General features: G+C 48.3%; 5 protein-coding genes and 1 long non-coding RNA gene across 13 annotated transcripts; all 6 read right to left on the bottom strand.

Annotated features, from left to right (window-relative positions):
• Positions 1–21,572: 21,572 nt before the first annotated feature.
• Positions 21,573–29,600, bottom strand: LOC121144988 (F-box/WD repeat-containing protein 12-like). The gene is made up of 6 exons (XM_040963616.1): positions 29,534–29,600; positions 28,092–28,240; positions 24,579–24,737; positions 23,507–23,717; positions 22,073–22,251; positions 21,573–21,704 (listed from the first exon to the last, which is right to left on the bottom strand). Exons 1-6 carry the CDS (start codon positions 29,598–29,600, stop codon positions 21,573–21,575), a joined length of 897 nt encoding a protein of 298 aa, XP_040819550.1.
• A 16-nt stretch (positions 29,601–29,616) lies between these two features.
• LOC121144671 lies at positions 29,617–30,661 on the bottom strand. Its single transcript, XR_005881906.1, has 2 exons — positions 30,448–30,661; positions 29,617–29,744 (listed from the first exon to the last, which is right to left on the bottom strand). It is a non-coding gene; the product is annotated as an uncharacterized LOC121144671 (long non-coding RNA).
• Positions 30,662–32,589: 1,928 nt separating this feature from the next.
• LOC121144987 (F-box/WD repeat-containing protein 12-like) lies at positions 32,590–44,695 on the bottom strand. The gene is made up of 10 exons (XM_040963614.1): positions 44,654–44,695; positions 42,635–42,793; positions 41,563–41,773; positions 40,123–40,271; positions 38,768–38,884; positions 36,622–36,780; positions 35,550–35,760; positions 34,107–34,285; positions 33,611–33,738; positions 32,590–32,895 (listed from the first exon to the last, which is right to left on the bottom strand). The coding sequence occupies exons 1-10, from the start codon at positions 44,693–44,695 to the stop codon at positions 32,787–32,789; spliced, it is 1,464 nt and encodes a 487-aa protein (XP_040819548.1). The 3' UTR covers positions 32,590–32,786.
• On the bottom strand, positions 44,427–53,944 carry LOC121144986 (F-box/WD repeat-containing protein 12-like). Its single transcript, XM_040963613.1, has 9 exons — positions 53,933–53,944; positions 53,635–53,845; positions 52,190–52,338; positions 50,835–50,951; positions 48,667–48,825; positions 47,595–47,805; positions 46,154–46,332; positions 45,658–45,785; positions 44,427–44,942 (listed from the first exon to the last, which is right to left on the bottom strand). The coding sequence occupies exons 1-9, from the start codon at positions 53,942–53,944 to the stop codon at positions 44,834–44,836; spliced, it is 1,275 nt and encodes a 424-aa protein (XP_040819547.1). The 3' UTR covers positions 44,427–44,833.
• An 833-nt stretch (positions 53,945–54,777) lies between these two features.
• On the bottom strand, positions 54,778–79,923 carry LOC121144668 (F-box/WD repeat-containing protein 12-like). Of its 4 annotated transcripts, XM_040963054.1 has the most exons (11): positions 79,739–79,923; positions 75,068–75,105; positions 66,567–66,730; positions 66,204–66,322; positions 65,028–65,237; positions 60,794–60,952; positions 59,598–59,808; positions 58,169–58,347; positions 57,673–57,800; positions 56,814–56,957; positions 54,778–54,865 (listed from the first exon to the last, which is right to left on the bottom strand). In XM_040963054.1, the coding sequence occupies exons 1-10, from the start codon at positions 79,826–79,828 to the stop codon at positions 56,849–56,851; spliced, it is 1,407 nt and encodes a 468-aa protein (XP_040818988.1). In that variant the 5' UTR covers positions 79,829–79,923; the 3' UTR covers positions 54,778–54,865; positions 56,814–56,848. The 4 variants fall into 4 exon arrangements, with proteins under 4 accessions (XP_040818988.1, XP_040818989.1, XP_040818987.1 ...); XM_040963055.1 differs by lacking the exon at positions 54,778–54,865 and having other exon boundaries at positions 56,652–56,957; positions 60,794–60,859; XM_040963053.1 differs by lacking the exon at positions 54,778–54,865 and having other exon boundaries at positions 56,652–56,957; positions 79,739–79,922.
• A 4,749-nt stretch (positions 79,924–84,672) lies between these two features.
• CDK20 (cyclin dependent kinase 20) lies at positions 84,673–91,258 on the bottom strand. 5 transcript variants are annotated; one of them, XM_040963141.1, is made up of 8 exons: positions 90,923–91,258; positions 90,611–90,724; positions 87,979–88,167; positions 87,713–87,834; positions 87,523–87,585; positions 86,861–86,984; positions 86,404–86,559; positions 84,673–85,336 (listed from the first exon to the last, which is right to left on the bottom strand). In XM_040963141.1, the coding sequence occupies exons 1-8, from the start codon at positions 90,995–90,997 to the stop codon at positions 85,139–85,141; spliced, it is 1,041 nt and encodes a 346-aa protein (XP_040819075.1). In that variant the 5' UTR covers positions 90,998–91,258; the 3' UTR covers positions 84,673–85,138. The 5 variants fall into 5 exon arrangements, with proteins under 5 accessions (XP_040819075.1, XP_040819077.1, XP_040819078.1 ...); XM_040963143.1 differs by lacking the exon at positions 87,523–87,585 and having other exon boundaries at positions 90,611–90,744; positions 90,919–91,258; XM_040963144.1 differs by lacking the exon at positions 87,523–87,585.
• Positions 91,259–140,978: the final 49,720 nt, after the last annotated feature.

The raw sequence follows: 140,978 nt of genomic DNA, 5'->3' as shown, positions 1-140,978 counted from the left end.
AAATGAATGAAATGAAAGCTGATATATCAGAAATGAAGAATACAGTGGAGCAAACTAAAAGTACAGTGGAGAGTCTCCAAAGTAGAATGAAGGAAGCAGAAGAAAGAATCTCAGAATTGAAAGATATTTCCTGTCACCAGGAGAAAACAAAAAAAAGCTGGAATCGGGGCTGGATCAGGCCAAAAACAGTGTTCAAGAACTGAAAGACACTGTTAAAAGGCGAAATCTAAGAGTTATGGGAGTCCCAGAAGGTGCAAAGAGAGAAACTGGAATTAAAATGTATTCAATGAAATAATAAAAGAAACTTTCCCTAATCTGGAGAAAGAATTGGGAAACAACATCCAGGAGGGACACAGAACTCCCAACAGGCATGATCAAAAGCGATCTTCACCATGACACATTATAATCAAGCTTTCTTCAATCGAACATAAGGAAAAGATCCTTAAATGTGCACATGAAAAAAAGATACCTCTCACAGGAAACCTTATAGTCAAGAAGAGAATGTAGTGACATATTCCAGATTCCTAAAGCAAAAAATTGTTGGCCTACAACAATGTACCCAGAAAACTTTCCTTTGTTTTAGAAAATGAAAGAAAATTCTTCCACACTAACAAAAAGTTAAAATATGCCTCTTCCAAACCTGCCCTACATATGATACTTCAGGATGTTCTCTTGACAGAGAAAAGGAATAGCACCCACCAAAACCAACGGCAAATGTGAAGAACATCCCACTAAAACAACAGAAGACTAAATCAATGAACAACCCATTACTTAAATGGCAGGATCAAATTACCACCTATTTGTATTAACCCTGAATGTAAATGGTTTAAACTCATCAATCAAATGTCATAGATTAGTAGACTGGACTAAAAAATACAAAACCCACCTATTTGTTGCCGACAGGAGACATATATCAAAAAGATCAGTGGAAACTATATCACATGGATTTTGATTTTTTTTGTTAGTTTCATCTCTTCAGAACACATTCTACTGATTAAATTCTTCACTGACTCATAGATTGTACAGTAGCATCATTTTCTTCAAGAAGGTTCTTGATTTTCTTTTTTATTTCTTCAGTGACACATTAGTCATTCTGTAGCGTGTTACTTAATTTCATGGCTTTTAAATTTCTTCTTCCTTTGTTTATTTTGTTTTGTGGCTTTTCATTTAAGGGAATGTATAGTAAGTATGTAATGGAGACTATCATATCCAGTAGCATGTTATTTAACTTCTTGGCACTGTAAATTTCTACTTTCCTTCCTATTGTTGATTTTGTATTGTGGCTAGACCAAAGATGGACTCCCAATGAAACTGTTGACTGTATCTTGATAATAGGATGCTGGATAATAGCATGCCATTGTCCATGACCACAATGATGGACATATGACTGCTTATGAAGAATTATACTATAGTAATAATATAGGGGAACTGGGGGGAGGGCAAGGGGTTAAGAGAAGAGGGTAGGAAAAATCCCAGCGCCTCTGGAACTGTATCATAAAATGATAATAATAATAATGCAGAAGTAAAATAAAACAAAATTTTTGCAAAAGAAAAACAATGACTATACACAATCCCTCAGCACTCATACTGTGAGTCATCACTTTTGGTTTTTATGTGATATCCTGCTTCAACAGATTCAAGTAGCAACAACAGGTGTGTGTGTGTGTGTGTGTGTGTGTGTGTGTGTGTGTAAAAGCTAAGTTGTTGCAGAGAGATGTGGATATGATACAAAGTTAGGATGACATGAATGTGAGGATTTCAAATCTGATCAAGAGAGAGATGACCGCAAGGTGGCAGCAGCACCCCTGAACCTTACAAAGATGGTATCCTAATTGCCAGAGATGGAGAGTCCTTTGAGAGAGACACCACTTCCTGAAACTGGGAATGGAATAAAGAATCAACAGAAGCAGAAGGAAATAGGAGGAGGCTTCTGTGTCTTAAGTGGCTGTACAACAGAAAAATGGGAATTGCATTACCGAATATGGGCCACCATAACACATTGAAGAGCCTAAACAATAGAAATGCGTTCTCTCATGGTCCTAGAGGCTGACAGCTTGTATCTGACATCTTTTCCCCAAGTCTTCACAAGGTCATCCCTGTGTATGTGTGTGTCCTAATCTCTTCCTGTAAGAGATAAGAGATTACACTTGAGCCCAGATTACACACTGACTTTGCTTTTTTTCCCCTCCACTGTCCCCTTTATTTTTTTAAATTATATTTTAATAATCTTACTTAGTTGATTAGGGTACAAAGGGTCAAGGGCTACAGGGTGAATGTGGGTAATACCATTGTTTCCACAGTAATATTATTTTTTTTCCTGTATCTGGGGTCAGAGGAGAAACAAAGGGAGAATCCTCACCCAGCCTCCAACACATCCCAGATGCCCTATGTGAGGCACGCTCCGAGGGTCCTGCTCAAGCAGTTTTGATAGTTCAACGGGTCTGGATTGCTGCCAATCTCGCCATTCCAATGAAACCTATTCAGAGTCCACTGGCTGACATAGTCTCTTCATGGTTGGGGTTCCAAGATCAGCAGTTCAGTTGGAGGGATCTCCAAAGAAACTTCATCTGAGATGGTCCCAGATCTGATTCTTGCGTGAGTTTGCTAGTACAGATCCAACACCGTCCGTTGCACCAATCAGCTTATGCACATGCTGGTCATTGCTATTGCTGGGTCAGTTCTGTTTCCAGCCCTGTGTTCCTTGCAAACCAATGGGTGTTGTAGTCCAGCTCGATCCTACCCTCTTCATTCTCGGTCCTCACGCAAACCAGTGGGAGCTGAAGCCTAGTTGGGGCGACTCCCCGTAACCCCCAACAAGCCTGCTCCCTACCCTGGTTCCCATGCTTGCCAGTATGTACCGCAGGCTTGTCCAATGTGTCCCACATCCCATTTAGCTCTCCTACATGTGAATGGGCATTGAAGTCTAGTTCAACCAACCTACTATTCAGCCCTTGTCTCACTAAGGTGCTTACTGGTGTGTCTCATGGCCTGTGAGGAGGAGGTTAACTGATGTAATGCCAAAGCTGAATTGTTTGGTCATTGAGGTCCTGTGCGCAAAGCCCACAGGTAAATAGCAGGCATATTGAAGTAAGCTTATCTACAGAAGATTGATGCTATTGACTCTCAAAAGTGACTGTCAATTGTAGCTGACTTTCTTGCAAAATATTTGCTGAATAAAAATGTTAACTAAGTCCGTAAATTCAAACTCATCTTGTGTTTAATGTTATTCATTAGTGACAGTGTCATGTGGGGTACTCTAATAAGGAGCCTTGTGTACCTTTGGAGAGTCTGTGATAACGTCTAGTTAGTAGTGGCTTAAGAACAGGCCATACCACACAAGAGAAATACAAGCTGATACCCTTTTAATGCACATCTGCTCTAACAGGCTGTTACCCTTCAGTGCCTGGCCTTGCTGTTGCTGTGGCATGTTTAGCACCTGTACCAGGTCAGAGAAAGCTAATTGGTTCTACCAGTGTGGTATCCACCAATAGTGTAAAAGCTTTAGGTTTCAGGGGAAGGCAGTTCTGTGGTACAGTGGATTAGTCTATGACCTGTAGCACTGGCATCTCATGCAGGCACCAGTTCAAGTCCTAACAGCTCCACTTCTATCTCCTTGCTGATGCACCTGGCAAAAAAGTGGAAAAAAGCTCATGTTCCTTGGTCCCTGCACACAAGTAGAGACCTAGAAGAAGCTCCTGGCTACTGGATTTGGCCTGGTCCAGACCCAGTCACTGTGGCAATATGATGAGTGAACCATCAGTTAGAAGACCTCCCTCTCTCCTTCTCTCTCTCTAACTCTGTCTTTCAAATAAATACCTATTTTTTCTAAATACCATTGGCTGTTTCCTGAGATTTCTGGCAAACTGCAATCATGGAAATAAGACAAAAGAACTTCTAGCAAAACTGGACCAATTTAATAGTTGAGTAACTCCCTCATATTAGCCTTCCAAGGCCGTTATCTCCTTGAGGTATCCTTTTAAAGCGTAAGTGTCTCCTGAGATTAGAGAGATCTGAGCATTCTTATCTAACAGAGCCAGCCACTGTTGTTTCTTTTTTGAAGTTCACAGTACAAGCCACGTAAAAGGTTAATAGTCTTCCAGAAGCAGCCTGCTTTCAGGACAACCAGATCCCTCCGTGAAGTAGCCAGCGATGCCTGCCACCTTAACCCTGCTAAGTATTCTAAGTGTTCCATCTGCTTCCCAGGGACCATCCAACTTGAAATCCCTTTGTCCTTTAGGGTCTAGTGTAGCAGATTCACACTTGGGTATGTGTGCAGTTTGGTGTGGCTTCTTTGGCCTCAGGTAAGAGGTAACCTTGCTATTGAGGCCAGGTCAAGAGTTATTTGTGGAATAGGCAACAGTTGAGTTTTAAGTCCAGGAAAGTATGGCCTCTGGATGAGTGGCCATAAACTGGATGAGTGGCCTAAACTCAGTCTCCCGAGACTTACCAAGTCATAATGACACACACCTTCCGCAGCCTCATCTGAATGGTTTCCGTTGCCAACTGCCTGGGATGTTATGAGACAGACTGAACTAAGGTAGGTGGTAACAATGCAAGATGGGCAGCCTTAAGTGCTATAAAAATCCACATTAGTCCAGTGCTGTGGGCAAGGACCAAGAGCCTTCTCTGGGGGTTACTCCCACCATGCACACTAACTGTATGGAATTTTCCAGTAGAATTACCCTTTTTCCACTTCACACAATAGTAGCCTGGGTAGGTAGATTCTGTTCCCTACCCAAAATATCCCACATAGTCAGGGAGGCTTACTTTCACTTACTTCATGGGCTGGATCTTTGAGGGGAAACTGGGCCTCAGTGCAAGAGGGAGAATACGTCCCTTCCTCCAAACTAGAAGTGATACCTCCTTGCCTCTTTCCTCTTTTTGGAAATCACTATCCCCCCCGCCCTTTGGTGGTTATCAGGAAAGCAGAGCAAGTGATTCCAATCAGCATCATGAGGACATGTGCTGTGTTTTCCCCCAGAGAACATCAGTCTCCACCAGGTCCACCACACCATGTGGCTCTTTGAGAGTCCCCTCCGCAGGCTGACATCCTGCTGGAAAAGCAGTGACTCCAACACATGGCTTGGGCTGCACAGGTTGAGCCGGATGGCAGTTCATGCCTGGAGTCTGAACAAGGCTAGGGAATTACGCTTCCTTACCTTTAATCCCTTTCAGTAATGCTTGGGAGACTCTGCGGGATACCACTCAGCTCAGCCACGCCAGCCTGAAAACAGTTGGTCACAAGCAACACGTCAGTGAAAAGCCCTAGCTGTATTTCCAAACACACCAACAGGACTGGAAGACAAAGTGTAAGGGGCTCGATTTGGCTGTTTGTATAAGCCAGAATTATAAGCATGTGATTTTAGAATACAGCAATCCCCTTTAAAAAGTCTAATAATTTGAAAGGTGATTTGCGTTTTGCTTGCTTAGAAAACTATTCAAGAATTTCACAACCTCCTTCTTTTTAAAATTTATATTGCTTAATTCCATGGAAACCTTCATTCTGAGGAACAAACACAGGACATTATTAAACATAGAACAAATCAGGAGATCTATTGTTTGTTGTCTAAATATAAAAATTCTCTAGCTGAATGAAATCACTTATTATGTTTTAATTTTTATACAAATTGAAAAATTTTTAATATTTTTTGCAGCTTATATAGGGTTGTAAATAAACAGAATTGAAAAAATGCCTTAAAATGATATATGAAAATTTAATACCAACTGAATAAATTAGAAAAAAATGATGTCAATGGATGTCACATTTGTTAGAGAATTTTATGCATGTTATTTAAAAGCATTTAATATCATATTAAAGAGCATATCATATCATAGCAAAATATGTTTGACTTATTAAAGAGAATTTTATGAATGGTTATTAAAGAGCATTCAGGTTGTATCAATATACATTTGTAATAATAATTTTCTTCCATGATATGGTTTTTTTAGGCACAGGGATTCCCTTCTGCTTTCCCTTTTTAAATCTCTATTCTCCCCACACAATCTTCTTCCATATTATTACAGTAGTATAGTCCTTCAGCAATAGTCACTTCTAAGAAAATATTTATATATTTGGGGCTGGTACAATGGTTCAATTGGCTACTCCTGTTCCTTAAAGCTTTGGCATCCCATAAGGGCACCAGTTCGTGACCCAGTGTTCTACTTTCCACCCATCTCCCTGTTAATAGCTCAGAAAGCCAGTTGAGGATGGCTCAAAGCCTTGGGACCTTGCACCAGTGTGGAAGACCCAGAAGAAGCTGTTGGCTCCTAGGTTTGGATCAGCTCGGCTCCATCACTGCAGCCATTACGAGAGTGAAATAGTGGATGGAAGATCTTTGTCTATTCCTCTCTCTATATCTGCCTTTCCAATAAAAATAAAATAAATCTTTAAAAAGAAAAAAGATTTAAGTAATGCTTTAGCCAGCTTAGCCCCAGGGTTCAGATATCACTCTGGGGTAAGGTCTAGCATGACGACATCCATAACAGCATGATTTGTCCAAGAACAGAGGGCATGTTAGTCGTATGCAGAGGGTCTCCCCCAGCTGTTGAAGAGAACGACGTCAGCTGCCATGTCTGCCTCATTGCATCCTTCGCCTGTCATAACAGCCCCCAGGGAGAAGGAAATCCTCTCATATCAAGATATCCCACATCACTGAGCCAATAAGGGAAGCTTTTCTTGCTATTGAATAGTATTATGGAACAGTTCTCCCTCAATCCAAAATTATACACTCCTCTCCTTTTTCTGTTTAAATCCATAGGTCTTGCAACATCCAAGTGAGCACTCAGGTGGGCTGATCTGTATCCGAGACAATTCCATGTCTTTAACCTCTAAAAGCACTCTCTGCTTTTTGAGATCTCACTCTCTTGGCTTCATTAAGTTCTTTTTCAATGTTAAAAGGCTAATTAATCAATAAATGAGTGCCCAAACACAGGACTAATCCACAAAGACTTGGAATCTTTTCTTTTGTTTTCATTTTTCTTTCCCTGTTTATTTTATCTAGGTATTTAAGGAAATCTCTGTCCAAGCAGTATATGATCACAAATTAATAAGACACTTCAAAAAGTACACACAACAAAGACTAGGAAAGAATCTAAAAAATTACCAAAAAAAAAAAAAAGAAAGCTACTACAATCCAAAGAAAATGAAAAACAAACACTCAGGAGAGACAGGAATCTTATTTCCAGAGTTACTGTGTTATAGTATGTAAAATGTCCAATTACGAGGGGCGAGCATCATGGCATAACAAATTTGGCTGATGCCTGCATCACTGGCATCCCATGTGGGCCCTGGTTCATGTCCATTTCTGACACACCTGGAGGAGCAGTGGGAGACAGCCCAAATTTTTGTGCCCCTGCCACACTGGTGAAAGACTTGGATACAGCCCCTGCTCCTGGATTCAGCCAAACAAGCCCTAGTCACTGCAGCCAATTGGGAAGTGAATCAACAGAGAGAATCTCTGTGTGTGTGTGTCTCCTTTCTCTCTCTCTGTGGCTCTGCCTTTCAAATAAATAAATAAATAAATAAATAAATCTTTTTTTTAATCCTGTTTTCAATAACAACAATAACAAAAATCACATAGCATTCAGAGTCACAAGAAGATATAGCCCATTCACAGGAAAAGTTAACAGAAATTATCCCCAAGGAAGCAGAAACTTTGACCTTGCTTCCAAAGACAAAGATTTTAAATCAATTATCTTAAAGATATTCAGTAACAACAAAAGAAAACCATGGGCAAAGAATTAAAAGAAAAGAGGAGGGAAATGTGCCAATAAAGGGAGAAGATTCAAAATAATAAATTAGATTAAGGAATTAAACAGAACTTCTGGAACTGAAAACACAAAGCTGAAGTTAGTAATTCAATGGAACATTTAAATATATTTAAAAAGAAGAACTAGTGATCTTGAACACAAGACTATTGAAATGATCAAATCTGACACAAAAAAGAATGAAGAAAAAGTGAACACGACAGCTAAGAGATCAGTGAAACACATTCAAGCACACAAACAGGCATTGTAGGACAGAGAGGAAAATGAAATGAATGTCTGAAAAACCCATGAGGAAAAAATTCTCCAAATTTGATAAAAAATATATGTACAGTCAAACCCAAAAAGCTCAATAAACCTTAAATAGAATCAACTCAAAGAGACAACCAAAACATTGAAAATTAAAGAGAACTTTGAAAGCATGAATCTCCAGTGAAATTAGCAGAAAATTAGGCCAGAATGCAGAAGGAACATCTTTTAAGTGCTGAAAGATATTCAACATAGTCGCAGAACAAAACATCACGTAAGTCACCTGTCTTTACAATACCAATGGGCAATCAAAAGGGAAATTGAAACAATTCAATTTACAAAGGCATTCAGAATAAAGTACCTAAGAACCAAGAAGAAGCAATATACATATACTGAAAACTACAAAATAATTTGATGAATTAAGAATATCTAAATAGGGCCTGGCATGGTGGCACAGTAGCTAAAGTCCTCGCCTTGTGCCCACCAGGATCCCATATGGGCACCGGTTCATGTCCTGGTTGACTCACTTCCAATCCAGCTCTCTACCTGTGGCCTGGGAAAGCAGTGGAGGATGGCCCAAAGCCTTGGGATCATGCACCCGTCTGTATGAGAGAGACTTGGAAGAAGTTCCTGGCTTCTGGCTTCAGATCAGGTCGGCTCTGTCCATTGTGGCCACCTGGGGAGTAAAGCAGCAAATGGAAGATCTTTCTCTGTCCTTTCTGTAAATCTAGCTTTCTAATAAAAATACTTTAAACATATGTAATATCTAAACAAATGGAAAAATATATTGTACACAAAGATTGGAAAAATCATGTGCTTTGAGACCTGCCTTGTGGCATAGCAAGTTATAGCATTAACTGTCATACTGGCATCCCATATGAGCACTGGTTCAAGACCCAACAATTCCACTTTTTATGTAGCTCCCTACTTATGTTCCTGACAAAACAGTGGAAGATGACCTGAGTGTTCGAGCCTCTCCTATCAACATAAGGAACCTGGATGAATTCTGAACTCCTGGTTTTAGTCATATCCAGTCCCATCCATTGTAGCTATTTGAAGAATGAACCAGCAAATGAAAGCTATTTCTGTGCCTCCTTCCTATCACTCTGTCTTTCAAATAAATAAATAAATCTTTTTAAAAAACAGTATTTTTTTATATGGATGTACTGTTTCTGAACACTGGCCCCTAAAGACCTCCCATTAGATCCAGCTTCCAAATGCCCTAATTAGATACAAATCCCCACCCTTAATTCACTAACTATTAACATACAACTTCACAGCTTAAACACATGCATGAGTTTAAGGAGCTGAATCCTGTTCAAACTCTATTATCAACTTTGCCTCTCAAATTTTAAATAAGAGGGCCTGGCATGATGGCGCAGTGGTTAATGTCCTCGCCTTGCACGCCCAGGATCCCATACGGATGCCAATTCTAGCCCCAGCAGCCCCGCTTCCCATCCAGCTCCCTGCCTGTGGCCTGGGAAAGCAGTCAAGGATGGCCCAAAGCTTTGGGAGATCTGGAAGAGGCTCCTGGCTTCGGATTGGCTCAGCTCCAGCCGTTGCAGCCGCCTGGGGAATGAATCATCAGACGGAAGATCTTCCTCTCTTTCTCTCCTCTCTGTATATCCGCCTTTCCAATAAAAATAAAATAAATCTTTAAAAAAATTTTTTTAAATAAGAACAAAATTCTGAAACATGCTAACTGAATACACACCTTGAAAGCATTATACATATTGTACTAATTGAAATAGATGAGCTACAATGGTATGAATGTATAATTTCATTTACAGGAGGTATCTAGAAAACTCAACTGCTTGGATTTTGCAGGTAAAGTAGTTGTTATCAGGGCCTAGAGGGGAAGGAGAAATGAGGCATTGTTTGCTGAATACAGGTTTCAGTTTAAGATGTTTTGAAAGTTCTAGACACATATTGTGGTGGTGGTTACATAACAGAATGAATGCATTTCATGTCACTGAACCATATATGAAAGCAGAAGTGGAAGATTTTATACTACATGTATCTTTATCACAGCAAAGGAAGAGCAATCCACAAAAGCCAAGGATAACAAAGTTTCATTTGTGACTTCTTTCAAACATTTCAAGGACTAATGTCAATCTTCCACAAATTCTTAAAATTGAAGAGGATGGACGGCTTTCCTACTCATTCTTTGAGGCCAGTATTATCTTTCACATTTGTTTTTAAGATGCATCCATTCTATCGGAAAATTCACAGAAAGAATACACAGATGAAGATGTTCTGTCTACTGGTTCAGGCCGCAAAAGGAAGCATGGCCAGAGCTGAGCCAATACGAAGCCGGAAACCTAGAGCTTCTTCTGGGTCTCCCATGCAGCTGCAAGGTCCTAAGGCTTTGGGCCATCCACCACCGCCCCTTCTAAGCAACAAGCAAGGAGCCAGATGAAAGTGGAGCAGTTGGCATATGAACAGGTGCCCATATGGGATTCTGGTGCATACGAAGCAAGGATTTTAGCCACAGAGCCATCATGCCAGGCCCGATGCCCATGTTACCTTGACATCAAAATAAGACAAAGGTGTCAAGAAAATTAAAGATTAATTATATTTTATGAAAAGACAAAAATTTACTCAGCAGAATATTATCAAATGAAATCTAGTAACATTCAAAAGAAGTTTACACATGACCATGGGATTGACCTGAAGAATACAGGTTAGTTCAAAATGTGGTGAAAATCAATCTACATATATTGTGTTAGCATATTAAAAGACAAAATCCTCAATAGATGCAGGGGAAATATTTGGAAAGAAATCCTTTCATGATTAAAAACACACAACTATGTCTAGAAAAGAACTTCCTCAGAAATCCCACTCCCAAGATAAAATTCTGTGATCTTTTGAGCCCAATCATAAATTATTACAAAAACGTATCCTGGTAATCCTTCCTGCAGAAGCTGCCCTCTCCACACGAAGCTGTGCAGATAGATGGTGCAACCAATGCCATCACTGTCACTCTATGGAGGAGCTCTAGTTAAGAAAACCCAGAAGTTTTCGTTTATGGGTCTCTGAAACAGAGGGTGCTTTTCAGGTAGCTCCCTGAGACCTCCTTATTGAGGAGATTCTACCAGGCACTTTTCTCTATTGTCATGTTTCTAAACACTTAGCCGCTCCCCATCCTGTATGTTTATGAAAGGTTGAGAATCCTTTGTGCAGAGATAACTTGTAGTGATACATACACATTCCCATGCCCTCTCCTTTCCATCTGTGATAATCCACCTGCTGCTACCCTGTGCTGTCCCACAGCAGAAAAACGAACCACCGACAAGCTGGGACCTCTGCAATTTAGCTCCTTGCCATATTGTGGCAGTGAATAAAAATTGTTACTTTCCAGTGTCTCATTTATCTAAATGGTCACCTCATCTCTTACGAGTTTGCACCTTCTCAACCTAATATAAAGGGTACTTATAAGAGATTCGCGGCTAACTTCCTCCTCAGTGGTGGAATGGTAAAAATTGCCATCTAGGATCAGGAATGTGCAATATTCCTGATCACTGCTTCATCATGTACTGGATGCTGAGCTGGGGAAGTTAGGTCGGAAAAACCAAAGGCCTTAAGGTTGGAAAAGAAGAAATAAAAGAATGCACTTGCAGATGACAGTGCTGCATATTTAAAAACCTGCACATTTTACAAATATAAAGCTATGCGAGCTAACAATGAGCTCAGTAAAGTAAGCACAAGACCAACACAAAAATCTGTTGTCTATTATGGAATTATAGTTAGCAACCCAAAGAAAAAGTTAAGAATCCCATTTATGATAGTATCTAAAAATACAGTGCCTGGAACAAATTTAGCCAAAAACAGGAAGTATAAGATTCTTAAACTAAAAGGAATCATTCATTCTGGTTTGCTTAAGATTCTGTTCCAAAAAGATATACTCACAAGGTTGGCCTTGACTGGCTTCTGGAAACACGGATTTTGTAATTGTTTTTACCATTCCCATATTGATAAAAGTGGCCCACTTGCCTAGAATAAAGGAAACATGTAATCTATAATGCGCGCGTGTTCTTTCCCGGAGCATGGAGTTGTGATTACAGCCTACTCAGAGGGTACCTATATGATTTGTCCCAACTTAAAACAATGGGAACTAGCCTTCTGATGAGATGCCAGAGTAGAACTTCCCAGGGCTATCACAAGTTGTTGCCTGGATTATTTCCCGTCCTCTTCACTGGCAGCTGGCCCCTGGTTCCCTCTGGGCTGTGCTGCACGTGCCCCTTTCTCACAACTGATTTCGATGTTTCCTTACGCTACAGCAGGTCATACTTGCGAGTACGACATCCTCACTCAGGCTTCCAAATCCTTGAAGCTGCATATGGCCTTGGAGACCCCACATGCACTTGTGCAATAGCTCCCCCTTATCTACTGAGGATATGTTCCAAGATGCTCTGAAGATGCTGGAAGCCCCAGACAGTAGGGAACACTACATAAAGTATGTTTTATACATTTGATAAAGTTTATAAATTAGGCATCAGTAAGAGATTAGCAACCGCTGATAAAACAACACTGCAACGTTCTTTAAAATGTGTAAATTGACATATTTACTTTTTCTTGTTGTTTCTAGCCCTATATCCCTGCTGAAGTGCAGCAAGAAAAATCACACTACAAAATTCTAGTAAACAAATTACAGTGCCAGTATAAACACAAACATTGATACAAAGGGAATAAAACTGGGAATGCAGAAATAACACCATTATTAATTTGCTTTTGGCAAGGATGACAAGAGAATTCAATGGAGAAAAGGTTAACTTCATCTACAAATAGTGTCAGACAATTGAACACTCAGATGCAAAAAAAAAAAAGCCTCATATCATATACAAAAGTATTCAAAACAGGTCACAGGCCAACTTGCAAGAAATCCGAGTACTGGAAGACATAGCTATATAAATTCTTATTATCTCGGATGAGGTGACAGAAGCTTTTGCCTTTCCAACGACATTTAAAAAGTGAACAGAAAAGGAACACAAAAGAAATTCTTTGGAAATTACACAAGCACATCTGAAAACAGATTTGTAACCTAAATATATAGAGACCTCTTACAAATCAATTAATTTCATTTATTTAAAATAATCATAATGGGGTATCACAAGCAAAACATAAATAACCCTGTTTGAGAAAATATGAGGGGTTGGCACTATGGTGGCACTATGGTCCTCCACCTGTAACACTGGCATTCCATAAGGGAACCAAACTGAGCCATGGTTGCTCCACTTCTGATCCAGCTCACTGTTAACATCCTAAGAAAAGAACAGAGCATGGCCCAAGACCTTGAGCCCCTACCGCCATGTGGGAGACCCAGTTTTAGAATGGCCCAGCTCTGGCCAATGTGGCCATTTGGAAAGTGAGCCAGCGGATGGAAGAGCTCCTTCTCAGTCTCTCCCTCTCTCTCTGTATCTCCAACTGAAGTAAAATAAACAAAGCTTTAAAAAAAAAGAAAAAATGTTGAATATTTCATCAAAAAATGTAGAAGGTAATCAATATGCCATACTCTAAGCAATATTAGCAACACACTGGAAACACCTCATGCAATCTCACATATATGTGTTTATAAAAGTGCTTCCCATATCCATGTAAAATTATAACTTAAAAAGTCAATCTAAGAATGAATATAAATATCCAAAGTGCTTAACAAACAGTAAAGCCATCAAGGCACAGAGCGTATGATAAAGCATTTACTTGCTTTGAAACACTTAGCTTCACACAAATATATCTAGAGAAAAGTAACAATTTTTATACTGTGTTGTAGTACTTTCACGGGTAAAAACAATTACATTTGCTAGTCATTTCAAGTGATATAAGAAAATACAGGAGAATCAAGTTGGCGGAATAAGGTAGGGACACATTTAAACGGACTGAGAACCACTTAATCAGGATGAAGCAGAGAGGACACATTCCAGGAAATAGGAGAAGACAGAACAGCAGAGGGGTACCTGGAGACAGACATACACAGGAAAGTAGCAAAAAAAAAAAAAAAAAATGGCATGGAGTTGCAGTGACTGATACTCCAGCAGCATTCAGCTAACACCAATCTCAGCTGCTGCACCAGCAGCCAGAACTCCACCAGCAACCAGGTGGGAAGGGCCATTCACCAGGAGATCAGGAGGTGAACCCAGACAAAGAACTGTCCATCCTGCTGGTCTGTTTCATTTGACTAGGAGCAGAGACAGAATGGCAATCCCAGGTGGGTAATGCAAGAACAGGGTGGATTTCACAGCCCAGTAGGCCCTCTGGAGCTGAACTGAATGCCATTTTGCTTAAGGAGGCAAAGACATGGGAAAGGACTGAGCATACACCGAGCTGGAAATGAACTCTTTTCTGACTCAGTGAATTGCATCAACATGGCATCCTACAAGTTCCACCCAAGGCAAGTCCAGGTAGCCCTCAGACCTGATGGACAGCAGATCAAGAACTCTAGTAGTGGCACATCAGGCACCATTTTGTACAGTATGGCAAAAGTTTCAGGACTGCAGGGAACACAGTGAGCTGCACATGTGCTGAGCTCACAAGAACTCACTGAGCTCAGTGCATTGCACTGGTCCCACAGGAAAATAATATCGACGACTGTGGCATCAGACAGGTCAAAATAGGCCCGTGTGGCCCTCAGACTTAATGGGCAACAGGTACTGGCAAGATCACCACCAACAACAACCTAGCTACATAGGACACCTGGTATCTCCCTAGTCCTGGGACTGCTCCAAACAGAAGTGGGAGAAAGGTTGTACAGACAATGGTGAAGCCTCAGCACAGTATCACAGGAAGTGGAGAGTGGTGAGCCAGGAGCTGGGGTTACAGAGACCATGGTGGAAATCTGACATAAGAATCCAGACCTGGAACTTGCTGGAGGTTGCAGCACAACTGGCCGCAAACAAAGAGCTGGGTACCAACTGCAATAAGTAAAATCGAACTGTAGAACTGTGGGTGACACAGCTTAGAAACCTGCCCTAAGATGAAGAATCTGCTAACCAGAAGTGCAATGACCAAGAGCAAAAGAAGAAGAGACAGACACAATGAATATTACTGACGACTCCCCTGCAAAGGAGCAAAACCCTTTCCAAACCTTAGAGTTCACCGAGGAATACATCAAGAAAATAAGGAATACAGAATACTCATTATAAAGCTTCTTATGAATAGTGAGAAGCACATACAAGAGTTCAAAGAATTTAAGGCATAATTTAAACAGGAAATAGCAGCAATAAAGCAAATCAAGGCTGATATATCAGAAATGAAGAATACAGTGGAGCAAACTAAAAGTACAGTGGAGAGTCTCCAAAAAGAATGAAGCAAGCAGAAGAATCTCAGGACTGGAGGATATTTCCTGTCACCAGGGAGAAGCAAACAAAAAGCTACAAGCAAAACTGGATCAAGCAAAAAAAGGTATTTAAAAATTGAAAGACACTGTTAAGAGGCCAAATATAAGCATTATGGGAATCCCAGAAGGTGCAGAGAGAGAAACTGGTTTTACAAATATATTTAATGAAATAATCAAGGAATATTCCCTAATCTGGAGAAAGAATTGGGAAACAAGATCCAGGAGGGGCACAGAACTCCCAACAGACTTGACCAAAAGCAATCTTCACCAAGACATGATAATCAAGCTCTCTTCAATCGAACATAAGGAAAAGATCCTTAAATGTGCATGTGAAAAAAATCAACTGTCATATAAAAGAATGCCAATTAAACTCACAGGAGATCTTTCACAGGAAATTCTATAGGCAAGAAGAGAATGGAGTAACATATTCCAGATTCTAAAAGAAATAAATTGTCAGCCTAGAATAACATATTCAGCGAACCTTTCTTTTTTCTTTGAAAATGAAATAAAATTCTTCCACAGTAAAGTTAAAAGAATTTGCCTCTTCCAATCCTGCCTATTAATGATACTTCAAGATGTTCTCTTGACAGAGAAAAGGAATAGAACTCACCAAAACCAAAGGCAAATGTGAAGAACATTCCACTAAAACAACAGAAGACTACATCAATGAACAACCCATTACTAAAATGACAGGATCAAATTACCTATTTGTATTAACCCTGAATGTAAATGGCTTAAACTCATAAATCAAACGTCATAGATTAGTAGACTCCCCATTTAGCTTTCTGCTTGTAGCCTTGGAAAGCTGTTGAGGACGGCCCAAAGCCTTGGGACCCTGCACCCACGTGGGAGACCTGGAACTCCTGACTCCTGGCTTCTGATTAGCTCAGCTTCAGCCACTGCAGCCACTTGGAGAGAGCCAGCATACAGACGATCTTTCTCTCTGTCTCTCCTTCTATCTTTATATCTGCATTTCCAATAAGAAAATAAATCTTTAAAACAAACAACAACACCAAAAAAAAAAAAACCACAATGAGCTATCATTTCCAGTAAAACTTGTTCTTATCAAAAGACAAAACAGAACAAGTGCTGGCGAGATGAGAGTAAAAAGGATTACTATACACTTTTAGTGTGATGTAAGTACAATTATTGTGAAAACAGTATGGAGGTTACTCAAACTAAAAACAGAACTAAAATCACGATGAATCTTTTATTCTGTGTTCCCCAAGCTTCTTGAACTAACATTCCATTTTTCATCGAACTCTAGAATTTTTTGGTGGTTGTCTCTTCAGGAAAAGAAGAAACAAGAGACATCAAGCTCTTCTAACATGCTAGTGACATGTTTTTTTTACTGGTGTCCCACATACTCCTGAGGCGCCATACAGGTTTTCAGATTTCTGTTCTTCAGTTTCTATTGTTTCTTTCTATTTCAATGTCACTGACTCTTATCTTCATTCTGTGACTGAGTTTGAACTTTCTTCTTGGTGCTTGTCCTACATTCCTGTCTGTCGGCTGAGAACTTCTTTTTTTTTTAAGATTTATTTTATTTTTATTACAAAGACAGATATAGAGAGGAGGAAAGAGAGAGAGGAAGCTCTTCCAATGACTCACTCCCCAAGTGGCTGCAATGGAGGGGCTGAACTGATCCGAAGCCAGGAGCCAGGAGCTTCTCAGTCTCCCACACAGGTTCAGCGTCCCACGGCTTTAGGCCGTCCTCAACTGCTTTCCCAGGCCACAAGCAGGGAGCTGGACGGGAATTGGAGCTGCCGGGATTAGAACTGGCGCCCATATGGGATCCTGGGCACATCCAAGGCGAAGAGTTTATCTGCTAAGCCACTGCGCCGGACCTGGGTATAAATTTCTACCCATATACTTCAAATATTTTTCACCCAAGGAGTGTATTTTTTAAGAAGAATATATTTAAAATAGCTCCTTGAATGTCTCTGTGTACTGTTTCTAATATATGGATCATTTAGCTATGTATTTACTTTTTTTTCCCTTAGGCATACAGTAAAAAGGTTAAGCAACAGAAGTAACATTGGATTATTTTGATCTTGACTATAAAGGGAAAAGGTCTAGTGGCATTTTTAAAAGCTATCAAAACGAGTTGCTCTTTATTCCTAGTTTTCTAAGATTTTTATTAACACAAATGGATACTGAATTTTAGTAAAATTATCGTTTGTGTCCTTTGAGATTATCATAAAATTTCACCCTCTAAACTATTAATGTGGTGGATTATATTGATAAATTCTAATCTTCTGCTTTCTCCAGGTTAATAGCAGAGAACTGAATCAAATTGGAATAGCCAGGACACAGACCGATGTTCATAGGAGCTGCCAGTGTCACAGGTAGTGGCTCTGCTTACTCCATGGCCAGGAGACCAGGGAGCTCATTTTCCTTATAGTTTTACCTTTTTAAGAACGTTCTTTCATAGATGCTTACAATAGGTCACCCTTATGAGGGGGCTTCTTGCTTTTATCCGTAAAGTTTCTAAAAATATTCATGCAAAGATAAACCTTTCCAGGGGATACTTTGGACACCCCATAGAAGTAAATTTGGCAAGTTTGGATGTTGAGATCGAAGCTGCCAGCTTACACAAAGATGTGGAAAAGGGGAAGTGATGTGTGATGACTCAAATTTTAGCAGCAAACATAGAAAGTGAGCTAAGATTCGTTCTCACAGTATACACATTCTTGTTACTCTTGCGTAAATAAATAGGAGGGGGCTGCTGTTGGTTTATACTGTTGAGTGTATATTTATAAAAAAGGCTAAACTTCTGTGAATCCACGTACGAGTTCCAAGCACTCCAAATTTTTTTAAAAAGATTTATTTTGTATTGGTGTGAAAGGCAGAGTTAGAGAAATTTCCATTGGCTAGTTCACTCCCCAAGTGGCTATAACATCTGCAGCTCAATCAGCCTGAAGCCAAGAACCAGGAGTTTCTTCTGGGCCTCCCATGTGGGTACAGGAACCCAAGCACCTGGGCCATCCTCTGCTGCTTTCCCAGGTGCATTAGCAGGGAGCTGGACTGGCAGTGAAACATCTGGGACTCAAACCAGGGCCCACATGGATGCCACCGTCACGGATGAGAAGTCTTAACATGCTGTGCCACAAAGCCAGTCCCTCTAATTGTTCCCCATCTTTGCCGATATTTGTTATTTTCTGTCATTTCCCTTTCAAATGTCACCCAAGGCTGGCATTGTGACTAGCTAATTTGCTGATTGTGACACTGGCATCCAAATCAGAGTGCCAGTTTGAGTCCTGGCTTCCAGCTCCCCTCCCTGTTAATGGGCCTGGGAAAGCAGCAGATCGTGGACCATGGGCTTGGGTTTCTGCCACCCAGAGCAGGATGAGACTCCTGGCTTCAGCCTGGCACAGACCTGACTGAGGTAGTCATGTAGGGGCGTGAAGCAGGAAATGGAAGCCACTTCTCTCTCAAAGAGAAATATTAAAAACATTTTAAAAACATTAAAATATACATTTTTGCTGTAATAGTAATAATTATGTCTTTCACACTTCCCCACTGACTAATGACATTGAGCATTTTTCAGGAGCTCTCATCTCTGTTCCACTTATTTTCAGTCTAAGTTTTAATGTTTATAAAATTCCTCAGTTTTCCCACTCTTTCAGCACACAGTTTTGTAGCTTATTCGTATCATCCAAATTTTAAAATATTGGCGTCAAGTGACTCATCATTTTCTGTCTTCCTTCTTAACAATTGCAGGATCTTTACTTTCCTCGCCTGTATTCATAATGTTTCCTTTCGGGGCTCATCATAAGTTCCTTAGTTTTGTTAATGGACGAGGCTTCACTTCTGCAAGACACAAGTGCTCAGCACACTCTCCAGACCCTCTGTGACAGGGCAGGAGCACTGTGCCTCAGAGACCCGCTAGCCTTAGCAGTCACTTTCGGCAGGATTTACAAGTTGTCCCAGAACTTCCTGTACTCCCCTTATCACGCCTGCTTAAAAGACTGCTACCTGTGCCAGAACACGAATTGGAGCACTGCACATGCTTTCGTTAGGGTAGCCACAGGTCTCCCCTAATGGCATAGCTGACACATTTCCCAAGCAGAGTGAGACTGGATAGGACCAGCCTATCCCCTAAAGACTTAGTGGAACTGCACATCTGCCCCTCGGGCAGACCTATACTCAACACCTGTGATGTTCAACTCCCACCGTGTATTCAGTCAAAAGCGCCCTGTGTTTTTTACCTGAAATATCCCTTCATCTGAATGTAGCCACTCTTATTTTCTTGCAGCGTTCTGTGCATGTCTAGGATCACCCTTTTGTGTCGTCCTCCTCGACAGGCCATCTAAGTGGAACCTCAGTCCAGACCAGCTGTCCTCACACTTGAGTTCAGTGTTTCCGAACACGTCACGATGAACTAGAGCTGCAGTGTTTTCACCAGTTCAAGAGCTAATGAACTAGCCTGAGCAATGACTGACTCAGGTCTTGGCTACACAGTACACTGCCACTATTGTAGGCAAAAAGTAAAGAAATGTTCTTAGGGCCTGGTGCGAATTCAGAAAGCTCAATCCTCACTTTGCAGGTACCAGAATCCCACATGGCTGCTGGTTCATGTCCCAGCTGCTCCACTTCCCATCCAAGTCCCTGCCTGTGGCCAGGAAGAAGCAGTGGAGGATGACCCAAAGCTTTGGGATACTGTGCCCACATGGGAGACCCAGAAGAAGCTGCTGGCTCCTGCTTTCAGATCAGCTTAGCTCCAGCCATTGCAGCTACTAGGGCAGTGAACTAGCAGATAGAAGATCTATCTCTCTGTCTTTTCTTCTATTCATAAATCTGATCTTTCCAATAAAAAAATAAAACTTTTTTTCACAAAAAAATGCTCTTAGATCTAAGTGTATAAATTTGGCATTTGGTATAGCAGTGAAGAAAAGACAGAAGTTCAGTCCTGACTACACTTCAGATCCCAGCTCCGGAGAATGTACACCCTGGGAGGCCGCAGGTAATGGCTCCAAAACTTAACTCTGTTCTACAAATCTGGAAGACCTGAACAGAGTTTCAAGCTGCTGGCTTCAATGTTACCATGTGGGGATTTGGATGGAAATGGCTCTCTTTCTGTCTCCCTCCCTCTCAAGTAAACATTTTAATGGTCCAGGATGAGGGCCTAATTGGCTAACCCTCCAAAAGTAAGTGCCAGAATCCCATATGGCCACAAGTCATGTGCCAACTGATATGATTCTAAACAAGCTCCCTGTTTATATCCAGGAAAAGCCACAGAAAACAGCCCAAAGACTTACAACCATGCACCTACTTGGGAGACCAGGAAGAAGCTCGTGGATCCTGGCTTTGCATAGACTAGACTCCAGCCATTGAGACCACTTGGGGAATAACCCAGCAGATGGAAAACCTTTCTGTCTTTACTTCTCTCTATAAATCTCACTTTCCAATAAGAAATAAAAATAAAAACAAAAAGATAAGTAAAAATTTTTATAGAACAAATACAGGAAATTTGGGTACTTGGGTACTGAATAGTCAAAAGTCATATACTGAAGTAAACAGTTTTTTGTTATTTTCTATTTTAAAAGAATTTTGGCAAACTAATCAAATCACAACAGGAAGCCACACTACCATCTCCTGAGTCTTTCCCAAAGGGAAATTGGCAAATAGTCATGCTGCAGTGGTGGGGACACAACTGCTGGCCTGCTGGGACCAGCACAGGGACCCTTACCCACAATCTCCACTTCTTGCTTGGACTTCTTGACCCTTAGCTCATAGGTGCTGACATGCTAGGAAATTCTGAGAGAGGAGGAGGGGGACTGGTCTCATCTCAGCAATTCTAAGCTAGCGCCCCACAATTTAGAATTGTCAATTCCTATGAGTCAGATGATTTCTTTGATGAAGGAGATGAACTACGTGAGCTGGAAAGGTACACTTGTTTTCTTCCATAAAGTCAGAATCAGGACCTAGCACAGGTCTGGCTGCCATCTCTAGGGAACGCATCCACATCTATATGTTCGTTTTCATCTGCAACACAGGTGCAATGCCAGCTGTATGAGGTAGTTTGCACACTACAGATGCACAGCCTTGGTTAGCAAGCTGGTTTCCTAACAGGGAACAGAATGTGACCAGTCATTTGCCCATTGACTGGGTCTATCTAGGTCTTCAAATTCTAGAACACCCTTGCAATATTTCCTTGTCAAACACTTTTTGAGCATGCCATGCAAAGTCATTTTATAGGCAAAGTAAGGAAGAACAGAAACAATTACCTGGCCCATCGGTGAGATCCCCCAAGCAAGTGATAGCAGCTCTTGAGGACCGGGAACTTGTTCTCCTTCTTCCACACATAGACACGCAAAGAGAGATCAAGCGATGAGGTGATTACTCGGCTTGGGTCCTGGAAATGAAAAGTCAAGAGGGCCGGCATGATGTGGCAGCTTAAACCACTTGGAACACAGGCATCCCACACTACAGAGTCCTCTACTGACACAGCTCCCTGCCAATAGATCTGGGAAAGCAGCACAAGATGGTCCAAGAACTTGGGCCCCTGCCACCCAAGAGGAAGACCTAGAAGTATGGGCTCCCGGCTACATCCTGGACCAATCCTGCCTATTGCAGCTGCTTGGAGAGTGACTCAGTGGATGGAAGACCTCTTTCTCTGTCTTCTTTCTCTGATTTTCAAAGAAAGAAGTCTTCAAAGAGAAAAATATCAAGGGGTAGACTACCAAAGGTGGGAGCTATGACATGGCAGGGGCAGGTACTCACCACCCACACGGACGTGATGGGCCTCTGGTGGTCCTGGAAGGCTGCCAGCTGCAGGCCGTGGATGCTGAACAGCACCAGCTGCAGTCCCGAGACCAGCAGGAGCACCTGCGAGCCATGGCTCCTCATGAGGTTTGGAGGCTTTACGCTGTCTGGCAACAGGAAGCTGGCAATCTGTTGTACTTTTTGAAATTAAAAAAGAGAAAAACAGGTGGGTTTCCCTGATACAGACACAGGCCTCACCTAAGACATGTGGTACACTGAAAAAACAAACAGCTTTGCAGTTAGACCTGCATTCAATCCTAATCCATGCAATTCTTCTACCAAGTCCCCCAGGCGGCAGCTCAAAACTACTGCTGCTTATGGCTCACTGACGAGCAGCAGCAAAGACTCAATGTCCTCTGTGTGTGTGGAAGTGACTAGCACAACACGCAACATGGAGGAAGGGTTGAATAGCTCTAACCCAAATATCCAAAATCTAACACTGTGTCAACATGATGAGGCACAAACAGAAAACGCCACGCTTGACCTCTGATGGATTAACACGTACAAAATGACTTAGAGCACTTATTAAATAAAGTCCTTATGGGATTATTATTAGGCCATAGGTTTAAAACATATATGAAACACTTTAATCTTCTGTTTAGTCTTAGGTCCCATGCCCAAGATAACTCACTGTATATCAGGTAAACATTCCAAAATCAAGGTGGAAAATCCAAGAATCAAAACACTTCCAGGTGTAAATATTTTGGGACAGGGATACCAACTTGGACTATGAAGAAATGCGGCTCTCTTCCTTCTGTGCTTCCTCCCAGGTATGTCTAGGTCATGTCAGAAATGGCCACAGGACACCTATGTGACATGGATGACATCTGCTAAAAATTACTGCTGAGGAAACTGTCCTTTGTACTGTGTAGGATTCCTTTTGACCAAGAAAAAAAAAATGTCCTTGTGAAGATTCCATGTTTTCCCATATCAGTCACAGGATGTGTTACACATGTTTTTTTTTTTTTTTGCATTTTCCCTCAGCTGCCAGGAATCTCAGAGTGCAAATGTTGGTCAAATTATGGACATGAAAACAAATGGGTAGAATACAATAGAAAACATGGGAGAATCGTAAGGAAGGTTTCGGGGAGCAATGCAAGGCCTGGGAAATAGAGTAGAGGGCCTTTCATTGGAGGAAAGGGCAATCAGAGTAATGGAGGCAGAAAGGTAAGTCAGGAGAGGGCAGGCTAAGAGCATCTGAATGCCAGGGCCACACAGGGTGCCAAACTCAAACCAAGTGCACCACTACTCAACCAGTGCCCTAATCAAATCACAGCAGGAGGCCACTCTACCATCTCCTGAGTCTTTCCCAAAGGGAAACTGGCAAAGAGTCATGCTGCAGTGGTGGGGACACACCTGCTGGCCTGCTGGGACCAGCACAGGGACCCTTACCCACAATCTCCACTTCTTGCTTGGACTTCTTGGCCCTTAGCTCATAGGTGCTGACCACCAGCTGCATGCTATTGCCATCTGGGTGCATGACAATCAACCTGGCCGCCTCAGCAGGAGCCCAGCAGGCTTGGGGTCTCAGGCAGCTGGAGAAGGTGGTCAAGACGGGAGGCTCATCGTCCAATGGGTACACCAGAGAGGCTGTGTGGAACACCTGGGGAAGACACCCCTACACAGTCACGCGGCTTCCCAGAGCCAAGCACACGGCAGCACCCAAGCACACAGCACCGCCGCTTCTCATGCCCACATGCATCTTGTGGGGCGGCCCAGGCCAGCTGCACATGCTTTCCACATCAGACCCGACCGGTGGCCTCCCTGCACTCAGCTGCTCTTCCTTGACCACTCACGCCTCACTTGCAGGCCTGATGAAGCTCTCAGCCCTTCCAGCCCTGCCACTCTCCTTGCTCTGACCGCCTTCTTTGACACACTACAGCCAGCAGTCTGCTTCCTGTCGTCAATCAGGCAGCTCGCCTCCTGCACATGAACAGGCGTGTGTGTCTACATGGAGTCAGAACTCTAACTCCCGGGCACGCAGAGGATGGGGATGAGGCACCCACTCACAAATGCAACACAAGGAACACAGCCCAGCTGCAACACTGCCTTCTGCATCAGTGCACGCACCTTCCGTGCCACCAGGATATTCTCCACACCTGACCTGCCCACCCCTCCTAACTTTCAGACACTCAAGCAGTTCCTGAGAAGTTCCACCAAGATCCTCGGACCCCCAACTGTTCTGAATCGACCCCTACTCAGCCGACTCACAGCCAAAAAGCACAGGCTGCAGTGGCATGAGCCAGGTCCAGGAGTGGACTCTGCTAGGGTGAACAGACCTGGGCAAAGGACAGAATGCAACTCACAGTGAGCAACACTCCAGCAGGCTCCACCCGCCAGGCTGTGCCTATGCTCCTGCACAAGCAGCTGCCTTGAGTCCACAGCTCACAACTCCTGGAGTACAGAGCCTTTTCCTCCTCCCAGGAAGCCAGGCTCCAACGAGAAGGGCTCACAAAGCACTGACCTTCGGCTCAAGGTCTGAATTCTGACTTGACGCAAACACCCACTGGCAGTCAGGAGAAGACAGGAGCTGCACGGGAACATTGGGAAATGCAGTCACTCTGGAGACCAGCTGCAGCTGAGGCAGCATCAGAGCGTAGAGGTTCCCCTCAGCACAGGCTGCCTGCGAAGAGAAACAACCCAACTGCTGATGATCAGGTTCCATGGAACAGGGGGAAGAAGGGATGTCTATAAATAATAAGAATGTACTGTGTGTATCAGCCCCGGCCCAGCCATGGATTAGCACCTGCCAGCCCTGAATCAGCCCCGGCACAGCCCCTGCCGAGCCCCGGCCAAACCCAAGCCCACCCCTGGCTCAGCCCCAGCTCAGCCCCAGCCCAGCCCCAGCCCAGCCCCAGCCCAGCCCCTGCCCAGCCCCAGATCATCCCCAGTCCAGCCCCATATCAGTCCCAGAAAGCCCCTGCCCAGACCCAACCCAGACTCGGCCCAGACCCAGCCCAGCCCCGGCCCAGCCCCAGCACAGCCCCAGCTCCGCCCCTGCCCAGCCCCTGCCAAGCCCCAGCCCAGCCCCGGATCCGCCCTGGCTCAGCCCCTGCTCAACCCCGGCCCAGCCCCGGCCCAGCCTCACCCCAGCCCCTGCTCCACCCCTGCTCAGCCCCTGCCCAGCCCCTGCTCAGCCCCAGCCCAGCCCTGGCTCAGCCCTGGCTCAGCCCCTGCCCAGCCCCAGCCCAGCCTCAGCCCAACCCCGGCCCAGCCCTGGATCAGCCCCTGCCAGCCCTGATTCAGCCCCGGCCCCGCCCGGGCCCACCCCGGCCCAGCCTCGGCCCACCACCGGCCCACCCCTGGCTCAGCCCCGGCTCAGCCCCTTCTCAGCCCCTGCCCAGCCCCAGCCCAGCCCCAGCTCTGCCCCGGTCCAGCCCCGGATCAGCCCTGGCCAAGCCCCGGCCAGACCATGCTGTGTCCCTGCCCAGCCCTGCAATAGCCCTGGATTAGCCCTGGCCCAACCCCGGCTCCGAACCCGACCCAGCCCTGAATCAGCCCCGGACCAGCCATGGTCAGCTCCTACCCAGCCCTGGATCAGCCCCGAACCAGCCCCAGACCAGCCCCAGACCAGCCCCAGACCAGCCCCAGACCAGCCCCGTCAAAGCCCAGTTCTCCCCAGCCCAGCCCCAGCCCCAGCCCTGCCCAGCCTCGACCCAGCCCCTGCCCAGCACCGGCCCAGCCTCAACACAGCCCTTGCCTAGCCCCGACCAGCCCCAGCCCAGTGTGGCCCAACCCCAACCCAGCCCCATCCTAACCCCTGCCCAGCCCCAATGCAGCCCCAGCCCAGCCCCGCCCCAACCAGCCATGGTTCAGCTGCAGCCCAGCCCTGGCCCAGACCAAAATCAGCCTCGGACCAGTCCTGGATCAGTCCCGGCCAAGCCCTGACCCAGCCCCGGACTAGACCCAGCCCATGCCTGGATCCAGCCCCTGCCCAGATCTGCCCTGCCCCGGCCAAGCCCCAGCCCAGCCCAGCCCAGCCATGGCCCAGCCCAGGATCAGCCACGGCCTAGCCCTGGATCAGCCTCGGCCCAGCCCTTACAACTAACAATTTTGCTTACAACTAACAATTGGGAAATTCTCATTAGCCCAAGCAAAGTACCTATGCTGACCAATTCCAGGCAGGGCCATTGAGGCTAAAGCAAGAATGGCAGACCTTAAGTCATCAAGCAGTACCATAGTTACCAATGCTGCAGCAGCAAAAACTACGTGTTCATGTGAACAAAAGCACACAAGACAGATTAGAGAAAAATATGTATTTAACTACAGAATTGGACAACAACAACAACAACAACACATCATAATCCCAGTACATTCAATGTGCACTTGTCAGTACCCACACACTTAAGTTACCCATTCTCTGTCTCTTACTGTCTCTATGGGCTTGTGCAAGCTGCTCAGCAGCTCCAAGATGGGCTACTAACAGGCTCCTTCTCTCATTCTGTGTTCCTTGTGTAAAAAGCAGGAACAATAGCACCTGTTTCACTGGCTTGCTGACAGAATTCAAGAGCAAAGCCATTGCCGGTGCCTGGGACAGTGTCGACATCTAGGCATTTCTCATTCCTTTCCCAATACCCATGACATAACCCATTCAGTCTTTGTATCTCTACAAGCCCTTTTACCAAAGTGAAAATATCTTGGATATGGTGCAGTCCTCTCAGCCACGCTCCACTTTGAAGCAGAATGACCTCAGAACACTCGTTCCAACGCTTCTGGCTTCTATGCCTACGATACTCATGCTGTCACTTTCCACATGCATGTACCCACTGCAAAGAGAAGGGCCAGGCTGGGTGTCAAGGGGAGAAAAGGCAAACATGGAAGTGGTCAAAGCCTTCCCATGGAGGCGGGGCCCAGCTTCCCCCAGCAGCTGCCATCCCACCTCGCCTTCCCTTGGCCTTTGACTCTGCAACAGTGAACAAGTGCTGGCACACTGTCTGGTGGGAGCAGTGGTTCTGGCTCCTCCTGACAGTGGCTGCTTCAGTCACACTGTCTCCAGACATGCTAGGAAATTCTGAGAGAGGAGCAGGGGGACTGGTCTCATCTCAGCAATTCTAAGCTAGCGCCCCACAATTTAGAATTGTCAATTCCTATGAGTCAGATGATTTCTTTGATGAAGGAGATGAACTACGTGAGCTGGAAAGGTACACTTGTTTTCTTCCATAAAGTCAGAATCAGGACCTAGCACAGGTCTGGCTGCCATCTCTAGGGAACGCATCCACATCTATATGTTCGTTTTCATCTGCAACACAGGTGCAATGCCAGCTGTATGAGGTAGTTTGCACACTACAGATGCACAGCCTTGGTTAGCAAGCTGGTTTCCTAACAGGGAACAGAATGTGACCAGTCATTTGCCCATTGACTGGGTCTATCTAGGTCTTCAAATTCTAGAACACCCTTGCAATATTTCCTTGTCAAACACTTTTTGAGCATGCCATGCAAAGTCATTTTATAGGCAAAGTAAGGAAGAACAGAAACAATTACCTGGCCCATCGGTGAGATCCCCCAAGCAAGTGATAGCAGCTCTTGAGGACCGGGAACTTGTTCTCCTTCTTCCACACATAGACACGCAAAGAGAGATCAAGCGATGAGGTGATTACTCGGCTTGGGTCCTGGAAATGAAAAGTCAAGAGGGCCGGCATGATGTGGCAGCTTAAACCACTTGGAACACAGGCATCCCACACTACAGAGTCCTCTACTGACACAGCTCCCTGCCAATAGATCTGGGAAAGCAGCACAAGATGGTCCAAGAACTTGGGCCCCTGCCACCCAAGAGGAAGACCTAGAAGTATGGGCTCCCGGCTACATCCTGGACCAATCCTGCCTATTGCAGCTGCTTGGAGAGTGACTCAGTGGATGGAAGACCTCTTTCTCTGTCTTCTTTCTCTGATTTTCAAAGAAAGAAGTCTTCAAAGAGAAAAATATCAAGGGGTAGACTACCAAAGGTGGGAGCTATGACATGGCAGGGGCAGGTACTCACCACCCACACGGACGTGATGGGCCTCTGGTGGTCCTGGAAGGCTGCCAGCTGCAGGCCGTGGATGCTGAACAGCACCAGCTGCAGTCCCGAGACCAGCAGGAGCACCTGCGAGCCATGGCTCCTCATGAGGTTTGGAGGCTTTACGCTGTCTGGCAACAGGAAGCTGGCAATCTGTTGTACTTTTTGAAATTAAAAAAGAGAAAAACAGGTGGGTTTCCCTGATACAGACACAGGCCTCACCTAAGACATGTGGTACACTGAAAAAACAAACAGCTTTGCAGTTAGACCTGCATTCAATCCTAATCCATGCAATTCTTCTACCAAGTCCCCCAGGCGGCAGCTCAAAACTACTGCTGCTTATGGCTCACTGACGAGCAGCAGCAGACTCAATGTCCTCTGTGTGTGTGGAAGCGACTAGCACAACACGCAACACGGAGGAGGGGTTGAATAGCTCTAACCCAAATATCCAAAATCTAACACTGTGTCAACATGATGAGGCACAAACAGAAAACGCCACGCTTGACCTCTGATGGATTAACACGTACAAAATGACTTAGAGCACTTATTAAATAAAGTCCTTATGGGATTATTATTAGGTCATAGGTTTAAAACATATATGAAACACTTTAATCTTCTGTTTAGTCTTAGGTCCCATGCCCAAGATAACTCACTGTATATCAGGTAAACATTCCAAAATCAAGGTGGAAAATCCAAGAATCAAAACACTTCCAGGTGTAAATATTTTGGGACAGGGATACCAACTTGGACTATGAAGAAATGCGGCTCTCTTCCTTCTGTGCTTCCTCCCAGGTATGTCTAGGTCATGTCAGAAATGGCCACAGGACACCTATGTGACATGGATGACATCTGCTAAAAATTACTGCTGAGGAAACTGTCCTTTGTACTGTGTAGGATTCCTTTTGACCAAGAAAAAAAAAATGTCCTTGTGAAGATTCCATGTTTTCCCATATCAGTCACAGGATGTGTTACACACGTTCTTTTTTTTTTTTTTTTTTTTTTTTTTGCATTTTCCCTCAGCTGCCAGGAATCTCAGAGTGCAAATGTTGGTCAAATTATGGACATGAAAACAAATGGGTAGAATACAATAGAAAACATGGGAGAATCGTAAGGAAGGTTTGGGGGAGCAATGCAAGGCCTGGGAAATAGAGTAGAGGGCCTTTCATTGGAGGAAAGGGCAATCAGAGTAATGGAGGCAGAAAGGTAAGTCAGGAGAGGGCAGGCTAAGAGCATCTGAATGCCAGGGCCACACAGGGTGCCAAACTCAAACCAAGTGCACCACTACTCAACCAGTGCATCAAATCACAGCAGGAGGCCACTCTACCATCTTCTGAGTCTTTCCCAAAGGGAAACTGGCAAAGAGTCATGCTGCAGTGGTGGGGACACACCTGCTGGCCTGCTGGGACCAGCACAGGGACCCTTACCCACAATCTCCACTTCTTGCTTGGACTTCTTGGCCCTTAGCTCATAGGTGCTGACCACCAGCTGCATGCTATTGCCATCTGGGTGCATGACAATCAACCTGGCCGCCTCAGCAGGAGCCCAGCAGGCTTGGGGTCTCAGGCAGCTGGAGAAGGTGGTCAAGACGGGAGGCTCATCGTCCAATGGGTACACCAGAGAGGCTGTGTGGAACACCTGGGGAAGACACCCCTACACAGTCACGCGGCTTCCCAGAGCCAAGCACACGGCAGCACCCAAGCACACAGCACCGCCGCTTCTCACGCCCACATGCATCTTGTGGGGCGGCCCAGGCCAGCTGCACATGCTTTCCACATCAGACCCGACCGGTGGCCTCCCTGCACTCAGCTGCTCTTCCTTGACCACTCACGCCTCACTTGCAGGCCTGATGAAGCTCTCAGCCCTTCCAGCCCTGCCACTCTCCTTGCTCTGACCGCCTTCTTTGACACACTACAGCCAGCAGTCTGCTTCCTGTCGTCAATCAGGCAGCTCGCCTCCTGCACATGAACAGGCGTGTGTGTCTACATGGAGTCAGAACTCTAACTCCCGGGCACGCAGAGGATGGGGATGAGGCACCCACTCACAAATGCAACACAAGGAACACAGCCCAGCTGCAACACTGCCTTCTGCATCAGTGCACGCACCTTCCGTGCCACCAGGATATTCTCCACACCTGACCTGCCCACCCCTCCTAACTTTCAGACACTCAAGCAGTTCCTGAGAAGTTCCACCAAGATCCTCGGACCCCCAACTGTTCTGAATCGACCCCTACTCAGCCGACTCACAGCCAAAAAGCACAGGCTGCAGTGGCATGAGCCAGGTCCAGGAGTGGACTCTGCTAGGGTGAACAGACCTGGGCAAAGGACAGAATGCAACTCACAGTGAGCAACACTCCAGCAGGCTCCACCCGCCAGGCTGTGCCTATGCTCCTGCACAAGCAGCTGCCTTGAGTCCACAGCTCACAACTCCTGGAGTACAGAGCCTTTTCCTCCTCCCAGGAAGCCAGGCTCCAACGAGAAGGGCTCACAAAGCACTGACCTTCGGCTCAAGGTCTGAATTCTGACTTGACGCAAACACCCACTGGCAGTCAGGAGAAGACAGGAGCTGCACGGGAACATTGGGAAATGCAGTCACTCTGGAGACCAGCTGCAGCTGAGGCAGCATCAGAGCGTAGAGGTTCCCCTCAGCACAGGCTGCCTGCGAAGAGAAACAACCCAACTGCTGATGATCAGGTTCCATGGAACAGGGGGAAGAAGGGATGTCTATAAATAATAAGAATGTACTGTGTGTATCAGCCCCGGCCCAGCCATGGATTAGCACCTGCCAGCCCTGAATCAGCCCCGGCACAGCCCCTGCCGAGCCCCGGCCAAACCCAAGCCCACCCCTGGCTCAGCCCCAGCTCAGCCCCAGCCCAGCCCCAGCCCAGCCCCAGCCCAGCCCCTGCCCAGCCCCAGATCATCCCCAGTCCAGCCCCATATCAGCCCCAGAAAGCCCCTGCCCAGACCCAACCCAGACTCGGCCCAGACCCAGCCCAGCCCCGGCCCAGCCCCAGCACAGCCCCAGCTCCGCCCCTGCCCAGCCCCTGCCAAGCCCCAGCCCAGCCCCGGATCCGCCCTGGCTCAGCCCCTGCTCAACCCCGGCCCAGCCCCGGCCCAGCCTCACCCCAGCCCCTGCTCCACCCCTGCGCAGCCCCTGCCCAGCCCCTGCTCAGCCCCAGCCCAGCCCTGGCTCAGCCCTGGCTCAGCCCCTGCCCAGCCCCAGCCCAGCCTCAGCCCAACCCCGGCCCAGCCCTGGATCAGCCCCTGCCAGCCCTGATTCAGCCCCGGCCCCGCCCGGGCCCACCCCGGCCCAGCCTCGGCCCACCACCGGCCCACCCCTGGCTCAGCCCCGGCTCAGCCCCTTCTCAGCCCCTGCCCAGCCCCAGCCCAGCCCCAGCTCTGCCCCGGTCCAGCCCCGGATCAGCCCTGGCCAAGCCCCGGCCAGACCATGCTGTGTCCCTGCCCAGCCCTGCAATAGCCCTGGATTAGCCCTGGCCCAACCCCGGCTCCGAACCCGACCCAGCCCTGAATCAGCCCCGGACCAGCCATGGTCAGCTCCTACCCAGCCCTGGATCAGCCCCGAACCAGCCCCAGACCAGCCCCAGACCAGCCCCAGACCAGCCCCGTCAAAGCCCAGTTCTCCCCAGCCCAGCCCCAGCCCAGCCCTGCCCAGCCTCGACCCAGCCCCTGCCCAGCACCGGCCCAGCCTCAACACAGCCCTTGCCTAGCCCCGACCAGCCCCAGCCCAGTGTGGCCCAACCCCAACCCAGCCCCATCCTAACCCCTGCCCAGCCCCAATGCAGCCCCAGCCCAGCCCCGCCCCAACCAGCCATGGTTCAGCTGCAGCCCAGCCCTGGCCCAGACCAAAATCAGCCTCGGACCAGTCCTGGATCAGTCCCGGCCAAGCCCTGACCCAGCCCCGGACTAGACCCAGCCCATGCCTGGATCCAGCCCCTGCCCAGATCTGCCCTGCCCCGGCCAAGCCCCAGCCCAGCCCAGCCCAGCCATGGCCCAGCCCAGGATCAGCCACGGCCTAGCCCTGGATCAGCCTCGGCCCAGCCCTTACAACTAACAATTTTGCTTACAACTAACAATTGGGAAATTCTCATTAGCCCAAGCAAAGTACCTATGCTGACCAATTCCAGGCAGGGCCATTGAGGCTAAAGCAAGAATGGCAGACCTTAAGTCATCAAGCAGTACCATAGTTACCAATGCTGCAGCAGCAAAAACTACGTGTTCATGTGAACAAAAGCACACAAGACAGATTAGAGAAAAATATGTATTTAACTACAGAATTGGACAACAACAACAACAACAACACATCATAATCCCAGTACATTCAATGTGCACTTGTCAGTACCCACACACTTAAGTTACCCATTCTCTGTCTCTTACTGTCTCTATGGGCTTGTGCAAGCTGCTCAGCAGCTCCAAGATGGGCTACTAACAGGCTCCTTCTCTCATTCTGTGTTCCTTGTGTAAAAAGCAGGAACAATAGCACCTGTTTCACTGGCTTGCTGACAGAATTCAAGAGCAAAGCCATTGCCGGTGCCTGGGACAGTGTCGACATCTAGGCATTTCTCATTCCTTTCCCAATACCCATGACATAACCCATTCAGTCTTTGTATCTCTACAAGCCCTTTTACCAAAGTGAAAATATCTTGGATATGGTGCAGTCCTCTCAGCCACGCTCCACTTTGAAGCAGAATGACCTCAGAACACTCGTTCCAACGCTTCTGGCTTCTATGCCTACGATACTCATGCTGTCACTTTCCACATGCATGTACCCACTGCAAAGAGAAGGGCCAGGCTGGGTGTCAAGGGGAGAAAAGGCAAACATGGAAGTGGTCAAAGCCTTCCCATGGAGGCGGGGCCCAGCTTCCCCCAGCAGCTGCCATCCCACCTCGCCTTCCCTTGGCCTTTGACTCTGCAACAGTGAACAAGTGCTGGCACACTGTCTGGTGGGAGCAGTGGTTCTGGCTCCTCCTGACAGTGGCTGCTTCAGTCACACTGTCTCCAGACATGCTAGGAAATTCTGAGAGAGGAGCAGGGGGACTGGTCTCATCTCAGCAATTCTAAGCTAGCGCCCCACAATTTAGAATTGTCAATTCCTATGAGTCAGATGATTTCTTTGATGAAGGAGATGAACTACGTGAGCTGGAAAGGTACACTTGTTTTCTTCCATAAAGTCAGAATCAGGACCTAGCACAGGTCTGGCTGCCATCTCTAGGGAACGCATCCACATCTATATGTTCGTTTTCATCTGCAACACAGGTGCAATGCCAGCTGTATGAGGTAGTTTGCACACTACAGATGCACAGCCTTGGTTAGCAAGCTGGTTTCCTAACAGGGAACAGAATGTGACCAGTCATTTGCCCATTGACTGGGTCTATCTAGGTCTTCAAATTCTAGAACACCCTTGCAATATTTCCTTGTCAAACACTTTTTGAGCATGCCATGCAAAGTCATTTTATAGGCAAAGTAAGGAAGAACAGAAACAATTACCTGGCCCATCGGTGAGATCCCCCAAGCAAGTGATAGCAGCTCTTGAGGACCGGGAACTTGTTCTCCTTCTTCCACACATAGACACGCAAAGAGAGATCAAGCGATGAGGTGATTACTCGGCTTGGGTCCTGGAAATGAAAAGTCAAGAGGGCCGGCATGATGTGGCAGCTTAAACCACTTGGAACACAGGCATCCCACACTACAGAGTCCTCTACTGACACAGCTCCCTGCCAATAGATCTGGGAAAGCAGCACAAGATGGTCCAAGAACTTGGGCCCCTGCCACCCAAGAGGAAGACCTAGAAGTATGGGCTCCCGGCTACATCCTGGACCAATCCTGCCTATTGCAGCTGCTTGGAGAGTGACTCAGTGGATGGAAGACCTCTTTCTCTGTCTTCTTTCTCTGATTTTCAAAGAAAGAAGTCTTCAAAGAGAAAAATATCAAGGGGTAGACTACCAAAGGTGGGAGCTATGACATGGCAGGGGCAGGTACTCACCACCCACACGGACGTGATGGGCCTCTGGTGGTCCTGGAAGGCTGCCAGCTGCAGGCCGTGGATGCTGAACAGCACCAGCTGCAGTCCCGAGACCAGCAGGAGCACCTGCGAGCCATGGCTCCTCATGAGGTTTGGAGGCTTTACGCTGTCTGGCAACAGGAAGCTGGCAATCTGTTGTACTTTTTGAAATTAAAAAAGAGAAAAACAGGTGGGTTTCCCTGATACAGACACAGGCCTCACCTAAGACATGTGGTACACTGAAAAAACAAACAGCTTTGCAGTTAGACCTGCATTCAATCCTAATCCATGCAATTCTTCTACCAAGTCCCCCAGGCGGCAGCTCAAAACTACTGCTGCTTATGGCTCACTGACGAGCAGCAGCAAAGACTCAATGTCCTCTGTGTGTGTGGAAGTGACTAGCACAACACGCAACATGGAGGAAGGGTTGAATAGCTCTAACCCAAATATCCAAAATCTAACACTGTGTCAACATGATGAGGCACAAACAGAAAACGCCACGCTTGACCTCTGATGGATTAACACGTACAAAATGACTTAGAGCACTTATTAAATAAAGTCCTTATGGGATTATTATTAGGCCATAGGTTTAAAACATATATGAAACACTTTAATCTTCTGTTTAGTCTTAGGTCCCATGCCCAAGATAACTCACTGTATATCAGGTAAACATTCCAAAATCAAGGTGGAAAATCCAAGAATCAAAACACTTCCAGGTGTAAATATTTTGGGACAGGGATACCAACTTGGACTATGAAGAAATGCGGCTCTCTTCCTTCTGTGCTTCCTCCCAGGTATGTCTAGGTCATGTCAGAAATGGCCACAGGACACCTATGTGACATGGATGACATCTGCTAAAAATTACTGCTGAGGAAACTGTCCTTTGTACTGTGTAGGATTCCTTTTGACCAAGAAAAAAAAAATGTCCTTGTGAAGATTCCATGTTTTCCCATATCAGTCACAGGATGTGTTACACACGTTCTTTTTTTTTTTTTTTTTTTTTTTTTGCATTTTCCCTCAGCTGCCAGGAATCTCAGAGTGCAAATGTTGGTCAAATTATGGACATGAAAACAAATGGGTAGAATACAATAGAAAACATGGGAGAATCGTAAGGAAGGTTTGGGGGAGCAATGCAAGGCCTGGGAAATAGAGTAGAGGGCCTTTCATTGGAGGAAAGGGCAATCAGAGTAATGGAGGCAGAAAGGTAAGTCAGGAGAGGGCAGGCTAAGAGCATCTGAATGCCAGGGCCACACAGGGTGCCAAACTCAAACCAAGTGCACCACTACTCAACCAGTGCATCAAATCACAGCAGGAGGCCACTCTACCATCTCCTGAGTCTTTCCCAAAGGGAAACTGGCAAAGAGTCATGCTGCAGTGGTGGGGACACACCTGCTGGCCTGCTGGGACCAGCACAGGGACCCTTACCCACAATCTCCACTTCTTGCTTGGACTTCTTGGCCCTTAGCTCATAGGTGCTGACCACCAGCTGCATGCTATTGCCATCTGGGTGCATGACAATCAACCTGGCCGCCTCAGCAGGAGCCCAGCAGGCTTGGGGTCTCAGGCAGCTGGAGAAGGTGGTCAAGACGGGAGGCTCATCGTCCAATGGGTACACCAGAGAGGCTGTGTGGAACACCTGGGGAAGACACCCCTACACAGTCACGCGGCTTCCCAGAGCCAAGCACACGGCAGCACCCAAGCACACAGCACCGCCGCTTCTCACGCCCACATGCATCTTGTGGGGCGGCCCAGGCCAGCTGCACATGCTTTCCACATCAGACCCGACCGGTGGCCTCCCTGCACTCAGCTGCTCTTCCTTGACCACTCACGCCTCACTTGCAGGCCTGATGAAGCTCTCAGCCCTTCCAGCCCTGCCACTCTCCTTGCTCTGACCGCCTTCTTTGACACACTACAGCCAGCAGTCTGCTTCCTGTCGTCAATCAGGCAGCTCGCCTCCTGCACATGAACAGGCGTGTGTGTCTACATGGAGTCAGAACTCTAACTCCCGGGCACGCAGAGGATGGGGATGAGGCACCCACTCACAAATGCAACACAAGGAACACAGCCCAGCTGCAACACTGCCTTCTGCATCAGTGCACGCACCTTCCGTGCCACCAGGATATTCTCCACACCTGACCTGCCCACCCCTCCTAACTTTCAGACACTCAAGCAGTTCCTGAGAAGTTCCACCAAGATCCTCGGACCCCCAACTGTTCTGAATCGACCCCTACTCAGCCGACTCACAGCCAAAAAGCACAGGCTGCAGTGGCATGAGCCAGGTCCAGGAGTGGACTCTGCTAGGGTGAACAGACCTGGGCAAAGGACAGAATGCAACTCACAGTGAGCAACACTCCAGCAGGCTCCACCCGCCAGGCTGTGCCTATGCTCCTGCACAAGCAGCTGCCTTGAGTCCACAGCTCACAACTCCTGGAGTACAGAGCCTTTTCCTCCTCCCAGGAAGCCAGGCTCCAACGAGAAGGGCTCACAAAGCACTGACCTTCGGCTCAAGGTCTGAATTCTGACTTGACGCAAACACCCACTGGCAGTCAGGAGAAGACAGGAGCTGCACGGGAACATTGGGAAATGCAGTCACTCTGGAGACCAGCTGCAGCTGAGGCAGCATCAGAGCGTAGAGGTTCCCCTCAGCACAGGCTGCCTGCGAAGAGAAACAACCCAACTGCTGATGATCAGGTTCCATGGAACAGGGGGAAGAAGGGATGTCTATAAATAATAAGAATGTACTGTGTGTATCAGCCCCGGCCCAGCCATGGATTAGCACCTGCCAGCCCTGAATCAGCCCCGGCACAGCCCCTGCCGAGCCCCGGCCAAACCCAAGCCCACCCCTGGCTCAGCCCCAGCTCAGCCCCAGCCCAGCCCCAGCCCAGCCCCAGCCCAGCCCCTGCCCAGCCCCAGATCATCCCCAGTCCAGCCCCATATCAGCCCCAGAAAGCCCCTGCCCAGACCCAACCCAGACTCGGCCCAGACCCAGCCCAGCCCCGGCCCAGCCCCAGCACAGCCCCAGCTCCGCCCCTGCCCAGCCCCTGCCAAGCCCCAGCCCAGCCCCGGATCCGCCCTGGCTCAGCCCCTGCTCAACCCCGGCCCAGCCCCGGCCCAGCCTCACCCCAGCCCCTGCTCCACCCCTGCGCAGCCCCTGCCCAGCCCCTGCTCAGCCCCAGCCCAGCCCTGGATCAGCCCTGGCTCAGCCCCTGCCCAGCCCCAGCCCAGCCTCAGCCCAACCCCGGCCCAGCCCTGGATCAGCCCCTGCCAGCCCTGATTCAGCCCCGGCCCCGCCCGGGCCCACCCCGGCCCAGCCTCGGCCCACCACCGGCCCACCCCTGGCTCAGCCCCGGCTCAGCCCCTTCTCAGCCCCTGCCCAGCCCCAGCCCAGCCCCAGCTCTGCCCCGGTCCAGCCCCGGATCAGCCCTGGCCAAGCCCCGGCCAGACCATGCTGTGTCCCTGCCCAGCCCTGCAATAGCCCTGGATTAGCCCTGGCCCAACCCCGGCTCCGAACCCGACCCAGCCCTGAATCAGCCCCGGACCAGCCATGGTCAGCTCCTACCCAGCCCTGGATCAGCCCCGAACCAGCCCCAGACCAGCCCCAGACCAGCCCCAGACCAGCCCCGTCAAAGCCCAGTTCTCCCCAGCCCAGCCCCAGCCCAGCCCTGCCCAGCCTCGACCCAGCCCCTGCCCAGCACCGGCCCAGCCTCAACACAGCCCTTGCCTAGCCCCGACCAGCCCCAGCCCAGTGTGGCCCAACCCCAACCCAGCCCCATCCTAACCCCTGCCCAGCCCCAATGCAGCCCCAGCCCAGCCCCGCCCCAACCAGCCATGGTTCAGCTGCAGCCCAGCCCTGGCCCAGACCAAAATCAGCCTCGGACCAGTCCTGGATCAGTCCCGGCCAAGCCCTGACCCAGCCCCGGACTAGACCCAGCCCATGCCTGGATCCAGCCCCTGCCCAGATCTGCCCTGCCCCGGCCAAGCCCCAGCCCAGCCCAGCCCAGCCATGGCCCAGCCCAGGATCAGCCACGGCCTAGCCCTGGATCAGCCTCGGCCCAGCCCTTACAACTAACAATTTTGCTTACAACTAACAATTGGGAAATTCTCATTAGCCCAAGCAAAGTACCTATGCTGACCAATTCCAGGCAGGGCCATTGAGGCTAAAGCAAGAATGGCAGACCTTAAGTCATCAAGCAGTACCATAGTTACCAATGCTGCAGCAGCAAAAACTACGTGTTCATGTGAACAAAAGCACACAAGACAGATTAGAGAAAAATATGTATTTAACTACAGAATTGGACAACAACAACAACAACAACACATCATAATCCCAGTACATTCAATGTGCACTTGTCAGTACCCACACACTTAAGTTACCCATTCTCTGTCTCTTACTGTCTCTATGGGCTTGTGCAAGCTGCTCAGCAGCTCCAAGATGGGCTACTAACAGGCTCCTTCTCTCATTCTGTGTTCCTTGTGTAAAAAGCAGGAACAATAGCACCTGTTTCACTGGCTTGCTGACAGAATTCAAGAGCAAAGCCATTGCCGGTGCCTGGGACAGTGTCGACATCTAGGCATTTCTCATTCCTTTCCCAATACCCATGACATAACCCATTCAGTCTTTGTATCTCTACAAGCCCTTTTACCAAAGTGAAAATATCTTGGATATGGTGCAGTCCTCTCAGCCACGCTCCACTTTGAAGCAGAATGACCTCAGAACACTCGTTCCAACGCTTCTGGCTTCTATGCCTACGATACTCATGCTGTCACTTTCCACATGCATGTACCCACTGCAAAGAGAAGGGCCAGGCTGGGTGTCAAGGGGAGAAAAGGCAAACATGGAAGTGGTCAAAGCCTTCCCATGGAGGCGGGGCCCAGCTTCCCCCAGCAGCTGCCATCCCACCTCGCCTTCCCTTGGCCTTTGACTCTGCAACAGTGAACAAGTGCTGGCACACTGTCTGGTGGGAGCAGTGGTTCTGGCTCCTCCTGACAGTGGCTGCTTCAGTCACACTGTCTCCAGACATGCTAGGAAATTCTGAGAGAGGAGCAGGGGGACTGGTCTCATCTCAGCAATTCTAAGCTAGCGCCCCACAATTTAGAATTGTCAATTCCTATGAGTCAGATGATTTCTTTGATGAAGGAGATGAACTACGTGAGCTGGAAAGGTACACTTGTTTTCTTCCATAAAGTCAGAATCAGGACCTAGCACAGGTCTGGCTGCCATCTCTAGGGAACGCATCCACATCTATATGTTCGTTTTCATCTGCAACACAGGTGCAATGCCAGCTGTATGAGGTAGTTTGCACACTACAGATGCACAGCCTTGGTTAGCAAGCTGGTTTCCTAACAGGGAACAGAATGTGACCAGTCATTTGCCCATTGACTGGGTCTATCTAGGTCTTCAAATTCTAGAACACCCTTGCAATATTTCCTTGTCAAACACTTTTTGAGCATGCCATGCAAAGTCATTTTATAGGCAAAGTAAGGAAGAACAGAAACAATTACCTGGCCCATCGGTGAGATCCCCCAAGCAAGTGATAGCAGCTCTTGAGGACCGGGAACTTGTTCTCCTTCTTCCACACATAGACACGCAAAGAGAGATCAAGCGATGAGGTGATTACTCGGCTTGGGTCCTGGAAATGAAAAGTCAAGAGGGCCGGCATGATGTGGCAGCTTAAACCACTTGGAACACAGGCATCCCACACTACAGAGTCCTCTACTGACACAGCTCCCTGCCAATAGATCTGGGAAAGCAGCACAAGATGGTCCAAGAACTTGGGCCCCTGCCACCCAAGAGGAAGACCTAGAAGTATGGGCTCCCGGCTACATCCTGGACCAATCCTGCCTATTGCAGCTGCTTGGAGAGTGACTCAGTGGATGGAAGACCTCTTTCTCTGTCTTCTTTCTCTGATTTTCAAAGAAAGAAGTCTTCAAAGAGAAAAATATCAAGGGGTAGACTACCAAAGGTGGGAGCTATGACATGGCAGGGGCAGGTACTCACCACCCACACGGACGTGATGGGCCTCTGGTGGTCCTGGAAGGCTGCCAGCTGCAGGCCGTGGATGCTGAACAGCACCAGCTGCAGTCCCGAGACCAGCAGGAGCACCTGCGAGCCATGGCTCCTCATGAGGTTTGGAGGCTTTACGCTGTCTGGCAACAGGAAGCTGGCAATCTGTTGTACTTTTTGAAATTAAAAAAGAGAAAAACAGGTGGGTTTCCCTGATACAGACACAGGCCTCACCTAAGACATGTGGTACACTGAAAAAACAAACAGCTTTGCAGTTAGACCTGCATTCAATCCTAATCCATGCAATTCTTCTACCAAGTCCCCCAGGCGGCAGCTCAAAACTACTGCTGCTTATGGCTCACTGACGAGCAGCAGCAGACTCAATGTCCTCTGTGTGTGTGGAAGCGACTAGCACAACACGCAACACGGAGGAGGGTTGAATAGCTCTAACCCAAATATCCAAAATCTAACACTGTGTCAACATGATGAGGCACAAACAGAAAACGCCACGCTTGACCTCTGATGGATTAACACGTACAAAATGACTTAGAGCACTTATTAAATAAAGTCCTTATGGGATTATTATTAGGTCATAGGTTTAAAACATATATGAAACACTTTAATCTTCTGTTTAGTCTTAGGTCCCATGCCCAAGATAACTCACTGTATATCAGGTAAACATTCCAAAATCAAGGTGGAAAATCCAAGAATCAAAACACTTCCAGGTGTAAATATTTTGGGACAGGGATACCAACTTGGACTATGAAGAAATGCGGCTCTCTTCCTTCTGTGCTTCCTCCCAGGTATGTCTAGGTCATGTCAGAAATGGCCACAGGACACCTATGTGACATGGATGACATCTGCTAAAAATTACTGCTGAGGAAACTGTCCTTTGTACTGTGTAGGATTCCTTTTGACCAAGAAAAAAAAAATGTCCTTGTGAAGATTCCATGTTTTCCCATATCAGTCACAGGATGTGTTACACACGTTCTTTTTTTTTTTTTTTTTTTTTTTTTGCATTTTCCCTCAGCTGCCAGGAATCTCAGAGTGCAAATGTTGGTCAAATTATGGACATGAAAACAAATGGGTAGAATACAATAGAAAACATGGGAGAATCGTAAGGAAGGTTTGGGGGAGCAATGCAAGGCCTGGGAAATAGAGTAGAGGGCCTTTCATTGGAGGAAAGGGCAATCAGAGTAATGGAGGCAGAAAGGTAAGTCAGGAGAGGGCAGGCTAAGAGCATCTGAATGCCAGGGCCACACAGGGTGCCAAACTCAAACCAAGTGCACCACTACTCAACCAGTGCATCAAATCACAGCAGGAGGCCACTCTACCATCTTCTGAGTCTTTCCCAAAGGGAAACTGGCAAAGAGTCATGCTGCAGTGGTGGGGACACACCTGCTGGCCTGCTGGGACCAGCACAGGGACCCTTACCCACAATCTCCACTTCTTGCTTGGACTTCTTGGCCCTTAGCTCATAGGTGCTGACCACCAGCTGCATGCTATTGCCATCTGGGTGCATGACAATCAACCTGGCCGCCTCAGCAGGAGCCCAGCAGGCTTGGGGTCTCAGGCAGCTGGAGAAGGTGGTCAAGACGGGAGGCTCATCGTCCAATGGGTACACCAGAGAGGCTGTGTGGAACACCTGGGGAAGACACCCCTACACAGTCACGCGGCTTCCCAGAGCCAAGCACACGGCAGCACCCAAGCACACAGCACCGCCGCTTCTCACGCCCACATGCATCTTGTGGGGCGGCCCAGGCCAGCTGCACATGCTTTCCACATCAGACCCGACCGGTGGCCTCCCTGCACTCAGCTGCTCTTCCTTGACCACTCACGCCTCACTTGCAGGCCTGATGAAGCTCTCAGCCCTTCCAGCCCTGCCACTCTCCTTGCTCTGACCGCCTTCTTTGACACACTACAGCCAGCAGTCTGCTTCCTGTCGTCAATCAGGCAGCTCGCCTCCTGCACATGAACAGGCGTGTGTGTCTACATGGAGTCAGAACTCTAACTCCCGGGCACGCAGAGGATGGGGATGAGGCACCCACTCACAAATGCAACACAAGGAACACAGCCCAGCTGCAACACTGCCTTCTGCATCAGTGCACGCACCTTCCGTGCCACCAGGATATTCTCCACACCTGACCTGCCCACCCCTCCTAACTTTCAGACACTCAAGCAGTTCCTGAGAAGTTCCACCAAGATCCTCGGACCCCCAACTGTTCTGAATCGACCCCTACTCAGCCGACTCACAGCCAAAAAGCACAGGCTGCAGTGGCATGAGCCAGGTCCAGGAGTGGACTCTGCTAGGGTGAACAGACCTGGGCAAAGGACAGAATGCAACTCACAGTGAGCAACACTCCAGCAGGCTCCACCCGCCAGGCTGTGCCTATGCTCCTGCACAAGCAGCTGCCTTGAGTCCACAGCTCACAACTCCTGGAGTACAGAGCCTTTTCCTCCTCCCAGGAAGCCAGGCTCCAACGAGAAGGGCTCACAAAGCACTGACCTTCGGCTCAAGGTCTGAATTCTGACTTGACGCAAACACCCACTGGCAGTCAGGAGAAGACAGGAGCTGCACGGGAACATTGGGAAATGCAGTCACTCTGGAGACCAGCTGCAGCTGAGGCAGCATCAGAGCGTAGAGGTTCCCCTCAGCACAGGCTGCCTGCGAAGAGAAACAACCCAACTGCTGATGATCAGGTTCCATGGAACAGGGGGAAGAAGGGATGTCTATAAATAATAAGAATGTACTGTGTGTATCAGCCCCGGCCCAGCCATGGATTAGCACCTGCCAGCCCTGAATCAGCCCCGGCACAGCCCCTGCCGAGCCCCGGCCAAACCCAAGCCCACCCCTGGCTCAGCCCCAGCTCAGCCCCAGCTCAGCCCCAGCCCAGCCCAGCCCAGCCCCAGCCGAGCCCCTGCCCAGCCCCAGATCATCCCCAGTCCAGCCCCATATCAGCCCCAGAAAGCCCCTGCCCAGACCCAACCCAGACTCGGCCCAGACCCAGCCCAGCCCCGGCCCAGCCCCAGCACAGCCCCAGCTCCGCCCCTGCCCAGCCCCTGCCAAGCCCCAGCCCAGCCCCGGATCCGCCCTGGCTCAGCCCCTGCTCAACCCCGGCCCAGCCCCGGCCCAGCCTCACCCCAGCCCCTGCTCCACCCCTGCGCAGCCCCTGCCCAGCCCCTGCTCAGCCCCAGCCCAGCCCTGGATCAGCCCTGGCTCAGCCCCTGCCCAGCCCCAGCCCAGCCTCAGCCCAACCCCGGCCCAGCCCTGGATCAGCCCCTGCCAGCCCTGATTCAGCCCCGGCCCCGCCCGGGCCCACCCCGGCCCAGCCTCGGCCCACCACCGGCCCACCCCTGGCTCAGCCCCGGCTCAGCCCCTTCTCAGCCCCTGCCCAGCCCCAGCCCAGCCCCAGCTCTGCCCCGGTCCAGCCCCGGATCAGCCCTGGCCAAGCCCCGGCCAGACCATGCTGTGTCCCTGCCCAGCCCTGCAATAGCCCTGGATTAGCCCTGGGCCAACCCCGGCTCCGAACCCGACCCAGCCCTGAATCAGCCCCGGACCAGCCATGGTCAGCTCCTACCCAGCCCTGGATCAGCCCCGAACCAGCCCCAGACCAGCCCCAGACCAGCCCCAGACCAGCCCCAGACCAGCCCCGTCAAAGCCCAGTTCTCCCCAGCCCAGCCCCAGCCCAGCCCTGCCCAGCCTCGACCCAGCCCCTGCCCAGCACCGGCCCAGCCTCAACACAGCCCTTGCCTAGCCCCGACCAGCCCCAGCCCAGTGTGGCCCAACCCCAACCCAGCCCCATCCTAACCCCTGCCCAGCCCCAATGCAGCCCCAGCCCAGCCCCGCCCCAACCAGCCATGGTTCAGCTGCAGCCCAGCCCTGGCCCAGACCAAAATCAGCCTCGGACCAGTCCTGGATCAGTCCCGGCCAAGCCCTGACCCAGCCCCGGACTAGACCCAGCCCATGCCTGGATCCAGCCCCTGCCCAGATCTGCCCTGCCCCGGCCAAGCCCCAGCCCAGCCCAGCCCAGCCATGGCCCAGCCCAGGATCAGCCACGGCCTAGCCCTGGATCAGCCTCGGCCCAGCCCTTACAACTAACAATTTTGCTTACAACTAACAATTGGGAAATTCTCATTAGCCCAAGCAAAGTACCTATGCTGACCAATTCCAGGCAGGGCCATTGAGGCTAAAGCAAGAATGGCAGACCTTAAGTCATCAAGCAGTACCATAGTTATCAATGCTGCACCAGCAAAAACTACGTGTTCATGTGAACAAAAGCACACAAGACAGATTAGAGAAAAATATGTATTTAACTACAGAATTGGACAACAACAACAACAACACATCATAATCCCAGTACATTCAATGTGCACTTGTCAGTACCCACACACTTAAGTTACCCATTCTCTGTCTCTTACTGTCTCTATGGTCTTGTGCAAGATGCTCAGCAGCTCCAAGATGGGCTACTAACAGGCTCCTTCTCTCATTCTGTGTTCCTTGTGTAAAAAGCAGGAACAATAGCACCTGTTTCACTGGCTTGCTGACAGAATTCAAGAGCAAAGCCATTGCCGGTGCCTGGGACAGTGTCGACATCTAGGCATTTCTCATTCCTTTCCCAATACCCATGACATAACCCATTCAGTCTTTGTATCTCTACAAGCCCTTTTACCAAAGTGAAAATATCTTGGATATGGTGCAGTCCTCTCAGCCACGCTCCACTTTGAAGCAGAATGACCTCAGAACACTCGTTCCAACGCTTCTGGCTTCTATGCCTACGATACTCATGCTGTCACTTTCCACATGCATGTACCCACTGCAAAGAGAAGGGCCAGGCTGGGTGTCAAGGGGAGAAAAGGCAAACATGGAAGTGGTCAAAGCCTTCCCATGGAGGCGGGGCCCAGCTTCCCCCAGCAGCTGCCATCCCACCTCGCCTTCCCTTGGCCTTTGACTCTGCAACAGTGAACAAGTGCTGGCACACTGTCTGGTGGGAGCAGTGGTTCTGGCTCCTCCTGACAGTGGCTGCTTCAGTCACACTGTCTCCAGACATGCTAGGAAATTCTGAGAGAGGAGCAGGGGGACTGGTCTCATCTCAGCAATTCTAAGCTAGCGCCCCACAATTTAGAATTGTCAATTCCTATGAGTCAGATGATTTCTTTGATGAAGGAGATGAACTACGTGAGCTGGAAAGGTACACTTGTTTTCTTCCATAAAGTCAGAATCAGGACCTAGCACAGGTCTGGCTGCCATCTCTAGGGAACGCATCCACATCTATATGTTCGTTTTCATCTGCAACACAGGTGCAATGCCAGCTGTATGAGGTAGTTTGCACACTACAGATGCACAGCCTTGGTTAGCAAGCTGGTTTCCTAACAGGGAACAGAATGTGACCAGTCATTTGCCCATTGACTGGGTCTATCTAGGTCTTCAAATTCTAGAACACCCTTGCAATATTTCCCTGTCAAATACTTTTTGAGCATGCCATGCAAAGTCATTTTATAGGCAAAGTAAGGAAGAACAGAAACAATTACCTGGCCCATCGGTGAGATCCCCCAAGCAAGTGATAGCAGCTCTTGAGGACCGGGAACTTGTTCTCCTTCTTCCACACATAGACACGCAAAGAGAGATCAAGCGATGAGGTGATTACTCGGCTTGGGTCCTGGAAATGAAAAGTCAAGAGGGCCGGCATGATGTGGCAGCTTAAACCACTTGGAACACAGGCATCCCACACTACAGAGTCCTCTACTGACACAGCTCCCTGCCAATAGATCTGGGAAAGCAGCACAAGATGGTCCAAGAACTTGGGCCCCTGCCACCCAAGAGGAAGACCTAGAAGTATGGGCTCCCGGCTACATCCTGGACCAATCCTGCCTATTGCAGCTGCTTGGAGAGTGACTCAGTGGATGGAAGACCTCTTTCTCTGTCTTCTTTCTCTGATTTTCAAAGAAAGAAGTCTTCAAAGAGAAAAATATCAAGGGGTAGACTACCAAAGGTGGGAGCTATGACATGGCAGGGGCAGGTACTCACCACCCACACGGACGTGATGGGCCTCTGGTGGTCCTGGAAGGCTGCCAGCTGCAGGCCGTGGATGCTGAACAGCACCAGCTGCAGTCCCGAGACCAGCAGGAGCACCTGCGAGCCATGGCTCCTCATGAGGTTTGGAGGCTTTACGCTGTCTGGCAACAGGAAGCTGGCAATCTGTTGTACTTTTTGAAATTAAAAAAGAGAAAAACAGGTGGGTTTCCCTGATACAGACACAGGCCTCACCTAAGACATGTGGTACACTGAAAAAACAAACAGCTTTGCAGTTAGACCTGCATTCAATCCTAATCCATGCAATTCTTCTACCAAGTCCCCCAGGCGGCAGCTCAAAACTACTGCTGCTTATGGCTCACTGACGAGCAGCAGCAGACTCAATGTCCTCTGTGTGTGTGGAAGCGACTAGCACAACACGCAACACGGAGGAGGGGTTGAATAGCTCTAACCCAAATATCCAAAATCTAACACTGTGTCAACATGATGAGGCACAAACAGAAAACGCCACGCTTGACCTCTGATGGATTAACACGTACAAAATGACTTAGAGCACTTATTAAATAAAGTCCTTATGGGATTATTATTAGGTCATAGGTTTAAAACATATATGAAACACTTTAATCTTCTGTTTAGTCTTAGGTCCCATGCCCAAGATAACTCACTGTATATCAGGTAAACATTCCAAAATCAAGGTGGAAAATCCAAGAATCAAAACACTTCCAGGTGTAAATATTTTGGGACAGGGATACCAACTTGGACTATGAAGAAATGCGGCTCTCTTCCTTCTGTGCTTCCTCCCAGGTATGTCTAGGTCATGTCAGAAATGGCCACAGGACACCTATGTGACATGGATGACATCTGCTAAAAATTACTGCTGAGGAAACTGTCCTTTGTACTGTGTAGGATTCCTTTTGACCAAGAAAAAAAAAATGTCCTTGTGAAGATTCCATGTTTTCCCATATCAGTCACAGGATGTGTTACACACGTTCTTTTTTTTTTTTTTTTTTTTTTTTTGCATTTTCCCTCAGCTGCCAGGAATCTCAGAGTGCAAATGTTGGTCAAATTATGGACATGAAAACAAATGGGTAGAATACAATAGAAAACATGGGAGAATCGTAAGGAAGGTTTGGGGGAGCAATGCAAGGCCTGGGAAATAGAGTAGAGGGCCTTTCATTGGAGGAAAGGGCAATCAGAGTAATGGAGGCAGAAAGGTAAGTCAGGAGAGGGCAGGCTAAGAGCATCTGAATGCCAGGGCCACACAGGGTGCCAAACTCAAACCAAGTGCACCACTACTCAACCAGTGCATCAAATCACAGCAGGAGGCCACTCTACCATCTTCTGAGTCTTTCCCAAAGGGAAACTGGCAAAGAGTCATGCTGCAGTGGTGGGGACACACCTGCTGGCCTGCTGGGACCAGCACAGGGACCCTTACCCACAATCTCCACTTCTTGCTTGGACTTCTTGGCCCTTAGCTCATAGGTGCTGACCACCAGCTGCATGCTATTGCCATCTGGGTGCATGACAATCAACCTGGCCGCCTCAGCAGGAGCCCAGCAGGCTTGGGGTCTCAGGCAGCTGGAGAAGGTGGTCAAGACGGGAGGCTCATCGTCCAATGGGTACACCAGAGAGGCTGTGTGGAACACCTGGGGAAGACACCCCTACACAGTCACGCGGCTTCCCAGAGCCAAGCACACGGCAGCACCCAAGCACACAGCACCGCCGCTTCTCACGCCCACATGCATCTTGTGGGGCGGCCCAGGCCAGCTGCACATGCTTTCCACATCAGACCCGACCGGTGGCCTCCCTGCACTCAGCTGCTCTTCCTTGACCACTCACGCCTCACTTGCAGGCCTGATGAAGCTCTCAGCCCTTCCAGCCCTGCCACTCTCCTTGCTCTGACCGCCTTCTTTGACACACTACAGCCAGCAGTCTGCTTCCTGTCGTCAATCAGGCAGCTCGCCTCCTGCACATGAACAGGCGTGTGTGTCTACATGGAGTCAGAACTCTAACTCCCGGGCACGCAGAGGATGGGGATGAGGCACCCACTCACAAATGCAACACAAGGAACACAGCCCAGCTGCAACACTGCCTTCTGCATCAGTGCACGCACCTTCCGTGCCACCAGGATATTCTCCACACCTGACCTGCCCACCCCTCCTAACTTTCAGACACTCAAGCAGTTCCTGAGAAGTTCCACCAAGATCCTCGGACCCCCAACTGTTCTGAATCGACCCCTACTCAGCCGACTCACAGCCAAAAAGCACAGGCTGCAGTGGCATGAGCCAGGTCCAGGAGTGGACTCTGCTAGGGTGAACAGACCTGGGCAAAGGACAGAATGCAACTCACAGTGAGCAACACTCCAGCAGGCTCCACCCGCCAGGCTGTGCCTATGCTCCTGCACAAGCAGCTGCCTTGAGTCCACAGCTCACAACTCCTGGAGTACAGAGCCTTTTCCTCCTCCCAGGAAGCCAGGCTCCAACGAGAAGGGCTCACAAAGCACTGACCTTCGGCTCAAGGTCTGAATTCTGACTTGACGCAAACACCCACTGGCAGTCAGGAGAAGACAGGAGCTGCACGGGAACATTGGGAAATGCAGTCACTCTGGAGACCAGCTGCAGCTGAGGCAGCATCAGAGCGTAGAGGTTCCCCTCAGCACAGGCTGCCTGCGAAGAGAAACAACCCAACTGCTGATGATCAGGTTCCATGGAACAGGGGGAAGAAGGGATGTCTATAAATAATAAGAATGTACTGTGTGTATCAGCCCCGGCCCAGCCATGGATTAGCACCTGCCAGCCCTGAATCAGCCCCGGCACAGCCCCTGCCGAGCCCCGGCCAAACCCAAGCCCACCCCTGGCTCAGCCCCAGCTCAGCCCCAGCTCAGCCCCAGCCCAGCCCCAGCCCAGCCCCAGCCGAGCCCCTGCCCAGCCCCAGATCATCCCCAGTCCAGCCCCATATCAGCCCCAGAAAGCCCCTGCCCAGACCCAACCCAGACTCGGCCCAGACCCAGCCCAGCCCCGGCCCAGCCCCAGCACAGCCCCAGCTCCGCCCCTGCCCAGCCCCTGCCAAGCCCCAGCCCAGCCCCGGATCCGCCCTGGCTCAGCCCCTGCTCAACCCCGGCCCAGCCCCGGCCCAGCCTCACCCCAGCCCCTGCTCCACCCCTGCGCAGCCCCTGCCCAGCCCCTGCTCAGCCCCAGCCCAGCCCTGGATCAGCCCTGGCTCAGCCCCTGCCCAGCCCCAGCCCAGCCTCAGCCCAACCCCGGCCCAGCCCTGGATCAGCCCCTGCCAGCCCTGATTCAGCCCCGGCCCCGCCCGGGCCCACCCCGGCCCAGCCTCGGCCCACCACCGGCCCACCCCTGGCTCAGCCCCGGCTCAGCCCCTTCTCAGCCCCTGCCCAGCCCCAGCCCAGCCCCAGCTCTGCCCCGGTCCAGCCCCGGATCAGCCCTGGCCAAGCCCCGGCCAGACCATGCTGTGTCCCTGCCCAGCCCTGCAATAGCCCTGGATTAGCCCTGGGCCAACCCCGGCTCCGAACCCGACCCAGCCCTGAATCAGCCCCGGACCAGCCATGGTCAGCTCCTACCCAGCCCTGGATCAGCCCCGAACCAGCCCCAGACCAGCCCCAGACCAGCCCCAGACCAGCCCCAGACCAGCCCCGTCAAAGCCCAGTTCTCCCCAGCCCAGCCCCAGCCCAGCCCTGCCCAGCCTCGACCCAGCCCCTGCCCAGCACCGGCCCAGCCTCAACACAGCCCTTGCCTAGCCCCGACCAGCCCCAGCCCAGTGTGGCCCAACCCCAACCCAGCCCCATCCTAACCCCTGCCCAGCCCCAATGCAGCCCCAGCCCAGCCCCGCCCCAACCAGCCATGGTTCAGCTGCAGCCCAGCCCTGGCCCAGACCAAAATCAGCCTCGGACCAGTCCTGGATCAGTCCCGGCCAAGCCCTGACCCAGCCCCGGACTAGACCCAGCCCATGCCTGGATCCAGCCCCTGCCCAGATCTGCCCTGCCCCGGCCAAGCCCCAGCCCAGCCCAGCCCAGCCATGGCCCAGCCCAGGATCAGCCACGGCCTAGCCCTGGATCAGCCTCGGCCCAGCCCTTACAACTAACAATTTTGCTTACAACTAACAATTGGGAAATTCTCATTAGCCCAAGCAAAGTACCTATGCTGACCAATTCCAGGCAGGGCCATTGAGGCTAAAGCAAGAATGGCAGACCTTAAGTCATCAAGCAGTACCATAGTTATCAATGCTGCACCAGCAAAAACTACGTGTTCATGTGAACAAAAGCACACAAGACAGATTAGAGAAAAATATGTATTTAACTACAGAATTGGACAACAACAACAACAACAACACATCATAATCCCAGTACATTCAATGTGCACTTGTCAGTACCCACACACTTAAGTTACCCATTCTCTGTCTCTTACTGTCTCTATGGGCTTGTGCAAGCTGCTCAGCAGCTCCAAGATGGGCTACTAACAGGCTCCTTCTCTCATTCTGTGTTCCTTGTGTAAAAAGCAGGAACAATAGCACCTGTTTCACTGGCTTGCTGACAGAATTCAAGAGCAAAGCCATTGCCGGTGCCTGGGACAGTGTCGACATCTAGGCATTTCTCATTCCTTTCCCAATACCCATGACATAACCCATTCAGTCTTTGTATCTCTACAAGCCCTTTTACCAAAGTGAAAATATCTTGGATATGGTGCAGTCCTCTCAGCCACGCTCCACTTTGAAGCAGAATGACCTCAGAACACTCGTTCCAACGCTTCTGGCTTCTATGCCTACGATACTCATGCTGTCACTTTCCACATGCATGTACCCACTGCAAAGAGAAGGGCCAGGCTGGGTGTCAAGGGGAGAAAAGGCAAACATGGAAGTGGTCAAAGCCTTCCCATGGAGGCGGGGCCCAGCTTCCCCCAGCAGCTGCCATCCCACCTCGCCTTCCCTTGGCCTTTGACTCTGCAACAGTGAACAAGTGCTGGCACACTGTCTGGTGGGAGCAGTGGTTCTGGCTCCTCCTGACAGTGGCTGCTTCAGTCACACTGTCTCCAGACATGCTAGGAAATTCTGAGAGAGGAGCAGGGGGACTGGTCTCATCTCAGCAATTCTAAGCTAGCGCCCCACAATTTAGAATTGTCAATTCCTATGAGTCAGATGATTTCTTTGATGAAGGAGATGAACTACGTGAGCTGGAAAGGTACACTTGTTTTCTTCCATAAAGTCAGAATCAGGACCTAGCACAGGTCTGGCTGCCATCTCTAGGGAACGCATCCACATCTATATGTTCGTTTTCATCTGCAACACAGGTGCAATGCCAGCTGTATGAGGTAGTTTGCACACTACAGATGCACAGCCTTGGTTAGCAAGCTGGTTTCCTAACAGGGAACAGAATGTGACCAGTCATTTGCCCATTGACTGGGTCTATCTAGGTCTTCAAATTCTAGAACACCCTTGCAATATTTCCTTGTCAAATACTTTTTGAGCATGCCATGCAAAGTCATTTTATAGGCAAAGTAAGGAAGAACAGAAACAATTACCTGGCCCATCGGTGAGATCCCCCAAGCAAGTGATAGCAGCTCTTGAGGACCGGGAACTTGTTCTCCTTCTTCCACACATAGACACGCAAAGAGAGATCAAGCGATGAGGTGATTACTCGGCTTGGGTCCTGGAAATGAAAAGTCAAGAGGGCCGGCATGATGTGGCAGCTTAAACCACTTGGAACACAGGCATCCCACACTACAGAGTCCTCTACTGACACAGCTCCCTGCCAATAGATCTGGGAAAGCAGCACAAGATGGTCCAAGAACTTGGGCCCCTGCCACCCAAGAGGAAGACCTAGAAGTATGGGCTCCCGGCTACATCCTGGACCAATCCTGCCTATTGCAGCTGCTTGGAGAGTGACTCAGTGGATGGAAGACCTCTTTCTCTGTCTTCTTTCTCTGATTTTCAAAGAAAGAAGTCTTCAAAGAGAAAAATATCAAGGGGTAGACTACCAAAGGTGGGAGCTATGACATGGCAGGGGCAGGTACTCACCACCCACACGGACGTGATGGGCCTCTGGTGGTCCTGGAAGGCTGCCAGCTGCAGGCCGTGGATGCTGAACAGCACCAGCTGCAGTCCCGAGACCAGCAGGAGCACCTGCGAGCCATGGCTCCTCATGAGGTTTGGAGGCTTTACGCTGTCTGGCAACAGGAAGCTGGCAATCTGTTGTACTTTTTGAAATTAAAAAAGAGAAAAACAGGTGGGTTTCCCTGATACAGACACAGGCCTCACCTAAGACATGTGGTACACTGAAAAAACAAACAGCTTTGCAGTTAGACCTGCATTCAATCCTAATCCATGCAATTCTTCTACCAAGTCCCCCAGGCGGCAGCTCAAAACTACTGCTGCTTATGGCTCACTGACGAGCAGCAGCAAAGACTCAATGTCCTCTGTGTGTGTGGAAGTGACTAGCACAACACGCAACATGGAGGAAGGGTTGAATAGCTCTAACCCAAATATCCAAAATCTAACACTGTGTCAACATGATGAGGCACAAACAGAAAACGCCACGCTTGACCTCTGATGGATTAACACGTACAAAATGACTTAGAGCACTTATTAAATAAAGTCCTTATGGGATTATTATTAGGCCATAGGTTTAAAACATATATGAAACACTTTAATCTTCTGTTTAGTCTTAGGTCCCATGCCCAAGATAACTCACTGTATATCAGGTAAACATTCCAAAATCAAGGTGGAAAATCCAAGAATCAAAACACTTCCAGGTGTAAATATTTTGGGACAGGGATACCAACTTGGACTATGAAGAAATGCGGCTCTCTTCCTTCTGTGCTTCCTCCCAGGTATGTCTAGGTCATGTCAGAAATGGCCACAGGACACCTATGTGACATGGATGACATCTGCTAAAAATTACTGCTGAGGAAACTGTCCTTTGTACTGTGTAGAATTCCTTTTGACCAAGAAAAAAAAAATGTCCTTGTGAAGATTCCATGTTTTCCCATATCAGTCACAGGATGTGTTACACATGTTCTTTTTTTTTTTTTTTTTTTTTTTTTTTGCATTTTCCCTCAGCTGCCAGGAATCTCAGAGTGCAAATGTTGGTCAAATTATGGACATGAAAACAAATGGGTAGAATACAATAGAAAACATGGGAGAATCGTAAGGAAGGTTTGGGGGAGCAATGCAAGGCCTGGGAAATAGAGTAGAGGGCCTTTCATTGGAGGAAAGGGCAATCAGAGTAATGGAGGCAGAAAGGTAAGTCAGGAGAGGGCAGGCTAAGAGCATCTGAATGCCAGGGCCACACAGGGTGCCAAACTCAAACCAAGTGCACCACTACTCAACCAGTGCATCAAATCACAGCAGGAGGCCACTCTACCATCTCCTGAGTCTTTCCCAAAGGGAAACTGGCAAAGAGTCATGCTGCAGTGGTGGGGACACACCTGCTGGCCTGCTGGGACCAGCACAGGGACCCTTACCCACAATCTCCACTTCTTGCTTGGACTTCTTGGCCCTTAGCTCATAGGTGCTGACCACCAGCTGCATGCTATTGCCATCTGGGTGCATGACAATCAACCTGGCCGCCTCAGCAGGAGCCCAGCAGGCTTGGGGTCTCAGGCAGCTGGAGAAGGTGGTCAAGACGGGAGGCTCATCGTCCAATGGGTACACCAGAGAGGCTGTGTGGAACACCTGGGGAAGACACCCCTACACAGTCACGCGGCTTCCCAGAGCCAAGCACACGGCAGCACCCAAGCACACAGCACCGCCGCTTCTCACGCCCACATGCATCTTGTGGGGCGGCCCAGGCCAGCTGCACATGCTTTCCACATCAGACCCGACCGGTGGCCTCCCTGCACTCAGCTGCTCTTCCTTGACCACTCACGCCTCACTTGCAGGCCTGATGAAGCTCTCAGCCCTTCCAGCCCTGCCACTCTCCTTGCTCTGACCGCCTTCTTTGACACACTACAGCCAGCAGTCTGCTTCCTGTCGTCAATCAGGCAGCTCGCCTCCTGCACATGAACAGGCGTGTGTGTCTACATGGAGTCAGAACTCTAACTCCCGGGCACGCAGAGGATGGGGATGAGGCACCCACTCACAAATGCAACACAAGGAACACAGCCCAGCTGCAACACTGCCTTCTGCATCAGTGCACGCACCTTCCGTGCCACCAGGATATTCTCCACACCTGACCTGCCCACCCCTCCTAACTTTCAGACACTCAAGCAGTTCCTGAGAAGTTCCACCAAGATCCTCGGACCCCCAACTGTTCTGAATCGACCCCTACTCAGCCGACTCACAGCCAAAAAGCACAGGCTGCAGTGGCATGAGCCAGGTCCAGGAGTGGACTCTGCTAGGGTGAACAGACCTGGGCAAAGGACAGAATGCAACTCACAGTGAGCAACACTCCAGCAGGCTCCACCCGCCAGGCTGTGCCTATGCTCCTGCACAAGCAGCTGCCTTGAGTCCACAGCTCACAACTCCTGGAGTACAGAGCCTTTTCCTCCTCCCAGGAAGCCAGGCTCCAACGAGAAGGGCTCACAAAGCACTGACCTTCGGCTCAAGGTCTGAATTCTGACTTGACGCAAACACCCACTGGCAGTCAGGAGAAGACAGGAGCTGCACGGGAACATTGGGAAATGCAGTCACTCTGGAGACCAGCTGCAGCTGAGGCAGCATCAGAGCGTAGAGGTTCCCCTCAGCACAGGCTGCCTGCGAAGAGAAACAACCCAACTGCTGATGATCAGGTTCCATGGAACAGGGGGAAGAAGGGATGTCTATAAATAATAAGAATGTACTGTGTGTATCAGCCCCGGCCCAGCCATGGATTAGCACCTGCCAGCCCTGAATCAGCCCCGGCACAGCCCCTGCCGAGCCCCGGCCAAACCCAAGCCCACCCCTGGCTCAGCCCCAGCTCAGCCCCAGCCCAGCCCCAGCTGAGCCCCTGCCCAGCCCCAGATCATCCCCAGTCCACCCCATATCAGCCCCAGAAAGCCCCTGCCCAGACCCAACCCAGACTCGGCCCAGACCCAGCCCAGCCCCGGCCCAGCCCCAGCACAGCCCCAGCTCCGCCCCTGCCCAGCCCCTGCCAAGCCCCAGCCCAGCCCCGGATCCGCCCTGGCTCAGCCCCTGCTCAACCCCGGCCCAGCCCCGGCCCAGCCTCACCCCAGCCCCTGCTCCACCCCTGCTCAGCCCCTGCCCAGCCCCTGCTCAGCCCCAGCCCAGCCCTGGCTCAGCCCTGGCTCAGCCCCTGCCCAGCCCCAGCCCAGCCTCAGCCCAACCCCGGCCCAGCCCTGGATCAGCCCCTGCCAGCCCTGATTCAGCCCCGGCCCCACCCGGGCCCACCCCGGCCCAGCCTCGGCCCACCACCGGCCCACCCCTGGCTCAGCCCCGGCTCAGCCCCTTCTCAGCCCCTGCCCAGCCCCAGCCCAGCCCCAGCTCTGCCCCAGTCCAGCCCCGGATCAGCCCTGGCCAAGCCCCGGCCAGACCATGCTGTGTCCCTGCCCAGCCCTGCAATAGCCCTGGATTAGCCCTGGCCCAACCCCGGCTCCGAACCCGACCCAGCCCTGAATCAGCCCCGGACCAGCCATGGTCAGCTCCTACCCAGCCCTGGATCAGCCCCGAACCAGCCCCAGACCAGCCCCAGACCAGCCCCAGACCAGCCCCGTCAAAGCCCAGTTCTCCCCAGCCCAGCCCCAGCCCAGCCCCTGCCCAGCACCGGCCCAGCCTCAACACAGCCCTTGCCTAGCCCCGACCAGCCCCAGCCCAGTGTGGCCCAACCCCAACCCAGCCCCATCCTAACCCCTGCCCAGCCCCAATGCAGCCCCAGCCCAGCCCCGCCCCAACCAGCCATGGTTCAGCTGCAGCCCAGCCCTGGCCCAGACCAAAATCAGCCTCGGACCAGTCCTGGATCAGTCCCGGCCAAGCCCTGACCCAGCCCCGGACTAGACCCAGCCCATGCCTGGATCCAGCCCCTGCCCAGATCTGCCCTGCCCCGGCCAAGCCCCAGCCCAGCCCAGCCCAGCCATGGCCCAGCCCAGGATCAGCCACGGCCTAGCCCTGGATCAGCCTCGGCCCAGCCCTTACAACTAACAATTTTGCTTACAACTAACAATTGGGAAATTCTCATTAGCCCAAGCAAAGTACCTATGCTGACCAATTCCAGGCAGGGCCATTGAGGCTAAAGCAAGAATGGCAGACCTTAAGTCATCAAGCAGTACCATAGTTATCAATGCTGCACCAGCAAAAACTACGTGTTCATGTGAACAAAAGCACACAAGACAGATTAGAGAAAAATATGTATTTAACTACAGGATTGGACAACAACAACAACACATCATAATCCCAGTACATTCAATGTGCACTTGTCAGTACCCACACACTTAAGTTACCCATTCTCTGTCTCTTACTGTCTCTATGGTCTTGTGCAAGATGCTCAGCAGCTCCAAGATGGGCTACTAACAGGCTCCTTCTCTCATTCTGTGTTCCTTGTGTAAAAAGCAGGAACAATAGCACCTGTTTCACTGGCTTGCTGACAGAATTCAAGAGCAAAGCCATTGCCGGTGCCTGGGACAGTGTCGACATCTAGGCATTTCTCATTCCTTTCCCAATACCCATGACATAACCCATTCAGTCTTTGTATCTCTACAAGCCCTTTTACCAAAGTGAAAATATCTTGGATATGGTGCAGTCCTCTCAGCCACGCTCCACTTTGAAGCAGAATGACCTCAGAACACTCGTTCCAACGCTTCTGGCTTCTATGCCTACGATACTCATGCTGTCACTTTCCACATGCATGTACCCACTGCAAAGAGAAGGGCCAGGCTGGGTGTCAAGGGGAGAAAAGGCAAACATGGAAGTGGTCAAAGCCTTCCCATGGAGGCGGGGCCCAGCTTCCCCCAGCAGCTGCCATCCCACCTCGCCTTCCCTTGGCCTTTGACTCTGCAACAGTGAACAAGTGCTGGCACACTGTCTGGTGGGAGCAGTGGTTCTGGCTCCTCCTGACAGTGGCTGCTTCAGTCACACTGTCTCCAGACATGCTAGGAAATTCTGAGAGAGGAGCAGGGGGACTGGTCTCATCTCAGCAATTCTAAGCTAGCGCCCCACAATTTAGAATTGTCAATTCCTATGAGTCAGATGATTTCTTTGATGAAGGAGATGAACTACGTGAGCTGGAAAGGTACACTTGTTTTCTTCCATAAAGTCAGAATCAGGACCTAGCACAGGTCTGGCTGCCATCTCTAGGGAACGCATCCACATCTATATGTTCGTTTTCATCTGCAACACAGGTGCAATGCCAGCTGTATGAGGTAGTTTGCACACTACAGATGCACAGCCTTGGTTAGCAAGCTGGTTTCCTAACAGGGAACAGAATGTGACCAGTCATTTGCCCATTGACTGGGTCTATCTAGGTCTTCAAATTCTAGAACACCCTTGCAATATTTCCCTGTCAAATACTTTTTGAGCATGCCATGCAAAGTCATTTTATAGGCAAAGTAAGGAAGAACAGAAACAATTACCTGGCCCATCGGTGAGATCCCCCAAGCAAGTGATAGCAGCTCTTGAGGACCGGGAACTTGTTCTCCTTCTTCCACACATAGACACGCAAAGAGAGATCAAGCGATGAGGTGATTACTCGGCTTGGGTCCTGGAAATGAAAAGTCAAGAGGGCCGGCATGATGTGGCAGCTTAAACCACTTGGAACACAGGCATCCCACACTACAGAGTCCTCTACTGACACAGCTCCCTGCCAATAGATCTGGGAAAGCAGCACAAGATGGTCCAAGAACTTGGGCCCCTGCCACCCAAGAGGAAGACCTAGAAGTATGGGCTCCCGGCTACATCCTGGACCAATCCTGCCTATTGCAGCTGCTTGGAGAGTGACTCAGTGGATGGAAGACCTCTTTCTCTGTCTTCTTTCTCTGATTTTCAAAGAAAGAAGTCTTCAAAGAGAAAAATATCAAGGGGTAGACTACCAAAGGTGGGAGCTATGACATGGCAGGGGCAGGTACTCACCACCCACACGGACGTGATGGGCCTCTGGTGGTCCTGGAAGGCTGCCAGCTGCAGGCCGTGGATGCTGAACAGCACCAGCTGCAGTCCCGAGACCAGCAGGAGCACCTGCGAGCCATGGCTCCTCATGAGGTTTGGAGGCTTTACGCTGTCTGGCAACAGGAAGCTGGCAATCTGTTGTACTTTTTGAAATTAAAAAAGAGAAAAACAGGTGGGTTTCCCTGATACAGACACAGGCCTCACCTAAGACATGTGGTACACTGAAAAAACAAACAGCTTTGCAGTTAGACCTGCATTCAATCCTAATCCATGCAATTCTTCTACCAAGTCCCCCAGGCGGCAGCTCAAAACTACTGCTGCTTATGGCTCACTGACGAGCAGCAGCAAAGACTCAATGTCCTCTGTGTGTGTGGAAGTGACTAGCACAACACGCAACATGGAGGAAGGGTTGAATAGCTCTAACCCAAATATCCAAAATCTAACACTGTGTCAACATGATGAGGCACAAACAGAAAACGCCACGCTTGACCTCTGATGGATTAACACGTACAAAATGACTTAGAGCACTTATTAAATAAAGTCCTTATGGGATTATTATTAGGCCATAGGTTTAAAACATATATGAAACACTTTAATCTTCTGTTTAGTCTTAGGTCCCATGCCCAAGATAACTCACTGTATATCAGGTAAACATTCCAAAATCAAGGTGGAAAATCCAAGAATCAAAACACTTCCAGGTGTAAATATTTTGGGACAGGGATACCAACTTGGACTATGAAGAAATGCGGCTCTCTTCCTTCTGTGCTTCCTCCCAGGTATGTCTAGGTCATGTCAGAAATGGCCACAGGACACCTATGTGACATGGATGACATCTGCTAAAAATTACTGCTGAGGAAACTGTCCTTTGTACTGTGTAGGATTCCTTTTGACCAAGAAAAAAAAATGTCCTTGTGAAGATTCCATGTTTTCCCATATCAGTCACAGGATGTGTTACACATGTTCTTTTTTTTTTGCATTTTCCCTCAGCTGCCAGGAATCTGAGTGCAAATGTTGGTCAAATTATGGACATGAAAACAAATGGGTAGAATACAATAGAAAACATGGGAGAATCGTAAGGAAGGTTTGGGGGAGCAATGCAAGGCCTGGGAAATAGAGTAGAGGGCCTTTCATTGGAGGAAAGGGCAATCAGAGTAATGGAGGCAGAAAGGTAAGTCAGGAGAGGGCAGGCTAAGAGCATCTGAATGCCAGGGCCACACAGGGTGCCAAACTCAAACCAAGTGCACCACTACTCAACCAGTGCCCTAATCAAATCACAGCAGGAGGCCACTCTACCATCTCCTGAGTCTTTCCCAAAGGGAAACTGGCAAAGAGTCATGCTGCAGTGGTGGGGACACACCTGCTGGCCTGCTGGGACCAGCACAGGGACCCTTACCCACAATCTCCACTTCTTGCTTGGACTTCTTGGCCCTTAGCTCATAGGTGCTGACCACCAGCTGCATGCTATTGCCATCTGGGTGCATGACAATCAACCTGGCCGCCTCAGCAGGAGCCCAGCAGGCTTGGGGTCTCAGGCAGCTGGAGAAGGTGGTCAAGACGGGAGGCTCATCGTCCAATGGGTACACCAGAGAGGCTGTGTGGAACACCTGGGGAAGACACCCCTACACAGTCACGCGGCTTCCCAGAGCCAAGCACACGGCAGCACCCAAGCACACAGCACCGCCGCTTCTCACGCCCACATGCATCTTGTGGGGCGGCCCAGGCCAGCTGCACATGCTTTCCACATCAGACCCGACCGGTGGCCTCCCTGCACTCAGCTGCTCTTCCTTGACCACTCACGCCTCACTTGCAGGCCTGATGAAGCTCTCAGCCCTTCCAGCCCTGCCACTCTCCTTGCTCTGACCGCCTTCTTTGACACACTACAGCCAGCAGTCTGCTTCCTGTTGTCAATCAGGCAGCTCGCCTCCTGCACATGAACAGGCGTGTGTGCCTGCATGGAGTCAGAACTCTGACTCCCGGGCACGCAGAGGATGGGGATGAGGCACCCACTCACAAATGCAACACGAGGAACACAGCCCAGCTGCAACACTGCCTTCTGCATCAGTGCACGCACCTTCCGTGCCACCAGGATATTCTCCACACCTGACCTGCTCACCCCTCCTTACTTTCAGACTCTCAAGCAGTTCCTGAGAAGTTCCACCAAGATCCTCGGAGAGCCCCAACTGTTTCGAATCGACCCCTACTCAGCCGACTCACAGCCAAAAAGCACAGGCTGCAGGGGCATGAGCCAGGTCCAGGAGTGGACTCTGCTAGGGTGAACAGACCTGGGCAAAGGATAGGGGCACGAGCCGGGTCCAGGAGTGGACTCTGCTAGGGTGAACAGACCTGGGCAAAGGACAGGGGCACGAGCCGGGTCCAGGAGTGGACACTGCTAGGGTGAACAGACCTTGGCAAAGGACAGAATGCGACTCACAGTGAGCAACACTCCAGCAGGCTCCACCCGCCAGGCTGTGCCTATGCTCCTGCACAAGCAGCTGCCTTGAGTCCACAGCTCACAACTCCTGGAGTACAGAGCCTTTTCCTCCTCCCAGGAAGCCAGGCTCCAACGAGAAGGGCTCACAAAGCACTGACCTTCGGCTCAAGGTCTGAATTCTGGCTTGACGCAAACACCCACTGGCAGTCAGGAGAAGACAGGAGCTGCACGGGAACATTGGGAAATGCAGTCACTCTGGAGACCAGCTGCAGCTGAGGCAGCATCAGAGCGTAGAGGTTCCCCTCAGCACAGGCTGCCTGCGAAGAGAAACAACCCAACTGTTGATGATCAGGTTCCATGGAACAGGGGGAAGAAGGGATGCTTAGAAATACTAAGAATGTACTGTGTGTATGAGGAGATGCAAAACGTTCATGGAAAATGTAATTGAAAGATCATTCTGGCAAGCAAACATCTGAAACTCAGGCATACAAGGGGTCTTAGGAAAGTTCACAGAATGCATGCTCTAAATACACTATTCATGGGGGCCCGGTGTGGTAGCCTAGCAGCTAGAGTCCTCACCTTGCACGTGCCAGAATCCCATATGGGTGTCAGTTCATATCCCAGTAGCCCTGCTTCCCATCCAGCTCCCTGCTTATGGCCTGGGAAAGCAGTCAAGGACTGCCCAAAGCCCTTGCCTATCACTGGATCAGCCACCTCCAAGCCCCGGCCCAGCCCTGGCCCAGCCCCGGATAGCCCCTGTCCAGCCCCAGCCTAGCCCCAGCTCCACCCCTGCGCATGCCCGGCCCAGCCCCAGCTCTGCCCCAGCCCAGCCCCGACCCAGCTCCAGCTCATCTCCTGCACAGTCCCGGCCCAGCCAGTGCCCAGCCTCGGCACAACCCCGGATCCGCCCTGGTTTATCCCCTGCCAGCTCTGAATCAGCCCCTGCCCAACCCCTGCGCAGCCTTGGCATAGCCCCTGCCCATCCCTGGCCCATCCCTGGATCAGCCTTATCCCAGCCCCGACCCAGCCCTGGATCAGCCCTAGATCAGCCCTGGCCCTGTAGTCATTTAGACAGGGAATCAATGTTGATTGAGGATCTCTCCCTCTCCCTCTCTGTGTGACTTTGTGTTTCAAATAAATAATATCTTTAAAAAAATCTTTACAGTGTTCGGTTTTTTTTTTTTTTCAGCAAATTCCAGAAATTCAATTTCATTCTCGATGAACTCTTTGGAACATCTTTGCGTACAGACAGGGGGAGACAGAGAGGCTAGACTGGAGAATCTTGATGTCTTTATTATTAAGAGATCACAAATGTTTGGGAAAATACTATGTTCGCCTTTATTTGAGCATTAAACAATGCATTTACACATGGTATCCCATAAAAATACAGTCTTTATGTATCAATTAAAAATTGACAGACAAAAGGAATGAACCAAAACAGCACCCTAGCATGAGAAGAGAAAGCCTGATGGACTCCTCATGGTCTTGAAATGCCTGTAAAGAGAGCTCACTGCCCGCTCACAGGGGGCACCTGTTAGCAATTTTTAGATAATGTCTTAGAGTATTTCTTCATATACAAGGGCAGAAAATGAGCATGTTCCAGCAGCATGCACGTCTTCAGCCCTGAGCCCTGTCCCCACAGCAGTCAGCACGCTCTTCCTGCACCCTTGCTGTCCAAATAAAGAACCGTTGCACCACAGGCTGTTCTGTGTCCTGTATGTCATATTATGGATTTAACATACTCCTTAGGAAATGTTCTGCATCAGGAAACGCCTTCTTTTGACTTTTTACATCCACCACGCTGATGGAAATTAATTTATAAATTTTGTCACAAACACTCATTGCACCAGGAAGCTCCTGTGCATGCTGCTCTGCGCAAATGTCAATGTTTCTTCATGGGAAGATCCAAAAACTGACAGGCCAAACAGCGTCAAAACTCTTAACAACAAAAAAGCAATAGCAGGTTTTGTAAAACTTTCAAAGACATTCCCATTCCACTATGTATAAAATAATTTACTTCTTTTCATCTAACTTACATTGATTGTTTACACATGTGCTCTCAGAACAGGTGTGGAGTGTGACAAAGCAGGTCAAATCCTCAGCTGGGACACCCACCTAGCACTGGGAGTACAGCCTCAGGTCTTGCTGCTCTGTTTCTCATCTGGTTTCCTCTTGGGCTGCTGGCTTCAATGTGGCCCAGCCCTGGCTGCTGGGGCCATTTGGGAAGTGAAACAGCAGAAGGAAAATAGTCTCTTTGTCTCTCTTTTTCTCCAACTGCCTTTCAAGTACCTTTTATTTTCCTTAAAGAAGGAACTTCTATTTTCAGCTGCAGTTCTCAAGTGGATGCTTCTGTTTCCAGTTTATACCTGTCGGCTCTTTCTGTGTTCCACTGTGTGTGTAAAGCATGGGCTTTCTGCATTCAGCTTTCCCATTTTCTGGCTTTGAGCTGAGCAAAGGTGAGCTTCAGGGTAGTGAAGCTAAAGTGGAAGACCTCTACCATCTCCCACCCCTCTCCCTCTGTTCTTAGTTACTAGCTTTCAAGTAGATAGGAAGTAAGAGATCTTTTAAAATGTGTGCTCTCTTTAATATCTATATAAAATATATATTTATAAATATATGTAATTTTTTTCTTTTCTCTTTTCTTCCTTCTTTCTTCCCTCCCTCCTTTCATTCTTTCTCTCTCGCTCCTGCTCTCCTTCTCTTTTTTTTTTTAAAGATTTATTTTTATTATTTTTTTATTGGAAAGGCGGATATACAGAGAGGAGAGACAGAGAGGAAGATCTTCCATTCAATGATTCACTCCCCAAGTGAGCACAATGGCCGATGCTATGCCGATCCGAAGCCAGGAGCCTCTTCCGGGTCTCCCACGCAGGTGCAGGTTCCCAAAGCTTTGGGCCGTCCTCGACTGCTTTCCCAGGCCACAAGCAGGGAGCTGGATGGGAAGCGGGGCCGCCGGGATTAGAACCGGCGCCTATATGGGATCCCAGGCGTTCAAGGCGAGGACCTTTAACCACTTGCGCCACCGCGCCAGGCCCTCTCCTCTTTTGAAATACAAAGCTCTTCTGACCTCTAGCTGGCTTCTCCAATGGCTTCAACAGCTGGGGCTAGGCCAGGATACAGTGAGGAGCCCAAAACTCTCCCCACATCTCCCACAGGGGCGGCGAAGACCCCAGAACGTGGGCCAGGACTCACTGCCTTCCCAGGCAGGTTAGCACAGAGCTGGATAGTAAGCACGAAGCAGCCAGGACTTCCACTGGCACTCAAATGGTGGTTTAGCCTGCGGAGCCACAATGCCAGCCTCACAAAGTCTGCTTTTAATGTCTCTTTCTTGATGGCCAGTTAGGTTTCACACTTTCATGTAGTATTGGACATCTGTGCTTTTTCGAGGAATTGACTACTCATACCTTGAACAGATTTTCTAGTAGTTTCCTGCTTTCTACGCTGATAGAAATCCTTTGCTAAATAAGATAGTTTTTCTCATAAAGTTTCGTATATCTTAGCTTTGTAATTTTATGGTCCAGATGCATACAACTGTTCAAATAAATCAAATCAGTGTCATTTGAAAAAAGAGAATCATTTACTTATTTGAAAGGTAAAGTAATAAAGAAAGAGAGAGGGAGACACACAGATTTTCCACCTGCTGATTCACTCCTAAAATGCCCACAAGATCTTAGTACCCTACATGGGTGGTACAAACCCAAGTACTTGGGTCATTTTCTACTGTCTTTTCTGACTCATTAGCAGGAAGCTGGACTGGAGGCAGAGCAGCTGGGACTTGAACCAGCTCACTGATGTGGAAGGCTGATATCACAACTGGCAGCTTATCTGCCACAATTCTGACCCTGGGTGTCTTTTCTTGACTCTGGATTTTCCCCTACCTTGGCATCTCTGATTTATGAAACCACTTTTATTTTACATTTGTTTTCTTAACTGTAGAGTAGTTTAGAGGGGGAAATCTGAAGGCATGTCTGGGTCAGGCCAGACACCCACCTATGTGAGAGACCCAGGCTGAGCTAAATCACATCACCCACTGACCACTCATGCATGTAAAAGCTGGAACTGGGAGATATGCCTGCGTAGGTAATACCACAGAACCCATCTACAACTGTCAGAACAAGCGGTAGGCCATATCAGGCTGGGCTGTAGTACCCACTAGAATGTGAGAAAAGCAGACCATGTAGGGGACCAGTAGGCTCATCTCTGTGGGACTGTAGTACCTGCTGATTTGTGCAGAGAGCTGGGGGAGGAGATGGATCACACCAGACTGGACAACTCAACACAGAGGCATAGTCTGCCTGGGAGGGGGCTTAGCTCACGCTGGTCATGGCCACAGTGTCCAGATCCTGGAAGGTGGCCAAGCCCAGCCAGGGCTCCTGAGAGCCACTCACTCACCAGCAGGAAGGGGCCTTTTGGATGGTTGCAGGCCTCCAGCGCAGAAGAATAGGTGGGCAGACGGAAGGAGGCCCGCTCCCGCCCTGTCTCTGCTTCCCAGGCTTTAATCAATCCCTGCTCGTCCACGGTGACAACCAGCTGCAGCTGAGGGTAAGTTACCAAATTCACCAGAGCAGTAGGCTGACAAGGGCTGCACCAGATCTCCTTGCCCTGAAGATGACAAAATATATGTAAGGTACTGAAAGGGAGATCCATTTATTCTGTGAACACACATTAGTTTTGTGTATTCTACCAACACACATCTACCTATGCCCACTCTGTGCCAGGTCCCACAGTATATATCAAGGATGTGACCCCACCCAGCAGCCACAGTAAGGACAACAACAGAGGGACAAAGAGTGTCCTAGTCACATCAAAGACAGTGACAAGGCAGGAACTACCCTGTGAGAGCTGGACAGCTAGACCCGCTGCTGGTGTGAGCACAGCATTCCTGTCACGCTGTGCCTGAAGCACCTCTAGTAGTTACTTGGGTTCAACTGGAGGGGGAGTGGCAGCTGCAAGCCACACAGGGAGGGCAGAAGCAACACTGGCATGTCATGTGCATGCGACTGGTTATAAATCAAAAGTCCTGTCAAGTAAGCCAAAGAACGAACCATGTTTAGGAGTCTGCCACTTGAGCAACAAATCCCAAGTCATCCTGGTGCCTGTCAGGTGCAGAATCTGGAGCAGATGGACATGGTGACTACAAGGTCTAATCCTCTGAGCTAAACCACCCCACACACCAGCACCAGTGGAGAGGATCACACAATGGAGAGGCTTCAGTCAAAAGCCCAACCAGGCTCACAGCAGAGGTGCAAGGAACAGCACAACTGCTCTCCCTGAAACACAGCAACACAGCCCCCACGAGACACAGTGGACAAAGTCTGCCCACCTAAGGCAGTACAGCGGGAAGCCAAGAGTGCGTCTCGGAGGAATGTCATATGCTTCAAATGTGGGTCTGTCCCTCACTTGATTCCAGCGTGACCTGGCATGGTGGCCTCTTAAAACTGGATTTCTCATCCTTGCACTCACTTCAGCAGCTCTCCACGATTGTTGAAGGAATCATAAAGACAAAGGGCCTGAGATGAAGAACCGAAACAGTCTCACCTTCTCCTTCCTATTTTGGGGACAGCTCACCTCACGTAAATCCCAGGCACGAACAGTTGAGTCTGAGGACACAGAGCAAACCACAGACTTCTCCTTCCCATCAAATCGGCACTCGTTGGTTGAGATGTAGGCCAGGCCATCTATAGATCCTGAAATACAAAGCACATACACAGAAGGATTGGAATTTGAACACTCAGCATGGCACAGTGGAGGCAGGAAAACCACTCCTCTCTTCCTGACTCAGGAGCACAATGGGCGTTCATGCATGTGGACAATGTGGACAGCAAATATGTACCCATTGCCCAGCACGTGTCCAGTGACTGGCTGACATGCCAAATCCACGGGACTCAGCCAGTGGGACTGGATGTGGCCATTATATCATCCTGCTCGTACCTATATGGCCAGCAAGTGCTGTGCAGACGAAGTCCTTCCCTGGCCGCCCAGACTCCATTCGGAACTCCAGCTCGGATCGGCAGAGATAATACTCTCTCCATGTTTGTGCGCCTGGAACTGTCCCAGAGGCCTTGAAGGATGACCAGCGTCTGCAACACAGCTGCCTGAAAACACACCCGCAGCTTAGGCTGAATAATAGCAATCGTGGATTTTGGAGCCAACAGGCCTCACTTTGACTCCTAACCTTATAAATTATTGGCTGTGAAACCTACCACAGCTCGGTTTGCCAACGAAGGTCTCAATTTCCTCTCCTGTAAAATGGAAGAAGTGAGAAGCTGATCCTGAAGGAGCGCTCACTCCATGCCAGTGAAATGCTCTTTGGATACAATCAACCCTGTGAAGTAGACCTCACCTCCATTCTTCACAAGGACACAAAAGCAGAGAGAAGTTACACAGCTTAGACAAAGTCACACAACCTGTACAGTGGGGTAACTGCAGTCCAATTCTGTATTATCCACTGTATGAAGCAGTGAAAGAGAGGAGCTTGGAGGCTCCAAATCCCTAGACAAGGAAACTGAAATGTTAATCCATGGATTCAATCGGTGTGTACCTGTGCTGAACTATCTTACTCTTTCCTGAGAAATGTGTGCTACATGTTGACCTGAAAATTCAAAAAAAAAAAAAAAAAAGAACTTAAAACAAAGTATGCAACTGAGATGTAAGAACACACTTTTAAGTCCCTGAATCTAGCTATTTAGTTGCCTATTTCTCCATTGCTGTCAGCCCTTCATGTATTCTGCTGCCTTGTTACTCAAGACACATATGCCTATATTCCAATGTACCATCTTGAGAGACTGACTCAGATAAGCAGTCCTTTTTTTTAACAACACTTTTGTTCAGATTTTCTTTTCTTTAAGACTTATTTATTTTCAGTCCTGGCTTGATGGCTCGATGGCTAAAATCTTTCTCTTACAAGTGCCGGGATCCCATCTGGGTGCCAGTTCATGCCCCAGCTGTTCCACTTCCCTTCCAGGCTTGTGACCTGGAGAAGCAGTAGAAGATGGCCCAAAGCCTTGGGACCTTGCTCCTGCACAGGAGATGGCTCTGCTCCAGCCACTGCAGCCACTTGGGGAATAAACCAGCAGATGGAAGATCTTTCTCTATCCTCCCTCTGTAAATCTGCTCATCCAATAAAAATAAATAAATCTTTAAAGTAAAAATAAATAAATCTTTAGGAGAAGAAAAAAACATTTTTCATTGGAAAGATCAAATTGAGAGATCAGCGAATGGGTTGGGCCAGGCAGAGGCAAAGACCCTGTAACCCCACCCAGATCTCCCACTTGGATGGTAAAGACCATCCTTGGCCATTTTATGTTGTCTTCCCAGACACATTAGCAGGAAGCTGGATCAGAAGTGGAATAGTCAGGGCTTGAATGTGCACTCCAATACGAGATCCTGGTATGACGAATATCTGTTTACCCTGCTGGGCCACAGCACTGGCCCCTGACTGCCTTCCTTTGAGTTAAACATGCTCTAGTATACTATCTTAATTCTTTTGTAATTTTTTCTAAAAATATTTTTTTCAGCTACATTTTTTTTAAATACTGACTTTTTTTTTTTTTAATGTGGAAGACAGATTTTTACAAAGAAGAGACAGCCAGAGCAAAGCCAGACTCAAGCAAGCAGCTAAGATTTCAATCCTGGTGTCCCACACAGGGGCAGGAACTCGCCCGACTTGAACCATCATCTTTTGCCTCCCAGGTGCATTCCTGTGGGAACCTGGGTCAGAAGCAGAGCCAGGACCTGGACATTGGTATTCTAACATGGGTTGATCCAAGCAGCATCTTAACTGCTGTGTCAAATACCCATCTCTATTGGTGCTCTTTAGTTATTCACTTGGGTTAGATTATTGGTTAACTGAAAGATTGATTGATTTGAAAGGCAGACTGACAAAGACAGAGAAAATGTTCATCTTCTCCCTCATTCTCCAAATGTCCCCAACAGCCGGCCCAAAGCCAAGAGCCAGGAACTCCGGCACTCTCATGAGTGGCACAGACCCAATCTGCTGCCTCCCCAGGCACATTCACAGGAAGCTAGATTGGAAGTACAGTAGCCAGCACTTGAACTGATACACCAAGTTCAGTGTATGGGATAATGTGCCCCAGGCTGAAGCTTAGCCTGCATCACAACGCCTTCCAACCTGGTGCTCTTTCTTGTAACTACTTTTAGCACTTCTACGGAGCAAGTCCTCCAGCAGCAAAAGCTAGAGAATAGTTTTTGCTGAATACAGAATTCTTGGTGATAGTCTTTTACTTTCAGCAACATAAAAAGGTCATCTCGTCATCCTCTAGGCTCCATGGTTTTTGATAAGAAATGACGCCCTCATTTGGAGTTCCCCTGGTTTGTGAGTTTCTGCTTTCAGTATACTTTGTCACGTAAAATACTGTATACATTAGAGTATTGATCTCTTGAGTTTTACTTCAGTTTGCAGTCCAGTGAACTTTAGAATGTATAAATTAACAAAACTGGGAAGTTTTAACAAAACTGTTTTATCCAAACTGGGAAGTTTTCAGTCATTACTCATTCAAATATTTTTCTTCCTTCTCCCCTTCACCTCTAATCCTGGGACTCCTATTATGCAATAATGGCATGTCTATGGTCCCACATGTTCCTAGGCATTATTCACATTTTTTTAATTCATTTTACTCATTTATTGCCCTTTCTGGATAATCTTAACTATTTTCAAATTGACAGATTCTTTCTTCTCCCTGCTATTAAGCCTTCTACAGAATTCTTTATTGCTGTACACCCTTCACTCAAGCTTCTACACATTTGTAATTATTTCTATTTCTTTGACATTCTCTTGGTTAAGACATTGTTCCATTTCCCTATTGTACTTTACACTGGTTTCAGTTAGTTCTTTCAACATGTTTGAAGCAGCTAACTTACAAGCCTCTGTCCACTGTGCCCAAAGCCTGAGTTTCCTCAGAGCAGTTTCTATTGGTTTCTGTTTCTTTTGTGCTCTTTATTCTAAAATAATTTTTTGCATGTCTCATAATTTTTATTGAAAACAGAACATTTTAAACAATGAAATGTGACAACTCTAGAAATCAGGTCCCCCTGGCTAACTTTTGGTGTTTGCTGCTTTGTTTCTGAACCAGGTCTGAAAAGTCTGAATTCTGTGTAATGAGTAGCCATTGAGATTTCTATTCAATCTGATTAGTGCTAACAACTGACAGAGATTTCCTCAAGTACATGTCGCGGTCTTTCAGGAAGCGCTGTGCAGGCTGGTCAATGACTGCACTGATCCTTCACCGTCTGCTTGTATGGAGCTTAAAGGTCAGCAGGATATAATAATCCGGGACGTTCTAGGATCTTTCCTGAACCTACACACTCTTGCTGGGCATGCACTCAACCCTCGAGACTTACAGATATGACAGAGTATACTCGTTTAATGCCCTGAAAGACATCTCCTTCCCCAGTCTCTCTGTTCAATATTTTTAGTTGTTGGGAGGGGAGGGATCTTGGGGAAGGGCACAGGCAACCTCAGAGTCTATAGAATTACATCATAAAACAAAATTAAATATTTTAAATGTAAAAAATATACTTTTGGTTGTCCTGTTTAGCTGTTATCTATCAGACTAGAAAGTCACAAACTTAGATAGTTGTAAATGCCCAAATCTCTGGGAGTTTTTGTTGTTGGGGAGGGGGGGCTGGGTTTTTTTGTTTTTTTGCTTTTTTCTTCCTATTTTACACTGGGTAAACTCCTACGTCTATTCAATTAAAGATAATCTTGCAAATGGGGTCTTAAAGGATACACCAAACAGGTCAAATAATGACAGTTCCAGGAGCCGGAGTGATAGCTCAGTGGCTAAATCCTTGCCTTGCATGTGCCAAGATCCCTTATGGGTGCCTGTTCTTGTCCCAGATGCTCCACTTCCCATCCCGCTTCCTGCTTATGGCCTGGGAAAGCAGTCGAGGATGGCCCAAAGCCTTGGGACCCTGTACCCACGTGGGAGACCAAGAAGAGGCTCTTGGCTTCTAGGTTTGGATCAGCTCAGCTCCAGCCATTGCAGCCACTTGGGGAGTGAGCCAGTGGATAGATCTTTACACCTCCTTCTCTCTGTAAATCTGCCCTTCCAATAAAAACAAATAAATTTTAGACAAAGAAGAAAAAAAAATTTAACAAAAATGACAGTTCTGGGAGTGAGGCTTGCAAGGATCTCTAAGCCCATTTATTCACCCTCCAGTGACACCAGGTTCCAGTTTTCACTGTGATAGCAAAGGCTAACAGAGCTGTATGGGGATTATGGGAACAGGGCCATCCTAAGACTCCATTCTTTTTCATGAATAAACACTTCCCAAAACACTGTAAGACTTCAGTTATTTCTAAAGTTCAAAAACAGCTGAGAGCAGTATTGTGACACAAGCTAAGCCACAACTCGGCAACACACATCCCACATGATTCCACTTCTGATCCAGCTCCCTGCTGATGGTTCAGGAAGGCAGCAGCAGATGGCCACGTGTTTGTTTGGGCCCCTGCCATCCATGTGAGAAACATGGATGGAGCTGCACACTCCCGGCTCACCTGGCATAAGAGCTGGCTGTGGCAACTAAGTGGGGAGGAAACCAGTAGATGGATAACATCTCTGTAACTCTGCCTTTCAAATAAACGCATATACAAACAAAAACAGAAAAAGCTGATTTTGTACCAGTTATTAAGGAGAACAGTTTCAGAGGCTATTATTCCATTTTTTTCCCCTGAGATTTTGCATTGTTTCAAAAAAAATTTTTTTTAATTTATTGGGACTGCAGAGAGGTACGGAGAATATGCTCGCTCCCTAAAGGTCCTTGTTGGCTGCGGCTGATACCAGGGGACATGCCTGCAGTGCAGATCTCCCACGTGCGGAGCAGGGATCTAATTCTTTCAGGCTTCTCAGGATCTGCATTAGTAGGAAGCTGGAGTTGGGCACCATCTCTGGGAACCCAACCCAGTCATTCCAATATGGAAGCGAGGCCTGTTAACTGTTAACCATGGGGCCGCATACCCATTTCCAAGACCCTGTAGTCTTAAATTCCGGTGACTGCTGTCAATTCTTAGATAGCACCTTTCCAGTGAGGTTGTTGAGAATAAAACAGTAGTTCATGAATCCTATAAACAATTTACCAAATGCCAACCTAATCCGTAGGCCCTAAGGTGAACTAGATACAGCTGTTCTCTCAAGGAACTCTGAGCTGCTGGCTAAGACAAAAATCAAGGTGGCATAGCAGGCAGTGTCGGGATTTCAACTGGTATCCAAATGGGATGGAAACATTGCAGGCAGTCGCTCAACATGCTAAGCCACAATGCCAGCCCTTTGAACTATTCCTAATAACTATGTATCAATCTAAACCATGTGACAATAAATAATAAAAGAAATCAGAGAGGAGATGGAGCATTTTTATATGTATGGGAATGAAATGTATTTCTATGTTTAAAGCCTTTATACATTTACCCACTAGGAGAACTATGACCAATACACCAAAGAGATGAGAAAACCAAATGATTTGACAAAAAAAAATGAATGTCATACTAATCAGAGTATGCATATGAATAAAGTAAATGTGTGTAATGCCTCTGAAACAAAATAATGAAATGAAGTAAAAAAAAAAAAGTACTTTAGCACCAAAACTTTTCACAGATAGTAATTTTAAAAAATATACTTAGATGCAACAGAAATTATGTACCTTAAAAAAGAGCAACCAGGTACAATTTTACTTCAAACCAAAAAGCTGATGCTTAGTACGCTGAAGAAACAACAGAATCTAAAAGGTCGTTAAGCCTTTAAAATAGTAACTTGGGCCTGGCACGGTAGCCTAGTGGCTTAAGTCCTCTTCTTGCATGCACCAGAATCCCATATGGGCACCAGTTCACGTCCTGGCTGCCCCACTTTCCATCCAGCTCCCTGCCTGTGGCCTGGGAGAGCAATCAAGGACAGGCCAAATCCTAGGGATCCTGTACCTGTATGGAAGACCTGGAAGAGGCTCCTGGCTAAGCACTGGCCCAGCTCCGGCCATTGTGCCACTTGGGTAGGGAATCAACAGACAGATCTTTCTCTGTCTCTCCTTCTCTCGTAAATCTGACTTTTGAGTTAAAAAAAAAAAACTAAATAGTAACTTGCTGCATTTTCAACTGAAATTATTTTGTAAAGGCACATGACACAATTGGCCAAGTTTATTTGCTGTGTCCATAAAATCTGCACAGGTCTGGGGAGTTTCTGTACAAGGCAGGCACCTGCAACAGGCCTGCCATCAGAAAACTGTTGAGTTGAAAACAAAATGAAATAAACATGGCTTGCTGCTACCTGCAATAATTTTCGCTTTTGCAACTTCTGCTTTACTTGCTTGGCTAAGAAATTGTGTGAGCTTGCAGGCCTAATGACCAACATGACCTTTAGTGCCAATAGCCCCCAACCCCCATAAATCAAGGCCCCAGACTTATTAACCCGAGATAATTCAAGATCGGGGGGTCTGGTTGTCACAGGTGGCGCCAAGGTTGGAAGCCAGACTTAGGAGAGCAGGCAGGGGCTGGCAAGCTGAGATAAGCAAGGAATGCATGACCCTTTCTCACTCACCTTTCAAGCTGTTATAAACTGTTACCCCCCTTTAAGCTGTGTCAAACTGCCCCTATAAAAACTCTGTAATTGTACTGCTCGGGCTGCACTCTGGTAAGGGGGTTTAGTCCAGCTGGCTGGTTGGGTCAGTCAGCTGCCTTGCCTCTCATTGATAATAAAACTTTGTTGTGACTGTCACTGGTGAATGTAACATTCTGTTTCAGCTGTCCTTGGAGTAGATGTAACAAAATGACCTGTTGATGTGACCAGAAGTGACAATTCCACTGGAATCCAACTGTCATTATTCGGAAACAAAAAACTCAACGTTCTCACCAGGAAACAGGTCAAGGATACAATCATAAGAGATGACTTCATGCTACAAAGATCATTAAACACTATAGGCATAGCAAAATGACTGAAAGCCCATGTGTGACGTGGCCTGCAGAGAGCAGAACCATTTGCACAAGAAACACAATATGTTATGTGTGACATTACATGGAGGTCAAGCGATGCATTACAGAAATTATTTCTGAGCCATTCACAGAAACACACAATTCACTGAAACAGAAAGCTCCTTCCCTTGCTTGTCTGCAAAAATAAGAGAAAGACCAGGGTTGAGATCCTATTCATTTAATTGTAAATGTTCCTCTGCCAGGCTTCTCCAAATATTCAGATCAATTCATGACTTCATTCAGTTATTCTTAATGAAAAAAGATTCTTTAAGCATGTGTCAAGACAAATGCTTATTCACTTCTCTACTAAAAAATCAATTTCCTTAATTAAATATTAGGTTTAGAATACCTTCCCCAAATTATGGAAAGACTGAGTTTAATAAAAGTTTTTTTACTTCAAAACTAAACAGATTAAGATTGTCTTTCTAATTAATACTATTATTGGTCATAAAAACTGAATAAAAAGCAACAGTGCTATATCATCCTGTAAAACAAAGATGGCAAGGTTAGTGCCTGAGAATTCTCAAGTGTCTCAAGGTGTACACGTTCTGAAAATAAAAATGGGGATTCTCTAAATATGCACTGGACAGGTGTTTTCCACTAGGAGTGACTGCCATTACACAGAGCTCCTAGCCGGCAGGCAAGACTACCAGATTCAGAAACAGACAGGGGAGCCAACAGTTCTCTGTTCCAGTTTCAGATGGTTGGATTTTGGTACAAAAAAAGGCAGGCTCCAGGCCTGGCACTGTAACACAGTGACACCGGTATGCCATATAGGAACCATTTCAGGTCCCAGCTGCTCCACTTCCCATCCAGCTCCCTGCTAGTGGCCTGGGAAAGCAGTAGAAAACAGCACCCACAGAGAAGACTCAGATGAAGCTTCCGGCTCCCGGCCTAGGCCTAACTCATCCTATCACAGCCAACTGAAGGGTAAATCAGCAGATGGAAGATCTCTCTCTCTGTAACTCTGACTTTCAAATAAACACATGAATCATTTTTTTTTAAAGTTCCCAAGTGGAGAAGTTAGAAACTTTAATAACCTAATGATTAAAATATTTGTATTTTCAACTTTGATTTTTCCCATTTTATAAGTTCTAATATACATGCTTATAATGCTAAAATGTTACGCCAAGGCTGAATTAAAACAAAAGCAGTTTGATCATATTTCTATTGCTTATCATCTGTCAGCCTTCTGCATTCACTTATTGCACCCTTCTCACAGCCTGGAAACACTATTCTATATAAAACTCCTAAATGATGGACAAAATCTCTCATACTTTAACATTACAAACATCTTATGTCTCTAACCAGGGAGGAGGTTTCTGTTGGTAGGCAAGCAATAATTCTCCATTTTACACTCAAGAGAGTCCAAAATGCAGTGTTCAAGATACTTATCCAGTTAGGCAGTACCCCGACCCTCCTTTCTGAAACTATCTCAGGCTTTGCCTTTACTCACCTCCACAGTTCCTCCGTCCTTGCAACTTCATTCCACATCTAGAACAAGGAAGGAAGAAGAAAGTACATGATGAATCCACAGGCCATTAGCAACCAGTCAGGTTCTGGGAAGGGAATGAAGAATTAAACCAAACCCGACCACTGACCTCAAGAAAGCTCACCCTGGGAAACTAGGAAACACCGGACAACCAAAAATGAGTAAATCTGAGAATGATCTATTCCATGGGGATGAAGAGCTGTACCTCAGAGAAAAGGTTACTGTGTCAAAGCCACAAAGGGTGGTACGTTGTGTCTAAGAGAACAGTTAGAGTGTTGCAGAGAACACTGGGGCAAAGAATCCGGGGTAAACTATGTGGGTGAGCAATCTGCCTTAATTACAAGAAGTTCTAGTTGGAGAGGAATGAAGAGCACTGGCGCTGGGTTTAGACTAACTCCCAAAGCCAACGGTAAAAGTACTGAGAGGCTGCTGGAGGACTCCGAACAGAGGAGGACTAACGGTTCAGTTATTACTCGGCCTGCAGCGAAGCAGGCCTTGTACGAAAGTTGATGCAGTAGAGCAAATTCAGGCAACAACTGAGGGGTGTCCCAAAGATGCTCAGAGGGTGGAATGAGAACAGCCTTCCCCACCCCTCACCCCCAGGGGTCAGGGGAGAGGACAGAACTATTCTAGCCCTGCTCCAGGAACTACCCTGCAAAACTACGTGCGTAAGTCACTAGGTTTCCTGGGGCACAGGGCTCTGGGTACCACACTTCCTGCCAGCTAAGTCACCCCGGATGCTGTAGCCCAGTGACCGAGGGCAGCTCTCTAGAGCCTTACAATGAGGCTGTCCAGGTCCTGGCAGAGACTGCAGGCATCTCGGAGCCCACGCTCTCATGTCAGCAGCCCTGGCTCGGGGCTCCAAGTTTCTCGGCCTTTAAGTAAGAAGTTTTTGGACAACCTGGGATGAAAACTTGGTGTTTATAAAATCAAACCAAGTAAAAAGATCTGTTCATTTCCCTTTTCTACAGTTTCTAGTTCAAAACCCCAGCAAAGAAATGGGTATATGGCCTGGGGGGTTAAGACACCATTTGGGACACCCACAGCCCAAATTTGAGTACCTAGCTCTACTTCCGATCCTAGTTTCCCACTAATGCATGTACACACTGAGAAACAGCAGAAGATGGTTCCAATGGGTTCCTGCCACCCACACAGACTGAGTTCCTAATGTCCTGGCTCAGGCCTGGCCCAGGCCTGGGGTGTGGGAAGATGGACGATTTCTGTCTGACATTTCAACTTTCAAATACACATTATGTATATAATACATATATTTAAAGATTTATTTAAAACACAAAGAGAGACAGAGATTTCCTATCTGCTGGTTCACTCCCCAAATAGCCACAACAGGCCAGGAACCAGGACATCCATCTGGGTTTCCCATGTTGGTGGCAATGAGTACAAGCACTAGACACCTGCTGCTGCTTTGTCAGGGAGCTCCACTGGAAATGGAGCATCCATGTCTCAAACCCATGCTCCTGTGGGATGCCAACACTGCCAGCAGCTGCTTTACTTACTGCACCACAACACTGCCTCCTGGGTTTTGCTTTTTTTTTTTTTTAACTTAACTTTACCAAAGCATGAACATGAGTGCTATAACCATAGCCTAGGTACCTATGAACTGTTCAGACACCATCTTGTGTATCAATTATGAAACTTTAAGATTTTGCTCTTTCAGTGAGAGACAAGAGCTACCATTCCCCTCTCTAAATGCAGGCATCTCTACTCGAATAGATGTTTGTGAAGGAAAAAAATCATATGCTACTTTTCTGTATCCAAAATCTAAACAAGAGTTTTTTCTAGTTCTTATATAGTAAACAGAAGTTTCAAAGTTTGAATATTCCAATTAGCATGAATTAGGGTCAGTGCTGTGCGACAGTAGTTTAAGTCATACTTCTGATGCCATATCTCAGTCTGTGCTTCCACGTCAGTCCCCTGCTGGTGTTACCATGAAGCGATGGTGCCGGCCAAGCACTTGCACTCCTGTCACGGACATGGGAGACAGAGATGGAGATCACCGCTAGGTGAAGATCCCACTCCCTGTCTCACCCTTTTCTCCTTCTCCCCCTCTCTCATTCCAGATATATTTTTTGTAGTAATTTTTAAAATATTTTAAATAAAACCAACTGAGATCTTATGGAGGTACTTTAAAAAGTCAATGGGGGGAAAAAAAAGAATTAAAAGAAGTTTATTTTGGTACAAAACAAGTTTGAAATTCAGGGCATGGCGAGGTGGACTAGTGGCTGAAGTCCTCGCCTTGAACACACTGGGATCCCATATGAGTGCCGCAGGTTCTAATCCCGGCAACCCCACCTCCCATCCAGCTCCCTGCCTGTGGCCTGGGAAAGCAGTCAAGGACAGTCCAAAGCCTTGGGACCCTGAACCCGTGTGGGAGACCCAGAAGAGACTCTGGGCTCCTAGCTTTGGATTGACGCAGCTCTGGCCATTGCGGTCACTTGGGGAGCGAATCATTGGACGGAGGATCTTCCTCTCTGCCTCTCCTCCTCTCTGTATTTCTGGCTTTGCAATAAAAATAAAATAAATTTTTTTATTTTTTAATTTTTTATTTATTGTTTGTATTGCAAAGTCAGACATATGTATATATAGAGAAGGAGAGACAGAGAGAAATATCTTCCGTCCGATGATTCACTCTCCAAGTGACTGCAATGGCCAGTGTTGCATCGATCCAAAGCCAGGAGCACAGAACTTCCTCCAGGTCTCCCATGCAGGTGCAGGGTCCCAAGGCTTTGGATCATCCTCGACTGCTTTCCCAGGCCACAGCAGGGAGCTGGATGGCAAGCAGACTGCTGGGATTATAACTGGGAGCCTATAAGTTATCCTGGTGCATTCAAGGCAAACACTTTAGCCACTAGGCCTCAGCACCGGGCCCCAAAGTAAATTTTCTTTTTTTTTTAAAATTTACTTTTATTATGTTTTTATTGGAAAGGCGGATATACAGAGAGGAGAGACAGAGAGGAAGATCTTTCGTCCGATGATTCACTCCCCAAGTGAGTGCAACAGCCAATGCTATGCCGATCCGAAGCCAGGATCCAGGAACTTCTTCCGGGTATCCCACACAGGTAGGTGCAGGGTCCCAAGGCTTTGGGCCGTCCTCCACTGCTTTCCCGGGCCACAGGCAGGGAGCTGGAAGGGAAGCGGGGCCGCCGGGATAGAACTGGTGACCATATGGGATCCCGGGCGTGCAAGGTGAGGACCTTAACCACTTGCGCCACCGCGCCCAGCCCCAAAATAAATTTTCTTTTAAAAGTTTGAAATTCATGTATAATACTTTTTTATTTATTTTTATTGGAAAGTCAGATATACAGAGAGGAGGAGAGACAGAAAGGAAGATATTCCATCCAATGATCCACTCCCCAAGTGCCCGCAATGACCAGAGCTGAGCCAATCTGAAACCAGGAGCCAGGAGCTCCTCTGGGTCTCCCAAGTGGACACAGGGTTCTAAGGCCTTGGGTCATCTTCGACTACCTTCCCAAGCCACAAGTATGGAGCTGGATGGGAAGCAGGGCCTCTGGGATTAGAACTGGCAACCATATGTGTTCCTGCCACATACAAGGCGAGGACTTCAACCACTACTCTATCATGCCGGGCTTCATGTATAATATTTTTAAAGACTTAATTTTTATTGGATATACAGAGAAACATATATTTATATAAGTAAATATAAATAAATAAATATATATAATAATAGCTTTATATAAATATACAATATAAACATCAAGGGAAACCTCATCCAGGTCACACATACATACAGGGTTGCATGCACAGCGATTAAAAAAAATACACAAAGCACATTACTCATTCAGTAGCACGTTATTTAACTTCATGTTGTTGTAAGTTTTCTATTTTTCTCTGTTGTTGATTTGGTTTCATGGCTTTGCATTTAAGGGGATGTACAGTTAACTGTGTAATAGAAATCATCACATTTAGATGTGAAGATACAATGCAGTGTGCGTCTCTACTTCCAGATTAAAGATGAACTCCCAAAGAAACTGTTGAATGCATCTTGACAATAGGATGCTCTGCCACTGTCCATGCCCGCAATGTCAGGATACACTTAAACAGCAGATGGACTTAGGACTGAGTGTGAAGGACTATACTATTGTAACAACACGCGGGAAATTGGGAGAGAGGGATAGGGAAAAGTGAAGGGAAATCCCAGAGCCTGTGGAACTGTATCATGGAATAATAAAATAATTAAGGGGGGGAAAAGTTCTAAAGCAATAAGTTCAAGAGGCGAAAACAAATCCGAAAGCCACGTAACACAGCTCTGCTGGGGCCCTCAGTGGGTTGCGGCAGGAGCAGCAGGGCTTAAATGAGTCAGCAGGTGCACCCGGTGCGACGACCCCTACCCTATGGCGAGGATGGGTCATCACCGCCCAACTGGCAAAGCAAAAGTACCAGGAAAGTCGTTTCAGAACAGTCCAAGGAAGGCAACACTGGACAGAGAAACGATTCCTGAGCCCACCCTGGGGGCAGGAAGCGCGTCTCCTTCAAGGCTCGCTCAAGGACTGGACCCTGCCCCGGCAGTCACCCGCCAGACTCTTCCCTAGCGGACAGGAACCCTGGAGCACGCGGAGAAGCGGCCGCCCTGGACCCGCCCTGGACGGAAGGCGTCACCTTGTCCACCTGCGCGGCGCACAGCAGGTCTCGGGCCTCCAGGAAGGAGAAGACGTGCAGCAGCTCGTGGGCTCCGAGCGCCGGCTCCATCCCGCCCCGCAGCCTAGCCTCAGCCGTCAGCGCCAAGGCCCGCGGGCCCAGCTGAGGCACGCCCAGCGAAGGCACGCCCAGCCCGCCGCGCTTCCGCCCCGCAGCGCCCCGCCGGGCACGCCGGCCTCGCCTCCCTCTCAGGCCGGCCTCCTCCTCAGCACGCCCCGCCGGGCACAGCCCCGCACACTGCGCTTCCGCACTTACGCCCCGCCTCTGCCTGCCGGGTTCCGCCCCGCGTTTCCCTCCCGGGTTCCGCCCCGCCTCTGCCTGCCGGGTTCCGCCCCGCCTCTGCCCAGGAGGTCCGCCCCGCCTCTGCCTCCGGGTTCCGCCCCGCCTCTGCTTCCGGGTTCCGCCCCGCCTCTGCCACCCCAGCCTTACTAAGGCCCTTCTCCCGTCGCCTGGCCGCCACCCCTTACACCAGCACTAGCGGACCTTTCCTCGGCTGCTCTCCAACACTGCCTCCTTGAGCTTGTGCTGACCTTGCCGGCACCTACCAATAGTAGCCTGGTTTCTAACCCTGCTTGCATTGCAGCAGCACATGCTAGCCCCGACGTCCAGGACCCTGTTCCCTGGTGCTGACACTCAACGTTCCACAGTACCTTCCCTTGGCCTTCTTCAAGGCTGTGGCTTTGGCTCTGCTCATGGACTAACCATAAACCCGACTTTTTGCCAATACCTATTCCAGGCCTTTTCCCTTGAGCATAAACTGGCCCTCACTACCTTGTTGTCAATGACACCCTGAACTTGATCATGACCCCCGTTCCTCACTTCAGCCCCACATTCCCTGACCTCCACAGCATCCCTCAGCATCCTCTTACCTTGGCTCTGGCCCTTAGCCAAGTCTGCTCCTTGGTTCTTATGCTAGCCTTGGCACTGACCCTGGTCTCACCCTGGTCATCTGTTCTTGGAACTGACTCTGGGCGCATGAGCAAGCACTGGGATTAGAAGTGGAACAGCCAAGTATCAAACCATTACCATTATGGAATGTTGACGCAGCAGCTGGAGGTATGTCACAGTCCCACTGTAATTTTATTTTTAAGATTTTATTTATTTATTAGAAAGTCAGATATACAGAGAGGAGAAGAGACAAAGAGGAAGATCTTCCGTCTGATGATTCACTCCCCAAGTGAGCACAATGGCCGATGCTATGCCGATCCGAAGCCAGGATCCAGGAACTTCTTCCGGGTATCCCACTTGGGTGCAGGGTCCCAAGGCTTTGGGCCATCCCCGACTGCTTTCCCAGGCCACAAGCAGGGAGCTGGATGGGAAGTGGAGCTGCCAGGATTAGAACCTGCGCCTATATGGGATCCCGGCACGTTCAAGGCGAGGACTTTAGCTGCTAGGCCACTGTGCCAGGCCCAGTCCCACTTTTACTAAACTTGTAGTAGAGACAGTCATTTTTAGCCTTCTCAATAGCATTAAATGTCATCACTAGGATTTTTTAAGTACAACAAAATTTTTATTTAACAACAACAACCAAAAATGGTTAAAGTCCAAGAGGCCCTTACATTCAGAGGGGGGAAAAAAGTGACTAGAAAAAAATTTATCTTAAATATCCTACAGGGGCTGACATGACCTCTGACTACGGTGCTGGCATCCATATAAATGCCAGTTCATGTCTTGGCTGTTCCACTTCAGTCCAGCTCCCATTTTATGGCCTGGGAAAGCAGCAGAGGATGGCTCAAGTTTGTGTGCCCCTGCTCCTACGTAGGAGACCCAGAAGCAGCTTCGGCCTCCTGGCTTTGGACCAGCCCAGTCCCAGCAATTGGGGCTTTAGGAGAATAAACCAGGAGATGGAAGAAATCTCTCCCCCCACCTCTCCCTCTCCTAGTAACTCTTTCAAATAGTTAAACAAGTCTTTAAAAGCAAGTATGGCTCTCGGTCACGAATCATGTAGTGAACCCATCCCAAGCTTTGTGGGACCCCGAGTCTCCCCCACTCCTCCTCACACAGCAGGTGGGTTTGGAGAGTTCTGTAGGTAACATGATGTGCTGATACTGATGCTCATTGAAGTTCTTATCCAAGTAAGAACTACTTGTGAGCCATCCTGCCATCGTGCAGCAGACAGGGAGGGACTAGAGTGGAGAGTAGCCACAGGCACAGCAGGTCCCCTGTTAGATCACATCACTGTTTCTATTGACCACTGTCTTCAACCCATGAGTTTTTTTTTTTTAAGATTTATTTTTTATTTTATTTATTGGAAAGGCGGATATACAGAGAGGAGAGACAGAGAGGAAGATCTTCCGTCCAATGATTCACTCCCCAAGTGAGCGCAACGGCCAATCTATGCCGATCCGAAGCCAGGAGCCTCTTCCGGGTCTCCCACACAGGTGCAGGGTCCCAAGGCTTTGGGCCGTCCTCGACTGCTTTCCCAGGCCACAGGCAGGGAGCTGGAAGGGAAGCGGGGCTGCTGGGATAGAACCGGCCCCCATATGGGATCCCGGGCGTGCAAGGTGAGGACCTTAACCACTGCGCCACCACGCCGGGCCCCATGAGTTGTTTTAAAAGTGTTTCTTTCCAAATACCTAGGCAATTGTTATGTTTTCTAGCTTAATTGCAGTGACTATGTATATACCTTATTTTGATCCTTTAAAATGTGTTCACTTGGGGCCAGCAAGATGACTCAACTGTCTGATTCTCTACCTCCAAGCATTGGCATCCCATATGGGAGCTGGTTCATGTCCCAGATGCTCCACTTCCCACACAGCTCCCTGCTTGTGGCCTGGGAAAGCAGTCAAGGACAGCCCAAAGCCTTGGGACCCTGCACCCGTGTGGGAGACCTGGAAAAAAGTTCCTGGCTCCTGACTTCGGATCGACTTGTCTCTGACTGTTGCAGACATTTAGGGAGCAAACCAGCAGATGGAAGATCTTTGTCTTTCCTCTCTGAATATCTGCCTTTCCAATAACAATAAATCTTAAAAATATATATATGTTGGTTTACAGTCCAAAAAATGGTCATTTTTCTGTGCTTTGTTTCCCTGAGAACATGCACCTGCATTAACTACTTCTGAATTTCACATGAAGGACTCATTTAATCAGGCTCTTCTACCCCTAGGCCCTTGAACTTGGGCTCACCTCTGAGGTTGAACAAGAACTAGGATGAAGATTTGCACCCTTAGGAGTTGATCCCAAGAATCTGGTGACCACAGATAATGATTTCCGGTTACACTGCCTTCATTACACTCTTTGGCCCATTTGTCTTTCTTTTCTTTTTAAAGATGTATTAATTTTGATTCGAAAGGCAGATCAGATTTATGGAAAAAAGAGAGACAGAAAAATCTTCCATCTGCTATTCCACTCCTCAGGTGGCACCAGCAGTTAGCTGGAGCTGAGCCAATCTGAAGCCAGGAGCCAGAAGCTTCTTCCAAGTTTCCTATATGTGTGCAGGGTCCCAAAATTTTGGTCATTTGCCTTCTGTGGGTGAAAAAGGAAGACCTTTCTGTTCATTATAATTGCATGTTTACTCCTAGTAATATCCCTTTCTTTAAAATTTATTATCAAGTACAGAAGATTTTTGGTTTGTGTGTGACATCATAAATTATTTTACTGGCCAATTTTTAGTATCCACATTCTAGATTTCTGTTGGAAATTATGTTTAAAAAGAAACAACTGAGAAGAAGACAGAGTACTGCTCTTGGACTCTAGTTTTCTCCCACAAATGCCCAAAATAGACAGGGCCGGGCCAGGCCATGCTAAAGCTGGGAGCCTGGAACACGGCTAGCTGCACCAAGACTCCTGCCTCCTGCCCAGGTCGACATCAGGAAACTGGAGTCAGGAGCTAGAGCTGAACTCAGACTTGAGCACTCAGATGCAAGATGTAGGTCTCTGCAGCAGTGGCCTCACTGCCAAGTCAAACACCTGCTCCTGGAGTTCCTGCAGTCATCTCAGTAGCCTCGGTGCACACAGCAGAACTGGTGTACACAAAGCATAAAATGAACATTTTAAGAATTAAAAACTGCTAAGATTACATTTGTCTAGTATGCTTCTATATATCCCTGAATCCGTCCATGCTTTCTTAGTCATTGTATAGCCTTATGGTAAGTCTTGACACCCAAGGTTGGCAAGTCATTTCTTCATCTCTGCTTCCTCCTCTTTATTTTTTTTAAAGATTTATTTATTTTTACTTGAAATGGATATTTATATAGAGAGAAGATACACAGAAAGAAAAATCTTTGGAACATTGGTTCACCAGCTGATCCAAAGCTGGGAGCCAGAAGCCTCCTCCAAGCATCCCATGTGGGTGCAGGGACCCAAGAACCTGGGCCATCCTCTATGCTTTCCCAGGACACAAGCAGGGAGCTAGATGAGCAGTGGAACAGCCAGGCCACAAATCACTACCCATATGGTATACCGGCTCTTATAAATGGAGGTTGGCCTATTGAGCTGTACACTGGCCCCTGTAATCTCTTCTCGTAGATCTTTGTAGTTCCTTTTTAAAAAAATCAGCTTATCAAACAATTAGGAAATTAGAAAAACAGAAGGGCCAGCACATACTGTATTCAGATTTACTGAATAATTTCAGCTTCTTTTTTTGCACAGCTGTTTTTGGCTCAGCTTCCCCCAGTGGAGAAGCAGGTAGCCGACCCTAATGATGAAGGGTCATCCCCAATTTGCCCATCCTGACCCTCAACTGTCCACCTCAAATGCCAGTGAGTGCCCAGCCCTGTGTCGGACACAGAAAGCCTTCAGGGAAGAAGTAACTGTGCCTGGAAACATCTTTCTAGGGACACCAATGCACAGGGCCAGGAGATGATGTCACCTCAGCCACTTCCCTGATAGGAACAGTTGGGGAGCAGACACCAGCAGAGCCAGAGCCATTTGAGGCTTTCATAGTAAATCCCAAATACTGAACTAGAGTGTTTAATGTTCTGAGAACAAAGCTTGGCTTCCCAGGATGAAGCCACCGCACTCTGCATTTTCCCTGGATGGTTCTACAAGAATACCTACATCAGGACGCAGTGCCCTAGAAACCTGCATTCAGGTAGGTGTCACCATTCTGTGTAGTGGTCCTGGACAGCAGTTCAGCTCAGTCTTTCTGTAGATTAAGTCAGCAGCACACAGATGTGAGGGCTGCAGAGCATGGACCACAGGTCTCCTCTGCAGGGCTGGGCACCCTCATTGCCTTGGCTGGGACTGTGACCTGTGCCTCTTTGAGACCAGACCTCACAAAGACAGCACATCACAGGAGCGGGACCATCTGTGGAGCAGCCCAGTGTGGTTGCAGGAGTCCTTGGAAGCCTGAGTCTGGCAGGAGGACAAACAGCCTGGGCGGTTGTGAGAAGCAGGTAAGCAGCATCTGGGCCAGCCATCTTATCCTTCTGGGATGAAGGGCCGGATCAGCTCTGGATTCAACAGTGACTCCTCAAGAGGCCGGTCCACATGGAATTCATGGACATGAGGAGGCCCTGGGTGGGCCTTGGGGGCAGGTCCCCCTGGGCGCTGAGGAATGGGCAGCTCGGATGGGTGGGCAGGCAGAGGAGCTGTGAAGAAGTACTGATGCAGGAGGGCCTGGGGAAAGCAAGAGGGAACAGCAGAAGGAAAATCATCATTGCCTTGTCCCCAGCCTCAGGCCAAGGGCCATGGGCTGACCCATGCATTCAGCTGATGCAGCAAAGCTTTCCTGAGAATATACTACGTCTCAAACATCATTCCAGAGACTGAGCACACACAGGTGATGAAGACAGACAAAAACCCTGCCTTGTGGGCATAGATAAGAAAGGGGGAGGGGAAAAGCAAGAGAAAGAAAAGGATCAGTGTTAGGGAGCAGAGAACGGAAGGGGGTGACAGGAACTCAAAGAGAGGTGGCAGGTGGCACAGTAGTGAGGGCCTCCTACAAGACAGTGAGCAAAAGGTCTGAGTCCTTGGGACAAAGGCAGGTGTGATGGAGAGTGCTCTGCGCCAGGAGCAGATGTGCAGAAACCCCAGGGAAGGTCAGAATCCTTCCTGGGGCTGGAAAGGGGTGAAAAAAAGAGTGGGCAGGGTCCAGATGTGACTGCATCTAAGCCTGCAATTCCTGTGGGTCAGGAGAAGGACCCTGGCTTTCCCTGCAAGTGAAAGCCACAGGAGGGCCCAGCCGAGGACAGCTGTCACCTGCTCTGCTTGGACAAGATCACTTTACCTGTCAGGTGGGAAAAGAAGAAATGGGACAAGAAGAGATGCAGATTCTGGAAGGCAGCTGAGCAATAGTGGAGACACAGGAGGCATGCACAAACACAGGCTTTTGGTGCCAAAAATGGAGAGAAGAGGTGAGGAAGTGAGGTAGCAGCCTACAGGAGCATACGTGCCTGGGACCTAGACCCCAACAACTACCCACTCACCATTCCCCACCTTCTAGCCACAACCAGCCTTGCTGGGCCCTCCCACGAAGCTGCTGCTTAGGATTCCTCTCTTAAGCAAACACCGCCTCCATACTTGAAACTGTCCTGTCTGGAAGCCTGCCTTGGCCCTGCCCCGCACCTGAGGCTCCCACCACGATCCTGTGACTAGCAGGCTGCATGGAAGCCCGGGGTACTGATCTGCTATTCACCGACTGTGTAGGGCCCAGGATAATGCCAGACCACTGGCCTCCAGCCTACCTGGGAGGCCGCGATGCGCTGGCGAGGAGGGTATAGCAGGAAACGACCCAGCAAGTCCAAGGCCTGAGGAGAAGCATCGGGCAGCACCTCCTCCAGGGGCACGGGTGCTTGCTCCTTGAAGGAGATCTTGTTGTAGTCGGGCAGCTCTGTAATCTCCTGGGAGGTGAAAAGGGGGAAGCGTGTGAGAATACACTCTCCTCTCACTGCTCAACAAGGCCAGGCCTCAGTCACTGTTCTCCCATTCACATGCCCCCATCTAGCTAGCTGGGATGCAGTGTGTGCTAGGTGGGGAGGACAGAGACAGGAACCGACAATGGACCAGCACAGTGGTACCATCTGGTCAAGGGCAACTGGAGTCATGAGAGAGAAGGTACAGGGAAGGGGAGCAGCTACTTGCTGCTGCTGCTGCTGGAGCAAACCTGTCCCCACAACCCCCCCACCACGGGCCCCGGCAAACCGGCCAGACTTGAGGGCTGGGGGTGCCCAAGATGCGAAGCACACAGCAAAGCTGTTCGATGTCATTCTCGCCCGGGAAGAGCGGGGACCCGTTCAGCAGCTCCCCCATGATGCAGCCTACGGCCCTGTGGACACAGAACCCCAAAGAGCTCACAGCCTTACACCATGGGACAGACCTCCCACATCAGCTCCAGCACCTCACACCGGGGGTTCATGTCTAGAGGTGCAGACTTCCAAACAATCAAAGACTTGAACCCTTGAACACACAGCAAACCCCCAACAGCCTGCAGTCCCTTGTTGCTCTCAGACACACGGCTCTTCCTCCCCCAGCTCTGGGGTAACTCTGCAAAACAGCCCCAAATCTCAGACTCTGAGATACCACAACCATCTTCTCCCCAGAAAGGCTCAGAGACTTCCCACCCTAGGACACAGCTTTTCAGGAGAGATGAGCAAAATCATCCTAGTGTCACAGTGCTGCACACACCCACTGCACCCCTGCCCCAGGCCACAGGCTGCCACCCCAGAACCTCCTTCCTCCCACCTCACCCCAAGCTGCTCTAAAAACCTAACAAGGGCAGATCCCCACCCTAACCAGGCAAGCTGGAGCTCACACCACAGAGGGTCATGGCCAGGTTGCCCCCTTGCGTGGCATGGGAGTCTCACCACAGGTCGACGCCCTGGTCATACTGGCGGGCACCATACAGGAGCTCAGGTGCTCGGTACCACCTGGGGGAGAGTTACGGGTCATGATTGGGCCACTGGTTGGATAGGAGGCATCCCACCTCTCCTGTGCCCACACACAATATCAGCATGCCTTCCCCTGCAGGAGGCCAAGGGATCCGCTGCCCACTACCTGGTGGCCACCTGGTGTGTGTACAGGCGGCTGCCATCTGGGGAGAAGACTCTGGCCAGGCCAAAGTCTGCTATCTTGAGCTGGCCTGAGGCACTGATGAGAAGGTTGGCAGGCTTCAGGTCCTGGAGGTATAAGAGGAGATATACATCCCTTCACATTGCCCACAGGGCTTGAGAGATGATGTCAGCCAGGTCCCCTAAAACCCTCAGTCTCCCTCCAACTGCACACAGAAGGACTGGCCCACTCCAGCCCATACAGGGACTGACCCGATGCACAATGTTGTTGGCATGGCAGAAGGCGACACCCTTGAGCAGCATCTGCAGGTAGCTCTTGACCTGCGCGGGAGCCAGCGGCCTCTGGGCATGGCGTACCACCTCAGCCAGATCTGACAGCATGAACTCAAAGGCCAGCACGAAGCCCGCACCATGCGGGAACACAGCCTTCAGCTGCACCACCTGCAGGCAGGGACAGTCACATAGGACCTGGATTCAGAACCAGGATGTTGGAGGTCCAGCACAAAGCCCACGCCACGTGGGAACATAGGGCCAGCATGAAGTCTGCGCCATGCAGGAACACGGCCTTCAGCTGTACCACCTGCAGGCAGGGCTGATGACGCAGGACCCAGACTCAGAACCAGGATGTTGGGGGTCATGCTGGTTCTGTTCTCCTGAAACAAGACATGACACTGAAGGTCATTTAATGGCAGTATCTGGGTCCCTAACCCAGCCCACAACACAACACAGACTTCCTGTTTCATTGACAGCCATAATGTCAACAACAGGAAAGGGTACTGGGACTCACACCTTCACAGTGCTGGCATACATCCTGGGGTCACCAGTGTCGGAAGGGCTGACTGTCACACACCAGCGAGTTAGGCAAATGGGAACGAATATACTCATTAGTGTGCTAAATAGTTAATAAACAAACCAAGAGGATATGTTCATGGCTGATCAATACAAGACAGACATATGAAGGTAATTCCAAAAGTTTATGCAAAATGGAATTTTAAAAACTTTCACAACAAAAAAGAATTTTGAAATCTATAGTTTTTTCACAATGAGTAGTTTTTCACCAAACTCTCTGAAGACCTCTTCTACGAGAAGGTGGTGTAGTTTTTCCAAGTAGAAAAAGTGATTCCTTATTTCCCTAGGGCAGGGGCAGGGAAGGACTTCTCCGAGCTGGTTATGCGCAAACCTGGGCAAAAGTGCCAGGCGGTAGAAGTACAGGCATGGTGGGCACAGGAGGCTGAAGGACATGAGTTCACAGAGCTTGCTTGGGGAAGGGATGAGTCTGCTCTGTTCTCTTCTTGGAAAGTGGAGCAGCAAAGCCAGCTAGGGACAGGCACAGAGTGGAGGTACCCTAGATGTGAAGGGAAGCCACTGTGGCTCGGTAAGCGGGGAAAGGAGGAGGAATCAATCTGCTTTGACAGAGCTCTCTGAACTGTGGCCTTGGCAGCAGTGCGGGGGATGCTGCAGTCTTTCTGCTGAGTGGCAAAAGCGATCCAGCCAGGTACAAATCTAGAGTATTTTTTAAAGATTATTTCATATGAAAGTCAGAGTTACAAAGAGAGAGGGAGAGATAGATTATCTACCCACTGGGTCACTCCTCAGATGGCTGCAAAAGTAGGGTTGATCCAGGCCAAAACCAGAAGCCAGGAGCTTCCTCCAGGTCTCCTACATGGGTAGAAGGGGCCCAAACACATGCCATGCTCTACTGCTTTTCCCAGGCCATGAGCAGGGAGCTGATCACAAGAGGAAGAGCAGGGACTCCAACCAGCACCTGTACGGGATGCTGGCATTGCAGATAACAGCTTTACCTGCTGTGCCACCATGCCAGCCCCTGAAATACGCTGTGTAGAACCTTCAGGACCACTGACCACTGCACATTGACCACCTCTGTCCTTATGGAGCTCTTTCCTCCTACCCCAGTAAGGGCTGTCCAGAAGTTATTTTATTTTCCCTCAAGATTAAAATGACTTTATCACCATTTTCCTGGTAGTACACAGCCATTTTACACAGCAAATCATGTGCACATTCAGCACACAAAATTATATCAGAAAGAAAAGGCACACTGCCTGCACTCCATCTTGGAGTATACTCTACCAGTGTACCCTGGCAGACTTCACAGTAAGAGGCACACACATACACATACACACACTAATATGGGTAAGAGTTTTCACACAAAACCGGTACGATACAGAAAGCTTGTCATCCCATGTAAACTGGACATCTGCAGGAGACACGGATGCAAGTCAAATGGCGTGTGCTTAACTCTGCACCATCACCCGTCACGGACATGAGCTCCGTACTCCAGCGGGAATAAAACCTGACTACACAGGGTGTGAGGAGCGCCTCTCAGTGCCATAACACTTCCCAGTAAGTTATCACAGCACAAATCAGATTCTGGTACCCTCGTCACCTCCTCTACTTGGCACACAGAAGGTTCTGGAAACTGGGTTGGGCCAGCTCCTCCCCAGGCCACCAGAACACACCGAAGGAAGAGCGAACCACCTTCAACCAGCAGCTGAGGAATGCGAAGCTGGCGGTGACTGAGCCCTGAGACTCTGAAACCCGCCGTGTCCAGCAACGATGGTGTAAAAGAACCCACACGGCCAGCCGAACACAGGCGGAGCCCAACAAGTGCTTTCCCCTGACCCTCAGAAATCACTGAACAGAGAACAAAAAAGCTGGTAAATAAATGACAGCATGAAAATCCAGAGACTCAGTGAGTGAGGAAACTGATCAATAAAGATGAAGAAGCAGGAATAAAGCAGCAAACGAATGAGCAGAGTGAGGAGGGGGCAGGGCGTTTGAATGGGGGTGGATCAGTGTGAGTGAGATGGGCCAATGCCATTACCCAGGACCCCCCCACACACCCTCCAAGCTGGCCCCCACTCACATGCTGATTGTCCTCGATCTCCTGCAAAGCCTTGATCTCCCGCAGCGCCTGGTTGGGGATGCCATCCTCCAGCCGTCGCAGTGCCACCTTCTTGAGGGCAACTATCTCCCCAGTCTGCACAGGAAAGAGCCAGTCTGACCCCGAGATGGAAACAAACAGGGAAGGGGGCAGGACGAGAGAGAGGCGGCAGCCCAGCAGCAGAGTGGCAGCTGAGTAAGAGGGAACCAGAGAGGAGCCGCGCCCACCACCAGCGGTCCTGCACACGGGTCAATCCCACCACCGCGATCTGAGCCGCACGGGGACCAGGCTCACCTCTACGTGCTTGGCCTTGAAGACGATGCCATGGGCTCCCTCGCCAATGCGGCCTAGAATGCAGTACTGGTCCATGGGGCGCCCAGGCTCTCCGCCTAGCCCACCGCTCGCAGACGGACGCGGTCGCCTGGCAACCCCGGGGTGGGACCAGCGAAGTGTGGGCGCGCGGCGCAGCACACGACCGCGCACCCAAGCTGCCTCGGTCGGGGACAGTGGTTCTCAGCCAGCGCGCCTTTCTTACGTCTCCGCTGCCACGCAGCAGTGGCGTTAACTCCACAGAGGTCACCCACGCGCGGACAGCTTCCCGGCGGCGCCGTTTCACCGAGCAATGGCTGCCGGACCGGGGTCACCTGACGAGGGCGAGGCGGGGCCACGCGCTCGGGGCGGGCTGCCAGGCGAGGAGGCGGGACAGGCAGCTCACCCTGCAGGGCCGAAGCTGCCCACCCTTAGGGAGGGTGCCCATTTCCGCAGCAGGGCCCCAGCACCTGTGATGAAGGCAGGGGAGCCCGGGGTGCGTCCTGGAGAGGTTTAGAGCTGAATCCACAGCTTTTAAAGAATTTCTGAAAGATGCGCAACCTTACCCACAATAAAACAAAGGAAAAATGGATCTACAGTTTCCCCGACTCATCAAGTGGAATATCATGTGCAAATTGAATAAGGAATGCTTTTTTTTTTTTTTTCTGTCCAGGGTTGGGCTAAGCAAAAGAGGCAAGGTGCAGAGCACCACCAACTGCGCAAACTAAAGCACAGAAGAACCCTTGTTGGTGTGCATCTAGTGCGGCGGACATCGCGCCGTATGCCTGCAACCCGTATCCAACTCCCAGCTCTGCTCTTGCTTCCAGCTTCCTGTACACCACGGGAGGTAGCAATTTATGGCTCAGACATCTGGATTCCTGCCTCCCTCTTGGGAGACACATATTGCAGTGAGTCTGGTGCAGCCCCGCCTGTTGCAGACATTTGGGAAGTCAGTCAGCAGATGGAAGATTTCTCAATCGCTTGCTGTAGCTGTCTTCTGCCTATGCCTCTGAAATGAATAAACTCATTTTTTTCTTTAATGGCGTGAATGCAGTGAGAACATGATGGTTTTCAGTAAACACTGCTGGGTTGTTTGATACATTGTATGGGGGTGGGGCTATATTCTGATCCAGACTTCATCCTATCATAAAACCAACCCAGATGGACTACAGAGCTAAATGTGGATGGTAAATAATGAAGCTTTATTGCGGGGGCGGGGGGGGGGGAAGCATCTATGAGAAACAGAATATCTTGTTTGAAAGATTCGTTTTATTTGTTTATCTTATTTGAAAGGCAGAGTTACAGAAAGAGAGAGAGAGACACTCCATTCCCCCAGATGTCTTCAACAGCCAAGCGGAACTGAGGAGCCCAGAGCGTCAGTGTGATCTCCCACACAGGTGCAGGACTGCCACGTCACTAAGTCATATAACTTCATATATCCACCATAATACATGAGATGTAATGCTAATCAAAATGCATAATAACCAGAGACATACAAGAATTCTTGCACGGTGTAGAGCTCTTACATTGCCCAAATCTAATAACAACCCAAATGTCTGTCTACAGTAATGAATACACAAATTGCACAATATTTACTCTATGAAATTTTATATAGAAATAAAAATGAATAAAGTATCAAGGCTGTCAACAACATAAAAAAATCTCAAACCAGTAAAAACACTGGGCATAACATGTATTATGTATAATACATATAAAATACAAAATAAATCTGTGATATAAGAAAATGGAAGTGTAGTGAACCTCAGAAAGCGACTGGAAAGGGCCGAGGGGGAGTGCGGAAGCTGTTGAGAGCAATAAACTAAAAACTTGTGCAATTTTCTCTGTTCATAACATTTAAAAAATATAAGGACATATTGTAGAAAACAATCCATATATTCTGGTTTCTAAAATGTAACTTAAAGTAATAGAACCAGGTCTGGAATTGTGGTACACCAATTTAAGCTGCCTGCTGCAATGCCGGCATCCCACACGAGCTAGAGCCTGAGTTCTGTCTGCTCCACTTCCCATCAGCTGCCTGCTAATGTGCCTGGGAAGGCAGTGGAAGAATGCCCAAATATTGGGCCCATGTCACCCACAGGTGAGGCTGAGATGAAGTTCCAGGCTCTTGGCTTTGGTCTAGCCGAGGTCCTGCTGTTACAGCTATTTGAGGAGTGAACCAACAAATGGAATATATTTCTCTCTGTCTGTCTGTCTCTTCCTCTCTCTATGTTTTTTTTTTTCAAATAAATAAATAAAATTTCTAAAAAAAAAAAATCCACGATGAGGGCCTGTGCACTAGCCTAGTGGCTAAAGGCCTCACCTTGCATGCTCTGGGATCCCATCCCAGCAGCCCGGTTCTAATCCAAGCTTTTCCATTTCCCATACAGCTCCCTGCTAGTGGCCTGGGAAGGCAGTCAAGGATGGCCCAAAGCTTTGAGACCCTGCACCTGTGTGGGATACCCAGAAGAAGTTCCTGGCTCCTGGCTTCAGATTGGTTCAGCTCCAGCTGCTGCGGTCGCTTGGCGTACTCCAGCAGACAGAAGATCTTCCTCTTTGTCTCACCTCCTCTGTGTATATCTGACTTTCCAATAAAAATAAATAAATCTTTTTTAAAAAATTCAAAATGAGCCATTAGAATGGCAACCATCCAAAAATTAAACAAAATGAAACAGAAAAAAAGATCAAATGTTGTCAAAGATATAACAAACTGGAACATTTGTGCACTGATGGTGGGAACATGAAATAGTACAGTTGTTATGAAAAGCAATGTAGTAGTTCCTTAAAACATTAAACATAAAATACCATAAGGTCCAGAAATTTCACTTCCGGGTTAAAAATCAAGTTGTGAATGAGATATTTGTACACTTGTATTCTTAGCAGTATTATTCACAACAATGGAAAGTGGACACAGGGTCCAGAGTGGGTTTATCAGGGATGGTTAGCAGGTTAAGCTGCTGTGATGCCAGCATTATCCCCTATGGGTACCGGTTCAAGTCCTGGCTGCTCCACTTCCAATCCAGCTCCCTGATAATGTACCTGGAAAAGGAATGGAAGATGGCCCCAAGTGTATGGGCTCCTGCACTCACGTGTGAGACAGAAAAAGCTCCTGGCTCTGGCTCCTGGCTCTGGAGCAGTCCAGCTCTGGCTGTTAAAGCCATCTGGGGATTATTGGAAGACTTCTTTCTCTCTCTACATCTGTTTCTCCCTCTCTGGAGTTCTTTCTAATACATAAATATGTTTTTAAAAGGGAGTAACAACCCAAGTGCCCATCATTGGTTGAATAGATAAACAAAATATTACAAATATACACAGAGTGTTATTCAACACTAAAACAAAGAGACTTCTGATATATACAATGACAAGGATGGATCTTTTTTCTTTAATTATCTGTTTATATTTAAAAGGCAGAGTTACAACAGAGAGAAGAGAGGGAGAAAGAGATCTTCCACCCTCTAGTCCACTCCCCAAATGGTCACAACAGCTAGAACTAAACCAGTCTGAAATCAGGACCCAGGAGCGCATTCCAGTTTTCTCAGTGGGTCCAGGGACCCAAGCATTTGTGCAATTTTCTACTGGCACTCAAATGGGATGCCCATACAGGCCGAGGCTTAGTTTGATATTGCACAGCTCCAGTCTCAAGGATGAATCTTGAAGGTATTAAGTAAAATAAGTCAATCGCAAAAGGGCAAATACTGTATGATGGTACCCAGAAGAATCCAAACCACAGACAGAAAGTAGAGCAGATGCCCTATCTAGAAGCTGCACCTCAGCTGAATCTCTTGGCTTTGGTCCACCTGCCTTCAGTCCGGCCTCTGCTCTGTCCATCTGGGTGATGCAGGTAATCTACAAGATGTGCTTCAGCAGCCACTGGCAACCCATTGTGCCTGCTGCCTGCATCAATGTCCTGAGATTCTCTTGGGCCGGAGATCACAGCAGCAACTTCCTCGGTGACCAGGGTTTGGGCATGGGGCTAATAAAGAAAACTACACCAGAGCGAGTGGCATGGGAGATATATACCTGGGAACTCTATCTGGCTCTCCACCTTGGGCAGCACAGACCTGGGCACTTGAGCCTTCACCACTGCCTTCCAGTATGCATTAGCAAGAAATTAAAAACTGAAATAGAGTACTTCTATCTCAAATTAAACAATCTGATATGACATGTGGGCATCCCAGTTGGTGACCAGGGGTTCAACAGGTAACATAGGGCAAACAGTGGCAACTCAGGAACACGGGTAGGAGATGGGTCAGGGCTCCAGGACACCCATAACCGTGTCTTCTTTTAAACAGCAAATCTAACTTTTTGGTGAATGGAACTTCTTGCTTGAAATCAGGAGACTATCTCTGACCCCTGGTGCTGATGTGACTCCCTTGAAAACTACATTCACCAGCTTCTACAGATACTGTGCTGTGATTCCCCCATACCATTTCCCCGCAACTCCCTACCACACATCGCCTTGTAGCTCCAAAAGAAGCCCCCAAGGCCTCCCCTGCAGCAGAGTGGTGGGCCTGGAGATCTGGAAGTCTGCAGTACCCTCATCTGCTGACAGATTAGATATTCTCTTTGCTTCACCTCCAAACCCAGCCTTCAGTATTGCGCAAGGCATTGGCAGCCAGGCTCTGCAACAAAGCTCCACACCCCATGTGGCTTAAACACAAACGTACTTTGTCACAGTCCTGGAGGCTGGCAGTCCGGGATGAAGGTGTGGACAAGACTGGGTCCTCTGAGGTGTCGCGCCCACGTTCCTATCGACCCGCAATAAGAGGCAGACGCGAGTGAAGTCTTCCGTGAAGTCTTCCGCGGTAGTCTTTATTGTGCACACCAAGATGATGAAGAGGAAGGCCCCGACCCAGCTCGTGCTCTCGCTCTTATCGGGGGTGGCTCCGCCCAGGAGGCGGCTTATTGGTGAGCCTCTAGACCACGTGCCAATCCTGCAGTTTGGATAGGGCAAGAGGCCTGTGCACGCGCTGATCACACAGCTGTTCACGCGTCAGCCCTCAGCGCATGCGCAAGCGCCTGCACAATACTCTCTAATGTACGTGACAGGAGCTACTCCTGCTGACGTGTTTATTTCCGCCAGGCGCCATCTTTAGGCCACCGCGTGTGGCAATCAACATCACCGCGTGTGGCAATCAACACTGAGGCCTGTCTCCGTGGCTTGTAGACGCCCTCTTGCCCCTGTGTCCTCACAGGATGAGCCTTCTGTGCGTCTGTGACCTAATCTCTCCTGCTAAGAACCCCAGTCAGATTGAACTAGGGCCTATCCCTATGACCTCGTCTTTCTTTCATTGCCTCTTGGAAGTCCATCTCCAAGTGCAGGCACATTGGAGCCTTCTCATATCAACAGGAATACTGGGGACAGAGGTTAGCTCAGTCCTTGCCATGTGAACGCTCCACTCCTGGGAAATTGCTTTTAGGCATGCTTCCAGTATGTTTTTTGTTTTAGAAAAGATGTCTTTATTTTTATTTGAAAGGCAGGATTATGGAGATGATAAAACAAAGAGAGAGCTTTTCCATTCACTGGCTTATTCCTCAAATAGCCACAATGGCTGGAGCTAGGCTGATTTGAAGCCAGGTGCCTGCAGTTTCTTCTGGGCCTCCCTCCTGGACGCAAGGGCCTGAGGACCTGGGCCATTTCTAGCTGTTTTTTCAGGTACATTAGCATGGAGTTGAATAGGAAGAGGAGCAGGTGAGCTTTAACTGGAACCCGTATGGCTTGCCTGTGTCACAGGTTAATCTGTTATGCCGCGGCAGCAGCTCCAGAAAGTTTTTTTCATTGACAGGCTGTTTGGACGTTCCCATATGAATAGTTTGGATTTTGAAACTTTTCTCTGTTGTGGCTGTGTGCACTGAACCCAGACTGAAGCTTTGACCTCTGCGTGGAGGGCACAATGGTTCTCAAATTTGAGCCTGTGTCAGCATCGCCAAGAGGGCTTATTCAAGCACAGATCGCCGACCTCCATCTTCAGGTTCGGCTTAGTAGGTCCGAGGGAGGCCTGGAAGCTGCATTTCTGAGGAGCTGCTTGGTGGTGCAGGTGATAAACAGCTAGCCACTTCGGAAGCTTCCCACCAGGGGGAGCCCTGGGAGCACCTCTCCCACGGAGTCCCCGCTGAGTCTGCAGGTAGCGCCTACCTGCACACCAGGGCCCTCACAGCCTCCTAACGACCTCCGGGCTGGAGGGCTCTCATCTCAAATCGTATTCACCCAAACGTTGCCTGGGGTGATCAGACTTCAAAAGCAATGAAAAGACAAATGAAATCAATTTGGAAAAAGGATAACAGCAATACACACCAAGTCTTGGTCTTGATGTGATGGCTCATCTAGCTTATCCTCAGCCTGGAGCGCCAGCATCCATGTGAGCACCCATTCCCGTCCCAGCTGCTCCACTTCCCATCCAGCTCCCTGCTTGTGTCCTAGAAAAGCAGTAAGGATGGACCTAAGCCTTGATTTCCTGCACCCACCCGGGAGATCTGGAAGAAGCTCCTGGCTCCTAACCTTAGATTGGCTTGGCTCTGGCCATTGTGTGTCTCTCTCTGTAAATAAATAAAAATAAATAAATCTTTATAAAAAAAATCCTTTGGGTTGTCAAAGCGCCCAACACATGCAGACTAGGCCGTGAAGGGCCTTGCTTTTGCTTCGTTGTTCTACATTTTGTCCATCACAACCAGCAAAGGATCCGTGTACTTGTGAAATGAACCTCCTAACCATCCACCACTCTTCATCCTAACTCCTTATTTTTCACATCGGGCAATGTGAACTCTATTTAAAACTGAAACATCCTTGCAACTGATGCAAGATAAGCACAAGGTTTCATGTGACTCAGCAAGATCATTCAAAGAGAATGGTTGCTATTTGGAGAGATGGGAAGCTGATTACATAGGTAACTGACTAGACATATCAGAGAAAACCAATATAGTTAAATTACAATTTTTGAGTGGCTAGAAGTGTGGTGATTCAAACTGAGAGTTGGGGATAGATACCATAGTTATTATTTGAAATAGGGGTTTGTATGATCAAAGTCTTCAAAAAATATTTGCTTTGGCTAAATATATGGATTTGCTCTAGAATTTTAATTTGTCATTGCAGGCTTTATAATTGTTTCATAAATAAAAATGATGATTTCTAGCAGTTTTCCCAGTGATGCAGACAATGATCAAGAATGCACCTTTGGGCCCAGCGCAGTGGCCTAGTGGCTAAAGTCTTTGCTTTGCATACACCGGGATCCCATAAGAGTGCCTGTTCTAATCCTGTCAGCCCAACTTCCCATCCAGCTCCCTGCTGTGGCCTGGGAAAGCAGTTGAGGATGGTCTGGAACCTTGGGACCCTGTGCCTGCATGGGAGACACTCCTGGTTCCTGGCTCCTGGCTTTGGCTCCTGGCTTTGAATCAGCTTAGCTCTGGCTCTTGTGGCTTCTTGGGGAGAGAGCCAGTGGATGGAGGATCTTTCTCTTTGTGTCTCCTCTCTGTGTGTCTGTGTTTCCACTAAAAAACAAATAAATCTTAAAAACAAAACAAAGCAAAACAGAAAAAGAAAAAAGAATGCACCTTTATGGAGAAAAAACAAATTTCTACTGAAAGGAATTAATTTGACAGGGAGAAATGTCAAATTATTTTGGTACCAACAGATTTCTAAACACTTAATTAGCAAGAGTGTTTATCAAAAATCTCTATTCTGTATGTTTTATCACACTTCAAATTAGTGGAGAATATTGCTGTGAATCCATGCCAAGAAGCAGAGAAATAAATTTTGCATGCTGCAACGAGGAGGAAAACTGACAAGGAAGTCACCCTTGCAGCTGGTGACCCACAGTGTGGGACAGGTTTGTGCAGTTCCTCCTGGTGTCCCAGGCCCCCCTCAGATGTGTGCTTGTTGGTGGCCTCTAGTCTGAGAGGACAACAGCACGGAAGCATGAAGCAGTCTGGTCGAGTCTGAGTCTGCACCATGGCATACTTGAGCGTGAAGAAGGCATGCTTGTTGTCACGGTCACCTGTGGGGCTGCGAGCTACCCATGCCTCCTTGCTGTAAGGGAAACTGCCTTTCACAGCCCGGACCCCAAAGCAGCCAGCTAACACAGGAAGCTGATGGATGTGGTCAAGGCAGACAGGGTCTTCCTTCTCCCTGGGCCTCCGAGGGCCACCCCTCTGTGTCCACAGGGCCCAGTCACATCTTCCTATAGGATGTTCGTCAGACTGATGAGGGTCTTCCCTCAAGGCGCTGTTTAATCTTAACTAACCACCTTTTTTTCCCTTAAGATTTTTTTTTTTTTGAAATCTATTTTAAAGACAGAGCTACAGAAAGAGAAGGAGCAATAGAGATCTTTGTTTGCTGGTCTGTTCCCCATATGGCTGCAAAGACCAAAGCTGGACCAGGCTGCAGCCAGGAGTTTCTTTCAGGTCTCCCATGTGGGTTCAGGGGTTCAAGCACTTGGGCCATCCTCTGCTGCTTTTCCAGGCACACAGCGGAGAGGTAGATTAGAAGTGGAGTAGCTGTGGGCCTACCAAGGTAGCCTAGCTGCTGAAGTCCTCGCCTTGCACGTGACAGGATCCCACATGGGCGCTGGTTCTAATCCCAGTAGTCCTCCTTCCCATCCATCTCCCTGCTTGTGGCCTGGGAAAGCAGTCAAGAACAGCCCAAAGCCTTGGGATCCTACACCCACATGGGAGACCCAGAAGAGGCTCCTGGCTCCTGGCTTTGGATCAGCTCAGCTCCTGCCATTGCAGCCACTTGGGGAGTTAATCAATGGACAGAAGATCTTCCTCTCTGTATATATGGTTTTCAAATACAAATTAAGTAAATCTTAAAAAAAAGAAGTGGAGTAACTGGGATTTGAACTGGTGCCCATATGGAATGCTGGCATCACAAGTGGAGGCTTAACACTTGTCTCCATATTCACCCTTAAATACCTTGTCTCTAAATACATCCCACACTGAGAGCTGAGATCGTGGCAGTTTAGAGTTCAACATGGAATTTAGGGAAGGCATAAAGCAACAGAATACAATAGGCCTAGGTAGCCACACAAGTGGCTTCCAGCCAGGGGCATCTGGGAGGAACCTTTGTCAGAGTGACTCCACGATATCTTGCAGAACAGCTTTCTAAACCAGTTGGAGGTATTGTAATAGAATTCTCAAACTTGGGTTTGCTTGCCTAGATACAAGAAGCCAGTCACTGTCGTGGGGGCAGGGAAGAAAGTCGGTATTGATCGTAAAGTGGAGAGTAGGAAGCAGCTATTGCTTAATTCCCGTGCTCCCTGAGGAGTTAGGGGTGAAGGTTGTTATGGATTGAAATTGGGACTGAGAAGTGTGCGGTTAAACTCATGTCCAAGTTCCTGGTGGGTCAGTGGTGTTCGAGACTCTGATAGATCAGTGACCTTGTGCTCCTTAAGGAATTTACAATGGCCAAAGATAAATCTCCTGGGGCTAGCTGTGTAACACTTAGGGAATTCCTTTAGCCATCCTAGGAGAGGGGTAGGGAAACTCAGCTAAGGTGACGGGTTAGCTTATGGAGGTACCTTGCCCATGCTTTTAGAGATGCCAGAATAGGGGTCAGTTTCAATGTGGCAACTGAGATCATGACATCTCCTCTGCAGGACACAGACGCAGCCAGTTAAAACCCACTCAGGTGGGCTGCCTTTGGTTTATTACAAGAATGGGAAATCAGAAATAGGCGTTCTTCCAAAAAGCTTGATGCTGATCAATTTCAAGTGCTTAGCAACAGCTGAACTGTGTAATTGATGAGGTACTAATGTCCTTCATTAAGGAATGGTGGTTGTGTTTCCTGCTGGGTGGCACATGTTTGCTCGAAGCCAGGGATGAGAAATGTGATGGGAATGGTGTTTTTGTGCGCCTGTGACCCACAGAACCATCGTGCTTCTGGACTAAGTACTGTAAAGACAGCAGGCACGGTTGGGGCCGGGGACCACAGTAAGAAGAGACCCTTTAATCAGAAATAAGCATTTCAATTTAATGAGCATAAACAAGCAAGTAAATTCAAAGGCACAGTGTATGCTTCTGCCTAAAAGTGGAGAGACACATTTGGGAGGCAAAGTGATGTAGAGGCTGCAAACGCATGCTGAGTGTGCAAAAAAGCATCCCTCGTGTGGGCTGTCCCAGGGCAGGGAGCTGCAGGCTCAGAGGGACTGTGGGGAAGCGAGTGCTTCAACCAACAGTGTCCTTTGGCTTAGAACAATCAGGAACGCAGAGTCCTGGGCCCTAGCCCCAGCCGGCAAATCAGGAACTGGGGCAGGGTGCAATGGTGACTGAACAATCAGAGTTGGATCAGACCTTCAGTGGAAGGGCTGTGCAGGTTGAAAAAGGGAAATTTCAGAGCATCATTCCACTTGAGTCATTTTAGTATAATAAATTACTGCACAGGACATGGTTAAACACAAAGGATTCATCATGTAACTGCTGTTCACGTGCAGTGGTAGCCCAGACCCCAAGATTCGGATGCCTGTCCAGGTTTGAGGATCAGGGCACTGAGGGACCCTCTGTGCAAGCTCCGTGGGAGCTGGGATGCCTCCTTCCATAGCTTCTCCTTCCTGTCCTCCTCCTCCCTCCTTCTCAAATCAGACAGCCAGTTTATCCAAACCAGACATACACTTAGAATGGGCCTCTGTGCTGATCTTATACATGTCCTCCGGACTATGTGTTCCAAATTTGTGGTTTAGTCAACCTGTTTGTTGTGGAGAATGAGATCACACAGGATACAAATGTAAGATGTTAGGAGGAGTGTTTATTAACCTGGGTTAGCAACACTCAGCTGCACTCCAGGAGCCACTGACCTGTGAGGTGGAAGTCAGGGGGTTCTAAGTTCACCTTTGCAAGAAATACACATCCAATTACTTAATCTGCGCACAGTACAATCTATTTAATTAAGTTAAGTGCTGCCCAGGAGGAGGTAGGAAGGGAGCCATCAGACCAGAGCCCAAAGTTTCCATGCAGTCCATTAACTTAAGAGGTGCATGGTGGCAAGAAGGGCAGAATGTTCTCTTGAGGCAGGAAAAGGGGGGGGGGGGGGCAGGGAACAGAGCCTCTGGAGTCCCCTTTTCAGCAGTCAGAACATTTCTTTGGAGACCTAGGGCCATGGATCAATGGCTAAATTCTCACCTTGCAAGTGCCAGGATCCCATATGAACACTGATTCATGTTCTGGCTGCTCCACTTCCCATCCAGCTTCCCGCTTGTAGCCTAGGAAAGCAGTAGAGGACGGCCAAAAGCCTTGGGACCCTGCACCTGCATGAAAGACCGGGAAGAAGCTCCTGGCTTTGGATCAGCTCAGCTCTGGCTGTTGTGGTTCCTTGTGGAGTGAACAGATAGAAGATCTTTGTCTCTCCTTCTTTCTGTAAATTTAATCTGTCTTTCCAAGAAAAAAAGGAAATAGTTTTTTAAAAATTCTGTTTTATTTGAAAGGCAGAGCTGCAGAGAGAGAGAGGTCTTCCATCTGCTGATTTATTCCACAAATGGCTGCAGTGGCCAAAGCTGGGCCAGTCCACAGCCAGGAGCCAGGACCTACTTCTGGGTCTCCCACATGAGCACAGGGACCCAAGGACTTGGGCTTTTCTCTGCAGCTTTTCCAGGTGCATTAGCACGGAGCTGGGCTGGAAGTGGCATAACTGGGACACAAAGCAGTGCCCACATGGGATGCTGGTGCTGCATATGGCGGCTTCACATGCTATGCCACAACGCCAGCCTAATGGAAGGTTTTGACTTGGCTTGTTTTCCTAACTTGTCTTTCATTGAAAAATTAAATTTCACTTATTCGAAAGAGAGCAAGAGACACCCAGAGATCTTCATCTGTTGTTTAAGTGTCCAAGTGCCTACAACAGCCTGGGATGGACCAGGCTTCAACTCAGTCTGGGTTTCCTGTGTGGCTGGCAGGAGCCCACACACCAGAATCATCAGCTACTCCCTTCTAGGGTGCACATTAGCAGGAAGCTGGATAGGCACAGAGCTGGGAGTCGGGCTCTGATAGGGGAGTTGGGCAGCTTGATTCTCAGGCTTGTCTATGTCTGCTCTTAGATGCGTGCAGTTGGGAGTAATCTGTGGCACTCTCATGGGTTCAGAGTCCTTTCTCCAGGAAGCTGCGTTGCTGGTGGGAATGGGTGTGGAAAGCAGGTTTGTATCACAAAGTTTTCTGTTTATCTACTTTTAAAAAAATATTTATTTTATTTTTATTGGAAAGGCACATATGCAGAGAGGAGCAGAGACAGAGAGGAAGATCTTCCATCGGATGATTCACTCCCCAAGTGACCGCAATGGCTTGTGTTGCGTTGATCCAAAGCCAGGAGCTTCCTCCAGGTCTCCCATGAGGGTGCAGGGTCGCAAGGCTTTGGGCTGTTCAGGCCACAAGCAGGGAGCTGGATGGGAAGTGGGGCTGCCGGGATTAAAACCAGCACCCATATGGGATCTTGGTATGTTCAAGGCGAGGACTTTAGCTACTAGGCCACTGCGCTGGGCCCTGTCTGTCCACTTTAATTTCCTTCCATACTCATGGATTCTGTCTTTGAAAGAGGAAAGGCAAGGAAGATCTGCAAACTGATCCAACAAGCTGGGGCTGGAGCGGAGGCCCTGAGCAGGTATAGCAGAAGCATCACTTCCTGCTCTGTTCATTCTTAGGGATCCTCTTCAGGAAGTTGCCAATGGTTAAATAAATGTGTTTCTAATTGACAAAATAGCTCTTTAATTCCTGTGGTCCCCATTCAGGTTTCTAAAAGTGAACTTGGAATGAACTTCCAAACGTTACTGTGTTTTGGAGTTGTAGTGCGTGGGGGTGTGGCACAGTGGAGCTGCCTGGGATGCCTGCATCCCGTGTTTGGAGTTCCTGGATTCAGCTCTGCTCGCAGCGTCTTCATGCACACTCTGGAAGGCAATGGCTGGCGTTGCGAGTACGTGGGTCCCTGTGTGGAATCCTCGGCTCTTGGTCACTGGGGGAGTGAGCCATGACTGGCTCTCTCACGGTTGGGAGATCGCCTTCCTGTCAGCTCCACTATCAATCAAATACAATGAGTACATACATAAGAATAAAATTGTGTCTGTCGAATCCCACAGTTTCTTAGAGGAGGTACATTAGCAAGAGCAGCAGAATCTGCCCTTGCATTTGACAGCTGCTCAGCACCTGTTCCGGGCTGCACTCAGTGTCTCCCAAGGCACTGAAGGCATTGGGGCATTTGGGGAGCAAGGACACAGTGTAATCCTAGTTTATGGATTCGCGCAAGGAGAAGAAGAGATCACCTCCCTGCCATTCCTTTAGGCCAGGAGGTTAGGGAAAGCTGTTCGTATTGGTCACAATTTTCCAGAAAAACAGAACCAATATGATGTCTAGCTATCTATCTGAGAGGTTTATTTTTTATTATTTGTTGGCAACGCCCGCGTCGTCACGTACCCCAAGCCCCGAGTCCAGCGGAGGGACTAGGGTTATGAGACAGACAAGACAGACAAGACACACAACACACTGAGGCTTATTCTTGTGAAGTGAAGGCCTTTCTTCAAAGTCGAACTCTCTTATATAGTCTGCTTGGCCCCTCCCAGGATCTTCCCAATGGTTAAGCAACACCTAAGCTCCCCCAAGGATGTGCAAAAAGGGGAAGCAGGAAGGAGGGAAATTGCAGTCAAGCCGCCGGCTAAATGTATCAGGCCATGATTGCCCTTCCTGTTACACCTTTGAGAAACAGCTGAGCTGTGGAGTTAATCCTTGGGAGACCCGGCGGTGCAATTATTATTATTTCTTTAGTATTTATTTGTTTCAAAGGCAGAGCAACAGAAAGAGAGGGAGACACAAACTCACAGAGACAGATTTAGTTCTCTGATTCACTCCCCGAATTGGCCACATGTGCCAGCATTGGACCAACTTGAAACCAGGCCCCAAGAACTCCATCTGAGCTTCCCACATGAGTAGCCAGGATCCCAGCACGTGGACCATCTTCATGGATGCTTTTCCAGCTATATCATCAGGAAGCTGGACCAGAAGCAGAGCAGTTGGGACTCAAAGGACTCATTCTGATACACGATGCAGGTATTGCAAGCTACAGCATAATGCATTGTCCTCAAATACTACTTATTCCAGTGCTAGAGGAATGTTTGATCAAATATCTGGGTGTTGTGGCCGGTCAAGTTAACACATAAAGTTAACCATCATACAAATCATGTGGAAATAGCAGCCATTTCAGGAAGGGTGGTCCATCCCAGCTTGGAAAAGAAAAGCCAAATGCAGGGTCTGGGTGCACTGCTGTGATACACACAGAAATTAAAAGATTAGGCCAGACCCTGTGGTGCACGTCCTGAGCAAGAAGGCAGGGGACCAGGCATAATTTGATTAGTAGTATGAAGAGAACTGCCACAGGAAGGACAACACGGGTGATAGTAAGCTTTGGGAGTGTGCTTGTTCTAGAAAGATCTTCCAGTTCTATATGCCAGGTTTAGAATGGGGGCCCCTAGGGCAATGGTTTGCATTCTTGAGTGGCATGTGCCAGAGTCTAGCTGCAGTGCAAGGCAGGGATATTCAATGCATACAGGACCCCCTCTTAGGCTTTTTGTCCCTGAAAACATTCGATGGGCTCTGATAGCCTAATGGCCATGTTTATATTACACACACAAGAAGCTTTAATCAGATTGGTACATGTAATTGAAGGATAAATTTATTTGGGTGCAAGGGAATTAAAAAACCATAGCTGTGAGTTTTATAATACATAGTTTTATGGACTCTTGGAAGATTACTTATGTTTTTATCTATTTAAATGATATTTATTATATCACATTATAAGTTCCTTGTATGTCTAAAGTTAGAATAAGACAAAACTCCATGCACAACACAGCTGAAGTATTTTTTTCTTCTTTATTTTAGTTTCTTTTTTATGATTTATTTATTATTTTTATTGGAAAGGCAGATATACAGAGAGAAGGAGAGACAGAGAGAAGTCCAGTTTCTTGCTCATTATGACAATAACTGTAAAAATGTTTAGCAACTTCTTTATTTTAATTTTTTAAAGCTTTATTTATTTATTTGAAAGAGTTACAGAGACAGAGCGATCTTCCACCTGCTGGTTCACGCCCCAGATGGTTATAATGGTTTGAGCTGGGCCAAGACTGAAGCCAGAGCCAGAGGGGTCAACCAAGTAGCCTACGCACATGCAGGCACTGTTCAGAGACAAGCACGAGGTATGACCACTGCAGCTGGCTTGATCTAATTAGGAGTCTTCACTGACGCTCACAAGCTGATTGTCCTCTGCCAAATGCAGGAGGGACAGTCCCTTTGCAGGGCTCATGAAGGCCGAAACAAATAGGGCAGGGTCGCAAATGTCGGTTTCTCATGGAATGACTTTAGTTTTAGTTTAGTTTTTTTGTTTGTTTGTACAGAAATTTTATATCTGGGAACAGAGGGGACTTCCTGATACAAGCCTGCCTACACAAGATCTGCCAACACGATGGAGCCTTTACAACTTTTCATCCCATACGTAATAGGACCCAAGCCCTTAACACAGAGCTGGATCAGAAGTGGAGCTGCTGAGACACGAACAGGTGCCCCTGTGGAATGCCATCATCACAGACGGTGGCTTTGCTTGATGTGCCATGGTGCTGACCCCCTTCAGCAGCTTTTAGTGTGTTATCTCTGGAGTGTTTTATAGTACTCATTCAGATTTATAAGCAGCCATGATGCGTTACACAAGACAAGCCTTTAGCCTCTGTGGCTGCAGTGCCTGCATCCCACCCACATCAGACTACCCGAGCTCAATTACTGGCTCTAGCTCTTGACTTCAGCTTCCTGCTCCTGGGAGGCAGCAGGCGATGACTGAAGTAGTTGGATCCCTGCCACCCTTGTGAGCCACTCAGCTGGATTTGCTGCTCACATCTTAAGCCTGACTGCTTTCGAGGCGTTGTTGGCACTTGGGAAGTGAACCAGTGGAGGGAAGCACGTTTCTTTATCTCTGTGCTTCTCAAATAAATAAAAATGTACCACCACCCAAAAAGGGCAGAGACAGGGATAACTGTCAGGCCTCACCCAAGATACTCAGGCACTAGAGGCCAGAGCTTGGCTATTTCTCTGGCATGACTCTCAAGGACATGTAAGTGACCACTGAAGAGTCCTTGAGAAATGACACCCCTGGAAGGGGATCCATCTGTGTGCTCAGAGGCCCTCCTGGGAAAAGTTTTCCAATCTTGGCTTTGTTCCTTTTCTTTATCCAGGGCTCCAGCAAATTGCTAAGAGGTTCTATTTCCAGCTTCTATTACAAAGAGCATCTTGAGTGGCCTGATTAGCAGGGTGGTCCTTGAGAGAACAAAGCCAGGCTGGTGAGCTGATCAGGGCTTAGGACCTGTGCCCCAGCCCCAAGGCACATTGTCTACGCTTCAGTGCTCAGCAGGGTTTGGGATTGCTGGTTCCACATGGCAGTGTGGTGGCTGGTCTCTGCTAATGCCACACACCACAAATGATGAACTTCTCTAAAATGTGTCTCTTTCTCCTCTGTATGTCCAGCTCTGCCTATGATACCCATGTCTGCGAGCCAAGCCAAAGCAGCACCCCAACCTGTGATGGCAGGTTCATCTTTCTCACACAAGAAGCTCTTTTACACCTGCCAGAAAAACGAGGAGAAAGGTCAGGTTCGATGTCACACCAGTGCCAGGAGTTGTGGTTGGTCTTCCAAGTCCTCCGGAAGGGTACGTATCAGAGAGATGATTCAGTCACAGAAAAAGCGCTTGAATTAGGCCTGTTGCACTTGGGGATTCCAAGCTTTCCAGCAAAGCCAAGGACCATATCTTAAGATTCTTCCCCTCCTCCCTCCCTCACAACTGCATTTATCTGTTATTTGTTTGAAAGGCAGAGGGACTGGGCCAGAACCTGGGAGAAAGACACAGAGAGATCTCCCATTTGCTAATTTACTCCCCAAATGCCAGCAACCTTCGGGGCTTGGCTTGACCAAAACCAAGAGCCAAGAACTTCAACATGGGTCTCTCCTGGGGGTGGCCAGGTACCTGAGAGCTCATCACTGCCACCTCCCGTGGTCTGCAGTAGCAAGATGCTGAACTGCAAGCTTAGTAGTCCAACTGCTGTGGAATGTTCTGGTCTCCCAGCTGGATTTTCCAAGTCCTTGTCTCCAAGTAAGAGAGGAATTTGGGGCAGGAACCTAGATAAAGTGAAAGAGCAGGGGCAGGGTTTGCTTCAAGTGATAGTGTACATTCAGATGTGACTGTGGATCCCACGAGAAGAATCACGTGCGACCAGCACAGTCACCTGCATCCCGGTGTAGGTGGCCCCTTGATTGGATAGGCAGTGGCGTTCTAATTGAATATACAAATGGAGTGAGCTGGACTTTGATGATTTCCGGGAGAGTTTAATGTGGAATGCAGCCCACACATGTTCATTGTCACATCTTATTTTTTAAGATTTATTTGTTTTGATTTGAAAGAGAAGAGACAGAGAGGTCTTCTATCTGCTGGTCCACTCCCCAAACGGCTCAATGACCAGAGCTGAGTCTATCCAAAGCCAGGAGCCAGAAGTTTCAACTGGGTCTCCCATGTGAGTGCAGGGCTCACCTTGAGTCATTCTCCACTGCTTTCCCCAGGCAGGAGCTGGATCGAGAGTGGAGCATCTGGGACATCGACCAGTGCTGATCTGGGATGTTGGTGCCTCAGGTGGAGGATTAGCTTGGCTGGTCCCTCATTGTGGTATCTTTTTGATGCTGGAGGAAGCTCAGATAACGTCCTGGAAAAGTGGATATGCTGAATTGGCATGGAAGAAGGGGTGAGGTCAGGAGGTCAGAGCCAAGGCATACCAACTGCTAGAAACCTCTCGGCTCCTTTGGCCCTCACTGATTCCCTGATGAGCTCACGTCACCACCAGGCTCTCCAATATGGGATGTGCGTGTCAGCATTGTAACCACCGTGCCAACACCAGCACTGAAATGGCTCTTCAACTCACGAATCAATTTTTTTCATGAGTAAGTGTTTTCTCGCACAAGCACTGACTGTCAAATCGAGCTGCTAGTTTTATTTTTTTAAACAAATATGTATTTATTTTTATTGGAAAGTCAGATATACAGAGAGGAGGAGAGACAAAGAGGAAGATCTTCCTTCCAATGATTCACACTCCAAGTGGCCGCAACAGCAGATGCTGTGCCGATCCAAAGCTGGAGCTTCTTCTGGGTCTCCCACTCGGGTACAGGGCTCTAAGGCCTTGGGCCATCCTCAAGTGCTTTCCCAGGCCACAGGCAGGGAGCTGGATGGGAAGTGGGGTTGGTGCCCATATAGGACTGCATCGTGGTCAAGGCGAGAACTTTAGCCACTACGCTACGGTGCCAGGCCTCAGTTTTCTTTATTTCCAGGACATAAGAAAAAAGACAATTGAACTAAAAAAAAATTCACATCCTTTGCTCATCTCATCGTGGGCCTAATGGAAACAAATAAATGTGTCAATTTCCTGCACGTTTACTTTGTGTAGAAATGTGCATGTGTGAAATAAGATATGGTAGGTGTGACAGAGCTGCTCCCAAGCATAGAGTGAGCCTGAGGCCTTGTGGCAGCACATCTGTTCCTCTGGTGGTGGCTGCAGGCTCCCTGGGCTTCGGTGCCCTGACTGCCTGCCTGGGGTCCCCGGTGTGCACCTGCAGCCTGTGCTTCAGCGATAGGAGGCAGGAGAGGGGGGCCAACCCAAGGCCAACACAGCCCACTTGTGCCACAGGCTGCAGGCATTGTCAAAGCAAACGTTGTGCCACACATGATTTATAAGATTTATTTTATTTCATTTGAAAAGCAGAGTTTTATATGGGGCGGTGGGGTTGGGGGGATTGGAGGAGGAGGAGGGATGGCCCCACACTTTGAGAATATCTTGGTTTTGACTCACTAGAGAAAAGGACAAAATGGTGCCTCTGCCATGCCCCACTAGGGACAAAGAGGTCACGAATAGGATGGACAAGGGTGTTCACACACAGAAACCAGACTCTTGCTAAGGCAGCAAGGGCAACTTTGTCATCTGCGGTGTTAGCCCCAGGACTCCCGAGCTGTGGCTCAAGCACCTGAGACTGAGGGAGAAGATGAACTTCCAATGCAGGCCTGGAGGGGGCGCCGTCCTCACAGAGATGAGGGCCTTTCTCACTGCAGATGATGCGTGGACCTTTACCTGAACATAGGCGTTTCTGGTCAACACTTCCTGTCCTGTGTTTAGGGATGCATCAAATGTGGCTTGCTTAGGTTCTTCGTCATGATTTCTTTTCTGTATCACCTGTGTTTTTAACAGATAAGAATAACCTCTCGTTTGAACATAAGCAATGTTTTAAAGCCTATTCTCAGAAATGTAATATGAAAGTAGATTACAAAAGTGCATATTGTAATCACGTACAATTATACTTAGATTTGACAAGAAATATATTGAAATTTCTCGAGCTGTTTCTGAAAGCTGACATAAGTGATTTTTATTGAAATTCTGAGGGTTTTTTTTTTTTTTTAATGGAAAGGCAAATTTACAGAGAGACAAAAATCTTCCATCTATTGGTTCACTTCCTAAATGGCACAAAGGCCAGAGCTGAGCGGATCCGAAGCCAGGAGCCAGGAGCTTCCTCCAGGTCTCCCACATGGGTGCAGGGTCCCAAGGCTTTGGGCTGTCCTTGACTGCTTTCCCAGGCCACAAGCAGGGAGCTGGATGGGAAGTGGGGCTGCCAGGACACGAACTGGCACCCATGTGGGATCCCAGTGCATTCAAGGTGAGGACTTTAATCACTATGCTATCAAGCCAGGCCCTTCTTGTTTTGTGTTTTTTTTTTTTTAATAAACATTCAATGTGCCAGCATCGTGGCATAGCAATGCCACATGTCATATGAATGCCACTTCTAGACAAGTTCCCTGCTGATGTGCCTGGAAAAGCAATGGGCAATGCCTTAGTGCAGGCGCCTCTGCCATCCCCAAGGGAGACCTGGGGGAAGCACCTGGCTTTGACCTGGTCCAGACCTGATTGTTGCAGCCATTTGGGGAGTGAATCAGCGGATCTGATGTCTCTCTCTGTCTCTTCCTCTCTCTGTAACTCTGCCTTTCAAATAAATACTAAATATTAAAAAAAAAAATTCAGGTTAGCTATTTGAAAAGATCTGTTGCATGGGATTCGATGCAAAAGACAAACGCTACCTCAGTTCTTGACTTGCACAAAATAATTTTCAAGTAGACAATTTCAGTGTGAAAATCAAGACTTATGAAAGATACTGAAGATGGAAACATCCTTTGCAGCATCAGGAGGGGGAACTCCAAAACAGGACAGACCCAGGAAAATGGTGGAAGTGACGTGTTTAAGGCACAATTGAGGTGAGCCGAACAAGGGCTCACGATGAACAGGAGGCAGGGACAAAGCCCATCAGAAGAGCACAACCTTGACCCTGTCCAGCTTGCTCTGGATAAAACCATAAAGCTATCAGAAAGGTATGACTGATAACTTCTTTCTCACGATCAGCGAAACACTCATAAGGGTAGGAAGGTACTTTTGTCTTTCTAGAAGTTTCTTCTGTACAGAAGAGAGCCTTTTGTGTTAATGAACTTCCCCCTTTTCTCATTCCCATACTACCTACTAGCTTCTATAACTCTTAAATCATAAACTTTTTACCAAGACCTTTTAGTATCTGATTCAGCAATAAGTCATGAAGATTCTATATTTGAAGTATAGAAATGTCATTTAATTTGGATCAGTTAATTTCATAAACCATCCCATATAGTCAAAATTTAATATTTCCTTTAAAAATAAGAGATGGACTATTTTAAGTCATTGATCACTGTAATGTATACAGGAAATCTTTTAACTTTACCTTGAGGCTAGTTTTGCTGTTGGTTTTATGAGTCTCTTAAATCATAAAAATATAAGGAGTCAGATGGGTAATAGGTATTCCAGCCATGTCTAGCGAAATGAGAAAAAGGATTTCCCTTTGAAAATGTGTAAGATCTTGCTCTTTGGAACGGCAAAATACCAAGCACTTCCTGGTTTCTGATTTCATAATAAGAACAGCAACTCCTGGGTAGTTAGATGAAACCCTGTTGGAACATGAGTCCCACTTCCCTGAATTTCCAGTTTTATCAGAAAATAGCAAGCAAACAGGGACATTTGTTTGAGAGAACGCAGAGTGCTCGTCTCCCCAAAAGCTGTGACCAGATCGAACTGTCACAGTCCATTCCTTCAATTTATCAAACCCAAAGTGCCAGATGCAGCGAGTCACACAGGAAGTCTTTATTTCAGCAAGACAGGTGTCCAGGGGGAAGGGAGAGAGAGCAGAGAGAGGACAAAACCTTCGTATCAGCGGGGCGGGCTGGGAGGGAGTGGTGGGTAGGGCCTGGTGCCGTAAGAGCATGGCAGACTGCTGGAGAACAGGGTTACCAGCTGACAAGGAATTGGAAGAGAATCAAATTTGATCCTAAAGGGCACAAACGTCAGAGAAGTAAGCCTTGGGGAAAACTGGGAGCTGATGGAAGCAGATATTTAAAACGGCCCCGGACTCTAAAATGGCAGGGGTCTTACCAGCCTTGGGGGGGGTCACACTTCACGGTGCCTGAGATCTCATCATGAGAATAGGACACAATGATCTGACGCCCCCCACCCCTTTTCTAAGCAAGCTAGGTAGGATTAGAATTCAGGTTATGTTTTGTGTCCTTGCCTTTTAATCTCTTGTTCTATTTTTTTTTTCCCAAAAAAATTGTGCTTAAAATTCACTACTTGTATCATTTTCTCGTTGGGGGGGGGGTCCTCTCACAGAGCTTCCCCCACCCCCCATGCTGTGGTAGGGGGTTTCTACCTTTAATAAACCTTGCTTTGCTCGCTAAAACTGTAGGCATGAAAATTCTTCTTTCATCTGAGACAAGAACGGAGATTGCTTTTGTCTTTCGTGTGGATTCTCTGCAGCAAAACCACACACACAGACACACACACACACCTGGAGCATGTCCACAAGCAGGGCAATGCGAAAGTGATGGCATTTCAACACCTCTTCTAGTTCAGAAATCCACGGGAGGTCTCCTAGAGACAGACATTTGGCTCTTACTGTTTCCAGTTTTTATAGGTGGTCACTTCTCTAATTCAAGCTCCCAACGAATAGATAATATACTTCCTGAGCTGCTTTGTTATTGTGGGAAAGTCGACACAAAAGACCAAGGCAACTCCAATTCCTGTCTTACACGAAAGAAGAATTTTCATCTGTACAATTTCAGTGAGCAAAGCATTTTATTTTAGAGAGCAGTGTCCTGACAGGAGAGGACTGTTAAACAGAAAAACTGGAACGACTGTGGGGGTTGCATCTTCTAAGCACCAATTTCAGGGAGGGGGACAAAACAGCCAATCCATGAGTGGAGAGGGGGCTCCCTGGACACATGGGCGTGGTCCTGTCTAGTTTGCCAGCAGGATGTGACAGGCTGGCCCCTTCCTCCCATTCTTTCAACTAGGATTCAGAAAGATGGAATTCACATTCTAGTAGGGGCTCCACCTGCACCCAAAATTGCTATTCTTTCTAATAAAACAATGGGCCAGGAGGAAGGTGCCCTTGGAAGGAAAAATGGAGAAGCAAGATTTCACATTTTCAAAGAGGAACTTCACCGGGGACCATAGTCCCTAACTATGACCCTGACATGATTCCCCCCACCCCCGCCCCATGGTGATTTCCTGTTATTAGAAAATGGTTTTGCTGATATGACTGCTTTTCTTCCTCCTCCGAGTTTGTGCTGCCTGCATTACAGTGTTTTCCTAGAATGCGGTTTATTTTTATTTGCAAAGCAGAGAAACATAGAAAACACCCATCCAGATTCAAACCTCAGATGCCTGCAAGAGATGGGGCAGGACCAGGATGGTGGCAGAAATTCAGCCATCACCTCCTAGGTGAAAGCCAGCCAGGAGCTGGAATCCGGTGCAGAGCCAGGCAGGAGCTTTAAGCAGCTCCTTTAGGTGTGATAATAGCCCTGTTAAGATGCTAATAAAGATCTCACCATTCCCACCTCCATTCCATTTTCTCCCACATCTTGCATCCTGCAAAATCCCAGCTCAACACGTGTTTTTTTTTTTAGCACACTTCTCCCCTCCCCCCTCTTTCAACAGCTTATATCATCTTCACCCAGTCAGTTTACAGTCCCGCAAAATCTAAATTTTAGGAATTCCCCACCATCCAAATACACCTTTAGGTATTCCTTCATAGTCGAATTAAATCCAACTTAATTCCATTTTCTAGGCATATTTGGATTTTTCTGAGTTTCATCTGTAAATTGATATGAATTTACAACATACCATCAGAGATCTATTAATGCATTCACTTGTAAACGTGGCCAGAAACAAAGGCAAAGAATGCGCCAGGAAGCACTCTCCTTAAAATACTGATCAACACGATGAATGATACTTCATCAACTGCAGTCTGTTAGCCCCCCAGTGAGTTTCATTACGGACCCAGAGGACCTGTGGTTGGAGTGAGGGATTATTTGGCTAAATTCTCTGAGAATACCCGCGAGGGGCGCAGCACCAGCAACGGAGATAAAAATGAAGCTCCAATCATTTCCTCCCCCACACTTCCTTCCTCTCCGTCTTCCTCCCTCTTTCTCCCAATATTATCAACTGCATTTTAATCCTGACTCTGATGTCCCACAGCAGAGGTCCACGGGCGCTCGGTAGAGTTGCTTCTGTAAAACGAGGCGCTGGGCATTGCGCGAGAAGCAGCATCCACCGGTAGTGAGCGCGGGCCCTTGTCTTTCCCGGCTGGTCCCGCCCTGGCACAGGTGCAACGCCAGTACCAGATACCCGCGCGCAGTGCGCAGCTGCGCGGGTGTGCGTGGCCGCGGGGCGTCTCGGCATCCTCTGTTCCTCCAGTCCGCTCCGGGACCACCTTTATCTGCGCCTTTGGAGTTCCTGTCGCAGAACCCCGTCCCACACCGGCCTAGGCGGCTTCCCGGAACCCTGGGCCTCAGGTCGGTCCCCGGAGGGGCTCCTAGCGCTCCCCTGCGGTAGCCAGCCCAGACGGCCCCTCCGCGGCATCCGGGTCTAGATGGCTGCCCTCCTCCCAGTCCCGGGGACTCCAGCTTCCCCCCGGAAAGATCCCACCCATCTTCACCTGGGCGTTTGGGCTCCCGCCCCTCCCAGTCCCCGACGTCATCCTGCCTTCCTCCCAGAACCTCGCCGCTTCCTTTTCGGGAAAAGAAGACAAGAGGGCGTCCCCACCGTGCCAGCCCCCCAGGTGTGAGTGCGTCCGCCGCGCAGCCTCCGACCCCCGCACGCCCGCGCCCCAGTCCACCTCTCTCCCACCCGCGCCGCGCCCCACCCTAAATCCCTGCCGGCTCCACCCCGGCTCTCTCCCCGACCCCAAGCCGCTGGCAGCCTGCAGGTTACTTACGGTAACATCCGCTACGCTGCCCGCGCCCCACCAGGCCGTCGCTCCCGGTTGCCTTTCTACGGCATCCCAGTTCTGCCTCGCCCTCCTCCCTCGCGCCTAGCCAGGCCATCCTTTAGAATTGAAAATAAAATGGAGTAAACATGGCTCATTGCTACCAAGAAGCTGTGTGAGCTTGAAGGCCAAACGGCCTTTGTGACCTTTAGCACCAGAGGGCTCCAATTTTCATGAATCAAGATCCAAGTCTGGTTATCTCACAGGTGGCTCCAAGTAATTAAGTGGGTGGCTACCTTAATTGCTGGACTGGAGAAGACTTTGGCATGGGCTGCCCAGCTGAGCTAGGTAGGAAATGTGTTGTACTTCCCCCCTAATCGTGCAGGCTATTGTGGATTGCCCCTATTGAAAACCCCATGAATGTGCTGTTCGGGGCCACACTCCGGTAAGCAGTGTTGATCCCTGCTGGCTGGTCAGCCGGTCAATCAGTCTGTTGCCTTGCCTCTCATTTGTAATAAAACTCTGTTATGACTGTCACTGGTGAATATAACATTCTGTTTTAGTAGTGCAGCGGATGCAACAGTCCCACCTGGCGGCCGTACCCTGGACACAGATGGGAGGTAGATCCTTTGTGCCAACCCAGCCCTTCTTGGCGTGTCAGGGGCTTCTCTCTGCCAGCTGCTGGCCTCCGCACACAGGGCCTTTGCGCTTGGTTGGACCTGTGCTGGGCAACTTGGATTGCCCTAACAATACCAGAGGTTGCACTGTTTCAACAATAGAGTTGTGTTTCTCACAAAGTAGTTCTGGAGGTTGTGAGTCAGAAGCAAGGTGTGCATGAAGTCTGGGGACAGTACACAGCTGCCTTCTTGCCGTCTTGCCAGGGTAGAGGGAAATCTGCTCTCTCCTATGGAAGCAGGACCTCAACCTTACGGCTTTATGGTCTCCTAGGTTCTGTCTCCAAAAACACATTAGCATTGGCGTTTACGTGGGAATTTGAGGTGGGAGGTGGGCAGGGTCCAGTCCTTAACAGTCCCTTTGTATCCTTTGCCTCTTGTCTGGATCAGGTGTCTCCTTGAATGTATCTGCGCTGTCATTTTTAATCAGGAAGCTATCCATCACCAAAGAGAAATGATGCTGTAATTGTCACAATGGATGTTGGGTGGCACAAGACAGGTGAAGCCAACCACAGCGAAAGAAAGTTCCAATAGCTACCATCCTAGCTGCTGTGTTCTGGGGCATGAATGTCGATGCATACTATGGGTGCTGCATGCCCAGAGAACTGCCAGAGCAGAAAAGGAAACAGGTGCAGTGGGCTGGAGAATAAGCCCTGTCCCCCAGAAACCCGGAGGGCAGGACAAAGGGTGGAAACTGCTGCTTCGGGCATATTTTTGGTCCTCTAGGTTGAGTCAGCTTCCTGCTGGATTAGGGTGTCCACTATGCTGTCTTCTCGAACACATTATCAGGAAATTAGATTGGAAGTAGTGTAGCTAGAATTTGAACCAGCACTCCAACAACATGGCATACGGATGTTCTAAGTGGCAGCTAAACTGGCTGCTCTACAATGCCAGGCCCAGAAAAACCACTGTTCTGAAGAATGACTTGTGTCAAATTGCAGCCATGTTCAGCGTGTAGTTGCTAAGTCAGAACAAACACATACACTTGTGTAATCACCACGCAGTGAAGCTAGGGGATGTCTCACTCATCCCAGAGATTGCCCTAGTCCTCGATTGTCATATGGGACATCCACAGGTGCCCTGTTGCTAAGATGTGCAGAATGCCAACACTCCACATTTCCTTGTGCTCGCTTGGCTTTACCCCAAGTCAAAGAAGCTGGGACTGGGGGAGAAAGTTTTAGTTCTGCAGCCTGTGTACCTGCCTGGAGGCCCTCAAGACTTTCAGCACCTCTGTTTCCCTGTAGGGAGGCCGGCCTCAGACTCATTTACTGCTGAGCCCAGCAGAGGCTGGCTCTTAGTCAGGAACTAACAGTGAGAACTCAAACTACCTTGATGTGCAGGAGAGGCTGCGATATTGGAATTGTCAGGGAGAGAGGGAGTCCGTTTGTAAAGCAATGTTCTGTACAGCCCAGAAAGCTATCCTGGAAAAATCTAGGATTGGCAAGAATATCTGAGAAAAACACTGTAGTGTTGCTGGTTTTATGAGACTGTAGGAATCTTGACCAAGACGCAATTTTGTCTCTACATTTGAGACTAAGTTGTTTTTTTTTTTTTTTTTTTTTTTACTTAATTCACTATAATAAATAATTGTGGGGAACCTGGTTGACCGTCAGACACTATTTTAAACCTTGGTGAGGCGGGGCTGAACACATGCTTGGCATCTGCCTTGTTGAAGATGCTGTAGAGCAGGGATGAAGAGTTGGCCCAGGTCCATTTGCATCGCTCAGCTTCCCCTATAGGGGCTTGAAACCACAACCATTTCCTGGGGCGGAAAGAGGTTCTCCAAAAGTTCATATAAGACTCTATGTTATGGAAAAACAAGGCGTGGGTTTCAAGAAATATCTTTGGCACCAAAATAAACTTAGTTTATAATCCCAATTTTTCCACAAACCTTTTGTAGTGCACTCTGCTAAAATTGCACACGAGTCTGTGCAAGTTGGGTGTTGTCTGGTGCCTAGCTCCTTCCTCTTGCGGTTTAATTAGGAGTAGATTGGCGGCTGGCTGGTGGAGGGTGGACTCCCAGACTTGTCTGTTGCTTGCTTGGTCTTTTCACCAGGGAGCTCAGCTCTTCTTGCACATGACCTCCCATGACCCAGCAGGTTGACTTGGACTTAGTGGTTTCAGGGTTTTAGTCCTAGCCAAAAAACAAAGGCACCCTCAGTGCTCTCCTTGTGCATGGGCCAAAGTAAATCATCCAGCCACTCAGATGTATAGATACCACTTCCTGGTGGGGTGAGCTGCCAAGTTGCATTCCAGCGGAGCTGGAACAGGAGGTTGGCAGGGTGGGAGACTGCAAGTGAGATGAGTACGTGCAAAAACCTTGTGGCAGCAGAGAACACAGAGCACACTGAATTCGGGAGGATAATGAGGCCCAGGGTTGAGGAGCTGGACAAATGATGAGGGTCTTTCAGGCCAAGCTGAGGTTGGAAGACTGTGACAGGCAGACTTGGGTTTGTGCAATTGCCCAGGTACAGGGTGGGGAAAAACTATGACCAAGCAGCGTGTAAGGGTAAGTGTGAGAAGAGTAGTGAGCAGGGTGTGAATGAAAGCCAGGTGGGAGCTCATGGATAAGAACAAGGAAACTTTAGAGAAAGAAAGAACTGGGCAAAAGATACTTAGGAGATTAAGTCAGGAGACAGGTGACAGTTCTAAACAGTGACCACAAGGTGTTTGCAGTCTTTACCATCAGGTGATAAAGTCTATATCTTTTCCGTTTGGTTGCCCTGACCAGTGTGGCGGAAAACCTATGTGACTTCTGAAGGTCAGGCAGCTTCTGCCTTCGTCATCAGACGCATGCCTGCAGGGCCCTGGGCTCTGTGTGTAATACCCACACCTGAGCAGCTGTGCTGAGAGGAAGCCCCGCGTTGGAGCTCCATTCCTGGCTGAGCCCAGCCTACAAGCCATGTTAGTGATTAAAGAAGCTCTCTAGATGACGCCAGGCCTTGCTGTTGGAATTCGGACCCTGTATCCTTGTGGGAGACCTGGAAGAAGTTCCTGGCTCCTGGCTTTGGATCAGCTCAGCTTCAGCCATTGTGGTCACTTGAGGAGTGAGCCAGTGGCCTTTGTCTCTGTCTCTCCTATTCCCTCGGTAAATCTATCTTCCAAATAAAAGTAAATAAATCTTAAAATTTTGTTTTTCAAGAGAGAGAGGCAGAGTGAGAGACACACATATAGAGAATTTCCATCCTCTGTTTTATTCCTCAAATATCTATGATGAGCCCTTGCTGGGAATGAAGTGGAAGGTTGGTGACTCAATCCAGGTCTTGCATGTGGAGAGCTGGAATCCAGATGTTTGCACCATCGCTATTGCCCTCCTGGTCTGCATTAGCAGGAAGCTGGAGTCAGGAGTTAGAACTGGAGCCGGTGGGTCTCAGGACGGTGCGTCTCATGCCTGGATCCCGGACCGCCGCCATGTGCACAGCCGCCATGTGCTGAGCTGTCCCCGGGCGGCCAGTGCGCCATTTGGTGCCAGGCTCCGCCTGCTGGCCGCCCGGCCGGGGAGCTCTGGGGATTGGGTTCTTTGAGTTGCTGCTTAATTAGCTCCAGGTTGAACCCATTGTGCTTCTTGGACCTGAAACAGGCAGTAACTCTTCCTTTGCAAAACTTTTAATCACTAATAATGCTGAGCACCAAATACCAGTCATGCAGAAGCTATGGCTTGGGGCTTGTCCTGCAAAAGTAGCTCCAACAGCTGGCCAATGTGTCAACTGGTAATGGAACAGAGTAGATCAGGCACGACTGAGCAAACCTTAGCCCATAAGTAAAACTAGAAACCAGGAGGGAGCAGAGGTCATGCTGAGCTAGGCTCTTGTACCTACTGGTCTGTGGGAGCCAGGGACGCTAAGCCACAGTGTCTAAGGCAGAGTTCGGGACAGGGGAGGGGCTGTGCCAAGCTGAGTCAGAGCATCCATTGGCACGCAAGTGATCTATGGCTGGGAACAGACCCGGTTGGGGAGCAAAGGGGACAACCCTAGCTGGGCTGAGGTTCCCACCAAGAGGCGCGTGGCCTGGCAGGGGGGCTGCGTTCTGATCTGGAAACAGTTGTAGTCTCCCTTGGCACAAGTGTGGACTAGGATTGGATGCACTGAACCGGGCCGGATCCTGACTCCCCCTGGTGTTCTGGAGGACCAGGGCAGATGTGGGATGGACTAGGCAGGGTCTCAAACCCCTACTGAGCCATGTGTGAGCCATACGTGGGTATGGACAAACCATGGCTGGGCTGGAACATCCAACAGCAAGAACCAGATTGGGTGGAAGGCCAGTCAGGAAAAGCCACAGTTCCTGCTATGACAGGAGGTAGACTGAGTAGGGTTGGCTCATGGACCCACTGGTAAGCGTGAAACCTGGCATTGGGAGAGGTTCTGATGGAGGAGCCTGGGCAACTTCTCTGGCAGGACACAGACCCTGCAGGTAAGCACAAGAAACATGATAGGAAACAGCCCAGAAAAGGCCATGGAAAGCTACCCACTGGCATACAATTGGCTGACGTGGGGGCAAGACCAAGCTGAATCTGTCCACGTCATCCACTGGCAAATCCAGGCACCAGTGTGGGTTGACCCAGGGTCGGTCGCAACAAAGACTAGTGCACATTATGGAATGCCGAGGTGAGGTTGCCTGTACTGGAAGGGACCGCAGCGCCCAACCAGTCTGAGAACAAGAAAGGAAGTGGGCAGAGTCGGCAGGGGAATAAGGGAGGGTTCCTTTGCAGGACAGCTACTTCCGCAGGAGAGCATAGGCTGGGATGGGGGCAGACCAGACTAGGCAGAGCTACCACACCTGCGTGCCTCATGTGGACTAGATCAGGGAAAAGCCGGGCTTGGCGGATTATTCCTACTGGTGCAAACAAAATTAAAGTGGGCGAGGGTTGTTTGGGCATCAGCTGGAATCCGGGGTTGGGAGAGGCCTGGGAGGGAAATAGTGGGCTCATCCCTCTTGGGTTACCACTTCCACAGGAGGACATAAAACTAAGATAGCGGTTGGGGTGGAATGGGGTGTGGGACAGACTGGATTACTGCTACACTTACTGGCAAACCAGGGTAGGGGGTGGGCCTGGTGGGGGTTATTGTGGGTCGCTCCAACTAGGCTGCAGCTCCCACTGGTTTATGTGAGGGCCAAGTATGTGCTGGGAAGAACCAGGCTGGACTGCAACACCCATTGGTTCCAGTGGAAGTCGGGAGTGAAAACAGAACCAACCCAGCATTTGCAACCACCAGCTGATTGGATCGATGGACGGTGCCAGGCCCTGTACTTGTTAGCACATACAAGAAGTTTCTTTGGAGATCTTCCTAATCTAAATGCTGGACTCAGAACCCTAACGAAGAAAAGAGAGAAGACAGAACAGGTCAACCAACCATCTCAGCTATGATGGACTATGTCAATCAGTGGATTTTTCAAAGCCCTCATAGTGCTTGGAGTGGCAATATTGACAGCGATTCATAACTGTTGCAATATCAAAACCACTTGAGCAAGAACCTCAGAGCATGCCCTACATCCGGGACCTGGGGAGGGTGGGAAATTGGGTGAGCCTTCTCCCTTAATACCCCCCTTTAAACATGAAGGTAACAATATGGAAAACATACTAGTGTTATCCACTTTCCTGTAGCCCTTGAACCTTCTTACCCTAATTAACTATGTAAAGAATGTCAAAATAAAATTTTATTAAAAAAAAAAAGAAAGAAACCTGCCCCAAGGAGAAGACTCTGCTAACCAGTACAATGACCAAGAGCGAAAGAATAGACAAAGGCACAGTGAATATTACTGAAGACTCCCCTACAAAAGAGCAAAACCCTACGCCAACCTCAGAGTTTACTGAGGAAGACATCGAGAAGATGGGGGACACAGAATTCAAAAAACTCATTTTAAAGCTTCTGATCAACAATAAAAAATTAAAAAAAAAAAGAACTAAAGCCAGGAATTGAAGGGATACCTACATTATTTATTTTTAAGATTTATTTTTATTGGAAAGGCAGATGTACAGAGAGGAGGAGAGACAGAGAGGAAGATCTTCTGTCCTATGATTCACTCCCTAAGTGACCGCAATGGCTGCTGCTGCACTGATCCAAAGCCAGGAGCCAGGAGCTTCCTCCAGGTCTCCCATGCAGGTGCAGGGTCCCAAAGCTTTGGGCTGTCCTTGACTGCTTTTCCAGGCCACAAGCAGGGAGCTGGATGGGAAGTGTGACTGCCAGGATTAGAAACGGCGTCCATATGGGATCCCTGCACATTCAAGGCAAGGACTTTAGCCACTAGGCCACCACACGAGACCCAGGGATACCTACATTATCTTAATCACCGGGCTAATCATTTGCACCCCAAGTCTTGTTCTTTTTAACAACTCCTTCACAAGAACAAAAAGGATCCCACAAAAATTATGAGAATTCCTCTCAAGAGCAGCACCTGCAATGACCAATTGGCCTCCTATCAGGTCCCCATCAGTTAATGTCATCACCACCCTGGAAACCAACCTTCCCACACATGAGCTTTTCTGGCAACAAACCACATCTAAGCCACACAGCTGCAAGAAAAAAAAAAAATAGATTCTCGGGAAAAGCTGTGGAAGTTAATTATTTTTCTGGACTATTTATCCTTCATTTGTCTCTGCACATAAATAAAGATAGATTCCAAAGAACAGTCCCTGATTTCAATAATTTTCCTCATTGGAAATTCAGTGTTTGGTTTCTAGAGGAATGAGAGGTACCTGCCTGCAAGGGCTTCTTTCTCGTTAGGAAATGTGATTAGGGGATTACCCATAATGCTCGGGGCTGCATTTCCCCATGGCTTCATTACAGCTGTTCCTTCCTCAGCAGGTCCCATAATTATACAAATGCCTTCGTCTTTCGAATGTTTCATTATTCATTTGTTACTCACACAGAGCACCTCGGGCCTCTTCGGCTGCAGAGGTGGCTCTTCTGGATTCATGGGCTGTGGGTTTAATTTTTGACTGGGGTCTTTTATGTTCCATAGAAGAGACGGAAATGGAAGATAGTGTTTTCCACTGGAATTCTCCTTGCTCTCAGACACGGCTCCTCTTCCTTAGAGCCTTTGCATGCAGTCCTGCAGGCTGTCTGGGGCCTGATTCCTTAGCTGTACTTTTCTGCGGATTGTAGACGCTTCGTGGTCAGCAGCCTTGCCCATTTGGAAGATGGCAGTGTCATTTAGACAGCAGCCTCTCCGTGTTCCCGATCCTATCGCCACAGCTCTGTCTACTTCTACTTAGTCGTTCTGATGTTCAGCAAAACCATGTCAGAATCCTGGATTCTGGTGATTAAAGTTCCTTTAATATACATCTTTGGCATCTTGTTCTCTGCCTTCAATGATAAATACACAGGGGTCATTCAGATATATGATGTGGATAAGAATAGGTGATTTTGAAAAACAGCAGGTAGCCAATGTCTTTTAAGCAATAAATCCTCTGGCTATTAATGTGTCATTTAGAAAGAGTTCAGGGCCCAGGCAAGATGGCTCAATGGCTAAATCATCTCCTTGCAAGTACCGGGATCCCATATGGTATTGATTAGTGTCCCAGATGCTCCATTTCCCATCCAGCTCCCTGCTTGTGGCCTGGGATGGCAGTAGAGGATGGCCCAAAGCCTTGGGACCCTGCACCCCTGTGGGAGACCCAGAAGAAGCTCCTGGCCCCTAACTTTGGATAGGCACAGCTCGACTCTGGCTATTGCAGCCATTTAGGAAGTGAGCAGCGAATGGAAGATTTTTCTCTCTCTCCTTCTCTCCATAAATCTGATCTGCTTTCCCAATAAAAATAATACATCTTAACAAAAAAGAAGAGTTCGGAAATCCAAATACCTATGGACAAGTAATGTGATGGGGGGGGGGGTGACTAGAGCATGTAGAACAAAAGAAATGAAATAATAAACCTGGGGTTGATTGACTGACCTGAAGTAGCATTTTTAAAATGTTTTATTTATCTTGAATTTTACAGTACAATTCCAAGGGTCTGGGATTTCCCTACTCTGACCCCAAATTCCCACCCCCGAATGATTTTCCCCATATTATTACAATAGTATAGTCCTTCATAAGCAGTCATTAAGTCCATTTGTCTGTAATTTAAGAATGCCTTGACATTGCTGCTACAGACAATATTAGACAGTCCAGCATCCCATTGTCTAGATATGTCCAACAGTTTCATTGAAAATCCATCTTTGCTTTGGAAGTAGGGGATGACTATTGCACTGTGTCTTCACATCTGAATATGATCGTCTCTATTATGCCATCACTATACGTTCCCTTTTTTGTTTTTAAAGATTTATTTATTTTTATTAGAAAGTCAGATATACAGAGAGGAGGAGAGAAAAAGAGGCAGATCTTCTCTCTGATGATTTACTCCCCGAGTGGCTGCAATGGCTGGAGCTGAGCCAATCTGAACCCAGGAGCTAGGAGCTCTTCTGGGTCTCCCATGCAGGTGCAAGGTCCCAAGGCTTTGGACCGTCCTCGACTGCTTTCCTGTGCCACAAGCAGGGAACTGGATGGAAAGTGGGGCTGCCAGGATTAGAACCGGTGCCCATATGGGATCCCTGTTTGTTCAAGGCGAGGACTTTAGCTGCTAGGCTACTACTCTAAGCTTTATCAGGGTTTGAAGGGAAAGCTCCCCTAGTTTAATTATCAGTGAAGCCAATCTATACCTGAATGCCTCAGAAACAGACTTTATCAAACCCATTATCTCTTCCTTAGCTTGCCATTCCTCTGTAAGGGGTAACATTAAATGAAAAGATGTTGCAAAAGTCAAGCCAAGACCCTGAATCACAAAGACTCTGATCCCATCCCCTCCCCTCCCCCATAGTTAATATCTCAAAACAAGCCTCTGTTGTGGAAGCTTTGCAGGAACCCATAGACCCCAGTCCAACAAACTAACACCTGATCTACCCTTCGGCCCAGGCAGATTGGAGTCCCACTTCTCTGTTCAAACAAAATGCACAGCCCCTACTGACTAGGAGCAGGATCAACGGGGAACCCCCACCCTAGCTAAGCATACGCTACTCCAAGATTCACTGCCTCAATTCCTTGGAGACCCACTTTCTGTCTGTGTGTTCTGTGCTTTGCGAATAAACCCTGGCTTTCTTCCACCACCCGGATGCAACCCCCTTGCTGTGGGTTAGGTGGGCAGACCTCGTTTTGGGGGTTCCATTGCAATTCCTTCAAATAGTTTTGAGGGTGTTCTAAAACACCATTGTGATTCTTATGCATATTACAAATATGCATGTATTTTGTAAATCTCAGAGTGCATCTAAAACCCACATCTTTTTACAAATAAACAGCTTACTAAATGTCTGGAAAAAAAAACCCACATCTTGGGGCAGAGATTAGGGTTCAACAGCTAAGCCACCACCTGGGAGAGCCTCCCAGGACACAAGCAGGGAGCTGGATGGGAAGTGGAGCGGATCACAGCACATGCAAGGTAAGGATTTAGCCACTGGGCCGTCACATTTGGCCCAGGTGTTCCATTTCTGGTCCAGCTCCTTGCTAATGTGCCTGGGAATGAAATGGAGGATGGCTTAGATTCTTGGGTCTCTGCATCCTTACGGGAGATGCAGAAGCTCCTGGTTTCAGATCAGCCCAGCTCTGGCCATTGCAGCCATCTTGGGAGTGAACCAGAGGATGGAAGATGTCTTCTCTGTGAATTCTCTGTGTAAATTTGCCTTTCAGATAAAAATAAATAAACCCTTAAAAAATACTGAGGATAAAGTCAAGAGAAAGCTTAATCTGTTGGTTGATGGGATGATAGCAGATCTTTGGGTTCAAGAATTTCCATCTTGAGTGAGAAGGGGCTGAGGCTTTTAAGGACTGTAGAACAGAGTTTGGGCCACGGAGTCAGGTGCTGAGGCAGCTCAGATATCAGTGTGGCTCCTTGAGAAGCTTGCTTTATCGTGAGAAAGACCTAACGGGATGGTCTATACCACCAAGTAGTAGCAGCTACAGAACATGGCAAAGCTGCAATTGGAAAGAGGCAAAGTATCGTGGTGACGCCAGTGTTTCACTCGTGGGGATGTAGTCCACTCAGCAGAGCCTCCACTTACCGAGTATTACACTTAATTGTTGTTGTTACACTAAATTCAGGTTTCTGGTCAGGCTGATGGGGATGGACAGGTTGCTTTGCAACTTCAGCTGTCTTTCCCACGGCCAGTTTCTGCAATTGTGAAGTGAGCATTACTTACTAGTTGAAGAAGTGAACAAGAAGTGAACAAGTCACAAGCTCCATAGTTAGCTTTTGTTCATCAGAAGATGAAAAGCTTTTGTTCATTGGAATGGAAAAGGTGTGCTCTGTGTAGCTATAGAAATGTGTATTACGAAGGAACTTTCTGCACCAAAATAAATGATTGAATTCCATTTCCCATCAACTTTTTGAAATACCTCCTACAAGCACGCTCCCCTCCCAGACACCCGCAGAGCTCACATCTTAGCAGGGCACCCAGTCCCTGGCCCACGTTCGTCCATCAGCTCGCACCCGCAGCACAGCCCGCAGTCCCACTGGTTCCCCTGGAAGCTGACTGTTCTCCTCACACTCTCAGCCCTTCCTGAGCCCCTCAGGGAGCATCTGGGGAGGCTTTTCTGATCCCCTTGTGCACTGTGAGTTCCTTCCCTTGCTTTTGTTTTCTTCTTTTTCTTGTAAAAACGCTTATTTGATTATTTATTTACAAATAGAGAAGGAGAGACAAAAAGAGGTCTTCTCTGCTGGTTTACTACCTAAAAGGCCACCAGAACCAGAACTGAGCTGAGCTGAAACCAGCAGGAGTCTGGAGCTTCCTCCAGGTCTCCCACATGGGTGTGGGGGCCCAAGGACCAGACCATTCTCTGTTGCTTTCCAGGAACATCAGCAGGGAGCTGGATCAGAAGTGGAGCAGCAGGGACCCGAACCGGCAACCATATGGGATGCTGGCACCACAGGCAGAGGGTTAACATACCACACCATGGCACTAGCCTCCTCTCCTGACAAGTCTCCATAGAACTACTTCATTGACATTGGAAGGCAAATTGTTCACCTTTTTGTCTCCTTTTGTTCACCTGTAAAACGCGGATGTCTGCAGGAGCATTTGCTGAGATTACTTGCAGGCACACGGACATCTGTGAAGAACGCTAGTCTCCTGCTTACTACTGTCATCCAAATCCGAGAGGCAAGCTTGAAGGGCATATCCGCAGTTCTCTATGATACATTCTTCAGTTATAAAAACCAAACAGCTAAGGGCTCAATGCAATGACTGAGTGGCTAAGTCCTCACCTTGCAAGCGCCGGGCTCCCATCTGGCTCCCTATTGGTGGCCTGGGAAAGCCCTTGGGACACTGAACCTGTGTGGGAGACCAGAAGAGGTTCCTGGCCCCTGGTTTTGGATCAGCTCAGCTCTAGTCTTGCAGTCACTTGGGGATTGAACCAGCAGACAGAAGATGATGGTGTCTCTCGTTCGCTCTGTAAATCTGTCTTTCGAATAAAAATAAATATATCTTTTTAAAAATAGCCAAGTCCTTTGTTCATTGCTAATGGCTTCAGTCTTTTTGGATGCCACTGAGACGTCATGGCCTTGGGTTCCCATACTTGCGGGTTGATCCTATGGAGGTTGTGCTCTGAGGATCATGCCCCTTGAAAACCCAGTGTCCACATCTGAAGGCAGCGTCCTGAATGGCATTTGGTCAGAGCCTTGTCCAGATGGACTGCTTTTCCTCTAAAGCTACCTAACTTTCCAGTGAAAGCCTTGCTATAAAGCATCAAGGAATGGGTATATTCTAAAGAACTAAACTTATAATGAAATCCTTTGGAAAGAAAAATCTCCATAACTGTTTTGTATACATTTTTTAAAAAAGGCTTTTAGACAATTGAAGTGTTGGAACTATGATCATTGTTTGGAATAGGCTGTCGGCTCTTTGTGGTGCTACAGATGCTGGGGCTGTCTACAGCAAGCTTCCTGGGATGACTGTATGGCTACTTCTACCAGCATCTTCAAATAAACAGCAATCTTACCAGTTTCTAATAAAATACATGATGTTTTGCAAGGACAAGGGGAGTCTCCAGGTCATCATGACTGTTGCCTTTTGATTTATCATCTTGGAGATGTTTCACTTGGAGTTTGGCATCAGAAGGCGAGGAGCAGATGCAGCACAGGCTATTCCAGCTGTGTAGTTCTGATGGGGAGGGCGAGGCTGCCTGTGCTTCCTTGTCCAGTGTCTCCTTACAACATCAGTAACCAACTGTGATGCCTTCAGAGATGCGTGCCACTGCCCCAAGGCAAGTCCTTCTTTCCATAAGGTTTTTTCTTTCTTTTTCTTTTTAAGATTTTTTTTTGTTGGAAAGGCGGATATGCAGAGAGGAGAGACAGAAAGGAAGATCTTCCGTCCGATGATTCACTCCCCAAGTGAGCGCAACGGCTGATGCTATGCCGATCCGAAGCCAGGAGCCTCTTCCAGGTCTCAAAGCTTTGGGCCGTCCTCTACTGCTTTCCCAGGCCACAAGCAGGGAGCTGGAAGGGAAGCGAGGCCGCCGGGATTAGAACCGGCGCCCATATGGGATCCTGGGTGTGCGAGGCGAGGACCTTAACCACTGCGCCACCGCGCCGGGCCCTCCATAAGGTTTTCATCTATGAACTCATCTCTTTCGAGCAGCTGTGGCTACCTAGGTTAGTAGTTCCTGGGCAAAACTTTTGGCCTGGGTAGCCAGGCAGGGGGAGGGGGAAAGAAAGAAAGAAAGGAAAGAAAGAGAGAGAAATGATGAAAGAAAGAGAGGGATTTTGTTTTACACATCATCTCTTGACAGTTTGGTTCACTTCCTAGCTATTGGGCCACAGTAAATAACCGTGGGCATTATTCTGGAGGCTCCACAGAGGAGGCAGCTCCTGGAAGAGTGCTCCTGCGTGGCCAGCAGGTGCCTCTCTGACATCCTAGGCTGTCAAAGTTTCAACACCATCCTTGCCCAGTGACTGGACACCCCAGGGTCAGCCCTGTAGCAACACACCAGACCCTCTGTATAGATTCACCCTGGAAAACATTGTCTCCAGAGCAGAAGTTTCTTTTTCCTTGACATTTCACTTCATGTTGGTTGAAGAAAAGTATAATAAGTGTTGCCAGGTGAGGCAGTCAGGCTTGAATGCAGTGGCACACAAGCAGTGGCTTGTTCCCTTAGGCCACACTCTCCTGTGATGTGGAGAGTCTGGGACAGAGGTTTTCCAAGCAGCATCACCTTCACCTCCACATGGGAGTCCTGTTGGCGGATGCCCAGTGTCCCCAGTCTGTGACAACAGCCCCACGCCAAGGACGAGCCAAGCCAAGCCGAGGCCCATGAAGGCCACTCAGCCTCTTGCTCTGTGTGGATTCAGACATTGTCATGCCAGGACTGTGCCACCTGGCTGGTGCAAACCTCTCCACTCGGAGGAACTGTCCCAAGCGTCACCAGGGGCTGGAAGGGCCAAGTCTCTGTTGCAAGTCAGCCCTGTGCATATGAGCCCCGTCTCCTCTCCCAGACTGTGTGAAACCATCGGATCTCCATGTTGCCTGGGTGGACTCCACTCACAATGCAGACAAGGTGGCTGCTGAGTCTTTGTAAGATACCCAGCCAGTGCAGGCACAACTCGCCACCACATCAGGAAGCTCTCCCCATTTTCTATGTTCATAAAGGACCACCCATTGTAATAATAGAGGGGAAATCAGTGTGGGGGTGGGGAGCTTGAGGAGTGGCATGGGAAATCCCAGAGCCAGTGGAACTGTATCATAAGATAAAACAAAACAAAACAGCGTCTTTCTTTATGGTGTTACTGGGTCGGGAGAAAGAAAGTCTGATTTTAGCAGCTTTTGTGAATCTTGTCTTGACAGTCTCTGGAAGAGATCCGAGTAGGTTTTTTCCCTTTGAGCAGATGCTTTTGACATGTCAGATGAAATACCGTCAAAACAGCCACTGGAAGAGAAGTGCGAGTGAGCAAACTCTTCCTGAGCCGCGTGGAGGGCTGCAGTCTTCCCTGAAGGTCGAGATCTGACACGTACCTAATCACTCTTGTAACGCTTTTTGATTCTCTGGTCCTCAGAGGGTTATTTAGAAGAAAAGGATTTTAATTATGAACAGAATAGAATCAGTTTAATAAGCAAACTGCTGTTAACACCTGCCTTCTCTCCTTATGTGAATGATGGAGAAGACATGCATTTGTTTCCAGACCTTCAATGTGAAGTGTCAAACCTGTAAAATCATGAAATCTGCTCAGTGCATTTCATCCCTCCTTTAACAACTATCATGTGTGTTACTTGGCACTGAAGGAATCCCTTTAATTTGAAATGATCAAAATATTTCAGTCTGTTCTTGGGTCAAAGACTATTTTACAAAACAATGAAGAGAAATGAAACTATTCTTGTTCTTCTACCCAGTTAAGCCACATTGGTTAGTCATGCAAACTAGATGGATGAAAAATTTTAAAAAGAGAGAAAAACAGTTATTCATTCAGGCATGCGTCACTCAGCCTCATAGGCGCACTCAGAGATGAGTGACTTGGAAAAGTGGCTAGAATGGACTTGTGTGCCATTTTTACCAAGAGCTATAGGGGTGGAGGGAAGCAGCCAGACAAGAGTGGACTGGGAGCTTCTAGGGGTGCTCACAACTTCTGGGGACTACCCTTAGATATGGGTTAGTAGACTCCTTGTTATGGGGTCCATGGGGACACACTGTGATCCCCTTTGGCACGGGAAGATGGTGGGGCACCATGTGCGCTGATTCCAGGCCAACAGGGAAGACAGGAAGCTCATCCCGTGTCTTCTTTCTCAAAAAAAAAAAATCCTTGTGGCCAGAGTAGCGTATTTTGAGTTGGCCTAATCTGAGTTCTTGAAAATTCCTTACTTTCTCCTAACACTTGGTGGAAATGGAGTCAGAAACCAAACTCTTTGATCCAGAGGTGTAGGCCCCATATATTTCCCAAGAAGCTTCTAGAAGTTGACATGTTATCCAAGGCAATGTGAGTCCACACTTGTGGCTCATGTTCCGCTGTCTTCCTGTCTTTTGTTCTTGGCAGTACAATGTCAATACTTTGGTTTGGCTTTTTTTTTTTTTTATTTGTCGTGAGTTCTCATGTCAGAAATTGTTTTTCCTTCAAATAGTGGTGCATCAAAGTCTGTGCAGCTTTCATAGACTCCGAGGGAAGTGGAGGTTGGATCCCAGCCCTTACCGTTCTCATGGAGGTTAAGCATGTCGTTTCTCCAGAGCAGGGAAGCACGCCCAATGCCTTCCAGACCCAGGAGGTTCTGTTACAGGGTTCTATGAGTGGGAGGGGCTGGGACAGACAGAAGGCACATGCCCATCAGCTGAGACTGTCATTTCTCTGTGCCAGGCAGCTCTTGCCATGGTGGAGGCTCAGAGCTGTTGGTTATTTTAGAGAAGCCAACATCTATCCTAACGTGAACATTCTTAACAATTGCATTTTGCTAACCATTTGACATCTTTTCTCTAAACTTCAGTGTTGATCAAACAGAACACCGTAGGGGCTGTAGGACTTCTTTCCCACTATAGCTGAATAGGACAGGGAAATGAGGGGCTGTCCTGCAGGACTGTCCACCCTTGATTTCCCCAAGGGCCTTCTGTTGACTGTGGCCAGGGCGTGGCTGGGGAAGTGATGCTGCTGAGGCAGATTCTGGCCTACCTGCTGGCTAGACTCAAGCTGTTTTCTTTACACAGTTCAAGAGCATTAACTTAAATTTAGTTTTTTTTTTTTAATGACTTCATTTTTATTGGAAAGTCAGATTTACACAGAGAAGAAGAGACAGAAAGATCTTCCATCTGCGGTTCACTCCACAAGTGGCCACAATGGAGCTGAGCTGATCCGAAGCCAGGAGCTTCTTCCAAATCTCTCACGCAGGTACAGGGTCTTAATAAGGCTTTGGGCCATTCTCTACTGCTTTCCCAGGCACAAGCAGGGAGCTGGATGGGAAGTGGGGCATCTGGGATATGAACAGGCGCCCATATGGGATGCCAGCTCATGCAAAGTGAGGATTTCAGCCATTAGGCTACCATGCTGGGCCCTAAATTTAGGTTTTATGAAAACTTTCATAAGTGGTTCACAAACTACTTGGGGTCGGCATTTGGTGCACTGGTTAAGATGCTGCTTGGGAAGCCCACATCCTATTTGGGACGACTGGGGTGTGAGTCCTGGCTCCAGTCTCAATTCTGAACCACTTTACTGTTACTGTGCATCCTGGGATGCAGCAGGAGCTGGTCAGATAGCATTCTAAAAGAAAAGATGAATACTGAATTTCGGGCAGAATGGAAGACTCTTTTAGACCACAGCAAAAACAAATGACATTTTCTATAAGACATCATGATTACTGTGTTGTCTGTCACGTGCAAGGTGCAGGAAACCCTAGTATAAAGAGTTATCTCTAGTAACCAGGTCAACTGAGTGAGCAACTCCATTTCTAGGATCTTCCTGTTTCATGTGATTCATCTTCTAAGCATCACTTCTCAGGAGTACTCTGGATGTTTTGCTCCAGAATAGAGCGTGTGTAAAGCAAGAAAAAGAAATATGCAGGAAAGGGGTTGGTGTTGTGGCATAGAGTTGCCACCTGTAACACTGGCATCCCATATGAATATGGCAGCTCAGTCTCTCGTCCAGCACCTGCTAATGCCCCTGGGAGTGAAGTGGAGGCTGACCCAAGGACTTAATCCACCACACCCCATGGAGCCAGGATCATGGCTTAGGTCTACTTAATTTTCAACGTTGTGAGTGGCATGACCTGTGCTTGCTAAGAAATCAGACGATGAAAATGACTATAACATTAGTGGAAAATGACCCAGAGATTATGGGAAAAGATGATTAACAACTATGTTACTTCAATGACCAGTGGAAAGACACATGGAACTGGATTGGAGTGGAGAACAGCCCAAACACAGCACACTGGCACTACACAGAAGGGGCTGAGAGTGGTGGAAAGGGGATGCGGAAGTCCTGTGAGCAGACAGAATCTCACGGATCTGAGTGTGAAGGTAAGTGCAGTTCATTCTTGTGATTGGAGGCAGTTAGACCCTAAAGGGCCCAGGAACGCTGAACTAGCAAATATTAAATCACTGCTTCTGGGGGAAATGTGCGATTAGCTTCCTGTGAGTATTTGGTCACAATTTTTTATTATCTCATCAACATACGACTTGTTTTATGTGTATTTCTGTTTAAAGCTATTTTGCTTAATACACAGTTGCCCATTGGTGTCCACGGACAGTGGGTGCCAGGACCCTCTCAGCTACCAAAATCCACAGATGTTCAAGTCCCTTTAATAAAACTATGTAGTATTTGCATATAGCATTTGTACATCCTACTGCATGATTTAAATCATCCCTAGATTGCTTATTTAATGCAATGTAAATGCTATGTAAATAGTTGTTATACTGTACTGTTTCAGGAATAATCATGAAGAAAAAAATCGTTTGAATATGCTCAATGCAGAGGCAATTCTTTCTCCTGAGTATTTTGGATCTGAGCTTTGTTCAAATTATGATGATAGAATCCATGGGTGTGGAGGCATTGAGCTCACGGCCATAACGCCAGTGTACGGGAGCTCCTCTGACACATGTGCTTTTCCCTGGAAGGCACATGATAGACTTTCTGGGCTTAGGAACAACAGGCACTATGACTAAAGGGCCATTTGAAATAGCAACATCAACAATGAAAAGGACAAAAAAAAGACATTCACTAAACTATGAAAAGGGTATCTGATTACTCTGCGAGCTGGATTAAGAGGGCAGAGCATGACACAGTTTGGCCTCAGCTAGGAACCTATATATACGACAGTCAGAGATTTGTGTTGCCTACAACATTTATTTAGCAAAGAGTTAAAAAGAGGGGCTGGCATGGTGGTGCAAGGGGTTAAGCCCCACCTGTAAAATGGGGCTCCATTATATATTCTGTATTGGAGTGCCAGTTCACGTCCTAGCTGCGTTGCTTCCAGTCAGGCTCCTTTCTGATACTCCATGGGAAAGCAGCAGAAGATGGACATGACCTTGGGCTGCCACCGTGGGAGGTCTGGGTGCTGCCCCATGCTCCTGGCTTTTGCGTGGTCTGGGCTCAGCTGTTGGGGCCACTGAGGAAGCAAATCGCTAGAAAAAAGATCTTTTTCAGTCTTGCCCTCTCTTTGCCGTTTAAATAAAAGGGAAAAAAATTGTTATTATTAAGAGTGAACCAACCAAGCAGACACCAAACTAAAAGGTGATTCTTTAAAATGACTGATTAGCTTATAAAAACTGCTTGGAAATCAATGAATTGGTAAATTAAAATTTGACAAATGTTACTGAACAAAAATTTTCAAGTTTAGTAATACAGAAGGCGTGATGGACAAAATACAGCAGACAAACTGGGAAATAATAGTGCAACATCTATAAAAATAAGACCTTAGTGTCAGAAGCCCTGGAAAATTCTTACATTTTAGAGACAAAGACAGCCACTGCTCTCCAAAGACAGCACATGACTCAGTCACTGAATAGACACTTAACTTCAGTGCTGACTGGGAAAACACATGAACAAGCCCCAGTACATCCGTTCAGATCTGTAGGACTGGCAAATTCCTCCAGAGGAATTAGGCTATCAAGTGGTGATCAGGCCTTAGAGGAGCAGAACTCGCATTTTGTTTGTGAAGGAATCAATTGGCCGAGTCGTTCAAACTGGACTGGATATGTATTCTAGAGTCAGATGTTCCTTCTTTATGACCAAGAAAAGAACTGAGAAGAGTATTCTGCACCTGTGCACAGAAAGGCACCTTCAAATGCGTGTTCATAACAGCACTACTCTTCATGACAGAGGGAAGATCATTCTGGAAGACATCCCAAAATGTTCAGAAGGAGACTCTTATGCATAAATTATATTCATCCAATCAATCGTGGCAGTCAATAAGAGAAAACAGCTAGTGCCACTTTGTCAACATGTAGAAATGTTACCAGAATGGAATGGATTAAAAAAATGTAGCCTCAGAATGAAACCTAAGAAGTGCTACCACTTATGGAAAAGTTTAAAGACAACTTTTAATTGAAACAATCTATGTAAAGATTGGGCCGTACAAAATAATATTTTTCAAGCAAATAAAATAAGGCTGGAAGAAAATATACCACGTTTTGGATTGTGGTTATTTCTGGGGATTGATAAAAGGGAATTAAGGCGCAGGAAATTAAAAAAGAAAGATTTCAGCTTTATCTCCAGTGCTCTTGTTCTTCTAGATAAATACCTAACACAAAATGCCGAGATTTGTCATTCTGGGTAACAAATATGTTTACGACAGTATAATCCATGTCTCTTTGAAAGACAGAAATGAGCCATATATATCTATATAGAGATACATATATATCTATATATTTCGATATATAGATATCTGGAAAGACAGAGAGAACTCTTCCTTCCACTGGCTCACTCCCGAAATGGTTACAACAACCAGAGCTGAGCCAATCTGAAGTCAGGAGCCAGGGATTTCTTCAGGGTTTCCCATGTGGGTGCAGGGGCCCAAGGACTTGAGTTATCCTCCACTGCATTCCCCAGCTGTTTGCAGGGAGCTGGATTAGAAGTGGAGCAGCCAGAACATGAGCAGGTACCTATATGGGATGTCAGTGCTGACGGTGGAGGCTTAGCGTGCTATGCCATGGCGCTGGCTCCTCTATGTGTGATTTTTTTTCACATTTTATTATTATTGCTATCATTTTACAATACAGTTCCATATTCCCTTATCCCCTCCCCAATAACCTCCCCCCCCGTTCCTTTATATCATTACTAACATATAGTTCTTCATACTCAGTCATATGTTCATCATTGCGGGCATGGACAATGGCAGAGAGTCCAGAATCCTATTGTCAAAATATAATATAAACAGTTCCACTGTAAGTCCGTCTTTGTCTGGAAACAGAGATGCATATGTGTGATTTTTAATTTCTCAAAATTGAAAAAATATTTTGGGATGGGTGTGGAGCATAGCAGTTAAGAGCCTGCTTGTGAGTTGTGTTGTTCATATGCCATATCAGAGTGTCTGGTCGGAGTCCTGGATGTTCTGTTTCCAGGTCAGCCTCCTGACAATGTACGCTGTAGGAGGCAGCACATGGTGGTTCAAGTGCTTGTATCCACTGCCCACATGGGAGACCCAGATTCAGTTCCAGGCTCCTGAATTTGGCCCCATCCTGCATTTAGAAAATCAATCAGTGAATGGAAGATCTCTTATTGCTCTTTATCGCCTTCTATCTACTTGCCTTTCAAGTAAAACAAAAATTGCATTGGGCCCGGTGCAATAATGTAGTGGTTAAGGTCCTCGCCTTGCATACACCGGGATCCCATATGGTTGCCGGTTCTAATCCTGGTGGTCTTGCTTCCCAACCAGCTTCCTGCTTGTGGCCTGGGAAAGCAGTCGAGGACAGCCCAAAGCCTTGGGACCCTGCGCCCGCGTGGGAGACCCGGAAGAGGCTCCTGGCTTCCGTCTTTGGATCAGCTCAGCTCCGGCCATTGCAGCCAGTTGTGGTGCAATGAACTGCAATGAACCAGAAAATGAAGGACTTTCTCGCTGTCTCTCCATATCTCTATAAATTTGATCTGCCTTTCCAAATATATATATATATATAAATTTTATTAAAAAGAAAAATAATCAGATCTCTTGAAATCAGATCTCTGAAGCCGTAAAAAGCCAGCATGCATTTTACAAAGACCAGTTTGCTCTCTGGTTGAGTGAATTCATCCTAAAGCAGACATTTTGAAGTCAGCAGTCTGCCAGAGCTGATAAAAAAACAACACATGCAGATGCTGTGACTCCAACCCTGAGTCACCTGCAAGCCAAGCCTGAGCCACAGGTGTGCGGGTGGATCATCTTGGGCAATGATTCTCAAGGACAGGTGAGGGGGACCATGGAGACTGAACAGGCAGGGAAGGGAAGACCTCTCAGCTTCCAGTGACTGCAGCAACCAGGGCAATTCTGCCAGGACTCAGATCTGAGAGGAACACCCAGGCAAGGCAGGTGTGTGCATCACCTCCCGTTCCCAGCGGCCAACCCCAGGTCACCCCCACCCCCGAGGTGTTGGAAGCCTGGGAAAAAAAAAAAGGAAGCCGTGAATACTGACAGCCATCCCTCTGTGGGCCCGAGAGGGTGTGCACCAGGCAAGAGGCTCAGGGTGTGCTCACTTGGCAATGACTCTGGGTTGGAATGGTAAGAGGAGACGTTAGACATTAGGAGGTATGCTCAGACCTTGAAGCACGAGGATTAGGAATGAGAGGATGGCTGGCTTTCTGGGCAAGTTGACTGCAGAAGTTCCAGAATGACTTTTTCTGCAATGATGGGACTGGACAGAAGCAAGGAGGAAGAGAATGCCCCAGGTGCTTCCTTGTTGAAGAATCTGCCCCTGTGTTAACTGTGGATTCTGTCTCCCCCATTGATTGTGCTTTATTCCTACCCCTCTTGAGGCAGAATTGTAGAGAAGGAGAGGCTGAGAGAAAGAGGATGAGAGAGAGAGAGAGATAGCTTCCATCTGCTGGCTCATTCCCCATTGACCAAAAAGGCCCGAGTGGGGCTGAAGTCAAGAGTTAAGAGTTTCTTCTGGGTCTTCCAGATGGGTGCAGAGGCTCAAGGAACTGGACCCTCCTTTGTTGCTTTTACTAGGCCATTAGCAGGGAGCAGGGTTGGAAGTGGAGGAGCCAAAACTCAAATTGGTGCCCATATAGGATGTCAGCACTGAGGGTAGTGGCTTTACCTGCTATGGCACAATGCTGACCCCGCTTGAGTCCTTTAATACAATTGTTTTCCTTTCTCTGTGTTATGTCCTGAATCCCATCCAATTTGAACTCAAATTTATAACACAGTAGCACACTGTGTGAACTTGAAGCTGTAAAGGAAAATATTTGATTACTTTCCCAGTTGGTGGTGCTGAAAAAAAATTTGCTCTAGGGTAGGGGCAAGCGTTGGGTACATCAGGTTAAGCTGCTGCTTAGGTCAGCATTCTGTGTGTGGACACAGGTTCATCTTGGCTGTTTTGCTTCTAATCCAGCTTCCTGCTAGTGCTCCAGTGAGGGCAGCAGAAGTTGGACCAAGTGTTTGGGCCCAGACTCTTATCTGGGAGATCAGGAAGAAGTTCCTAGCTCCCAGCTTTAATCGGGACCAGCTTGGGGGTGAATTCATGGATGGAGATATCTCTCTCTCCCTCTGACATACTCACTGCCTTTCAAATAAACAAATTTTGTAAAAAAAAGAATTTTAATGTCAAATAATTTTTTCATATTTTTAGATGGGAGACTATTTTGATGTGAAATCCATTTCTACTTATAAACCACTTGATTTAGACCCATATAATTATCCAAATTAAATAAATATTTTAATTTCATGATGTCTTAAATCCTATATAATTTCACGATGTTTCCTGTAGGCTAAATTGTTGGGGCCTTCCGAGATCAGACGAGATCGGGCGCGTTCAGGGTGGTATGGCCCTAGACGGCTAAATTGTTTTAATCCATCTAATCTGGATAGTCTCTAGAACATTCCCTATAAAATGCCATATATTAATTTATTGATGATTTGAATACAGCTTTTAAGTATTCCCGTGATCTGGAGGATAAAAGAAATCTGCCCTAAAAGTGCAAAGATTGAAACTCATTTCAAAATATTCTGGGGCTCGGCGCGATGATGCAGTGGTTAAGGTCCTCTACTTGCACACCTGGGATCCCATATGGGCGCCGGTTCTAATCCCAGCAGCCCCACTTCCCATCCAGCTCCCTGCCTTTGGCCCGGGAAAGCAGTGGAGGACGGCCCAGGGCTTTGGGACCCTGCACCCACGTGGGAGACCCCGGAAGAGGCTCCTGGCTTCGGATCAGCATAGTATAGGCCGTTGCGGTCACTTGGGGAGTGAATCATCGGATGGAAGATCTTCCTCTCTGTCTCTCCTCTCTGTATATCCGCCTTTCCAATTAAAAAAAAAATCTGTATGAAAGTGCAAAGCAACGGTAACGAGAATCCCTAAATACCACGCACCTGCTGATCTTGACCATCCATGTGGAAAGGTGGCTGAGGCAGCATGTGGTACCCTGAAGGATAACCTGAATAAGTTGTGATGGGGTGCAGCGGGGTGACAGCACCCCCCAAGCAGCGAGCAGATGTGACTCCACTGTGGTTCCCTAAGCAGCAGCTCTCTCCTTCTGTAAACACACTTGCTAGCTGAATGGCTTCAGGTGTGCTCTGATTGGATACTTTGTGTTACGTGCCGCCTAAGTTGATGGAAGGATTCGTAGTTGTGCCAACCAGAATGTGGTCCACTATTGGATGGATTGTGAAAAACAAATTCCTGGCTGCTGTGCACCAGTGGGAGCTTAAAAAACCCCTGGCTTCTGCCATGTGGCCGGGTGACTCCATGTGGCCGGGTGACTCCAGAGGGGCAGCAGAAGCTGCTGTGACAGCTTGGCTGATCAGGCTCCTCCTTGTATCTCCCCCTGAGTCCGGTGTGATCTCTCTGCTGTAAGGAACCTCTGGGCTGCAGGAAGCTTGCCACTTTGAGTGGAATCTTCCCAATGTGATCTTTGCTTTTGGAGTGGAAGGATTTCAGCACAAACACTGTAGCAGCATTGATGATGTATGATACTGAACCCATGGGTGAGTTAGTTTATAAAAGGGCCTTTCAAAAGTGTGTAGAAAAATGGGGTAAAAACATTATTTTGGGCAAACAATTTGAAATCTGTGCTTAGTTTTTTCAAAATATGCATGTTTCATGGGATCCATGTTCCTAAATATGCATGCTTAGGAGTTATGAAAACAACCAGGATGATATCATTCCAGTAACTCAGAAGCTTCTAGTGCTTCTAATGTAATCAGCCAGTGACAGGTGAATTAAAAATGTGTTTGCATTACGTTCTGAGCCAGGAGGTGAAGCTAGAATATAGCGATCACCTCAACTCCAAGTCTGACCACGTGTCTACATCTCCCGCTTGTCTAACCCACTTCCCTAAAGCCCGCATTAGGAGATAGAGCGTCTGTCATGCCGAGTTCCATTTAATCTGTTTTCAGAAAATCTCAGACATGATCTTATCTTCCAAATGAGGAGGGGAGGACAGGAGAAAGCATCACACGTTTGCTATTATTCACGTAAAGCAGACAGGTTTCATTTCAGGCCGTAAACTCGTCTGCGAACACAGACAGAACTTTGACTTTAATCCTTTTGTCTGGCTTTAAAGGAGGGGCAACTTGAGCCTCTTAGGAGGAAGGCAGTGCAGCTGCCAGGAGACGGTGCCACGGAGAAGCTGACGCTGCCTGGCTTCTTGCCAAAGGATGCTACAGGCTCCTTGGCCTGCGACCTTCTGCAAGTGGTCCTTTCGCTAACAGTCTTCACTTTGGGTTGGCCGCTGGCATCAAAGGCCAGGGTGCCATGGCGGTGTGGGTATTTAACATCCATACAGATGCTTACACACAGGCTGGCTGGGAGCCTACTGTGCCAAAGGTTTCTCATTGGAAGTATCTGTAGTGAATTCTACTCTCTTTTTAGATTCTGGAAATAGATATTATTTTTAAAAATGTCTTAACGTTATTCCAACAAATACGTATTGTGTGCCGTCATCTATTGTTTCTGTGGTATGCTATAGATGCAGAAATCCAAAACATTCCTCATTTTTAAGAACTGTGTCTACTGTGTAGAAAATGCATTTAGCACTTAAGTTCTAAAAGTATACAGACTGGTGCAATGGCTTAGCAAGCTAGTCCTCCACCTGCAGTGATGGTATTCCAAGTGCATGCCAGTTTGAGTCCTGGCTGCCTCACTTCCAGCCTAGGTTTGCTTACAGACTGGGAAAGCAGCAGAGGATGGCTCCGATCCTTGGGCCTCAACACCCATGTGTGAAAGCCAGAGAAAGCTCCAGCTTCCTGTCTCCTGGCTTTGGACCAGCCCGACTCCGGCCACTGCAGCCATCTGAGGAGTGAACTAGTATGGTTGGAAGACCTCTCTCTCTGCAAAATGCCTCTCAAATAAAAATGAATAAACCTTTATAAATAAATAAGTGTAAGTTCTTGCTTAAAGGAGGCACATTGTTATCTGTAATTGTTCTTATAGTTAAATATTGCTTAACAATACACTGCAGACAGTAAGGAAAAGTAAAAGGCACACAGATTGGGAA

This window comes from Ochotona curzoniae, unplaced genomic scaffold (assembly GCF_017591425.1).
Source record: "Ochotona curzoniae isolate NIBS_2020 unplaced genomic scaffold, NIBS_Ocur_1.0 scaffold_3208, whole genome shotgun sequence".
NCBI classification, from domain to species: domain Eukaryota; kingdom Metazoa; phylum Chordata; class Mammalia; order Lagomorpha; family Ochotonidae; genus Ochotona; species Ochotona curzoniae.
Note: the sequence above shows the minus strand (reverse complement) of the source record. Positions and strands in the feature narration are given on the sequence as shown.

Bases quoted from the DNA above. Each gene is read 5' to 3' on its own strand.
- LOC121144988 (XM_040963616.1), bottom strand. From the start codon at position 29,600: ATGCAGCTGGTGGTCAGCACCTATGAGCTAAGGGCCAAGAAGTCCAAG. The intron at 28,241-29,533 runs GTAAGGGTCCCT...TCCTGTTGCCAG, and splicing joins GCAAGAAGTGGAGATTGTGG to ACAGCGTAAAGCCTCCAAAC. The intron at 24,738-28,091 runs GTGAGTACCTGC...TTCTCTTCGCAG, and splicing joins CCATCACGTCCGTGTGGGTG to GCAGCCTGTGCTGAGGGGAA.
- LOC121144987 (XM_040963614.1), bottom strand. From the start codon at position 44,695: ATGGCTTTGCTCTTGAATTCTGTCAGCAAGCCAGTGAAACAG. The intron at 42,794-44,653 runs GTGCTATTGTTC...TTCTCTTCGCAG, and splicing joins TCAGCAAGCCAGTGAAACAG to GCAGCCTGTGCTGAGGGGAA. The intron at 40,272-41,562 runs GTAAGGGTCCCT...TCCTGTTGCCAG, and splicing joins GCAAGAAGTGGAGATTGTGG to ACAGCGTAAAGCCTCCAAAC.
- LOC121144986 (XM_040963613.1), bottom strand. The intron at 45,786-46,153 runs GTGAGTACCTGC...TTTCATTTCCAG, and splicing joins CCATCACGTCCGTGTGGGTG to GACCCAAGCCGAGTAATCAC. The intron at 44,943-45,657 runs GTAATTGTTTCT...TTCTCTTTGCAG, and splicing joins GGATCTCACCGATGGGCCAG to TGGGTACATGCATGTGGAAA.
- LOC121144668 (XM_040963054.1), bottom strand. From the start codon at position 79,828: ATGGAGCCGGCGCTCGGAGCCCACGAGCTGCTGCACGTCTTCTCCTTC. The intron at 59,809-60,793 runs GTCAGTGCTTTG...TGTCTTCCCCAG, and splicing joins ATTCAGACCTTGAGCCGAAG to GTGTTCCACACAGCCTCTCT. The intron at 57,801-58,168 runs GTGAGTACCTGC...TTTCATTTCCAG, and splicing joins CCATCACGTCCGTGTGGGTG to GACCCAAGCCGAGTAATCAC.
- CDK20 (XM_040963141.1), bottom strand. From the start codon at position 90,997: ATGGACCAGTACTGCATTCTAGGCCGCATTGGCGAGGGAGCCCATGGC. The intron at 88,168-90,610 runs GTGAGTGGGGGC...CCCTGCCTGCAG, and splicing joins AGATCGAGGACAATCAGCAT to GTGGTGCAGCTGAAGGCTGT. The intron at 87,835-87,978 runs GTCAGTCCCTGT...TTATACCTCCAG, and splicing joins CCAACAACATTGTGCATCGG to GACCTGAAGCCTGCCAACCT.